Source organism: Uloborus diversus, chromosome 3 (assembly GCF_026930045.1).
Source record: "Uloborus diversus isolate 005 chromosome 3, Udiv.v.3.1, whole genome shotgun sequence".
Taxonomy (NCBI): domain Eukaryota; kingdom Metazoa; phylum Arthropoda; class Arachnida; order Araneae; family Uloboridae; genus Uloborus; species Uloborus diversus.
The window spans coordinates 50959329-51103507 of record NC_072733.1 but is presented as its reverse complement, the minus strand read 5'-3'; positions in this window follow the sequence as shown (position 1 = coordinate 51103507).

Sequence of the window (144179 nt, the reverse complement as noted above, 5' to 3'; positions counted from 1 at the left end):
AGAACCGTTTAAATGTCAATGGTTTTCCTAACTATTTTATGTTTCACAATATTACGTGTCACGTAAATCGTGAAAAAAAGTCAAATTTCTCTTTACGTGGCTCCGTTATAGATCAACACCACACTAGAAACAGAGTATCTACTGTGATGTTGTGTTAATGAAGATCAAAATACTACTAGAGCAATGCTACTAAATGAATTTCCTGTTTGCTTCAGAGGAGTCTTTACTAAAAATTAGCGATATGACTACTAATGATTAATGCAGGGGGAATATTTAGGCGGGGGTACTCCCGTAAAGCAGGAGTCCCCTAAAAAAGAAAAATACCCCTCAAATCTCCCCGCCTTTAAGGGGGCACCCCTGATTAATATTAATGTTTTATGTTACTTTCTTTACACTGAGTAAAGAAAGTACCTTTGTTTTATGGCAGTTTCTTTAAGAATGAATTTTATATTTAATCGTTTAATATTAAAATTAAATGAAGTTTTTTTTTTTTTTTTGCCCATACTTTTTTTTCTAAAGAACAAATATGGCGAAGCAAAGGTTTGAGACCTAAGTTATATCACTCCTATACATTAAACAAAAAAAAACATAAAAATCATTTCACTAAGTGAGACGCTATGAATTTACAAACAATAAAGCGCGAGTATGAAATTTGAAGAGTTCCCTTAATTTCCCCAAGATCTCCCATACCTGAACATGACCATTAGACGACCAGGAGAAGTATACCGTTTAAAACAGAAAAATAATTTTCTTAATCGATCCAGGCGTCTTCTAGTAATCGGGAAGCATAGTACATAAAAAAAATCCAACGAAGTCTGTTAATTAGTATTGCCAGAACTGTAATTTAAACTGACGGCGTCATGAATTATAAATCTAGAATACTTGTCAAACTTCAGAAATCGGACGTAAGTTACGATATATTTTTTAAGGAATATACATTTAATCGTCGGAGGGAGGTCGGGATTTTTGCCTTTAATTCCTCTTGAATTGAACACCAAATATATTTCAAAACTGAAATATCAAAAAAAAAAAAAAAAAAAACCTTAATGACTAAATGAAGTTATTTATTAGCAAAAAGAGTTTTATATTAAATTAATTAATTCAACTTTTTTCGTAGCAAAATACATTTAATTTACTGATTTTCTATATGAAATATAAAAATATTAGTAAGACTGTAATTAAAATTTACAGGCGGCCGTCGCGAAAATCAAACATTCCGATGCGTGAGAAATGAACATTTTTCAAGACAAGATTCTTCCGTTGAAAAAAATGCACCGTTCACGCAAAACTCACGTGACATGTGACGCATCACGCAACTGACGAAAGCTGGTCTACGTAGCCACAATGTATAAAATTTAAAGTTTCTTAGATATCTTCGGGATCCCTCATCAGGTCCAGATAAAATTAACATGGGACATTCTATCTGGAAAGCATACCCTTCCAAACATAAAAATAATTTTTCAAATCGGTCCAATATTCTTGAAATAATACGAAAACATACCTAAAAAGCCGCAAGATGAAATCATGACCTCCTTTTTTGAAGCCGGTTAAAAACAGGACAACAAATAGGCATTTGTAGCTTTTGCCAACGTCTTTTCATCCAAAAGTTCACTTTATTTCCTTTTTTTCCCCCGAAATGATCCCAGAATTATCTGGCATGCTTCAATATCCGAATTTTCTGGCATGCTGGTCAATCGTGAATTGAAAGTGGAAAGTTCAATATGTGTGTTGTTTATTATTTTTATGCATGGAAAACTGAAGCAGCGCACCCCAAATTTCCAGCTAGATACCATAATGTATATAATTGATGCTTGGATTGATGATAAACGTGAAAACTAGACTGTAGGTGATATTTTGTATTTACAAATTATAAAATTTTAATTTTTGAAAGTATAATTATTTTAAAATGAAAATTAAACACACCACACTCACACATACACACGGGCGTACAAACACACCAAATTTATTTTGTAGATTTAAGTTTTCACTTATGTCAGCAGTCCCATAACTGCCTATTTTCTGTTTTATACTTCTAATACTCTGAACACTGAAGCAGTGTCAATTTTAAAATTTAGTATTTTTCTGTTTTATATTGGTCTGCTCATCTATCATATCCTCGATTCAGAGCAACAGTAAGATATCTAGGTCTAAAATGAATGGTAAGATTTCTAACTGCTGCTTTTAGGCGACGATATATACGATGCTGAACACATATTATGGGTCAATACTGTTCTTCACACCCTGCCTTTAGCAACGTGCTTAGCAAGGTTGCCTTGTAGTTTGCTATTAATAGTAAAAAAGGCGAAACTAAACTAAAAGTGCCTATTGTCAATAGTCATATAACTAAATACTCCAATTTTCATTTGGAGTTAGCAACTTGATATAACTTTGTTAACAATAACGAAAAAAAAGTTTTGCATATTTTGAATATAATATTTTGAAACGTATTGTTTTTTTCGAACAATTATGCAAACAAAGAAAAGAACAAATAAACGCTCAAAGAAATACAAACTATCAATTCATTCAAAAAAGTCGAAATTGTAGTAAAAAAAGGTGATGCAATATTGTAGCATTAAAAGTCATCATCATTATAATTAATCGGCTGCCCATTAATCGGCATCGCTTTCTAGTAAATTTGTGTGCTGTCAATTTGCTCATCGGCGCATGCCTAGTAGAAGGATTTATAATAAAATAACCATGCCTAATTTTATTTAATATTTTTTTAATGCACAAAATATTTTAGAGTGTATGAACCAGAAAGATATTTTTGAGAAATTGAAAAACTATATTCGGTTGTTTTTAACTTTCGCAAATTCAAAAATATTTTTAAAACATCATTTTCCCACTTATTGAAGTTTTATATATTCCTTTTCCTAGATTCCTTTTCAGATTTTGTGTTTTTTTCCTCTTTTTTTCTTTTTTCTTTTAACACAGGCATAGAGGTGAGTAAAGGAGTAGGGGGACATTCGTTATCCACTTTATCTTGCAAATGTTAACCAAAACCTACAGAAAGTAAAATAACAAATATCAAAGCAAACATTTGGATCAGAATAAAATATTTCAAGGATTTAATGTTTTCAAAAAAAATTTCTTTCAGTACCCTTTTCAGTAGCTGTAATGAAAGTAATGGTACTATAAGAAATGGTTATCTAAAGTAAAATTTTTAACACGTTCTTTTAATTACACAATTCCGAGTATTCCCTACTTTAGCTTAAGAAATAATATTGATTGCAAACACTCACACCCTATTTAGTTGTTCAGACAAGAAAAAAAACGTACTTTAGAGCTGTCTCTGTAGTTGCATAGCAAAATTGCATAGTATGGAAAAACGGGAAGTTAACCTCAACGTTGTACCATAGCGTGCCTTTAAAAACAATTTAACAATTTTTACAGAAAACGCCAAATACTGCCGAGCCTACACTTACCTGTAGGGAAATATAGTAATAGTATATCGCCTAACGTGTACGCTTTAATTTTGACTTTATTTGTATATTGACATTATTTGCATTAACTTTTAGCTCACGAGTAAACGTAACAAATCGTTTTACGAAATGATACACGACTCATTTTCAGCAATTAAAATCTTAGATGTTAAAGAGGCAGATACAAGGATCGAGCTAACCATCTTTTAAGATTTCTATTAATTGTTTTCATCTTATTATGATAGAACTGCTATGATTCAATATTGAATAAAGTCTGGGGGCAGAATTGAAGCCTGGTAAATTTAATGACGTTTGAGAAGCAAATCTTGCAATTTGCAACTCATACATCACAATACTTAAGTTTAGAAATTGTTATATGTGATCATAATATTGTAATAAAACCAAGTATTTGTAAACAACTATTTAATTTAGCACATGCAAAATTACAGAACCATTACTTAAAATGTGATATCGATGAGGGATTTTACAATTACCTAATTTCACTTTCTCTTGAAATCGATACGGAAATAGCTATTATTGTAACTTGGTGATCATGTTCTAATTACGTCCTTTTAGAGATTTGTTAGCGATAATTAACATCATAATGAAATCTAGAGAGCAATTTGAAGATAATAAAATTAATTTAGAGTAACAAAACCATATTAAGTAGGGCCTGTTAAGAACTTTGTACCTGATGAAGCAGATTTGTTAAAGTAAGTTGCACTGATATTGATAAATCTGAAGCAATTAGCACAATTTGCTATTTCTTAGTTCGCTATCATTTGTGCATAACTAGAACTTTTCGGCGTTTCTGCTGATTGACATTTTTTGCTTGATCGAAACTATTAAGTAAATGCAATGTTGAAGCAAAGGTTGGAAATAATTTGAAACGTAATGAACAATAAAGTACGAACCGATCGCTAAGTTTAAGGAAAATTTATACCTTTTTTAAAGAGTTCAATCGTTTCTTTATGTTTTCATTGGCATCACGAAAAGGAAATTAATTAAATTTTATCGAACTTCAGCAGTGGATACATTGATAAATAAAAGCAGTAAAACCTAAAAAGGTTTTAAACATATTTTCCTATTTCTTTTGTAATGTTGCGATAAAGTCAATCGACGGAAAGCAAATTTTCATAATATGAATCTCTCAAGCGAACTAAACTACAGAATTGTATACCAGACCTTTTTAATAGAAGGCAAAAAATTATATAAAATCAAGAAATAATGATATACTGTCGCACACGTGTATATATTAAACCAGGATAAAAGGCTAAATTATTTCAGAAAGAAAAAAAAATGTCTAGGGACAAGAAATAAATCAATTTATAAATAAATATATTTAAATGAATTAAAAATGAATATCGCAGTTCTTGTGTCTTAGTATGATGTTCAGTAGAATCTTTTGCGAACCGTAAAATTTTGCCCATTAGTAGCAAAAAAAAAGGTTAGCAACCCCCCCCCCCCCCCCCCCCCCGCGTCTGGGAATTATTATTTTGTCATCTTGGAGAAGGAATTTAGTGTGTATTATTCGGTGCATAGCTTCTGTTAGTTGAAAAAAAATGTACATGCATATTCCAGAAAATATAAAACAATTCGTGATTAAAATAGTGATGGTTTCAAACTTCTGACGTAATTTACAGAGTTTTCAGATTTTTATCTCAAAGTAGACTCTTATCCTAAAAACTTGTAACATTACGAAGAAAAATCCACTACTCTAGACTCTAATTTTATGTTGTACAATGTTTTAGATACAAATTTTAAATTGTCTCTTTTGTTCAAAAGAAATTTTCGTTCAAAATTTTTCTTTTTTTCATCCTTTATCAGTTATGTTTTTCGCCGTCTCGAAAGATTTATTCGCTGTATGAATGAAAAATCAATTGTTTTACGTCGCTGTATGATTTTCTTGCGCTCAATACATGTCTTCGAACGAGCTTCGAGGACGCAATTTTCACTCAATATTCCTTGAATTTGTTTACAACTTGCAAAAAAGTTCCAAAATTTTACGAAATTTTTATTTCTTGTTATAATTTATTCTGGAATTACAAACAAACACGCGAATTATCCAAAAGGAAAAGCTTATAAAATGAACAGATACTCTGCTATTCGGATATTTCAAGATTTATGGAACCATGCCTTGTGAATATAAGTTGCTTGCAATATGGAGGGGGACTTGTTAATAGCCACTTTTATCATTGACTTAAACGATTTTTAGCTATAAGTGTGTGGAAACTAACACTGAGGTGCACTAAGAATTTTCTAAAACGACACCCGTTATTTCAGGACAACGTTCCGAGATTGATAGCGATCTTCATTAGTTTCCTGTAAAAAAAAATGGATATTTGAGAAAAAGATACCTCAGTCGCTATAAGTTTCATGAATGCAGAAATATCAGTGTTGTGAAATATTTTTTAGTGACCAGTCTAAAAATATATTAATTTTCTTAATAATTTTTCTCGTCTTCACCTCAGTTATGGTCGATCCAAATTGACTGCTCTCAAGGAAGGGCAAAATGCAGTCTCCGGCTATAATAGCTTCCCAAGAATTGCTGGCAGTATAAGTTGTGAGATGGTTGCTTGCAAAATTCTGCCTTATCTTCTTCCATATTTACATTAGGAGCTTTCCTAGTAAATCAGGAGGGTGCCAAGTTAGTACTTTTAACGTGTCAAAGTTTTCTCTGTCTGAAAGTTCTTGATTTACTCCGGAAAAATGACTGGATTTTAGTGGAAAAGTTTCTGAGTTCTTTTGAAAGATTCAAGGTTGATATCAAGAAGTTTACTGACTTTTAACAGGAATCTTGTTTTTTGCCAGGTACGCTACTGGTAGAAATTAGGCGCACCGGATTTTAGAACATTTGCGGAAGTCATTTAAATGGAGAACTATGGCAGGAAACAGTATAATGAAAGAAAGGTTAAAAACGATATTTCCCACAATATGTTACCTAGTAAGCAGATGAATATATTTGGCAAGTAGCCAGAATTATTGACTTTTTGTCTTTAAAATGCACACACATATGAGGCAGTGAAAAGCAAAGGGATGCAAGTGGACATTTTGAAGTTTTGAGGTAAACGACTTTAAAGATAGGTAGGCTTTCATTGATAGTAGGGTGGAACGAAAATGACCTTAATTTTTTTTTTTCATTTTTTTTTTTTTTTGGTTTGCCGTAGGGGGGAAAAGTTGTTATTTAAGTTTAAAAAGAAGCAGAAGAAATTTCATTGCTTTACTACAACATCTTTAGGTGCCGCAACGAGCTTAAAGTTTGATAATAACCGAAATTTCCATTTAACAATGAAATTCCTTTCTATGCTTTCCTACTGTATATAACGGCACAAAATATGACAGTAAATACATTTTTAAGCATTACATTAGGAAAACAAATACTAATTACAAAATACATTTAAAAAAAAAAATCATAATCTTTACTAATAATAAAGCTGAAAGTCTGTCTGGAGATCTAGATCTCTGTCTGGATCTCTATGACGCGCATAGCGCCTAGACTTTTCGACCGATTTTCATGAAATTTGGCACAAAGTTAGTTTGTAGCATGGGGGATGTACACCTCGAAGCGATTTTTCGAAAATTCGATTTTATTCTTTTTCTATTCCAATTTCAATCACATTTACCCGAGCAAAATTATAAGATGGGCGAGTAAATTACCAAGTTGTCAAAACGTGTAACCGTAACATGGGCAAGCCGACTGGCGAGAAATTCTTCTTACATTATTTGTAAATATACAAGCAAACCAAATGACCTTTTAATTTTTCTACAACGGGCAAAGCCGTGCGGGTATCACTAGTATACTATAAAAGACATTAACAATTCCATTTTTACCATTTAAAGTATTCTTAATGATTGTAAATAAATGGTTAAATCTGCATGATGTTTGTGTCTACTTCTTTGACACATTAAAGTGTTTTTTTTTTTTTTTTTTTGTACCAAATAACTCTTTCGTCCAAATAACTCTTGAGTCAATTTTTCGTCTCCTGCGACTGAACCATACATTTTAAGAGCCGCTTAGGGGTTACAAGTTTCACTTTGAGGGATTCACTAGACAAATGTTTTACCATGGGGGGTTCGGTTAATTCATTTTCACCCCACGAGATCAAATCTTTGTAATCTTTGGCAGCAAAAATTATTTGTTGAACTTTAACCTTCTTAACCCCGCCTCTACTTTGTGTTCTTTCATTCAACACACGTCGTAATCCAAGTTCTCCTACATTTCTACGCTCTTTGCATAACATAGCCAAATGGAGATTTTCTGTTGCATCAAAATACCCATTTCTTTATATAACCCGGTCTATAATGTTCTTAAAATTATGAGAGAGATATCGTGAATGTAAGATAAGTTCAAATAAATGTTTAGAACCGTAAGTACGAGAAGGTTTTAACTTGATCTTAAACCACACAGGAGCATACGTTTTGCCCACTTGATCCGTACAAGAAATGGATCCTGAGTCAGAGTCTTGAGATTTTCAGTTGGATTTTTAGTTGCCACGTACAATGGAAATATACGGTTTGCAAATGTAAGTCATCTGGAGTGGGGAAGTTTTCCCAGGTTCCTTGAAGATAAATCTAGTGAGCAAGTCCCACTTGATATAGTGACACACATATCCAATACATATTTGTGATTGGTACTTATGTCCTGTATGTTCTCAAAAAGAACGTTATTTGCAATAGGTAAGGAAGTAACCACACGAAGATTATAGAACAGGTTTCCAGCTGTTGACCTATTTTGTCTTTAAATTCGTTTAATTCTTTTGTTTTACCATCTAAGAATCCATTAGGTTTCTATTCTGTTGTCTCAAAGATGTTCTTGACCAAATGTAATCTATTCTGGAAACTAAAAAGTCAGATATTTCACTTACAGAAAGATCTTTTCCAGCCGCACTTTTTTAGGCCGTGTCTAATAAAACAGCAACATTTCATTACATCTTCGTAAGTAGGTAGTAAAACTTCATTGAAATCGCTAAAGATTCCAAAAATAGGACATTCTGACGTTTGTCTCGTCTGCACTTGTTTAGACTGAGCCATTGCAACTCAGGACAATGAAGTATCTTACCAACTAACGAAATTTTATGTTACTCACTAACTCAACTCACACAAATCACTGCTGACCAACTCCGCCCCATTTACACATCCGCTGCTGCAATGACTCAAGCTCCCAGATGACAGTGCATTCGGCAAAAAGTGCGTTTTTGCGAAACTTACTTCGCTCTTGCGACACCTCAAGACATAATCCGAACAACAAAAAAAAGTTATTTTGCGACCTGTTGAGCATAAAAATTGCTTTTCGACAGCATTTGAAGCATAAAGATAAATTTTAAATTTAAAAAAATTAAAATGTAGCAAAAATTGCAATTTTGCAAAACTTTATGCTCTTTGCGGCACCTCAAGACGTGCTTCAATATTTTTCATATTTTTTTGCATCTTGTTTGCATGAAAAGGCAACTTTTCCGCACTACGGCAAATTGAAAATCAAAAACTTTTTTTTTCGTTCCACCCTACTGTACAGCAGCACCTACCAGGGCTACTAGTACTATATCTTTCCCTAAGACAGAGGAGAGTTTCATCTACCATTTGTACTGGTTATTTCGAAATTTTTAATTTTCCCACTTACATCCCTTTGCTTCTCACTGCCTATATAGCTTAAATGTTTAGAACGACTGAAGAGTTTTGTATGTAATTTACTTTCTAGAGGTTTTTCTAAACTTAGTTACCCTATTTCTTCATTAATGTAAACAAAATCATAGATTGATCAATCTTTGGGAATCCAAAACGTTTAAACTTTTCTTTTGAGGATAGTCAGAAGAATCTGAATGAATAACTTCAACAAGCATCAGATTTTGTTTAGCAGTGACAATAAACCCTTAACAAATAACGAATAAAAACCTTTGTGCTTGAAAATTAAATGAACCAATTTACCAACGTTTTGACTCACAAAAAACGCAAAATACTGCAGATATGTGTTTCGGTGTTACAAGGAACACCTTTCTCAATGAAAAGAAGTGTGAGCTTTTCGATAAAAAACTCACAGTTCCCAGGAAGCTTCCATGTTCTTTGCTTCCCTCGGATGATTTTTCACCCGAAAGCTCACACTTCTTTGCGATGAAAAAGGTGTTCCTTATAACACCGAAACACGTGTCTGCAGCAATTTTCAATTTGTGTGCTTCAAAACGTTAGTTAATTCATTCATTTAACAGTAAACCCTTGTTAAATAAAGCTTCACTAGTTTGCTATTTTAATTCTCATTTATTAATTGTGAAATTTCGCTATTTACAAGACAAAGAAAACTATCTAAGCAGCATCATAAAGTTTTACTTTGAAGAGAATGTCCGCAGATATTTGTTAAATCAGCTGCAGTACACGTGCCTACAAATATTCATCTGAATAGCAAAAAGTTTCGTGCGATGTCCAAAGGATGAATACATGTCAATGCTTTGTTGATTTAAATTTTCACATAACATTTGGTATTCTGCAGTTTGTAAACTTTGTAGGAATTGAATGTTCGAAAATTGGAATCGTTAGTTTACTTAGGAAACTCCTCCAAATGAAATATAAAAGACTGAATAAATAAGATACAGTCAAGCACAACTGTATTATACGGATATATGTTTCTTCGCATATGCATAAAATTTTCTGTAAAAAGGAAATGTACTTTTATTTCAAAGTAGAAAATTTGCAAATAAAAATGGCTCATTCAGAAAAAACTAAACTTTCTGAGAACCAGTTGTGTTAGTGGTGAAAATATTTTTATTTGTCTGCTCTTTTTAAATGTTAATACATATTAACATTTGCTATTTTTCAATTTTTTTAAAAAAGTAAATAATGAAAACTATTGCGAATGTATTGGCATTTATCATTTTAGGCAAGTGATTTCTTTTAATTAAAATTAAACTTATTGTATTTTAAAAGTTATGTAACCAAATGTATGATATGTAAAATACCATTGTAGATTTTAAAGTGCATAAAAATGAGCTTAAAAGAAGTATACATAGTTCTGACAAAACGAAGAAACAACTAATCATACATTGCATACATATGAAAGAAACAAGTAAGTAATATAAAATGCTTAACATTTGCATTTACAGGATTATATTTTAGATAAACTATGATTGACCAGTTTCGTTGCTATTAGAACCACTCGCAGAAAGCATTCAGGTGGAAGTATTTTTGACGTGTTTCAATCTTTCATCAAATTGTTACAAAAATTAAAATATTCATCAAGGAGAGGAGACAAACTTTTAATAAAAAGCTTTGTGTTTATTAAGTAAATATCAAAAGAAGTACTTTCATAAATGAAATGGGACGTAAGAATTTTATTAAAATGCTTCAGTAATCATAATTGGCATCGATGTGTTCTTGATCGCTTTCATCTTACGCGTTATTAAACGGAAAATCAATTATTTATATTTTGCACAGTTTATGGAAATTTATAAATTTAAAAAAGCAAAATTGCAATTTAAAGTAAAGCGTCATCATTTGATGCTCGCTATGTTTTATATCTTAGCTGGGTTAAATATAAATAAATAAAGATGTATTTTAAAGTCTTTGTAAAAAAAAGTATTATTCTCTTATTTACCTTATTCTTCCTTATTATTTCCTAAATATATTAACTGCGGAAAAGCCCTAACTTTATTAATACGTCATCAAACTTCATAAATAAGGAAGCATTTTAATGATTTTCTGTCTCACTTTTGGTGAAAATTAAATAAACACTTAACTGTTTGACTATTCTTAAAAACATTACTCTTTAAAAAATAGATATGCTAATTAATTATAAACTTTCAATTGTTTTAAAGAAAGGTAGTGCTGGATAGCTCTGTCGATAGATCATTCGGCTTTCGATTAAATAGTCCCTGTTCCAGCGGTCTGCCTTTATAGCATTTTTAAAGCAACAATTTGCGTTTAGAACCTAAAGCGTTTAAATTAATACAGTGGGAATGTTCTTTGCTTTTTAAACTAAGCATTGTGTGCGCACTTGAAACTTCATACGCTCATTAAGAAAACATAATTATGAAATATTAAGAGAAGATGAGGACAGTTGATATCCCTTTTTTTTTCGAGCTTATAGCTTTTGTTTGAATCAATAGAACTAAACGAAATTATTCACATATTGAGAAGTCCTTTTCACATCAAAATGCTATGATGTTTAAAATAAATCAAAATTAGGTAAAATAATAACACATCTTCTATACAAGAAGAATTGATCGCAATCTGCAGTAGACTTAATCTCATTAGTGTCCTTGTAAGTGTTTAAAATACAGGCTATTCATTTATTATTGCGATCTGTTTAATATTTTTTCAATAAAGAAACATAATTGTTTACGCCAAATTAAGAAATAAAACAAAACAAAAACAATAGCAACAAAAACTATTATTAAACAATCAAAATCAAATCTATAATTGAAAATAACTAATATTGCTAAGAAATGTATGCTATTTCATCGGTCTTGATGAAATATTGAGTGAAAACTAAGAAAAATAAATAGACATTTAAAAATAAAAGATGTGACGGGACCACTAAGTGTCTTAACGTAAAAATATTTCAAAATTGACTACAATAATTCTTTAAAATTAGTGGTTAGCAAGAAAAGAAAGGGAGAGAAAAAAAACGTTATTTCTAAATTTCAACAACGATTTTAGTAAATTTAAGAACCCGATAAGTAGATGTAATAGTTAGCGTGGGTACATTTTTATAACGCGATAACACTATTCCCAAGTCAGTTTCTTTTAAGCTTTCGCTATTAATAGGGGTTTTACATCAGCGGTGCGATATATTTAGTAACGAATGCCATTTCTGTTAAGTGAAGACAAGAAGTGGAATAAATAGCGCATATACTTATGGTTGAAAATCATATTAAATTGCACTTGATCAAGTCTGCTTGTTTCAAAAAGATAAAGTATCCTTGTTTCGAAGGGATCAGGATGGCACTTTAAGCCAATTTACTAATCCAGAATCATCTAAATCATTGTATGTCTGTCACAAACAAATACGCGGTAGATGTCACTACGCGTTCTCAAGATGACATAAAATTTACCTCATCTACAGCAATAGCTCATACCAAAACCAAACGGCAACAATCTTTCATATTTTTCCGTATAAATTCGGATTATTTCAAAGATTTCTAGCTTTCAAGAAAAATATGTTCCTCTATTCTCACTAACAGGGGGGAACAGTGAGACAAAATCGCAATTCGCTTTTATTTACTTTTGTGCGAGATCGTAGTGTTTTCTACATCCACTTTAATGATACCTATTACAGAGACAGTTATTGTACAAGTAAAAAACATTGATTTTTGTGCTTTTTAAAAACAAAATGAAATTCAACTTTTGTGTCTCCCTTTACCCACTCTTCCCGTGTCCAGACCCTGGCACTTGTTTTTACTTTAACTTCTTGAATTCAAATTATGTTTTTCGCAATTATGATTGCGAAAGAAACCATTTGTAGTAACAAGTAACCCAACGAGTAGGGTCTTATCGTGATTTGCGATTGCGAAAAACATAATTTGAACTCAAGATGTTAAAATTCAAAGTTAGGGTTGGGATGCTTAGGGATGGATGCTAGATTTTTTTTTTTTTTTTTTGCTGGATGTTTCTTTTTTTTTTTTTGGTACCAATCATATGTTGCTGAACGTGAGAAATACTGTCATGAAAAGTGATTTTCTGCAGCCTGTACACAATACCTAAATCTTGCAAGCTCGATACTCAATAAACAAGCATTTCTGATTGGATCTAGCGAACACTCACAAACATATCTATAGTAGTCGGGGGAATAAGGGGGAAGAAACTGCATTTTGTGATACAATTATGAAACTTGACATGCTTGTAGACATTGTATAAAGAAAATTTTAGGAAGGGGAGACATTCCGAAATCCCCCCACCCCCCTGGCGCCATTTTTGCTCCAGAACCAAAAACCCATTATTTTTAAATTTTCGTTATTATAATTTTTTAAATCATTGGTTGTGTCATTCCATGGTTGTTCATTACATTTTTTACCGTTTAATGCTCCAAAAAATGTATAATTTCAAAAATAACTTTACAAAAAGTTGTTTTAAAAAAATTGTTATTTTTAAATTGTGAGTTCTCTGAAGTGAATCCCCCCCCATAACAGAATGACTGGTTTCTGAATTTAAATACGTATTAAATTAGTGTTATATAAAGTAGGGTTCCAGTTCTCCGAACTCTAATTGCCCGAACTGTCCAATTACCCGGTCATGATGCCCCTCGTTTTTTTATGACTGAGCACGCATAATCGAAACTATTTGCGAAGGGTATAAGAGAATAAGGACTTGAAGGAAAAAGGGAGGAATAATTTCAAGACAACATAATTCTAATAGAAAGAAATTTAAAGTTTGTATTATTATTATTACTACGTTTAGAAAGTCGCCCGTCACGGTATGATTGGTGAAAATTGTTTCCACATTTGAACGAAGCCATTGTCTGTTTAGTGATATTTCGATAGTTGAAATTGTAACCCTAATTCCGGTGGATTAACCGTAAACTCCAGTAGGTAAAAGCATGACCTCTTTTAGGCCGTGGAAATCCCTGAAACCCGTGGCAACAAAGAGGGGCTACAGGGCACCCCTGTTTCCATTACTTTGCCATTGATTGGAGGATGCATGGATTCCCTGTGGCGCCTCTTGCGGTTAAAATGGGCGACTTCCAATCAAAAATAAACAAACTTTGAAACATTGAAATTGATTGGTGGATGCATGAGCTGTATCGGTTTAACACACGAAAGTCAAAAATTGTCAAGGCCTGTAAGCGTAAGCGGAAATTTAGTGGGGCCATGGTAATAACGTTCATTGTTGACCATTTTTTCGTTTCCTCATTCCCCTGAAATGAGTCTTACCCGTAAAACAGTTAAGTGTCCTTATCGAGTTCAGCCTTGTCACAATAAAGCGTTTCCCTGCATGTTAAACATTACCAAAACATATTATCAAATTATCATGCTGTGGCACAAGTTTCATTGTTGAAGCACGCGGATTACTTAATCATCGGCTATTATTTATGTGCACATTATTGCTGTTGTTAATTCTCCGTCACCCAATTGATCATCAGTAAGCTTTTTCACATTTTATAAATAAATAAATATATATATATATATATATATATATATATATATATATATATATATACATATATTGGGTTGTTCGGAAAGTAATTTCGTTTTTTCCCGTCAGAGGACTTAATTACGTTTTTTCGAAACCAACTTCACACTTAAGCCGCATAACCATTATATGTCTTGAGAGCTGATATTGCAAGGCTTGTGTGTGAAAAAGTTCTATTAATTCTACGCAGTAGTTTTTGGTTGGTGCCCTTTTAAATATGGAGAGCAATAAGCAGCATTTTCGTCATATTTTACTTTTTTACTTCAGAAAAGGTAAAAATGCTGTCCAAGCGAGAAAAAAATTGACGGATGTGTATGGAGAAGGCGTGTTAACAGTACGCCAGTGCCAGAACTGGTTTGCAAAATTTCGATCCGGCAATTTTGATGTCGAAGATGCACCACGGTCTGGAAGGCCGGTCGAAGCTGACCAAGATGCGATAAAGGCATTAGTTGATGCAAATCGGCGAATAACCACACGAGAGATCGGTGAGAGATTAAATTTGTCGAATTCGACTGTTTATGGCCATTTGAAAGGCATGGGCTTAACCTCGAAGCTCGATGTGTGGGTGCCCCATGTCCTTACGGAGCGAAATTTGTGTCGTCGCGTTGACGCGTGTGATTCGCTCCTCAAACGTCAAGAAAATGATCCATTTTTGAAGCGGATTGTTACTGGGGACGAAAAATGGGTTGTATACAACAATGTTAAATGCAAGAGGTCATGGAGCAGAAAAGATGAACCGGCTCAAAGCGTGTCAAAAGCCAACATTCACCAAAAAAAGGTGATGCTCTCCGTTTGGTGGGATGTCAAAGAAATCGTTTTTTTGAGCTCTTGCCGGACAATACAACGATCAATTCAGAAGTCTATTGTCATCAGCTGGACAAATTGAATGATTCACTTAAAGAGAAGAGGCCCAAATTAATCAACAGGAAGGGTGTAGTGTTCCACCAGGATAATGCGAGACCTCACACAAGTTTGGTCACTCGCCAAAAACTTTTACAGCTTGAATGGGACGTACTGCAACATCCACCATATTCTCCAGATCTGGCGCCTTCCGACTACTATTTGTTCCGGTCCCTGCAAAAATTTTTGGATGGCAAAACCTTTACCTCAAATGAAGTTGTCAAAAACCACCTGAACCAGTTTTTTGCCAGCAAGGACCAAAACTTTTATGAGAGGGGAATTATGTTACTGCCAGAAAGATGGCAAAAAGTGTTGGACCAGAATGGCCAATATATAATTTAATAAAATATTTATTCATTATACGAAAACTGTCTTTCATGTTCCCCAAAAAAAACGAAATGACTTTCCGAACAACCCAATATATACATATATATATATATACATATATATATACATATATATATATATACATATATATATATATATATATATATATAAACAAATTCAAGTTTTGGAGCACCGTATTAAAGCTGGCGCTTTTAAAGTTAAAGTTTATTAGATTATAGCTTTCAACCGACTTTAGTATCTTTACTGAAATTCTGAAGGAGTTGATTTTATGTGCGTGTGTGTTTTCATTTTATTGCTATACTATGTACATATACTTTGTTAACTATGCTGGATGATTACCGGTTTTTATACAATATCTTTTTCTTTAACCCACAAACCTTCCAGACGTACACAAAGCCTTTGAAAAAGGAACGTTTGTTGTAAAAAAGACAATGAACGTGCTTTCTGTAATTGGATCGGACCATGCTTAGCAAAGCAATGCAGTAGTTAAAATAGATGGTGGCGTTATTGGTCTCTCACAGATCCAACTGCGTTAAGAAGATGGATGTTGGCTGGTAGAAAACAACGGGTAGAAAAACAATCACTTTTAAGCATTTCATTTTTCGAGAAAAAAAAAGTAAGTCTTCTCTTTTATTGAAAAGATTAAAATCTGATACAGATTCGTTTTCAAAGCCTTTCATTATTTGCAATAGAGTAAATTTCAATCTAGTTGAATTTTTCCTCTATGAAAATCATCCTCACTCTCCATCGATTTCAATAAATGGAGCTCTTTGAACGGGAAATAAGTCTGGTCATTAACATTCCTGCTCAATGAGTTAAATCATAGTATTCCTACTAATGAAAACAACTCGAGAGAAGACGAAAACGAGTTAAGATGGGATGATGAAGATGCAAATGATGAATGCTAATTTTAAAATAAGTGCAATGGAGATACATTGTGACGCCATTATCTATGATGGTTCTTTGATCGTACACATAAAACGACCTATGACCTAGAATATTTTTCGGTCGAATATCTGAATTCTTTTCAGGATACAGAAGACATATAAAATGAATAAGAGAAAGATATCTTTTTAGAGAAAATGATTTGCTTTCTAATAACTGGTTCAGTTTCATCCGAAACGCAGTTAAGAAGACAGAATTGTTTTCGATGATTACACTAGCTATATCATCTTGTGATTGCTCTCAATGATGTGACGGTGATTTTCATCTAATAAGACCTCTCTAGTGCGATAAAATCATGAGGAAGCTTAATGTACTTCGTACATGTTTTGCATGCTGTAAAAAGGGGACACATAAGCATATTCGTTGGAACTGTTGACAATGACGCTGTAATTTTAAGCATATCATGCTTCCATCAGTTGTACAAAAAGGGGATAAAGAAGATGGGACTTGAATTTGAAGCTGGAAAACACTTTCGACATGTACTAGTCCAAGACTTAGCGTACAAATTCGGTCAGCAAAAATCAGATTTTCTAAGAGAATACCATTCATTCTCAGCGGAACTCTGATGGTTACCTCTTTTTCTCCAGGTCGAAAAAAAGACAATGTTTAAGTGATGAAAAGACTATTCTGATGTTATTGATGTATTTTCATATATATCCTAACCTAAAAAAATGCACACCTGATTAAAAATTTCAAATATCTTACCGATTCATCAATCTTTGCTACTATTCGTCTGCATGCAGCTTGCCATCCGTAAATGAAGCAAGAAAATGTTTTTCCACCATCGAACAATGATCAATGATTAACTTACCACCCACAGCTGAAGGCCTAAGGAAACTTATTTAGTGCTTATCGAGGTATACATCAGTGGGGCAGTATGTCTAAAAATTGAGCCTTAACTTCAATTCATGATTGCAGTTTTACAAGCTCTTGCTGAAAGCGAATTTACGTTATGCAAGTGTTAAAAAAAAACTGATCTCAAATAACTTGTGAGTGGTTCAAAAATATACTTATCTGAACAACGATTTGTAAATCTGCAATTGAAAATGTTATGTATCGGTGTAAATTACTTGTAAATTCAAACGTTTTTAATTGCCTGCTATATAATCGTATGTATCACTTACTCAGATTTGTATTGCAATTTAATTGTAGGTTTTGTAACAGTGAGTTACATTTCAATAAATAACAATTTTATTAATAGTAACAATATTGCTAGCTTTATTAACATAGCACTAAACTTCTTATTTTAGTAATTAAATATTTCTTCCTCTTACATCGCTTAAAATGTAGAACAAACGCCTCAAATCGTCTAATGAGAAAAAACTTGAAATTTGTTTTAAAGCGTTTAATAATAAAAATTGGACTTCTATAAAAAACAACGTCCATGCTCCCCTACCCCTTATTTTTTCAAGTGCACGTATGACTTATTAAACTGCAAAATGTGAGTGAAACTTGAAAAAAAATTGCGTACTTCATTTCTAAGTGTTTGAAGTTTTTTTTTTTTTTTCCACCGATAGTGAAAATTGATTTCGTTTTAACTAATTAAAGTGCTGTATTCATTCTTAAACAACAATTCATTCGTTTGTTTCAAGTTTCGTTTACTAGCTTTGTTTATGATTTTTAATTTTTAGTTTTATTCTCAGTTTTGTAATCAATTTTTAATGGTACACTTTAAAACATATGTTCGGATTGTCTGATGTTTCGGATTTCTGGGGTTCGGGTTACTGGGTTATACTGTAAATGAATTGATTTTCCTTAACACGGTGCTTTAAAATGCTTAAAAAAACATTTCTCAAACGACCCCTAAAGAAATGTTAAAGACTTTGATTAGTTAAAGTTTTGTTTTAAAAAAATCAAGTTTTTCAAAAATTAATTTTAAAATTAGGAGTAAACTATTAAAGTAATTAGGAGTAAGTTTTAGTATTAGGAGTAAAAATTAGGAGTAATTAGGAGTACTATAGTAAAAATAATTTAAAGTACCACGGAATTGCAAAGTTCATCTCTTGTGAAATCATGTTAATGTAGTCTCATACATATTTGAAAAGATGTTACTTAAATTACATTTTTAATGACTTGGGCAGCAGTTGTTTTCATACTGCAAAAGTAAAAATATTTAAGGCTTAAATTATCTGATGGTTCGTTAAACATCATAAATTTATTCCAGACATCCATAAATGTTTCATCCACATTATCCGCAAAGTTGAAATGACTGTTGAATTTCTACTCAGAAACAAGTTTTAAGAATTTCAACTGGGGAACAAGATTAAAGAATTTTATAATATTTTCTTCTTTGTTTTGATACTTTTAAAATACTCTGTTTTTTTTTAATTAAATTATTAAACCTTGAATAACTAGAATTCAAGAGCACATAAATTTAAATGTGAAATCAATCTTGAATATATATATTAAATCATGCCTATGCTTTTAAATAGTTTTATGCTACAAAAGAAACTCTTAACTAATCATTCTCAATAAGCTACTTAATAAAGTATTTTATTCCCGAAGTACACGAAAACCATACTATAGTTTGCTTCCGACAGTCCTGGAAGCTGGTTCTTAACGTATTTAAAACACTGTAGTTCCTTTGATAGTGCATTGATAAATTGTATCACCAAGCCAAATTTGATATTAGGTGAAAGCAACGGGATTTCATTTGAATCACCCTAACTTTCATTTGCTACATTTTCGTTTGCAAGTTTTAGAGCTTTCTTACACAAACATTCTATTTTAATTAAGTTAATATTTTTTTCCGACTGTTTAAGTTCATAAAAGAACCAAGCGCACTTTGTGTGTCTTGCTGGTTGAGCAAGAAGCAGGAAAAATGTTCCAGATCACCGTATCATATTGTTCATGTTTGCTCTTTATATTTCAAATTTGTTGGAACCAACACTAAATTTCTGTAATATTCTTTCAGGTACACACAATATGGTTGCCAGTATAAGTATACTTTCTGCCACTATGCAAATCTACTGCTTTGATATTGCTTTTAGAAAAGTCAACTAAGAATCTCTACTCAATCGTATCATATTGTGTTTAAAAATTCTCCATCAACCCAGGAACATTGTTATAGTGAACCACTACTTTGGGCAAGTTTGCCTTTCTCTTTCTGAACCATGAGAAAGAAGAACCTGGGGGGGGGGGGGAATTATTTTGCTTCAATCCAGAGCTTACGAGTCTGAAAATTCCTCATTTTATCCTAAATGTGGGTAAAATGTAGGACCTCGCTGCTGTATGAAATTTTTCAGAATAACTTAAAATAAAAAAAATCGATTGTTTTCTGTATCTGACTCAAAATTGCTTCAAGCTTTTTCCCGTATTGATGACTTATGCACGATATGCTCATCTCTCTCCTTAATTATAGCGCAATCGATCCGTTGCCATAAAAATAAAAAAATGACAGAATAGTTTCAGTATTTTTCTGAATTTCAAAAGTCAATCAGAATCAGGTAATTTTTTCTACATACTATTTTTGTCAAAGCCAGTGTAGACAGTTATAATCGCACTCTGTAAAATTAAAACGTTCAAAAATTCTTATCATATTTATGCAGAATTAAACGTGAATTATTTTTTTTCCACTTGCTGGTAACCATAAGTTCGTAAACAGTCTTGAAGGTAAGAATTGACTTCTCCATTTAAGATAGCTATCTGCGTATCCCGGCGGTCTACTTTGAAAGTAAAAACGATGTCAAGTGACACATGTTCAACCATTAGGCGTGCATGAAAGAGAACAAAAATAGGGTAAAATTTTCCTTCACAATAATGACAGCATTTCCCAAAAAACCTCATTGCAGCAAAGACACTCGTTCCTAAAACAATGAGGACAAGAGTTTTAAAATAAAATCAGTGCTGCCTTTGAAAATCCCAATCCGTATTAAAATGTGCTCCATACTGCGTGGACTACCTCAATTGAGGACTAATTTATCAAAAGGGTCCCCCCCAAAAAATCTCAACTAATTTATCCATTTTCTAAAAATGTCCAGGAGGTAAAAAAACGAATTAGGGTAAGGAAGCAAAATAGTTTTATCAACTTCTCTGGGTACGAAATTGAACACGAAAGCACAGCAAATCATGACCCAGGGTAAGAAATGTTTTAAAAAACAAAAGAAAGAGATATCGCAATCTTAATTTTGGATATGTGCCCTTTTGAACGAAAACCCGAATGTTGAGAATTCCAACTTCACCAAAACCCTAATATTTCACCTTCTCATATTCTCTTATCGAAGTGCATGAACATAAAAGTGGTGGATTAAAATTTGAGGATTTTGGACATGTGTTCTTTTTGATCTATAAGTCTTCGTACAACAGATTCTTTCAGGATATGTCACCTTTTGTTCAATATAAAACAAGCAGAAGACGGGTTTGTTACCTTTCGATCAAAAAGCTTCACTTTATCCTTAAATAAAATAGGATTTTCCACGTTTGGACATTTTACGAGTAAGTGATTTGATAAATGCCATCTGAAAGATTTTAAAAATGTCATAAAATGATTTTTTCTAAAAAGTGGATATGTTCCCTTTCGATAAAGTACTCCTCAATTGTTACATCGTTCTTTGACGGAGCGTGGAACTGAGATCTCGTGAAGCATGCCAAAAAATTTGCCCCTGAATAAGTATGTAAAAATATAACCTAAATTGTGACATTAAAGTGAAGATAATAGTCCTGAAAAATTGTCATCATAACCTATGACTTAATTTTAAAGAAGGACAGCAGTTACCAAAGAGGGTCACTTACAAAATATCTACTAACTAAACCATTAGCCTAAAAAAAACATATTAACTTGAGTACAACAATCCCTGCAAACCCCTATTTGATCGAGGACTAGAATTCAAAGGTAAATCCAAAAACAAAGTTTCTTCCTAAAACAGAGTGCCTTAGAATCCTTGTTTTGTGTATGAAAATTTAAGAAAGAGGTGGAACAAATCTGTTTTTAGTAAAGTACCAGGCTGTAAGACTCCCATCTCAATAGCCTAGCACACTTTCACCTTTCAAATAAAAACATTTTACTTGACAACTTACTTAAAACATAAAGCAACATCATCAAAGAAAAATGAGTCTTTAAAGTAAAAACATTCAATGGCAAGCTACAAACCTCATTAAAAATATTATCTCTTTTGGAAGTGACTGTGTCGTTTTCCCCACTTGTAACTTAAAAAGTGGGTCGTTTTTCATTGAAATGACTGTCTCCAAAACCTGCATTCCGGAAAAAAGAAACTAAAAATAGCTGAAGCATCATTTCGGAGAAAAATATTATTAAAGTGCTTTTTGAAAAGCTAGGTGACAAAATTGCCACCTATTTATTGTTTCATTTCCTTGCGATTTATTTATTTTTTCATATACTTTATGTTTCTTTTTTCATGCGTATAGAATTTCTTTAAAAGCAAAGCAGTAATTTAATTTTAGTTAGCAAATTGTTTTTACTTGTATATTGTATTTCCGTTGCCATTTCATCTGTCTTTTTTTTTAATCAAAATAAAAATTGCATAGAAGCGCTATTAGAAAAAATGCTCGATTTTTGTTTTATTTTTAGTATAATTGATAATTCAATTAAATATTAATTTAAATAAATAATACGCATTTAGTAAAACTTGTAAGTAAAGGATCTTGATTTTTAAAAAAATAGTGATACTTAAAAGTAATATAATTGTTAAAGTTCTATCTTTTCCGGTTTAAAATATTTTTGCAATTTCTTTTCTTTTACGCATATTAATTTGTATTTCAGCTGGAAAAAAAATCTGAGTTTAAATTTTAACTTTTGCGAGACGTTTCATTATTTTTTTACTGGCAATAATCCTTAATACTGCAAAACAACGTTGGAATTGAGAGTTTAATTTATATTAATTTTTGAAAACAAAGAAGATTTTTTTGCGAAAGCGTTAAGGAAACAAAATGTTTTTGTTTTTAAAGTGAATTTTTTTTAGGTGTGTTGAGCATTTTTAGGTGGGGAAAAACCATTCATTTCGTGACATCGTCACCTCGCAGACGTTTGGAAAACAGCGCATGCGCGGTGTCTTTCGGTTCCTTTAATTATGTTGCTTCGTTGGGTACTGTAAACCTCAGTAGCGCTGTCAGCAGCAGATGAGGTTTATAAGCCTATTCCTGAGTAAATAATCTCAAGGAGCGTGAGTTCAATCCTCACTCGGGGCAGTGTATTTCTTCTTCAGAAGGAAACATTTTTAAGCTTACGTGATATTTTTGAAGTAAAAGCTTCTTTAGACGCTTTGGCATTTTATGAGATGGGAAAAATAATAATGTTTCTGATATCGGTGATACATGCGTTTGTTGTTGCCACTCTGCAAATGGACAGCCAATTGTAATGGTTGCTGTTTATATTTCACTGGTTAAGTCTATAAACGCAATATAGGATTTTTTTGTAGAAAAATGTATTTATTTGTTCTAAAGACGCTTCTGCATTATTTCAAGATAAAATTGGGACGAACTTTGATGATCTGCCATTGATTTTGAGTGGGGATTAACACTTCAACTTTGCAAATGATAAAAATCTACCATTAATTGATTTTTTAAATACATAATTTAATTTAACGATGTCATATGATCACAATTTTAGCACAACGAGATATAAAGCTACGGTTGATGCAGTCTTTATAAGATATTTAAATAGATTCGAATCAAAATTGTTAATTTCCATATACATATGGTATCATGTTTTAGTTACCATATACATATGGTATCAGTTTTGAAATATAATAATAATAATGGTAATAATCAGAGGTAAAAAAATCATAATTGTTTTGAAAAAATAAAAATAATTGAAATTTTTTGATAAATATCAAATTTTTTTATAATTAAAATCTTTGTTTTTAATTTTTTAAAAGGCTTTAGAAACTTTCGTAATTGATTATTTTTTACTTTTAACGCAATTAAAATTTTAAAAACAAATTTGTTTTAAATAACGCGTCACCAAACAGTTTTCATATCTTCATGCAAAACCAGTTTAATATAGCTGCATATGATTCAAATCAAACTTTATATGGATTGCATAGTCGAACATATAAATGTATAAAAACAGGGCAAACGCATCGGCATTTAGCATTTGCCTAATGTCTTTTCATCCATTGACTCAAATTTTTTCCATAATGAAACCAAATTGTCTTGTATGCCTCAAAATTCTAATTTCCCGGCATGTTGGTCCATCTCATGGCATCTCGGCTAAAGCGGGGTACTACAGTTAATATATTACGTGGGATGTTCAGTATGTGTAGGGTTTGGTGAGGTAAAGTGGTCATACGTCAAACAAATGGCTATAGATTGGAAATAAATGTTCTTATGAAAGTGAAAATTTTATTTTAGAGTAGGGCAGTTAGAAACTACATTTTGAATACAAAATTTTACAACTGGGCAAATTTTATTTTGTAAAAAAATTTTTTTTCGTGTTTATATGAAATTTTTTAAAATCTAAATACCTCTTTTAACTTCCTTGGGAAATTTCGTTTGTCAGAATTATGAACAGATTGACTGCACAGAAAGCTTCCTACATGTCTCAAGAATTTTTACTCATTAGCAGCTTGCTGAATAGATAATTTTTTAGAACAATTTCATTAAGATGAGGTAAAGTGGTCATAATGTTAGACTTAACGAAAATTGTTATTCTAATGTCACTTAATCTTTAAGTATAAAGCAGATATAAATGAAATGTTAATTTCACTTAATATGTATTATTTTTACAGTGAAAGGGGTTAAATATACGAGTATATGCGAATGAATATGCATATACTCGTGTAGGCACGTATATATACGTATTCACATATATGCACCGATAAATATTGGTATCTGCAAAGTATTTTTTATCTATACAGATATACATTCGACTATACGCGTATATACTCGCGTATACTCGTATATATACGAACACTTACAGACTCAGATAGACACGTACATAAACGTACGTACTCGAATAGAAACATACAAGCATATGATATACAAGTACATTGGATGAGTATAGACTTTTGGGGAAATTATTAAAAGGTGTTAGAGGGGAGGATAAGAAGCAAGAATCATAAGGAACATATGGTCACAAACCCAATGCTGACGCGCTACATGCACGCAAAGCCAGAAACTGATGTATGCAAAAAAAGGTGACTCATTTATTACACAAAGACAATTTTACACAACATTTTAGGTTTAAAGAAAGTTTTAAAGCGATTGATGAAATTTGCGGTCTGCAGCTGTAATACATGTGCGTCGCAATCAGAAAGCCCTCTCTTTCGCAATAACGAGACTTTTGAAAAACTTTCATTAGTCACTGCGCCTTTGTTGCGATGCGTATATTAGAGCTACTACAGGCCGTAGCATTTAACAACTGCTATAAACATTTCTTACAAACTATAATGTTGGGTAAAACACTCTTTGTGCAACAAATTTGTGACCTGTTTTGCATCCATCAGTTTCTGGCTTTGTGTGCATGTAGTGCGTCAGCGACCATAAGTTTCTTATTATTCTTTGCTTCTTATCCTCCCCTCTCACACCCCTTAGATTTTTGCCCAAGAGCAAGGATTCACTCTGTAGGCATAGATGTATATAAGAGTATATACTCGTGTGTACATACATGTACTGGTTTATACACGTAAACATACCTATATATTCGTGTATCCATACATACATACATATTATATACATATATATATATATATATATATATATATATATATATATATATATATATATATATATATATATATATATATATATATATACGGGAGTAGACACGTACAAACATGCACTGGATGTATCTACGAATCAACTCGTGTACACCCGTATATAGGTACATATGTACACTTTAATAAGCGTATATACGTCTACTGTACACGTATATACTCAGGTAAGTACGTATATACAAGAGATACAAGTGTATACACGCATATTCGTTTATACGCGTATATACTTGTATGCATCTATACTCGTATATAGGCATGACGCGTATACACTCCTGCAGGTAATCACGTATACATGCTTATATACTCGTGTATACACGTATAAAATGGTGTAGGCACGTGCATGCATGTATCTGATGTGTACATATATCTACTCACATATGAACGTGTTTACTCATGTTTACACGAGAAGTATGTACTCGTGTATACACACATATACTTGTGCATATACTTGTAACTATAAAAATAACCGAAATATACAAATATTAGGGATATTTATAATGGTTTTGCATCTATTTTTGACTATGACCACTTTGCCTCATGCTATGATCACTTTCCCCCACCCCATGGGGTAAAGGGGTCATGAATACATAGGGAAAAGAAAGTGTAATAAAACTATTAAATCAACATTTTTTCCCTAAAATTCAATGTACCGTTTTCTTTGGTAATGCAATGTAAAATAACAAGAAAAAGTTAGGTGCTTATACGTTTTTACTTTGTTTTTATGAAACTTGGTTTCGATATAACACGGTACACATCCCTTTATTTACATTATTTATAAGTCTCGTATAACACGGTTTCGATATATACGATACATCTTAACCTGGTTTTTCTCATGCACATACATAATTAGTATTTAAAATAAGTAAAAATGTTATTTAAAATATCTTGTGTAACACGGTTTTGATACTACACGGAACGAAGTAACCGTGTTATACTAGGGACACCTGTACAGGGTGCGGAGAAAGTTTCCACAATTTTATTAGATATTTCAATAGGCCGTAACTAACACATAATTCAACAAATCAATAAGTTAAAGCAATAAAAACACTTTATTGAAACAATAATAATTACATTAAACAAAAAAAGCATAACAATTGTTCAAAATTGGCTCCTGGGGCTTCAATACATTTACGGAGCCACAGTCTGAAATTGGCGACGATGCTCGCGCACGCATCCACCGTTATCTCATTCCAGGCACGCCTCAGAGCAGTTTTAAGCATGTTGACCGTGGCGTATCGTTTTCCCGAGATTTTTTCCTCCAGGATTGACCACACCGAGTGATCCATCGGATTGAGGTCCGGTAGTAGGGGGTAAAACATCCTTGCTCCAAAAACCTGGGAACAGATCTTCGCAGATGGCAATTTTCGATCGGGCCGAATGCTCAGGAGCCCAGTCTTGTTGGAGTGTGAATCCATCTTGGCCAAAGTGTTCTGTTGCCCATGTCCTTAGTACACCGCATAGAACCCGCTGCTGATAGCTCGCAGCATTAATTTTGACGTGTCTGTCAATGAAAACAAGCGGCGTCTTCCCAGTGGCACAAATGCCAGCCCAGACCATTACAGAGCCTGGAAAGTGACTGTGTCCGATGATTTTTGCAGTAGCGGTCTTCTTCTGATCCTTCTTAAGCAGTTGGCGATGATTTTGAGGGTTATGTGTGGGCTCGATGGTGAAGATCTTCTCATCGGTAAAGAGAATCTACGAAAGGGGAGCACCAGCGGTCAAGCGAAGCATCCGTCGAGCTTTTATCAATCTTTTCTGCTTCATTGTGTTATTGAGGAAGTGGAGGCGATTGATCTTGTAAGAACAAGGTCCCAACTTGTTTTTCACGATATTTCGGACGCTTTTTTCACTGATCTCCAGTTCTTTTGTAATCTTTCGCATTGAGCGCTCTGGATTGCAACGGATGCGACAGCGGATCTTCTGCACATTTGCTGGAGTCGTTGCAGTGGTTGGACGACCACTCTGTGGACGGTCGGCAGTCCCTCCAGTCTCCTTGTAGCGTTTCACAGCGTCATAGGCTGTTTTACTCTTGAATCCAGTCGTTCGAATAATATCAGCTGTTTTCATTCTCTTCTTGTGTAATTCAACGACAGTAACATGCACATTTTCACGATTCATAGTTCACTAACTCAATGAACTAACAAAGAACAAATGATTAAATCTCAAATACTTTTAATGCCAATAAACAATATCTGCCAAATAAATCGCCAACATACGATTTTAACGCCAAAACAACGTTTTAAACAGAATTGTGGGAACTTTCTCCGCCCCCTGTAGTTGATACTTGAATTGCTGATAAAAGTAAAAATTAGACTGTAGCTGATAATTTTAATTTACAAATTATGAAATTTATATTTTTTAAATGACAATTAACTTAAAATACATATTAAACACACCACACACCCACACACACACAGACACATGCCTACATACATATAGTCACACACACCTGCACACAGATACACACACACACACGCCTGCACACAGACATACACACATACCTGCATACAGACATAGATACAAAAACTAACACGCTTGCACACAGACATACACACACACACATCTACAGACACATACAAACACGCCTACATACACACACAGAGAAGCCTACATACACTCCCATCCGCGCCTGCTTACACACTTGTTGTTGTGAAAAACATTATTCGAATTCATGATGTCAAAAAGTCAAAATTTCTTTTCTTTGTTTTTCGAATTCTTTTTAGTAATTTTTTTAACTTTTGATTAATTTATTTTAGTTTACTCCATATGATACTTCCCTATTGAGCTTTAGACACATCAATAAAAGCACAACATTCCCCACTAAAAAGGATCTCAAAATTTTCTCTAGAAAGTGCCGCTTTCTTGAGAAATTCTGCAGAAATCTGAAGATATTTTTAAGATTTTGTTTTGCCTCAAAAATATCTCAAGAATTTTTTGAACCATTTTAGAGTCATTCACAGCTTGCTAAATTTGTCTCAAGAATTTCTCCACAATTTTAAAAACAATTTGGCGCTAAAGTAAAATCTGAAAAAAATCTGCAGATACCATTAACATCAAACAAACAACGATTTTTGCGATTTTCTTTTTCGAAATTTTAAAGTTTTTTTTTTTTTTTTTTGAAAATTCATTTTATAAATGTTGTGCGAAGGTCCTTTGATGCTCAAGAATTCAGAGGGGGATTCCTCTCATTCCTATAGTTGGGGGGGGGGGAGTGTCGATTATCCCCCCCCCCCGTTGAAAAAGGTTTTTCTTATTCAAATTCAGTTTTCATCGGATCTAAAGGGATTTTGGCACCAAGGTCCTTTGATCAGGAGGAGCTCATATTGGTGTTTTTGCTCCCTGTAGGGGGTCGAACCCCATGGGGGGGGGGTCGAATAAAAATTCAGTTTACATCGGATCTTTGCTAAATTTGAACAGAGGTCGTTCAATGCTCATAAATTTACGCAAGGGTAATCTCGACTTGTGTGGGAGGGGGGACCCTTAATGAGGGGGGGCGACCCCCCTCATTGAGATGTCTTCTTTGTACAATATCTGTTTTCGTCGGATCTTTCACAAATTTGACACAGAAATCCTTTGAACAGTAAGAACTCGCATAGGTGGATTTTCGCCCATATGTGGGGGGTGGGGGGGTCCCCCATGGAGTTTTTTTAATACTAATCCACAGTTTGCATCAGATCATTGCTAAATATGAAACAGGCTCTTAATGCTCAGGAGTTTACATGAGGGGTTTTCACCCCTTTGCGCTGGGGGGGGATAGACCCCCCCAGGGCGTTTCGCCAGAAAATCTGTGAAACAGAATGTTTACTTTTTTTTTTTTACAATGACTGAAATTTTGAGATTCTAAAAAAAAAGTAAGAAATCCAAAGTTATATAAATTTAAATTTTGAGTCATAAAATAGCTCTTTGGGAAATTTTACACTTTTTTTTCTTTTATTAAATGTTGATGTCGAATGGAGTTTTTCGATGTTAAAGAAATTATTGTGAACATAGGTGTCCTTTAGGTTTTAAGTATATAATCTGTGATAGTACAATGCAATTTTGATGTTTTTGAAGATTGAAACTAGAATTTTGCAAATACTTATTTACTTCTATTTCTATTTCTATTCAAGAGTCACAACTGACTTCAACTGTATTTTATGTCGAGGTCTGCATACTAGTGCCTTGCCTCCGGTTTTCTACATTTTTATCCATAAAAACAAGATACGATTGACATAAAAGAACCAACCTATAAATGAAATTAACTTTTATTGCGCAATAACTTTCCTGTCCTACTGCAAAATCTAGAGTCCAGCAAAATCTAAGCAATTCACGACAATGAAAATTAATACAACAATAGTTCGTATTCTGATAGTTTGTCCGAAAATGCTGCATTTTTTTTCTTTTCTAATTCGTTGTAGATTTTTTAAATTTAATGATTTATGAACCACATTTTTTCATATTTTTTTTGCTCCATACTAATCAGTTTTGGGCTTGAAGTGAAGAGAACTTGCTTGCAGCTTTACCGGCGACCGGCGATTTGTTTACGTGTTTGCCTTTTCCATGCTTTCGCTCATTCAATTTTTTTCCGCTATTATTATAATTTTAAGCTTTATTTTGTCTTTAAACTGCTTTTGCTCGTATTAATTGAGCTACGGGTTTTTTTTTCTACAGGGTTTCTGTTGTCATGTGATTTCTTTACCATCGTATATCGCCAAATCGCTGGGCTTGTTAACGTGAAACACGTGCTTTAATTGCTAGTTAATTCTTTAAATATATACTTAATTTTCAGCTTCGTTATTTCGTTGTTTTTGTTTAATGCCAATTGAGTCTTTGATGTCCCTACTGTGCTTTAATTTTCATATTAATGTGAGGGGAAAAAAATCACACTTTTGTTCATGTGCAGCTTTTATTGCGTATTATGGCAGTTGAAACAGTGTTCGTTTTATTTGATATGTTCGGGTTTTTTCTTTTTACTTTTATTATGATTATTTTTATTTATTGCGTTATTTGCACGAAATTGAAACTACAGTTGACTGTGAGTAACTTAATGCATAGAAGTAACCTAAAGAAAAACGAATTTCACATAATAACACTCAAATATCAAATGTATAGTTAAAAATAAATTGAGCAATGTGCAAGTAGACAAGCATGGAAAGATAGACGCATGTTACTTGACTATATAGTGAAAAGTGTAAATGAAAACTTGAATGTAAGTAAAAAATTTCTAATTAATAAGTAACCCGAAATTAAGAACAAAGCGGAGAATGAGTGAAAGCGTAGCAAGGCAGACGTATACACCATTGCTGAAGCATTTATTATCAGGTCGGTCCCCCTTGCCAGAAACCTATTGCATACGTCTTTCATTTTTTGTCAATAAGTATAAAAAAATAGCTTAAATTAGAGACATACTGAGAACTTGGTACTTCGGCTTACTTGGACAATTTGCCGAATACTCGGTACTCGGCCAAATTTTGATGAGGTACTCGGCCAATACCGAGTAGTTGTAAAAAATTGAATATTGTTCAAACCGGATTTTACAGTTAATAAAAAAGTGCAAGTATATAAAATACCGCAATCATTTACAATTCAAACTTTCAAGTAAAATTCAAATTTTGAGAATAATGAAGTCTGTTATGCTTCAATGGAGTAAATCTTATATTTTAAAGCCCCAAAGTTGATAAAACTTAATTATTAAAAATGGGGACAAAAAAGGTAAGTACAGAAAATATGAAATGTTTATATTATTAAATGGATTTTTGCTATTTCCAAAATTATTTATAAGAAGTATAAAAATACCTTTTCTTAAAAAATAAAACAACGTCAAAAGCACGAATGTGCAGGAACACTGCAAACACGTGTTTTGGCATTAAAAGGAATGCTTTTTTCAATGCACAAAATGTGAGCTTACGAATTTAAAGACATCCGACAAATATCCGATTTTTTTTACATTCATATTCTCGCATTTTATGCACTGAAAAAGATGTTCCTTGTAATACAGAAATACTTGTCTTGATGGCTCGTGGCTTAATTTGGCGGGTGGGCCCGCTGTTATCAGGGGCACCCCGATGGAAGTCATTGTGGCCTCCCAAAATATTCTTTATTTGGCAAATTTGGAGTCCATATAGCTGTTTAGGCCTAGAGTATCTTCTAATTATATTTAAGTATGTGCATGCTCATTTTTTATCATTTGGTAAAGTTTGGAGTTTCATTTTGTGAATTGACAACTTAACCATTCTCCTCCTAAAAGTTTTAGTTCGGGTTGCCTCTGACAATTGTATAAAGTTTTCACAATAAAAAGGAAAACGGATAAAATGAAGAGAACTAAGGTGAGTATGCCAAATAATAGGGCAATGAGACCCCCCCCCCCCTCTTTTTCCCATGCAGGATAGCAAAAATTAAATTGTGACTGGGATCATGCAGCAGCACTAACTTTCACTTTAACATGCTTTGTTTATATCAAATTACGAAACTGGTAACTAATTTTTCTAGAAACACGCAGTTTACTTAATTACCAATACGTTATTTTTATAAGAAAATTAAATTACTTTTAATTTGAATTGAGTAATAATTTAGGTTTGCTCAGTGCTAGAATACTCTAGCGTAGTAGAGGCATGAAAATAAGCCCAACACGATTAAGACTTATTACTTTAACCAAATATCTAGCTTGAAAGAAAATTGAAAAAATCACACTCAATGAAGACTATTTTAGGAACAGCTTTTAATTCAAAAAAAAATAGTCTTAACTCTTATTATACTATCCCGACACTGAAAACCAACTGAACCTAAATTCAAACTGAAACTTAAAAAATGACAAACGCCTTTTCGAAAATAAAATCTCCATTCAGAAATTTCGAGAATGCGCTTTTAGTTCCATAAAGATAAATCAATTAAAATAGGTATCCCATGCAATGAAATGAGTGGGAACCCAAAATATTGTAAACCCCAATACCTGATAGTAACAGCCGTTTAAGATTTAAGAATAGGAAAAAATGGATTAAATCAAAAGAGAGTGAGAGAGAGAAAGCAATGCGAGAACTTTTCCTTTCCCCGTGGGGTGGGCTCCGAAAATTCTGTCCTTTGCCTCACTGAAACATTGTATAAGCAACGCAAGACGAGGCACATTCCCCCCACTGCTTCTACTATTGCTATTGGATGAAGATATTTTTCGAAGGAGAGGGAGGGAGCCGGCCCATACACATCGTTCGGGGTGACGTCGCTTGCCGTTTTCGTAATGCTCGCGGTTGGTTAAGTTGTGGGCCGTTGTTGAAATGGCCTGAAGGATCATTCTTAAAGCGCTGTCGCTAGTCAACAGAAAAGGAACACTTTTTTCTTATATTAGTGATTAGCAGAGTGCTAGAAATTTAAAATCAGTTTCATACCTGATTTTATTTAAAACTGAAACACAAAAAGACATTTTTATATAATTTAACTATGCACAATTTATCTGGGTGGGCTCGGCCCATAGTGACGAGCCATCACTGACGTGTCTGCAGTGCTCTTGCACGTTTGTGTTTTAACGTTGTTTCATTTGCTTTAAAAAATTATTTGTTTGCCGGACTAGAAGTATAGATTGATATGCTTGGTTTTAATTCCAACTTTATTAATCCTACCTTTAATGTATTTTTTTATTTTTACTTTAAAAAATGCATAATTAAATTTCAGCTGGAATTTTGTTTTAAAAACTTATTTGAACATGGAGGTCTATACTACTATTCCAATCAGTTCATAATTCGTCATGTGTGTTTCAGTGGTATTTCTTAAAACACAATTGGAACTGGGTACTCGGCCGAGTAGTGAAAGGCCGAGTACTCGGCTACTCGGCCAAAGTGCTACTCGGTACGTCTCTACTTAAAATCAATTTTTTTTTCTGTCTTGGATCCCATTGCCGAGGTAGCATCTATTTTCTTCCTCTGTGACAGTTGTGAAACTTTCCGAGACTGCCCCAAATTTTTTAATTTGTATTCTCCGCAGGTGCGAATTAAGAAGGAGGAATAGATTGATTTCAGATATTTGCCCTTTTATAAATTCGCAAACTTCCGCCTTGTAACATCATGGAAGATCGTCTCAGATAAATTTTTAACTTCCATTCCTCAAAACTTACCGTAATAGTGTACTCCCCCCCCCCCCCCCCCGTTCCTTACCGTAATGTCTTCAAAGGCAGGCCCGAATTAACGTACCTGTCATGTGAGGAAGGGGGGGGGGGGGAACGCCTCTAAAACGGCAGTGGCCATTAGTGCCATAGCATATTCTGGTGGACAGTTAGGGGCCCAAAAGTTACAGATCCAGGCATGATCAAAGGTGTCCTATTCAGTCGACTCTCGATAACATGAAGCCTTACAACTTGAATATTTCTTTATCTCGAGGATTTCACTTAGTCCTAAAATAATTTAGTTTTTTCAATACAAAGTCCTCTATATCTCGAATAAACTCCTTTTAAGTTGGAAAGTTCTACGAAAGCTTTGTTTTGTCTAATGCGTTAAAATGCATTTAAAATATGAAAAAAAACAAGATTTTCTAATCAGCTTGTGTGAGGGGATAATTATTTTATATTAGTGCTCCTAAAATGCACACAGTGCTTATGAAATCACTACATTCCTAGATTTTACACAATTGCAGCAAGTACCGTGTGCAGCAGAGTCAAAAAACTTACCCTAATGTTGAGTAAACGGTGGCCGAATTTGGAAATGCCAGGAATTCGGGAATGGGGTTTAACAACAGTATTTTCACCCTACTCGATGTGTTTCTGAGAGTCTGCCAAGTTATCTAGTTCTGAGACTCTACTGTATCTCTTTTACATACAAATGCTTCTACTTTATGCTTTAAAAGGTAAAAATATATTGCTAAAAAATGTTAAAATTTTAATTCTGATTCTACTTTCATAATATCTTATTTATGCACTCTTTTTCAAAGCACGAAAAGAGTTGATTTTCAAAAATTTCACATTAGCCAAGAACTTATTCTTACAGTAAGAAAAGAACTTATTCACATCAAGCATCACGCTGAAAATTCAAAAATATCTGCAGGAATGAAAAACAATATGCAATTGAAAGATGAAAATAAATGACAATCCCATTGGCTTTTTTTCCAATCATATATCCATGACAGCAAAAGGGGAATTTTTTGCATTAATTTACCTATTTTGAAGATAATACTTAGTATGGATATTAATTAACAATTATCAGGCAATGCACATATCTACAGCAAATGTATGTGCGCACAACATGTGCCTCTGTAATATCTATGCATATTCATTATAGGGTCAAAATACACCATTACCACTTGCCCGTTTGGAACATGTAAAAATGTTGATAGAAAATGGGAAGCTCGGGTAATTCTTATCTAAAATTATTCATAAGTGTGGAAATGTAGTTTACACAACATGAAGAATGTTTCAAATATTTGTAGGTTTTCCTAAAATTTTGTTGATCAAGTTGGTAAGTTAATTTAATTGTTTATTTTATTCTGATTATTTATTTATTTCATTTGGTTGATTCTGAACTTGATTTTAGTAATTAGTAAACTATTGATAGTCACGCATTTAAAAAAGAAAACTGCTAGCTTTCAAATGAATTAAATCTTAGCGTCTTTCTCTGTTCTTAAAATAACATATTTTTAAAAATAAATTTCAAAAAAAAAAAAAAAATGCAGTAAATAAAACCAGTTTAGCAGGTTCCTTTGTTTTGTAAAATCAGTATTTTTAGTAATTGAGAGATTATTGTGTATTATATCAGATATTTCAAGGAAAAAATAATAAATTTGCTTTCATGAAAATTCCTACCTAATTTTTGTATGATTTGTTGAAAACCAGAAAATGTTCATGAAATTTATTATTTCTGTTTTTTAGTTACAATAGTAGTTCAGCTCATTACATTTCGCTTTAATTTAATGTGCTAACTGTAGTTCATGTGGTTGAAATTTTATTTTTCACAAAATACTAAATTTCGGTATTCTTGTGAAAAATGCATGTTTTTTCTACGAAATTGTAACTCATGAGTCATGGAAAGTTGCAACTAAAGTCATGGATTTCAAAACTCTAAATGTAGCAACCTGCACTTGCATGATTTTCAGTGCCTCTGCATACATAAACACATGTGATTGCCCTACATTATTATTGTTTATCTTGTCTGATCTAAAAATTTGATAAAATTTAGGTTTATGATTAAAGGAAGTATATACACATGCAAAATAACCTCTCCCTCCCTGCAATATAGTGCTCTATTTTCGCTAAAATTTGAATGATTAAACATCGCTCTTTGTAGTGACGCTACTGAAATATATACAGTGGTGTTCCCATAGAGTATACTTCATATATGCCGTATACTCACAAACATTTTTTAGACATATAGTATACCCTCAAATTGCATAAATTTTCATATTATAATATACTATGTATATGATCATGTACACCAATTGTGGGTAATGGATTACTGGAAGTATAACCTCAGAAAATTTGATGGGAACATCACTGAATATATATACAGTGGAGCTTCATAACTCGTCACCCCCAAGGGAAATTAAAAACATGTTGATTCAAGCGGATGTCAACTTACTGAGGTTCCATAATTTTAATTCCTGAAGAGTTTATGTATCACTTTTACTTACCAAGGCTGCAGAGTCAGAGACTGACAGATTTTAGGACAAAAGAGTCGGATTCAGGAGTCGAAGGTTTAAAATTTCAAGCGTTAGTTATTTTCTCCCGAAGCCCGCAACTCTGCCACTGCTCGCGGAGTCGTAGTCTAAGGGTATGAAATTTCCAGAGTCGCAGCCGGTCATTTTCCCTCCCTACACCACAGCCCTGTCACTTTCTAATGCTTAACATTTTCATCATGGAAACTAATTCCAGTATATGAATTTTCTTATTTTGAAAAGTACATAATAAATCCATAATTTTTGAAAAGAGATAAAGATTCTTGTCAGTCAGGTCTGAATTCACACCCCCAGGGAACATGAAAACATGTCGACTGAAGCGGAAGTCAACCTACTGAGGTTCCATAATTTTAATTCCTAAACAGTTTCTGTATCATTTACCAGGGCTGTGGAGTCGATGACTGACATATTTTGGGGCAAAGGAGTCAAAGTTTTAAAACTTCAAGAGTCTGAGTCAGTCATTTTCTCCCAAAACCTGCAACTCTGCCACTGCTAGTGGCGTCGGAGTCTAAGGATCTAAAATTCCCAGAGTCGGGGCCGGTCATTTTTTTCCTCTACTCTGAAGCCTTGTCACTTACAAATGCTTAACATTCACATTGTGAAAGTTTATTCCAGTAAATGAATTTTTTAATTTTAAAAAGTACATAATAAATTCGCCATTATTTTTTTTAAAGAGATAAAACAGATTCTTGTCAGCCACGTCTTAAGATAATAAAGTCCTGCTCACCCTTGTTTGAAAAACATGTCATGGTGCCACCTTTCTCTAGAGGACATTTATCTTACCTTAGCCTTTTAGAACTGCACTAACAGCACAGAGTGGTGGCTGACTCCCCTGGATAAAAATGGAATTCTCTAAAAAAGCTTCCCAAAAAAGGATTGACTGACCAAAAAATCACAGCGTAAGGTTCTGAGAAAAGGTCAGTATGAAAGAAAGTTGAAAGAAAAAATTGTGGACTAGAATAGCAATTGGATGTTGACTTATAGGGGTTCCTGCAAATGTGCTTCAAGTTAGAGAGATTTTAGCCCATTGAAATTAACATTGAGCCAACCATAAGGAAAATAAATGTTGAGCTACCAGGTTAGTCGAGTTATCCGTAAGTCGAGTTTCCAAAGTTTCACTCTACATGAAACTAAAAGTTTGAAATCTCTGGCAACTGTCCACATGAGACGGTGAAAGTCAACATTCTCTTATTTAAAGCTTTCACAGTAATATATATTTAAATGTGTTTGGGAATAAAGAAATTGTAGCACAATTAAGTCTCAGAAGTGTAGAGTTGATGCTAAATATCTCATATCAGAACAAAAAATTTATATTGTGTGTGTATTCTTATATAAACTGCCAGCCGCGCTTAAACGGGTATCGGATAAACAAATACCCCAAATATGAATAAAACCTTTTGGAACCGAATACTTCCCCACTGAGGAAATGTCAAAGATCCTCGCTTAATCGAACAATATTGATCAGTTTTCACAATATTTTGCTAAGAAATTTTTTAAATAATTTAAAAATTAATTACGCATGAACAATTATTCATGTAAAAATATTAAATTATATTTTTTGCATACAACAGATGAGGTTGTAAGTTGCATTTTTTTCCTTGCGCCCTTCTAATATATATTTAAAATTATTATACCTATTATTTTGTTGTTCACTTAGCTTGTTTCAATATATTTTTACCAAAAACATTACTTCCATTATATAGTTATTGATTCATTATTATTACGTTTTAAGACAAATGTTGTCAATTTGGTATGATAAAGAGTATTTCCCCACTTAATCAAATAATATTTCTTGGAACTGACAGTATTCAATTAAGCAGGGCCGACAGTATATATATTTTCAAAATCAGAATAGAGCAAATATATATTATAATGTAAAAAAATAAAAATATTTCAAGATTATTACTATCTTCCCATTAAATTATATTCTTCCTACTCTAATTGGAAAAATATTCAGGTGCATACCACTTCTCAAATAGCCAATGAAATACTTTTCACAACAAAATTTTCAACAATATAACTAACTGTTCTTGAAGTAAAAGGGATTTCTGTTGTCAATTTATATTTGAAATACTTGACTTATGACCATTATCCTAAAAAAATTAGTACCATCTACATGAAATAAAAGTGTATCCTATTCATAACACCAATGAATTAAAAACACATTGTATATGTTGTCCTACATCAGTACGGTGAACATCATTTTACTCTAAATTAAAAAATCTTATTTCAAGGTGTCTGTTTTTGTCAAGCACAATGAAAAAAAAAAAAAAAAAAAACTCTAGGTTTATTCTTCTGAACTAATTTCAAGTACTACATTCAAAGTTATTTCTGGTAGGAAATTTTTGTTATGACAGCATCTCATGTATGTAGATTAAAATTTCAAATGCTTCTTAAGCTTTTATTTGGATGATCTACGCACATAATCAAATCTAGATTAAATACATTATCATTATGCAATTTTTAGGGAGTTTCAAATCATTTGGAACTATGTTTTAGCCGAAAGAGTTGTAAGATTTTCTTAATTACTGTATTTTTCAAAATAAATAAATAAAATTTTCTGAAAAATTAATTTTTAAAGAAAATCTTCAGAAACGCTCACCTTCTGAAAATCTCAAGTTATTTGGCCCACTTTAAGCCTATATATTCTAAGAAAACCTTGAGAATAAAAATTTGAAGATTTTCTTCAGACCTTTTTACAGAAAATCTACAGATCTTAAGTCTCTAGATTTTCTTAAGATTTAGGCTTAAAAGTGGGCCAAATACCTTCAGATTTTCTCAACTTCAGAACATTCTGCAGAAAATCTAGAGATCTTCAGTCTGCAGATTTTCTTAAGATGTAGGCTTATGAAGTGGGCCAAATACCTACAGATTTTCTCAACTTTTTTTTTAAAGTTTTTTTTGAGATCCTTTCTAGTGGGGTTGGTTAATAGTCGCTATATTAAATCGTAAAACGATGAGATAGATCAGTTGTATCAAAGATGACTAGTTCTCCAAAGTATTTCAATTGCTGTTTATATCAAACTGAATTTGCGAAACACATTTTAAACACTTATAGCTCTTACAGAACTTTATTTAATAACGCAAGTACGTTTTTTTTTTTTTTTTTTTACTTTTTAGCAGTTTTATAAACAACTGCAATGTCATTTCTTTCTTAATTATTCATGTATAGAGAAAATTTATGTTTAATAAGTAACTGAAAATAACTTATTCAAGAACAAAAAAAAAGAAAAAAAACATCAAAAGTGTTCCAAATGAAGTAAGACATGAAATAAAAAATATTAGTACTATGTCACAAATTTTTAAGTAAACCTTTTTGATAAAAAATCTAAAGCAATAAAATGGGACCATTTAGCATTTATTGCAGTCTAAATATTACAATACAAGTATTAAAGCCTGCACATATTTTTGTTCAGAATTTATGCATTGAAAAGCGTCGAAATTGCCAAGGATAGAAGTTAAATCCCCTTTCTAATCTTCTTTCACGATAACTTTAAATAATATGATAAAATTTAAAAACGTAATTTAATGAAGATTAGTTTTTTGTTTCTTTTCCAGTTCTAATCCTAGTAGATTTTTAGAAGATATTCCCAAACGTTTTTCTTCCAAAGTTTTTTACTGAAAACAATAACTTTAATGAAACAAAAACGAGCTTAAATAACCCTCAGAACTTATCAATATCGATTTGTTGCGTCTTAATAGAAGTTGGTTGAAATTTTTACTTTCAAGAAATCCCTAGTGAAATTAATATTGAAAAAGTTATGAGATTCTTGCTAATGAATGACGGGAAAAGTTAAATCCTTGAAGAACATTTTTTAAGAATGATTATTTTTCAAGTAATAAAAGCAGTTTCAGCTTATTCATCAAAATTTCGTTCTGGAAGCTTATGATAATGGACTTTTTAATAAAAGCTGAAAAATATGAATGTATTATTTAAATTGTGTTATAAATGGTTGAAGTTATGTAACTTTGTTATGCGTTCATAAGGAGAGAACTCAATTTTATTTACTCTTTTGTTTTATGTTTTGTTTGAATATGATTTCAACTAGTCATCAAATGAGAATGTCGATTCGTTATTGCTGAAATGATTTACAAATTTTGGAAATTATTAAGTTATCTCATAAAATTTGTTTTATTAAAAAAAGTACTATGGTTTGCATTATATAAGAAAATTGCCATTGGCGTTATGTATGTACGCTGAAAAATGTCAAATGTTCCTAATCTAATCAACCAATGTTCCGTTCTGTTTCAATGTTTAAACTGTTCCGTTGGAATAGATGTACAATCTAAAGTTTGAATTAAATTTAATTACTTCAGAAAATTTTCTTCATGAAAAATCTAAATTAATCTGGATTAACTAAATAAATTACTACAAATTAACTGAATATTGCAATTCATCAGTTAACATCCTGTTCTGCGAAGTAAATAGGTTGATTCACGGGACGTATAGAAATTGTGAAGAACGATTTTTTTTCACTTGTTAGTGCCAGCTATTGGAGACCTTTTGCGCTGATTTCTTTATTCAATAAATCTCTAGCGCATGATCTGAAACGACTGTCATCAAATTTCATGTCATTATGCCTCATAGAATGCCCTGTACGACCCTCCGATTAAAGGAAGTTTAACATCGTCAAACCTTGTAGTTGAATGACTAAATGGGATCACTGATTGCCTTCTACTGTGAATTAATGTCTACATGATATTTAATTAAAAAATTCGCAATTCATTTATCCAAAAAACTCAAGCGAACAAATTCAGATTTCAATAAAAGTATGTATAAAAATTTCTCAAATAAGCACAAAAATATAAAGCAGTAAACACTGGTTCATGTGTCACCATTGAACGTGTGAACGTGTTAACTTATAAGCACCCTGAAAATATAAAAACAACTTTTGTTTGTGTGTCATATTTCAGCCTCAAGGTAGGGGTTTGCACACGTTGAAAAACCCTTTTCTTAAAGGCCTTTAAACGAGTTTATTAGTACAGGCTTTTAGAAATTAAACTTTCCCAACTCAGAGGGTCATGCTAGGCATTTTCCGTCCTATGGTTTAATCAACAAAACCAACTTCGTGATAAAACTTTATTGATTACCACGCCTCACTTTCCTATATTTTAACTTCAAAACAGGGGTTACTTCAAACTTTGATCAGTTGTATATTTTTCTACAGGTTGACCTCCACGTTCCATTCACTTGTTCTTAGCCCTTGCGATTTTTGACTAATAGAATTCATAAAAGACCAAGCTTATAGAGAAAACCAACACCACAATTGCATCTGAAGAACATTATTATTTGGTATTTATATGGAATTAGTTAAAATTTATAGCATTTCATTAGTTAACATTTTGTTTTGAAAATGTTAACGGGTTTATTTACAGGGTTCGTTTAGAAATAGAGGGAACTAGGGAGATTTGACGCATTGGGAGACTTGACCCATGATGATTTTTTTCTTGAAAAGGATATTTAGGGAAAATTTTGGTCATACTATTGGTTGACCAATCACACAATAGTATTTATTACAAGCCATTTCAGAATTGTCAGTAGTTTTCAAGAAATTCAGTGTTAATTGATACTGCACCTTAAAAGTAAAGTTTAAAGATTTTGGAATTTTTTAGATATTAACCTGCAGTTTTTGAGGAAAATGAATTTTTAAAGTATGCATGCTTCAGTCTGTTTTCTAGCTATCTACTGATATTCAGTATAGTCAAGCCCGCTTATTAGAATATCGATTAAAAGAATATTCCGCTTAATACAATACAATTTCAATGTACCAAACCAATGTAATGTGTCATTTTCATCCCAGTTAATAGAATATCCAGCTTATTAGAATATTTTTTGTGGCAAAATTACTATTCCATTAAGCGGGTTCGACTGTAGTTTTATAACTTTAATCTAAGTTGCTAAAACTTTAAGGTAAACAAAAGAAAGCTAACTAGGGTGCTTTGACCAAAGATAAGTAGGAAGATTGGATAAAAATGAAACAACGTTTAAAAGCACAGAAAAGATAGAAACTTTTTTATCTTTTCTGTGTTTTTAAACGTTGTTTCATTTTTATCCAATTTACCTGCACAGAGCTATCGCTTTTCAATATAAGTAGGAAGACTTGATCCAAAGACTAATTTGATATTTTTGTTTGATGTTTTTTCAATGCATTTTTATGTTTGAATAGATAAAATATTGTCATTTTGGCTTAATGATTTTATTTTATTCATGCAATGACTCTAATATTGTGTATATGAAAACATATTTTTTTTAAATGAAATATAATATATAATATTTTTTTTATTTAAAAACATGTTTTTATTTGACAAATAACTAAAATGCTAATATTCTTTGAGCCCAATAAGTTGTTACTTAGTAAAATAACTGAAATATTGCTTAGGTCTGATCTGATAAAGTTTTGAATTTGATTTCTGCTCTCCTGCTGATATGTAGTAAGATAAATAATTTTTGAAAAATGTAACACTTCACCTAAAAAGTGAACATTTTGTATATTCCCTTCCAGTATCGCTTATTAAAACAAAAAAAAAGCAACAAACCTGCGTTGTTGATTTCAATATCTATGATTCTTCTTACATTCATAAGGGTGTCATGTCACCCTAAGTGTTTGGTCAAGTGACCCTAGATCTAGGGATACTTGACCCATTTGCAGACATGATGAATATATATATATATATATATATATATATATATATATATATATATATATATATATATATATATATATATGTATATATATATATATATATTGCACCGTTTCTACTTCGAATTATGCTATTGTTTTTAGCCATAATAATGTGCAGAATGGCAAACTATTTATGCATATTTTGTATTTCGTTCTAACTATTCTACGAAAAAATGAAATGAAAAACCAAAAATTGGGTCAAGTCTCCCTACTAATTAAGAAGAACGATTTTTTCCCACTTAATCCTGACGCTAAGCGTGACTTTTTGTGCTCTGACTTTAAGCTGGCTTTTTATTCGATAAGTCTCGAAAACATGGCCTGAAATGAATGCATTTCAAATTTCAAGTATTTGTTTCACATAGAATGCATTGCACGACTCTCTGGTGAAGGAATCTTTATTTACGACTGTACTTTAGCGCCGTACTGTAAAATCAAATGAAATTGGTAATGCTAAAGTTAAGGCGTGATAATTATTAACGAAGTCTTTTAAAATTCAATTTTTAGCAAAGCGTATGCAGTTGGAATTGTTTTCTTAAGTCTGAAATTGAAGTAGTTGAAAACTATTTAAATAACATCAAAGCTGAAGTTTAATGTGAGAATACTTTCTCTATTTAACTGCTACATTTCAGTTTTACGTAACATTCTTTATTTGCTTTAGTTGGAATTCTGGAAAAATCTTTGAAGTGCAGCGCATTAAAACTGCATAAATCTTCTTTCATCTTCTCATGTAAATAAGCAGAAGCGTTTGATTCCTCTAATTTTCTTTTCATCGATATAATGCAAACATTTTCTACAAAACTTGTTAAACAATTGCTAGATGAGTTGGGTTTGCAGAAACTTTTATTTCATTGAAAGTATATTTTGGTTGGTTTTCAATTAATTTTTATGGATAACTTGTCAATAAATCCACTGGCGTTGGAAGATAAAAATGAGATTTCGTAATTATTTTCTACCAAAGTAAATTGATTCGATATTAAATCATGAACAAAATGCGTCGCCAAAACAGAAAACTCAAGCAAACAAGAAAATTTATCCCAGGAGCTTCTATCTGGACCCGTTTTGACTCAAATCATTAGATATGCATTGGAGCGAGATAATTTTATGAGACAAAACCATTGGAATGCTCACCATAAATCAGAAACTAATCAAGAATTGTCAATAATTCTGAACAATTTGAGAACATACAATGTGAAATGAAAATGCTATTGAAATGGCTTAAGTCATTTTGAGTTTTAGATTAATGAATTACTGTCACTCGTGAGTTTTGTGTATTACTTGGCACACAAGTGGAATGAATTATATATATATATATATATATATATATATATATATATATATATATATATATATATATATATATATATATATATATATATATATATATATATATATATATATATATATATATATATATATATATATATATATATATATATATATAATCCATATATATAATATCCTTATTTTTTTCTCGACAAGATCCTTTGCATCACTATTTTTTATGTCATTTTGTTGGTTTGACGCAATCAAAATGCAATGCGTGTATTCTTTTTTAAGCATTCTATTATGGTTGATGACTCTCGTAAGATACAATGAAAAAACTTTCATATAAAGTAACTTCAACCGAATATAAACGTCTGTCACTTACACTGCAAAAAAAAAAAAACTGTTTTTACAGTTTAACCCGGGAACCGGGATTCCAAAGAAAAACTAAAATTTACAGTTCTAAACTTCAAAATTCGCATTAATATATTGTCTTATCCTTATATATTATTTCTGTAGCCTGTTTTTGGTTTCTACGCCAGATTTTCCTCAATTCTTGATTGATTTCTTTGATTTACACCTTATTTTAAAGCTTATGGTGCTGGCTACTGACGAAAAATAGACCCACGGTCTAAAAATAGTTTTTTTCAACCGAAAAACGTGTTTTAAAGAACCAGAATGAGGTTTTCGGTTAAACTTATAACTTTAACTTGCACTATGCCCGACAGAGCTGAATAGCCTGATCGGCAGAGCGTTCTCCTCGTAACCAGGAGAATGCGTGTTCGGGCCCACGTCCGGACAATCTGCATCAAAAAATTAGAGAACTATCGTGCATAACATTAACAGTTAATTAAGTGAATAACAAATATGAGGAAATAGAATAAATGAGAAGGTAACGCGCCTTGCTCTTATGAAAGCTTGATGTGACTTTGTGCTAAATTACTTCTGAAATGTACGTTTTCTTTTTTTTTTTTTTTTTTTTTCAGCTTTGGCTCTGGTTAGAAAATTAAAGCATAATGTAAGCGAAAATATAAGTAACAGGTTTAAGATTTTAGACTACAATAGAATCGTTTTTTGTTTGGAAAAAAATAATAAATCGTATATTGAAATATATATTCTACTAATGAGTTTTTCACTCTTTGTACAAATAAAAAAATTACTACCTCAATTTGAAGAGTAAAATATATATTTTTTCTTCTTTTAGCAAAAAAAAAAAAAAAAAAGCCTGTGTGTGTGTTTATATTTTAATAAAGCTTAAAAGCACTGGACTTAGTTGTTCGGTTAAATTGATAAGTTTTTTTTCGGTAGAGCGTTCGGCTATAAACTATATGAACTTCGGGCAAGTTTGGGCTGTCCGACATAATATCAAATTTATATTAGTATTACGCATTACATGTACTCATAACATACAAACGTAATAAAATAAATGCAGTGGGAATGTTACTTGGTGTTTCGACTACTTTATGCAGGCTACAGTTATCATTCGGATAAGTTGACTTTTAATCGAAGTGTGTTCTTCCTTTTTTTAAATCTTTGACTCACCCAGTAAACCTTTAATTTTTTATTTGTGCGACTGTGATGTAAAACATTAAAATTATTATCAACGTCATTCGTAAGAAATCATTTTCACTCCTCTGCTTTCTGCTGGAAAAAAAAAATACATTTTGTCTACGTTCGAAAAATTACTCTTAAAAAACGGATTCAGGTTAACTGGTTTTGGTTTTGAATTTTAAGTGTTCGATTAAAAGAGAAACATGTGCGGGAATTTAAGCGGTAACGGTTAAAGCAGCCTGCTATGGGAAATAGTTCAATATTCAAAAATAAAAACACTTATTTTCAATCTAATTTATTACTTCTCTAGAATGTTTGTTTTAATTGCTACGTCAGATATTCGTCATTCTTTAATCAAATCCCATCTTCATACAAATAATTTTAAATCGTATAATGCTGGCTAATGACAAAAAATAGACGCATAATCTGATTACTTTTTTCGGCAAAAAGCTTTTTTGCTGTTTTTACTACACATTCCTTCAATGAATAGCATTCGAAAAGGAATACGCAATTGCTAGGTTTGTTGGAGTGTCGTGCTGTTAATCAGAATGGCGCCAATTCGAATCCGTGCCAATAAATATCTCTTTACTGTTTCTTTTTTTCCCGTCAGATGCTCACATGGGCAGGACTGTATTTGCCACAACCTGTTTTTTCACATGCACAATTACTGCTTTTTCACAAGTCACTACTCAGCCACACTTTTAATGATATTTATGTTTGGCTTGAAATTACGTACAACCAAAAGGTGAGCGATGATCAAATTATCTCAACGTTGTATTTAACGAGGTTTTGTTACTGATATCTTCAAATTACATACCTTTTCTTGTGCGCTTACTTTTTCCGTGTACTTTTTTTCGGTTCTTCTTCATAATGTTCTTCTTTTGAAATTTTGAAAGAACGAAATGCCTTATGAAACGATTTGAAGCACAGTGCGGAGTTCCGCACGGGTCAACTAGTAACAGAATATTACTGTACAATTTACAGCGATAAACTGAAAAATTAGCAGTAATATACTGTTTTTTAATGGAACTGCCCTGTAAAATTTATAGTATCAAACTATAAAATTAGCAGTAATATTCTGTTTTTCATGGAACTGCCCTGTAAAATGTACAGTATCAAACTGTAAAAATTACTAGTAATATACAGTTTTTTAATGGAACTGTCCTGTAAAATTAACAGTATCTTACTATAATTTTAGCAGTTATATGCTGTGAAATCAGCTGTACTGCGCCATAAAAGTATCAGTATTATACAATTTTATAAATGATTTGTACAGTAAAATTAACAGCAGTAAACTATAAATTAAGCAGTTATCAATTTTTATGCAAAAGGTTTTTCCCCCTATCGTCGTCTCTTTTCACAGCCGAAATCACTGCTTTTACAGGTGAAGAATAACATAGAAAAATAAAGCAATTGATTCTGTATGTAGATATCAGCCTACATATAAAATCTCTCTCTCTCTGTGTTCCTTTTCTAAAGTTTTTCAACAACAAAAATAATGTTTTAGACTATGAAAAGGACAGGGAAAGAACTATAAAAGCCTTTTACGTAAAAATAATTAACTGCTGCTAAATGTATGTTTTATTGATATTAATTTCATTGTACACAAAATAAATCAATGCCACCTCTATATTTCATACACACCTGTTAAAAGAGAAAAAGTGGCGCTTTTTCATTTCGATAAAAAAACATTTAGCTCTATTGCAAACTTAAAAATTTACAAAAGGAAGTAAATTGCAAAAAATGGTCTAAAGCTTTATTTTAAGAATAATTACAGCCTTTTTATAAATCATAACTTTTTGATCCATGAATGTAGTAAAAACGAGAAGGTTTTTCATCTATAACTGAAAAAATACTACATCGTATCTTCACTAAAAGTATTTTTTTTCTCTTCCAGCATTGTGTTGCTAAAATGTGCAGCATAACGCGGGAAATGTTTTCCAGTATGCAATCCATTATAACTTTATACATGCAATTATGTGCATTTTTTTCTATTTTTGGTATAACAGTTTATTTTCTGGGTTTTCTTCTTTAGTTGATGTTATACGTTGAACTTGGACCTACCTTATTTGAGAAATACTATTGACAAACTAACTTTGCATGTCACATCAGATATGCATGATTCAGCATTTAGACTGCACAGAATGGTTTTCATTGTAAACTGAATATCATTATAGATTATATAATACTTTATACTATTAACCTTTTAAAGTTTAAATAGATGAAAACATATTGTTAACAGTTAATTTGCTGGAGCTTTTTTCTTAAGTACTAATCAATCACATAAATGAGTCATTTGCGTTGAAATAAAATAATACCTTAAAAACAATTCTATATTATTGTCTTAATATTGAAGCATAGTTTAAGATATTTCTTTTATATTATATGTCGTTCAAAATGGAGACCCCCCCCCCCCCCCCCGCCGTTTTGCACTTCCGTCGATGTCTCCATTTAAGCCGCCAGCTACTTCTTTTTTTTTTAAGTGGCACTTCTTTTGAGAGGATTTAGACAATTTGTCTTTAAGTTTTTCAGAATTTACCTAAAATCTAGAAGAAACAATTCTATATTTCCAAAATCAAGATGGCTTAGTTAAAGTAAATTGAGTAAAAAAAATAAAATTGGAGAGAAAAGTTGAAAGTTTTTAACAAAAGAATAAATCGTCAAACATGTCACCAAACAGAATATATCTGGTAGTTCCAGTTCCAATCATTTAGAAACTGTTAGTCCATATCTGATTCGCAGTCCTTGTTGTCAACAATTCTACCCTTCTCGAAAATGCCTGCCAGAAGACCGCACCACTTTTAACTATAGATTTTAACATGCTCACATTTGCAAAATAACTGCTTTTTATTTACATTACAATAAAAATAATCTATAAGTTTTTTTGATAAGTGTCACACAAGTCTGAATGTGCGAAGAAAGTTTCATACGGTGTATTACATTGTACATTAAACTTTAATCTTTACTGTTGCTCTCATTATGAAGTAGGCTTTAAATTTTGTTCTCTTAATTTTTATAAAAATATGTACAATAAATAATAAAGTACTTAGCATTCTGTTTTGAATCTTTCAATCTTAATAACATGTAAAAACAAATCAGTGTTCCAACATTTACTGGAAAATTATTTAAAAAAAATTAAATGAAAGAAATGTGCGTCTAATTAGCTCTAGCAACAGAAATTTCTATATACCGGCTATTCTTGAAGTTATAACATTCAACTACCCGTTAAAACTAATATTAAATTACATATTTAAAAAACTTTGACTTAAATAAATCGTATGACCGATCACATTTCAAATAAAACAAAATAAAATTTAGTTTATCCTGTTCCATTACATAGTTCTTGATTGTAACATAGAACCTGACAACGGGCCACAAAAAGCAGTTTCAGGTGCCTTATATGGCAGGCAGACCATATAGGACAGGATTCAGTGGCTAAGAACGCTTTAAAACTCGTAAACATTTATGGTTACAAATTACATCTGAAAACACAAAAATATAAATGAAAAGAGATACTTATAAACTTCCGTTGCCGGCATTCATATCACTAAGTGAATCATCGCAACATCGTTCAGACTAGAAGCTTCTTTGAAATTCCACGTTGAACACCACCGCGAACTGCCATCTTGAACGAGCCACCCATTATTAAATTTAATCCAGGTCGCAAGTTACGTAGTTCTTAACATTTGCATAACACTAACTTCAAAGAAATAATATTGCATTGTGAGTTAATTCAAAAAGGTAAACACAAGCATATAACCGGGGACAAATTCAAAATAAAATCAAATACAATGTCTTTTCTCCGTGCGCTAGGGGGACAGGAACAAAATATTCGCTAACAATATCCCGCCTTCTTAGCACGCTAGCACACGGAAAAAAGGAAATATCTTAAGACATGAATAAAAAAATATATCTTACAGGTCAAAGCCTTTGCGTGCTCAAATTATAACTTAAACATAATAAAATAATTAAAACATTTCAAAAAAAAAAAAAAAAAAACACTCTAGAAAAATATGTCATTGCAATTCTAAAGAATCACAAGCTTTACGTAAATTTCCTCTAAAGATAGGTTTTGTAAAACAATCAGCTAAATTATTTTTACTTTCAACAAATTTATTTCCAAGTTCATTTTTATCAATTAAATCCCTTAGAAAATGGTACCCCACATCAATTTGATTAGTTTTGCCATTTTTTATTGTAGAAATAGAAAAATCGATCGCAACTAGAATGTCGCAGTACAGATTTTTTTTACTATAAATCAATCTAAAATTCTAAATTCTTTTCGTGTCCAATTCATTTAAAATTCTTTATGTATGTGTAAATGATTCATATTAATTGAATTATACTCTGCTTCCATCGTTGACAGTGCTACGCATTTTTGTTTGAATGTACACCATATTATTCGTACCCTATCCAAAAACACTACAAGGCTCCCCCACCCCCGCCATTGAAATCTGGTCGACGTGATTCAAGGCGTAATCTGAATCAGAATAGGCATATATTGTGACATTTTCTATAACCCCTAAGTTTAGTCCATAGTCTTTGGTATTTTTTCAGTACCCAATTAACTGAAGCAATCTGTACACATAAATACAATTGCTCCAATTAAGCTTCTTAAATTGTAATTTCTCACAAACTCCGTCAATTTCACAGAACCAATTACGGCCGTATTGGAGCAATCCGTACATTGATTAATTCAATTTACAGACAATATTTAGATTTCAGGGATCGACAAACACTTCAGGTTGTTTCATAAATGTCCTCTTTTAAATTCGCATATAGAAGTGCATAGCAAACATCTACTTTGAAATGGACCCAATCTATTGTGCGGCTCAGAGAAGTTGAGCTCCGAGTCTGACAATGTTTACCTCTGTTTCGGAAAATAGGGAGGGATAATTGACGCTAAGTTGAGTTGAGAAACTTTCTTAGTAGTTTTTCAAAAATATTCCAACTGAAATCCGAACCAATTACGCTTCTATTTTTCACTAAGCTCCACCAAAACAGGTAAACATAGTCAAGGTCGCAGCTCAACTAACCAGAGCTGCACTATAGCTTATACAAAAAAATTGAAAATAAAACCTCAATCAAAGCGAAGTATCCCCCATGCCTGGTGGTTACCTAAAATTGCCAGTTTGGCCAGAGCATTGTTTAATTCTGCTCATTTGTTTTTAAATCAAAAATCCCATTTATACCCTTTTTTTTCTTGCTAAAATTTTCAGGCAGTGGAGCCAATTCGTACACGTTTCATTCTCAGATCACCTAAATTTCTTGAGCCATTGCGTTTCGCCAATTTTCACTTTCTGGCTTTCTCAAACTTAGTTTCAAATTCGAAGGAATTCACAGCTGCGGAAATGTTAGCTTCTAGCTTACCTGAATTATCCCCTTTCTTCATCAGAATCTGATATTTCTCTCGAATTATCATCACAAGTGAAATCAAAACATTTTGGGTCATATTAAATGTTATTTTCAGAACAATAAACCTCGGCTTCGCGATTGAACGTATTCGGACTTAAAAAGCGTCACGTCGATAGAATAATTCATATTCCTGCATTCTCTAGTTTGCCTTGGTATTTCTTTAATCCATTTAATTTCTCTACGTGGTATTTTATTATTTTCAGGATATTCTTCGATTTCTTCCTCTACATCAGATCTACTCAGTAGTGAAATAAAACTATATCCCTCTGTTTCCCGTTCCTGGGCTTTTTTTTCTTTCCCCCAGCATTTATTTCATCGAATTTTACATTCAGCGTTTCTGTCACTTCGCGATTTTCAGAATCCCAAATTCTATAACCTTATGTATGAAACGCATATCCTACCATGACTCAATGTTTGGCTCTCATATCCACTTTTTTTTTCTGTTTTGGAAGTCTAATATACGAAATAAAGCCAAAAACACGAAAGTGTTTAATAGATGGTTTTCTTCGACCAAATAGCTCAAAAAATGTTTTGGTTTTTCCTTTTAAAGCCAATCTATTCCGTAAGTGGTGGAAGCACATAGTAGCTGCTTCAGCTCAAAACTGCTGAGGCAAACCCGATTCATTTAAAAGTGTCGTAATTGCGCTCTTTATTGTTGAGTTATAGTGTTCTATGACGCAAGTTTGTTAACTGGAGGATTTGGTTTTTTCGCTTCTTATGCCTTGGTCATTCAGGTTAATTTCAAACCGGGAATTCAGAAATTCTTTTCCGTTATCGGATCGGATTGCTTTTCTTTTTTTCTCGCAAATCTCTCTGTTCTAGAAGAAGAAATAAACCGAAGACTTTCTTGAAAAATCGTCTATTATTGTGAAAATAATCTCACCTCCCCCCCCCCTCTAAGGACTCAACTGCTAAGGAACCCATCGCATTAAAATGCAAAAGAGCTTACCCGGCTTTGGCTTCAATCTCCGTTACAGGTTTAAACGAAATTCTCCGATTTTTCGCTACTTTACGCGGATAACAATCTGACATATGTTTACTTTTTATGTGCAGTGAAAGACAGTGAAGTACAAAAACACACTTTTCAGTATTTATAACATAGTTTTTGTCTTCATCATACACACGTTGATGCCAAACTTCAAGGCTCAAAGAACTCGATGGGCTGTGGGTTGGGAGAAGCTATGGTTGGGAAATACACACCGACGCACATTAAACTAAGGAATCCTCTTTTTGTGCCAATAGTTTAAAAGTCAAAATGTAATTAAATTGACGAGTTCATGGTTACAAGAGTTTCAAATAATTAAAGTTCTACTGTAGTTCTCGAGAATCAACTTTTCTAAATGAGCATGTCCTTCAAGGTGAATAAAATATGACAAACAATGCATAATTATATAAAGATTATACTTTAAATTAAAATGCTGTAACTTTGACGAGAACGCAACACTGCCAAATCAGAAATGAAAAGCTGAAAAATTTAAAATACAGCCAGGCACGGCCCGAACTTAAATATTTTGGGAAGGCATATAATCTCAATTTGTCGAATGGAACTTACACATTTACCGATTAATAAAATACTGGTGCATGCACTCATTAAGTACGCACAATTAAGTACAATATCTAATGATATTTGAACATTCGAGCATTCAAAAATTGCAACATTACAATTATGTCTCTAAATTTGCCGAATCGCCACACAAAAATTTTAGAATACAGAACATTTGAAAATACGAAATATGCATGATTTGCAGTGAACAATTAAAAAAAAAATGTCATTGCTAAAACTAGACAAACTTATAAGGGCAACGAGCTTTTCTCCCTGAAAACCCCTAGGAATCAATAATGTCACCCCCTTTTTTGCAATCAATTTTTAAAGCCTTGATGCCATGGAAGTTGAAGAACGTGCTTGAAAATTTTTATCTTGGCTTTCTCGTTGGAGAAAATGTGTTCCTACTTGTTTCCATTTTGAATACCATTTTTTCAGACTTCAGGTGGCAGAATGCCTCACAAAGTTTTAATTAAATTTAGATTAAGCCTTTTGTCTGGCTAGTGCAATAATTGCACGAAATAAGCATCAGACAATGACTTTGAAGTTTGAGAAACATGTAATTAAGCACCTTACTGCTGGAACAAAATTGCTTAACCTCGCAATTAACGGTGTTTTCCGTTCAATAAAATTTTTCTTAGTACATCAATATTACTCTCAGAATTCATTCTGCCCTGCGAAAAAGATTGGTATAATTTCCGCCCGTTGCGAAACGTAATCATATCATTACTGAATCGCCTCCAAATGTACGCTTTGAGATTTTATTTCCTTTACAGAGATCGTACCAGAAGTAGCAAATAATATGTAGTCCATCCCAATTTTACTTTTTATCATCAGAAAAGATTACGTTATCCCACATTTTACCATTTTTGACTGACTCGACCCTTATCCTCCTATGCACTTTTTTAAGAGTCGGTCGTCACATTAGTTTCAGATCATGAAACTTTTTCTCTTGTTGTAAAACCAATAAATGCCAACTACAATAGATCGTGAATAACCTATCAGTCGTTTTTGAGACACTCAATTCGAGTGCTCGAGCCGTTGAAACCTGCCCTCCATCAAATTTGCTTAGTCCAGGTGAATTTCCCTTTATTCACGAAAGTAAGTTCATGAATAAGCTCTTATTTCTTCTAGCATTAGTAAAATATCATTTCTATTTAACCACGTGCAGCGCGCGTCATCCAGACGAGTTCACTAAAAAATAAAAAAAAAAAATGTAAGGGTGAACATAACGCTTTGACTCTTTAGTGTAGAGTTTAACTATTTAAAATTTTGCTATAACATCATCCCTGTAACAAAGAAAGCGATACATTTCGCAAGTGTGCCCGATTGTGTTCTCAACTTATTCTCAAATGTGGTTTAAAACTTGTCTCAAATGTGGCCTAAAACTATTCTCAAATGTGGCCTAAAACTATTCTCAAATGTATTTCCAAATTTAATTTTAACTACCATCCTGATCAGAACATATTCGGTAAACTTTTGGAAGATATTTGAAAAAACATTTTAGCACACTTACTTTATAACGGACCATTATTTTTCCCCGTGCTTCCTCCTAAACTTTTATACACTTACTACCAAGCTTTAACTTATGAGCAACGTTATGCAGATATTGATAGTTACACTGCAAATAGTCAAACACTTTTTTAACGCTTTTTACACACGTACACTTGTCTCCTTTTTGAGGACTCTATTTTTTGTAATAGTTATTAGAACCGTTTTGAGAACACATGTCATAATAATTTTTGAACACGTACACTTGTCACATTTTTTAGAACACTTTTTTCGGTCAGTTTTCAAAACACTTTTAGAAACACTGTTGGGAACATGCATTTCCTTTTTAGTGCACTTTTTAGACACTTCATGGATAGTGTAAAAGATGGTTTTTGGAACACTTGGCACTAAACATTTTGTGGCACACGGTTTTGGTACAGTTTTTAGGATATGTTTCGGAACAATTACGGATTACTAATATCCTCCCGGAATGCGTGCTATGCAAGTATAAAAGAAGTTTATAAAAAGAAAAAATACGCACTAAATTCACTTTTGTAGAGACTGCAGGCTTGATGATGAGTTTAGGTTTTGACTGAATATGATTATTAATCTGCATTATTACTATGAACATTTAAAATCTAATGGAATCTCAAAATCAATTGAATAATTTACAGCAAAATGACAAACGAGCCAAAAAAAAGTAGCAGGAAATTGTAGTACAAAATCATAATTACTACAGAAATGACATTTAATTTAGAAATATAAATTTCCATAATTGCGATTTCAAAGCCAATCAATAATGTAAAAAGTAAACAAAAATGTGTCAAAAACAAATGGTTACATAAATTAATTAAAAAAAAAACTCCTCAAGAATAAAAAAAAAAATATTACTGCCTATAAATCTTATTAGTTTACGTTCCTACTACTTAGCTACTCAGTACAGTCTACTTCTCCGTTTATGATCAATGACCATTAAAGTATGTAGTGTTCTTTTAAGTCATTAAAATGTAATGAAATTCTTTAATAACTAATCATTTCTGTGAAACTTTACTGCAAAGATGGAACTACCATTAATGAGTATTTTTCCTTCTTTATGAGAAGTACAGGAAGAAATGGATTAATTAAAAAAGTTAGTTTTAATTAGGCCTAAAAATTCCATTTTACTAACTGCCAGATTTATTTTTAGTGTTTTCGACCCGTCTGCAAGTGCATGGGAACGTGCGGGCAATGAAAATGCCCATTTTTTATAATTACTGAATTCATTATCACGAGTTTTCTCGTGACGTCAATACGTACGTATGTATCAGAGGTGAATTCGTAAATGTTCCAGTACCAGAAACGCCAATGAGGAATAATTGAATAATGATTCCTAACCAGTTTTGTGTGAATGCGGAATTTAATTTTCCTGAAAAGTAACGGCGTTTCGGTAAATGCAAGCACTAATTCACCCCTGGTTTTAATGTATCTCGCATAGCTGAAAAACTGCACGCCGTAATAAGTTAAAATTTTGTATGTAGACTGAATGGAGTCTGCTTGTGCACCTCCCTTTTTGGTTGTGCAGAGGTTTCGAAAGAAGCGTTTACACTTTTTCCTTTTTTTTTTGAGCCAAATCGGTGTAATTTTCAATGACGACTAAGAAGCATATTTTTCTCGATTATATTCGATTCGATCGAATTCTGTTTACCAGTCACGTAGCGAGAAATTTTTTTATGGGTGGAGTAAAGGAAATTTCTGGCTGCACTTTTGGTTAATAGAATTCGTAAAAACCAAATCATCAATTATGTTAGAGTTGAATAACCACTTAGTGACAAATTGAGCGACAAATATTTCATTAGGTACTGTTTCTAATTTGATATTTCAGTGTGATTTTTTGGAAAAATTACTTATGGAATAAAATTTTGTCAAAATACGATTATTAGGTTGATTAAAAGTTATTCAACGTAACTTGCTTTCTTTTAACGGCATGTTCAACTGGATTGTGTTCAGTTCGATGGAATGCAAAAAAAATGAAAAAGAAAAAATGCGATCCTTCTAAAATCTTTAAAAGAATCCACCATAAAAATTTCATTTAAATCAAAAATGGCGTATGTCCGAACACCCCATTTCTGTTTACTTCTTATAAAAACTGGCACTTAAGCATAATGTAATGAATAGTAATGGAAATAAGTAACTTGCATTAAAAATATTGCAAACCGGACCAAAACAGTTAGAGAGGAATATTCTGAAATCGACATCAATGTTTACTAATACTTTCTGCGTAGCTTCGCAGAATTTAGCACACGTGATGAAATACGTTACAATTTCGTAGCACAAAGGTCTTTCAGATTCGTTTAGGAGTGAGGGGATTGAAAAAATGTAACAAAATTTGCAGTAAAAATAACAGCATTTTTTTAAATAGTGTATACATACAGTATATAGTAAAACCAACCAATCTTTATCTAGCCATCCTCGTTACAGCAAAGAAAGTAATGATTCCACAAAGGTGCTCAAATGTGACCTAATATGATTTCAAATGTGTTGACGAACCATCTGTTGCCTGGACTTGTGTGTTGGCACACGAGGTTCAGTATCCAGAATACATTCGGAACCTTTTTAAAACACTTTCTTTCTGCCGGAGCGTATTCAGAACACGTCATAGTGCACATTCACATATTCGGATCACTTTTTCTGAAACAATTTGTTCCAAATTGTGCAGGTTTATTTGCGGTGTATGCATGATTATATGGAGAGGTTCCTAAACATATTCACAATGAAAAAAGAAAAAAAACTAAGGGAGGAAAAAAACTTCTCAGAAACATTATACCCACAGCTTTTTCCTTCAGTAAGAAACATTTATTTAAAGCGTTCCGGCTTCGCTAAAATAAGTAATTAAAGTAATGTTTTCTAGTTCGACGTATGCAAAGTTTCAAAGTAATGTTAGAATAGAAGTCTTGTTTTTAACCTAATGCAGATGAAAGCTCCACAAAAGAATCTTTTTTCTATTGATAAATGAAGAAGCAATTACTTCAATAAAGTGTCTCATGTCTTTTATTAATGCACAGTATAAAAGAGAATACTTTTGGTGGTGAAGAAAATTAAGTAACTACATCAGGTGCGTGCCTTTTATCACTTAATGCGTTGTAAAAATTATATCAGCTATTTTCTCATTAACTGAATTAAAAATTTTGCTTTATATTTTGCATAAACATAGTATTTTTTCTCACCCATAATGTAGTTAAAACGGAAATCAAAATAGATTTACGACGTTGATTTTAAATGACAAAAGCTGTTTAAAATCAGGCACATTTTAGATTTCTGCTGATTTGTAATACACTGAAATTCGATGCGAAAAAGTAGGCGACAGAAGAAATGTTTCTTTTTAACAGTTTTTGTTATGTTACAAGAATTTTGGGATGCTGCGTTAAAGCAGTATCTGTAAATCAAGTTTTACACTGTAATTTTTTTTATAAAACCGTCACAGAGATATTACTGACTTGCTTATATTTTTATTAAATTAATTGTTTAGTTTAAATTTAAGTTTTTGCCGTGTGTCACATTCAGGACATCAAAAGCCAACCTCTTGCAATTTGCTGAAATAATGATCATAACAATTTTAAAACAAACTAGCCATAACTGTTAGTCAAAGCATCTTCGCCGTTTGAGGATTGTTGGGAGTCTCAATTGTCCTCTTTGTAACTTAAATCAAGAAATGGACATTAGCCACCTGCACACTTGCACCCAGCTTTCCAGACGGAGCCTGTGCAATCATAATTGGGAAGCAAGAGGGTCGTATTGTCAGCTAATTATTTAACTGTATTGTTCCTTGTTCTGTGAACTATTGTGTTTGTTTTTGCCATTTTGTTCTTAGTCACTTTTTCTTGCTGCCAGCCATTGGAGAAAAAAAACACTTTCAAAACAGTAAAAACTAGACTGGCAACGCTATTTTAGTCATACATCATAATTTTTTTATGAAGTACACATTTATACATTAAATACAGTGGTGGTTAAAAAAAAATGCATCACCCGCGCCGCAAAGGAGAGGAATATCATCCTGACTGCATTCCACATACAGCCAAGCCTTCCGTATCCCAGATGATTTGGGGATGTATTTCTCTTGAAGGAGTTGGTGGGTTTCACTTCGTGCAAGGTACGCTCAGGTGTATATTTTGGAGGAGAAATTGCTTTGTACTATCCGGGATCACTTTACTCCAGTTCCAAACGTCATTTTCCAGGATGATTCTGCTTCGTGCCATAGGGCAAAACTAGTAAGTAAAAGCTTAAAATCCTTTATCCTGCTCTGCCACTAGACTTAAATTGACATGGGGTCAAGCATTTTTTTTTCTCTAAACTTACACGCAGGTTCAGAAATGGAAAAATGAGCATGGGGTCAGCAGTTTACCTTGGCCCGGAAACAGCCCCGATCTACGTAAACAATTATCGGATTCCTGCTGTTAAATGTTTATTTCATAAGGTTTGTAGAATTTCACATACATTCATCATTAATCGGTCGACCAAAACTTCTCACATGATTCCATTGTTGTGAAAATTCGAGGGTGATGCAATTTTTTTTACCAGCACTGTGTATTTGATCGAACTGTATCAATTTTCAACCCCAAAAGTTCGTACGTGCAATTTTTTGCTAGATACATATCCTTCTTCCATTAAATAACTGAAATAGAAGCAAATTTAAAATATCTAACAATTAGTTTGTAGCATTTAAATTTGGTTGAACTTTTCCTTTCTAGACGATAACAACTTAAAGTCCCACGAAGGCTAAACATAGATGGCAGATTACGGTTTAATAAAGTGTCGAGACCGTTTTCATAAACGTTTCCTTAATAAATGTTTTTTCTTCATATTGAATTTAGCGTAAATCATAGTTAGAAAGCCATCGATTGGTCCGAGTAAAATAGTATGCAATCTTTTAAACACTTTGGGACCATTCCGACGAGAACGGAATATTCTGAGTTACATTTTAGACTTACCGCCTTCCTCTAACATGTAAAAGCAATTTACGACCCCAAAGTGCCTCTTTGTTAAAATGAACTGAATAGTAGAAAAGGGCTTTGTGTAAACAGAGTTTCTCAGTCTTTTGTATATGTATAAGTAGATTAGAGTTTGTAAATAATTTCTGAAACTTTAAATTAGTTGAGATTATTTGCTAGTAAATTTTCGCTATGCTCTAAAGGGATAGTAAGTGTTACGTTGTGAATGAGCGTTACGTGGGTAGTTACAAATGCATTAACAATGGTTGGGACATAATTACTGCGAGCAAAACAATGGAAATAATTTTTCGCATAGCATTAGTTTAATACTGCGTCAATTATAAAAAAAAAAAAAAGACGTACTTTGAATTTCTAATAGTTTTTTTATATACAATTTATTTCCTTATCTATATTCAATGACAAATCGGAAGTTTCTTTACCCAAATTTACACAAAAAAAAATTCCTTTTTGTGATTCGAAGGGAATATAAACCTTTTATTTAATACTAGAGAATGAATAAATTGACAGGTGCAGGCAAATTGATTAAAAGGATCCGGCTTCACCAATTTTCGCTATCGCGGGTTAAGTCGAGAATAACTCGTGGGGTGTTGTCCTCCAGTGAGTTCTAATTCAGAAGCGAAAAACTCTTCTCTACGATGAGGTGTTTTGGTTTTAACTCGAGTTTGAAAATATACTTTCGCTCTAAATAAAGACTAATTTTCTGATAGGAGGTGATAGGGAGGTTACATAACAGCACCTATTTTAATTTCAAGCATTTCAATTTTAAAAAAAAGACTGATATTTCTTGTGGTTAAACATACGTATTCATCTCGAAAGACAATTAAACGTTTCATTCTTATTTAATTATCTAAATTGATATGTAGTAAGGGTTTCACGCACAAAAGAGGCAAGTGCATTAAAAATAAGCAACATTTGAAGAAGACGGTAAGTGTCATTTTTTAGGAAAGAGGAAAGAACTTCCTTTTTTTTACTGTATATTGTTTCGTTACATCGCTCAGTCTCAAAAGCTAGTTATTTTCAATAACTAGATCAAGTTCCCCAGAATTTCAGAGTTTTAACTCGAACGGGAAAATGACACCGAACAATTAAGAGCTGAAAAATTCCATCTAATAATCTTACATCATCTATAACATATTAATTAGAGCGCTGAAAAATCCTATTGTATCAAACAAACAAAATCAACAATCAAAAATATTTTCACCGTTTTTCTTCCAGATAATGCGTATCATGAGGTTTACTAAGATCTTCAGTACAAAATATTCAAAAACACTAACAAAATCCGTATGTTTTTAAAGATTTAAAATATTCTGACATATGGAAATATGAAGTTCAAACATTTTTCACAATATGAAGAAGATTCGCGAGAAAATGTTGACAAACATCCCATACGAAATGCAAATGATTTAAGTATATTTTTCTGAACTAACTATACATGTCAGTAGTGATAAAACTACTACATGTAATTCCCCTCCAAACAATTTAAAAGTAAAATGATTTGTTTTAGGATTCCGTGTTTGGTATTAAAGCGAAGAAAAAGGGTTTTTCTTTACTTTGTGCGTATTTCTTTCCCAACATTATTATATACGTAATTTGGTTAAACAGTTGAGACGAAGTTGTGCCACTTTGTAGAATAACGTCGTGTCAATCACATTTTTCTCACATTAGTTCATAAAATTTCAGTTTGGATTGCTTGATTTTTAAATAAATAGCATATCATTCAGTTATTTTGGTTTTGTCAGAGAAGCAAATAATTTTACTGCCTATTTCCTCTGGATTATACATAAAGCCTCAGCTGAAAAAAACTTACAAATAAAACGTGGTTCATGTTTTTATACTTTTTTACGGTACTTTATTTAAAGAAAGTGAGAAACAAATGAATGTACATTGACATTTTCAAATTTTGAGTAAAACGTGCTTAAAGAAATGGCCCCTTGGGTGGGCTTTCATAAAAGTTTTCCTAAAACATACTATATAGCAGCACCTGCCAGCGCTACTATCTCTGGCCCCAAGACAGAGAAGAGGTTCAACTATCATTTGTACTGCTAATCTCTAAATTTTTAATTTTCAACTATCAACTATTAAACGGATCTCTGGCTCTCAAGCTATGAAGGATTGCGTGCCAGGTGCCTTGCCTTCAGAAAACACAATAGATGGCGGTGCCATCCCTGGGTACTTCGAGAATTTAGAACCAGGCCAGGAGCCGAATAACTTTCTGGTCTGGCACTCCCAGAGGTATCGTTTCACTTGGAGGACATTGTGACCACGAGCATATTTAACATCGCCCAGTCACCATTAATGACGACGGTGGATCTTCGATTAGCGAGGATCGAACCCGATATCCTCCGGGCCCAAGTCCAATGCCTTACCGATCAGGCCACCATGGCTCATTTTTAATTTTGTCACTTACATCCCTTTGCTTCTCACTGTCACACTTGTGATTTTAATAATATTTTTAAAAACATGCTTATTATAATTTGCAATGTATATGTTTATAAGTTTGGGAATTTATCTCATTTATATTTTTTTTTTTTTAAATTACTTCCATTTTATGAGATGTTAATGGAAGTTTGCTCCGTTTCTACAACGTAGGTGTGGTATGGTGTATAAGTAACACATTGAACACGGGCAAAAAGGGGGGGGGGGATCTGACTACCTGTTAGAAACTTTACTTTCTGTAAAATTCGTTGGGGTATCTATTAGATATATATATGTTTTTATTTTTGCTAGAGTGTGTGTGTAAGATTTTACCGTCTGCATACACTGTAACAAATTTCGGAAACGTTTCTGGATATATCGGAAACGTTTCCGAAATAGTAGGAATCCTTCATCCAATAGCGAACTCCTCAATATTCAGAAAGCTTTTTGCTATTTCAAGATATCTAGAAGCGGAAGTGATGACGCAACGCTTCGAAACCTATTTCATCCTTCCAACACAGGCGCCAATGAGTCGGAAATAACGAGAACTTCTTTTTTTTCTTATCTATGGTTGCTGCAGTCAGCAACTGTGTAGCATTGGATTGCTTGTTATTTCATGTCTAGAGAGTAGTAAAATGTTTCGAAACTAATTTTACGCCTTTGCATTTTGGACTGCCCTTGATTTTTTAGACGATGTACGCAGCTATTAAGTTAGTTAATAATCATTTGCTTCTTTACAATTTCCAATGCGACCATAATTAGATATATATTGTGTGTTCAAGCGTGAATAGTTTTAACACCCATGTTTATACTTAATGAAACGAAACCCTTTGGATTACTTATTCAGTTGTAATGGAGGTACTTAGATTTTCTTCCGCTCATGTTCACTTGTAAGTATTAATGAATATTTTAAAACATGTTGTTATATACATTTATATTTTTGTTGATTTGCATTTGATGAGGCTCCAATTGTAACTGTTTTTGGGTTTATCGAATTAATTTAAAGTTATCCTACATACCTATGTGCGCGCTGTACTATTTGTTGTAACCAACTGAAACTGATTAATTACGCAAAAGAAGTAAGATTTATATTTGAGAAGCAATCACAGAAAAGTTATTTCGAAATACTTGGATGTACATACATTTTGGTTCAAAAAGAAAAAAAAATCAATTGTTTAATTCATTAGAAATATGGTAATGCAAATACTTTCTGGTATTGCAATATGCTTCACAAAAAATGTGCCGGTATAATTTATCTTTTTTTATTATAATTTATTCATTCATTTAAAAATATTTATACCATTAGAAAATGATCATGTTATCTATTAGTAAGAACATAGTTATGAAATTAATTCATCTGCTTATTCATTTTGTTAAATGTGGTTAACAATTAAAAAATTCCTTGACATTAGTTCCGAAAATAACATTTCCTTCGTGGATATACTAGTTTAATGTAGGACAGTCCGGAGGAATGAGTCAGTGGCAAAAATGGAACAGCTGCATTTACATGCTGAAATAAAAAGTAATATTATTTCATGTCATCGTTTTAAAAGTGATCAGTTTTTAAATACTATGTTATTAATATGCAATGCACATATGGTGAGAAGACGAGGGGCGTTCACCACGCAGACTGTGCCATTGACATTTTCAAGAGGTTGCCTTTTTTAAGGTGGGGGGCGCTTTATATTATTTTATGGGTGCACTATCACTCTTATGGTGTGGGGGGGGAGGGAACTCTCGTATATATGAAATGGAATAATCATGTAATAGAGTTCAATGTTTTAATAAATAAAATATATAATGCATTTTGCGCACACTCTAAATCAGTAACCTATTTTGATTAAATATCTACATTTGTGATAAACTGGAAAAGGGCAAGAACAGAGGAATAAATCCGAATGGTTCCAGCAGGGGGACTTTGGTGTCATATTTAAATTCATCAATTTCTCTGTTGGTACTTTTCGGTACACTTTGTTCGTCAAAGAAATTGACTTGACGTGAACGAATTTCGGAACGCAAAGTGTAGGTAAGTTCTGTCAAATTTTATCCGAAAATAAAAGCTATCAAGTTTGATACAAGATATGTTTTTAAGTTCTGCATTAAAAATACAATACGTTGATAATTTTGTCTTGAAAATATTGAGAGCAAAACTGAGAGCAAAAAAGAAGAACTTAATATTGTTTAACAAACAATCCCACTTCTGAGAAAGTACTCCCCTTCCCTCCCCCGACGATTTTGTGATTATGAATGAAACTACTATATTATTTCATAAATTTTCAAAAATTTATAACTGTGCATATGTTATGCTGTTAACCATGCTATTTGTCATTAAAAATTCAGAAAAAAAAATCCACGAATGATTCTAAAATTGCTTGTTTCATTGCTCCTAGATATGAAAGAATTGAAACTGATATGGCATGCAATATTATTAAAAAAGAATTATTTTTTAGAAAAAAATCACGGAAAAAGGATTCCGAAATTCTCAGAAACGTTTTTGAAAATTGTTTGGAGAATTCCGAAATACTCGGAAACGTTTTCGAAACTTTCATGAACCACAGCTGCACAGAATACTCAGAAACATTTCTGGAAATTACGGAAAGAGGATTCCGAAATACTCAGAAACGTTTCTGAAAATTACGGAAAGAGAATTCCAAAATACTCAGAAACGTTTCTGAAAATTACAGAAAGAGGATTCCAAAATACTCAGAAACATTTCTGGAAATTATAGAAAGAGGATTCCAAAATACTCAGACACGTTTCCGGACATTACAGAAAGAGAATTCCGAAATACTCAGAAACGTTTTTGAAAATTTCATGAACCGCAGCTGCACGATATACTCAGAAACGTTTCCGAATTTTTTTTACAGTGTACAAAATGAGAACTGTTAATTAAGGTTAACTGCTTTAAAATAGTTCGAAAAGTATTATCTAAAATGTTGAAACAATTACACTCTGCTTCATAAATGTAATTCGCACGAAAAAAAGTGAGAATTACTACCGACGCTAATGAATTTTGTTTGTCAAATGTAAGTAATATCTACCAGCTGATCACATTATCATTAGTTAATTTTCCACTGATTTGTGATAGCAAAATATCAATCGCTTATTCTTAAGTTGCGAACAGGGTTTTAGTATTTTCACCATATCGAGTTACAGAATTGACACTTAAGCCTTTAAAAAATTCTAATTATAAAGAAAAATTACGATTATCAAACAGGCATAAACGGAAATAATGTTTCGAAAACTTTTTCTGTTTGCGATTTCATGCGATACTTTTTAAATCATTAGTACAATTGTACCGTAATGAACGTTCTATAACAGAAGTTAATAATAAAAAAAGACACCTTGTTCACTTTCGAATTCAAAACTAATCAAAATACACATTTAATCCTACTTACTTCCATATATAATGCAACTATTAATTTTATTCTTGAAATATCTGCAACAAAGCAGATGATGCGAAACATAGAAAATGTTGAGGCATTAAAAAAAAAAAAAATTGTGTCAATGGATTTTTTTTTAGTTATATTGCAACTTTATTTTATGTAAAAGATGCAACATAATTTCTACTGCTGTTGCATTTCAGCACCGTCTAAAATACCATTTTGACTCCTAATGATTTGAAGCTTTAACATTTCATATTCTCCTTCTTGTTCCAAAGAACATTTTTCGAACCTTTCTTAAATTATTTGTGAACAGATAATTGCTGTTTTATTACACGGACTTAAAGGAGAATCAGTAAAAAGCATTCATAATTCATTGCAGGCAATTAGGTAACTTGATTAAAAAATACAAAGATTTGTACCTTCTTCATGAACTTTTATGTGAAAAATTACGAATAGGAATTTTGATTAGCTATTTTCAACTTTAACTTGCAGTTCTTGTATTTTCCAATTATATTGCTTTGAAGTAAGAACATTTTCAATCCAATAAAAAAAGATAACGTAATTCTGTCCTTTGAGGACATCTGTTTTATTTACTTGTTTAATGCTTTTTTTCACGTATTCCTCGCTCTTACAATTTTTTTTTCTTACTTTTGAAAACAAATAAAACTGCAAAACTACTTCAGGCAAAAAATACATTTGAGGTAATTTTTCTCTATGAAACAAAAAATTTTAACAACACATAACAAGCTTATTACGAAGGAATGAAATCGTAATGGCACATATTTCTCTAAAGCTAGCAGGAGAAAGTTAATTTTCTTCACAGCCATAAAATGTTAAAATCCTTTACGACACAATCTTTCAAATTTGGAAGGCACTTTAGAATTCTTTATGTAAAAAAAGTAGTTCTAGAAAACCTAGAGAAAATTGTATTTATTTTGCACTGCTCTGTTTAAAACTTGATATAAGTTTTTATCATTTGTTATAACCTAATCGAAAAGTTATGCAGTTTTATATGATATCTATGTTTCCTTATTTTTCACCCCTTCCCCCCCTCTTAAATTTGTTTTTTATTTCTCTTTAGGTATTATTTTTAATTTTGATAAGACACGTGTTACTTTTAAATTACTAATTCTTATGCCCTTTTTAAATTTGAATTTCAATAAATCTTTTATGACACAACTTTTCAAACTTGGAATCCGTTTTCGGGTTCTTCATTTGATAAAAAAGTTCTCCAGAACGTAACTTTATCGTCATCAGAAAGCCTCACTGATAATATAGCGGTATCAACAAGCAATGTTTAATTACCCGGCAACAGTGCAGCAAATGTTATTACAGAAGAGGGATGTCACAACTACCTGATCTTATTTTACTATAAGATTTGTTTCTCTTAGGTTAACGATAGCTGACTACCACAAAAACGTTGTCAATCAAAACGTCAAATATCACTGTGAGCTTTTTTTTTTCAATGTAATTTGTTATATTAGAAAAGTAGATTGTAGCCCAGAGGTCAGTATCTTTATTAGGACAACGGTGGATCGAATGGAGGATATGACCCTGTGCTGCATATGATAAGCACATGTGCATGAAATGTGCGCATAAATTCTTCAAAAATAGAAAGTAGCTACTTATCGCTGTCCCAAATATGACACTTGATCTTTCTCCTTTTTATTGATGTAAAAATGGAAATTTTGAAAATGTTTTTGAGTTTATCAAACGCGATTTATTACGTTTTTTTACTGGCAATATATAAAGTTGCAATTTTTAAATTTTGATAGTACTTTTTGATGTTTTTTTTAGTGTTGATCGTAGTTAACACACGTTCGCAATAAGAATTAATCACTTTTTTTAAATTAATTAATTTTTTTTAAAAATTCATTTATTTATTTTTTACAAAATTTATGACTGACCCGAGTATGTATTTTGCTTTTTTTAAATTATTTTTTTTGATAATTATTCATGCAATTACTATTTTAATTGACTCCATGTCTTAACATGTGTGTACACTGTTAATAATTTCATCGTGTATGTGATTTTTTATTGCCCTTGTTTATTATTTTTTATTTGAACTAAACTTCCAAGTTGAATTTTCAGTTTTCTTCCGCTGCCTTTTTCTACAGATGCAATGGAACTATGTTTTGTAAAAGCGTTGGCAGATTTTAGACACTGCTAGTTTCTAAAAGTGTTTTACTTACTGCTCACGTAAAAGGAAGACAGAATTATTCTCTTCCTAAAAACAATGCATTAGGAAGAATTAAATTAAACGAATTTTATTTTTACTCCAAGGACATTAAGGAGCAAATAAAAGGAAGCTAATATTTTATCACTGATTTGTTTATTTTGTCCCAAGTCTTAAAGCTATAGCTCTTAAGGAACACTGATCTGTGTTTCCGAATTAGAAAGTTAATGGTGAAACATTTCCATGGAACTGATTTATAAGTTTTAAATGTTTTGACCTATTAGCTTCTGCTTCAAAAGCACTAATATTCTTTGCATGAATTTTGGGTTATTCAGTTATACTAATAGTTCGCGCTTTTGCATGCTTTGTGATAATCAAACGATAATAACAATAATAATAATATTATTAATATAAAATAATAACAACAATAACAATAAAAATGCAGTAATAGTAATAGTAATAGCAATATCAGTAATAGTAATAATAGTAATAGCAGTAATAGTAATAGTAATAATAGTAATAGCTATAGTGATAATAGTATTAATATTAACTGCAACAATAATAATAATAATAAGAGGCTGAATTTACCAACATATAAGGTAGCACACGTAACGCCTAAACGTTTCATAAACGTTTTTAAATGGCTGTCGCAGCGTAAACAACGATTTTCAAACATCTATCAAGCGAAGTTATCTAATTTATCTTCAGTTAAGCTAGTATTTATCGTCAGTCAAAATACCTCTCACTAAGGTGTATGCGCGCAAAAAAAAAAAAAAAAAAGCCTGGTCAATAAGGCCATCACCCTAATTGTTGAAGTATATAGTACAACAAAAAATTCCTAGGTCGTGATTTCATCGTCTTCGGAAAGACTAACTATTCTCTTCCGCACCACGTTCTTTCAGCGTGCAGTCTTCAGTTGATGGAAAGTCTAACTGATGATCAAGTGTTATCAACGAAGAGTTTTTTATTGTTAGATATTTTTTACAGATGAGTCTAGGTTATCTTTCGATAGAGTTTCTTGCACTGTTGTTCTCTGCTGGAGAAAATAACCAATCGCTATAAATTCAACATGATTGAAAGCCATGTTTGCAGTGGAGATGGATTAATGATGTGAACCCGAATCAAATTGGGAGATTACCTGAATTTGCAGACGTTCGATGCACACTCTATGATTTTAAGTTATAGTGATGAAATCGTCAGCTAGTACGCGGATCACTATGCTGCTGTTTTTGTAACAACTCTATTATGATGAAATGTAACGCCCAGCTTCATCAAAATATCTTACACATATTTTTAGGTATCTCACAGAAGTATACTTATAGTAGTTGCTTCTCAGAACAATGTACTTATATTTGTTAATACTTTTTAATAAATTTCTTGATTAAGTTATTACACTCCTCTTTGTGAAAATTGCAACATCACGAAGGACTTACGCGAGTAAGCTGAAAATTGCAGGAAAAGTAAATGCGTGTATGATTATCGGTGGTTATATGCTAGAGTAAACGGTAAATGAATCTTTACTATGCCTCTTCGAATCGAAAGCGAAATTTGAGCAAATTTCGGAGTTTGAACGGGGCAGAATCCTCGGCCTTCGTAAAGCTGGATTGTCTTATAGTGTAGTAGCCGCTCGTGTGCAGTGTAACAGCAGCACAATCATGCGTGTTTGGAAGCAGTGAACGGACGAGGGTCGGACAACTCGGAAATCTGGAAGTGGATCAAGAAATGTGACATCAGCTCGCGACGACAGACATCTGATGCGTATGGCGCTGACGGACCGCACAGCTTGTTCAATACAATTCGCAGCACAGTGGTCAACCGCTACAGGTGTTTCATTGTGTGCTTCATCAATTTGGAGACGTCTGCTGCAGCGTGGGCTACGCGCAAGGATTTCTTTATACAGGATTCCTCTCACGCAAAACCATCGCCGCCTGCGGCTACAATGGGCCAATGTCCATAGGAGCTGGCGTGCTGATTGGCAGCAGGTCGCCTTTTCTGACGAATCCCGCTTCAATTTGTGGCACCATGATGGCCGAATTCGTTTCAGACGCTATGCCGGTAAACGACACATTTCGGAGTGCATTATCGAACGCCACAGTGGACTAACACCCAGAATTATGGTCAGGGGTGCCATAGCATATCATGAACGATCACAATTGCTACGAATTGTGGGCAATTTGAACCCGATACATAAACGAAGTTTACAGCCCTAAGCTATTCTTTCCTGCAACGATTGCCAGGACTGTCAAATCCTACCTTGATTCGCAGCAGGTACAGCTTCTTCCTTGGCCTGCATATTCCCCTGATATGTCACCGATTGAACATGTGTGGGATTTCGTTGGGTGGCGTTTCGCTCGTGATCTTCGTCCTGTTGCTTCGACACACGAACTTTGGTTACGCATACAAAAAATATGGAATAATCTTCCGCAGGCAGATATTCAAACTTTGTTTCACTCCATGCCGAGTCTTGTAGCAGCTCCTATTGCGACGCGTGGTGGCCACACAAAATACTAATTTTGATCTTTTTTTATTGTTTGTTTGGTTTAAAAATGTAATCATTTATTTGTACCATTACCACTCAACTGTGTATTAAATTTCATTCATTTATGATGCTTCCTTCATGGTGTTGCAATTTTCACAAACAGGAGTGTAGAACAAACGAGTGGGAACCAATAATAGTATTCCTCAGTTTGTGAAAGTGTGATCAACTTTAATGTTAAAGTGTCTTCTTTTTGGTAATATTTTTCAACTGCTGAATTCCAATCATTTTTTCTAAGTTTGATAATTTTAGCAAATCTATCTGAAATAAATTATATTTATCTGAAATATTAGGATTTTTAGTCGTAACTTCACTGGGTATTCAGATAGAATGAGAAAGTTATAATTTGATGGAATATATAATTTGAAACTCATGAAGTTTTAATTTTATGTACACGCTTATTTGGTTCAATAAGAAGTTCAGTGATCGACAATTTCAAATGATCAATCCTTATATATTATTTCTGTAGCCCGTTTTTTGTTCCTACTCGAGATCTTCTTCAATTCTTGATCGATTCATTTGATTTACATCTCATTTTAAAGCTTATCGTGCAGGCAAATGACGAAAAATAGACCCACGGTCTGAAAATTGTTTTTTTCTTTCAAAAAAACATATTTTAAATCACCGGAATGATGTTTTCGATTAAATTTATAAGTTTAACTTGCGCTGTGTCCGACAGAGCTGAATAGCTCGATATGCTGAGCGTTTGAATGGTAACCAGAAGAACGAGTGTTTCGGCCCGGACGATCTGCATCAAAAATTAGACAAATATTACGCATTACATGAACACATAAAAACAATAAATAATACAAGTGAAGTAATAACATAAATGAGATTGATACGCGCCGTGCTGTTACGAAAACTTGATGCACCATGTAGCTATATCGATTTATAATTGTATTTTTTTTTTCTTAAAGCTTTGGCTCCGGTCAGAAAGTTTAAGCGTAATGTAAGCGAAAATATAATTATTAGGTTTAAAATTTCAGACTACAATGGAATAGTAAAGTAAGACAAAACAACGTAGAAGAAGCACAAATTTGTAAATTACAGCAGACACGTGTTTCGGCGTTACAGGGAACGCCTTTTGTCGGATGTCTTTTCATCCATAAGCTCATTATTTTTTGCATTGAAAAAAGCGTTCCCTGTAACGCCGAAACACGTGTCTGCTGTAATTTACAAATTTGTGCTTCTTCTACGTTGTTTTGTCTTACTTTACTGTTCAGCACAAAGGTATTTATTTATTTATTTTACAATGGAATAGTTTTTTGTTCAGAAAAAAAAAATCTTTATTGTAATGTAGATTGTTCTATTGACAGTTTTTGACCCTTTGTACAAATAAAACAAAATCTACCACAAATTGAAATTACGCTTTTCATTTAGTTAAACTATGAATATTTATTAGAATACGAAGTAAAAAACACTAAAATACGAACAACTTGGTGGGTAAATATAATTTTTTTTTCTTATTTCGGCGAAAAACAACTTTAGTCACATTTTTATACATTTCAAAAGCTACGCTAAAAAACGAACTTAGTTCTACTGATTATGTATTTTAACCGTTCGGTTAAATGAGGGATACTTGCTGCCATCTAAGCCCTAACGGTTTAAGCAGACTGCGATAACAAATTTCTGTGGATAATTTTTCTGACGGTATGTGAGATCTTTCGTATTTCTTCAAGAAATTCCTCCCTCATTTTAAAGCTTATCGGGCCGGCCAATGATGACAAATGGACTTACGGTCTTAAAACCAATTTTTCGGAAACGCCCCTTGCTGTTGCATAACCTTGATGCAGTCTGTAATTCTTATGCAGATTTTTTTAAAGCAAAATTTTAACACAATTTTTCAATTTTTTTCGTCGCTTTAGACGGAAAAAAAAAGTCTACAATTAACCTGTTTTTTTTTTTTTTAAATAAAACTTAAAAGCACTGGACTTAGTTGTTTGGTTAAATTGATTAGTTTTTTTCGGTAGAGCGTTCTGCTATAAACTAGCTGAATTTTGTGCTCGCCCGGGCTGTCCGACATTACAGCTAGTTTAGATTAATATTACGCATTACACGTGCTCGAAACATACAACAGATAACACACTTAAGGCAATAAAATAAATACAACGGGTAAGCTAATTGGCGTTTCGACTCCTTTATGCAGGCTACAGTTATTATACAGATAAGTTGACTATTAATGGAAAGGTGTTCTTTCTTTTTTTTAAAGCTTTGTCTAAGTTCAGACCACTAAGCAGAATGTAAGCACAAAAAAATATTAGATTTAAAAATTCAGTTCTCAAGGGAATCCTTTTTGTGGCGAAAACTTTTTCATTGTATGCTGAAATCTATATTTTTCTCATAGGTTTCAATTGCTACGCGAGATCTTCCTCATTCCTTAATCAAATTCCATGTTTTGCGAATAATTTTAAAGCGCATCATGCTGGTTAATGATAAAACATAGACGCATGGTCCTTTTTTTTTTTTTTTGGCAAAAAGCTTTTTAGCTGTTTTTTATTACACATTGCTACAATGAATAGCATTTGAAAACGAAGGCACAACTGCTCGGTTAGAGTCGTGCTGTTAATCAGAATGGCAACAGTTCAAATCAGTGCCAATAAATATATCTTTTAATGTTTCTTTTTTTTCCGTCAGATGCTCACATAGGCAGGACTTTATTTGCCAAGGGCCGTTTTTTCACATGCACAATTACTGCTTTTTCACGTGTCACTCAGTCACATTTTTAATGATATTTATGTTTGCATTGAAAATACGTACAACCAATAGGTGAGCGATGATCACATTATCAATACGTTGGATTTCACGAGGTTTTGTTTCTGATGTCTTTAAATCACATGCCTTTTTTTTTCTGCCTTTACTTTATTTTTTGTCTTTACTTTTTTCCGTTTACTTTTAATTCGTTAACTTCTTTTCAATTCTTCTTCATATTATTCTTTCTTTTAATTTTTTTAAAGAACGAAATGCCGCATTAAACGATTCGAAGCACAGTGCGGAGTTCCGCACGGATCGACTAGTTAATTATTAATATTTCTGAGATTCTAAAGTTTTTTTTGAGTGTCGAGCTAAATTAGATATTCTTTGCATGAGACAATATAGAATAGGTTTTTTTTCCTTCCTCTCCAATTTGTTTTTTATACGAGAACAAATCCTGCAAGACTACTTTGTTTTTAATTGAAAACTAACAAAATCAGAATAAGGTCAGAACTGCAACAAAAACCGAACGAACATGTTTTGAACTTTCAAAATACCCTTTTCTCACTCCGGAAAAACTAATGATGTGACTAATTTGGTTTAACAGCCCCATCCTACTCAAAAACTAGTTTTTTTTGAATAGCGCATAGTTTTTAACCACTTACGCTTTACTCTAGAAGCACATGTGTCCAAAAATTTCAAAAAAGGTTTGTGTTTACTATTCTGTATCATTAAGTAAATGGAAAAAAGAAGGCCAATAAATAAATTAAATACTATGGGTATTCATGTCTTTCTATGGAAAAAAAATGATTTTATTGATCTAAAATTTTATTTAATCTTGTAGAGTGAAATCTGATTTATTTAAAGGAATTGTTGCCACAGTGAGGCGAAAAGTTTTCCCCATATGAGTGTTTTTACTAAGTGAAAAGTGTTTTCTGTGGAATCATGTTTATTTTCACTCACAGAGGAAAGTTATGACGCTGTTATTTAGTACCTTAACGTAAGAAAATCAAACTATGCGAAGTAAATTAAAAAATGAAACAATCAAAATGGTGATGAAACAAATAATTATTTTACAGCCAACGTGATTTGCATAACATTTACTTCCCGACTAAAGCATTAATCAGTTGCAGCGCACTTTGTTCATTAATGTTTAAAGATTCTATAGAGGTGTGTTGTTTAGGGGAAGACCGTCTATATTGGACCCCCTAAGAACAAGAGGCCCGTGTCGCTAAATGTGAAGCAAAACAAAACAAAAAATGGGGCATCTGAAGCCAAATTTAATTAGAAACCGCCATAAGTACTTACATTTTCTGTAAATATGACTAAAATTTAAAAAAAAAAATCATTTTTGACAAAGTTTCATAAGTCCAATGCCTGTATTCAACCACGCACTTCCTAAATTGAACCGTAAAAGAAAATGATATAATAACTTGCATTTGAACTGTACAGTCTATTTACAGGATTTGCAATAGAATTTCCTTTGCTTAGGGCTAATTTGGCTTCTCAAAGTGAAGTGGTTCCTTGGTGAGCAAAAAGCTTTCCGCCAAACAAGATAAACAATTTCAAGAATCCATCCATATTTCTGAGGAGTTGAAGGTGAGAGGAGGTTCTAATGGAAGTAAGTGTGATGAAAGAGAAGAGAGAGGATGATAGTTTGGTAGATACTTGGCGGGTAAACTAGATATTATAACTTTTTAAGGCTGAGGGTTCTTGGGTTTAGGATGTGTGTGTGTGTGTGTGCGTGTGAAGGCCTTCTTTTTTGTGTGGAAAAGCGAAAGGTTTTCTTCGAGGAGAAATTTTTACAACAGGGTTGTTTTTGATGAGATATCACATCTTTTTGCATTGATATTATTACTTTGTCTGTATTTTTAGTATTGAGAACTTCAAGTCAAATTTTCAAATGAAACAACGTTGTGCGGTGTTTTTAAGGAACAATAATAGCAAGACTAATTTTGCGTCAAGTTATTTTCTGACCATTAAGATTCTATGTTTGTTTTGCGAGAATTGGATCGTTTAAATTTTATTGCAATTCTTGCATCCTCTGTGTTGCAAAGAAAACTTCTTGGATAATTAAATACTATGTATATTAAATTATACTGTTTTCGAGTATTTTACAACTTCGAGATAAATTCTATTACAATTTCTTTATTTGATGGTTCATTCAATATTTTTCATAAAGGTTTTTCTAAATGTTTTACAGCTTGCGGGCTATTTTAATCTAGCTTTTCACTTTCTATTTAATGACTAATTTCTTAAATCGCAGATTATTTTACGTTTTATGGGATAATTTTAATTGTTTGGTATTTATCTTTCTTTTGATGGAAGTCTTCGTCTTGTTTAATATATAGTTTTGTTTAAAAGTTCATTAAAAAGATGAAATAACGCATTATCACCAAGCCAAGAAAAAAAAACTAAGCCATTAAATATTTTAAATTTGAATGTGTCAGAAGATCTATACAACTGTACTCGATGACAAATCGCGGATATCCCAAATTTGTCACAGCGACTGTGCATGATGCGCGCGGACTTAGCTCATTAAAAGTCTTGCTTAAATCAATAGCAAAAGTTTTGTCTGTTAAACACGCAAAACACGGATATCGACACACGTATTTCATATACTGTTTTCAATTCATAATGTGTTATGTTTGTGAAAAATACATTAATTTAGAAAATAAGCAAACCAATAAAAAAGTTCTATTTTTCGTTTTCAGTTATAAAGTTAGATGTATCATATTCATATGCCTATAGTTTCATATAATATGTCGCGCAAAATATTCTAATGGTTTAATCCCAGTTTCACGCCGACATTTAAAACTTCTTCCCCTTTTAAATATATCAAAACTGAAAAACAGAGGGAAGGAAATTTCTTATCGACAAAACTGGGGGAGCGGGACAGCATTCTAATCTCATTCATTAATTTGTTTCTCTGCTTGAATATACACGGACTCCTAAAACAGCATTCTAATCTCATTCATTAATTTGTTTATCTGCTTAAATATACACAAAGAACATGGACTCCTAAAACAGAAGCCCAATGAGCCAAGTCCACGCGCATGCGCAGTCGCTGTGGCAAATTTGTAATATCCGCGATTTAACGTCTAGTTGCAACTGTTGGACCTGTTTTAGTCTTGATTGAATTTCATTTCCTGAGACAACTTTTGAATATCTGTTAGATCTGTTTCAACCTTGCAATTGCAGTCAGAGATTAACATGCCCTATGAGCTGAATATAAGTACAAAAGAATTTAGGGAAAATTAGTGATTTTCAAACTTTAATTACACCGGTCTATGATATCCCTGGGAGATGAATTTTTGTAAATGTACTCCATGGCCCCCCAAGAATATGTATACAAAAAATTATTACCATTGCCCACCGGGGAACTGTAACAGAACCCCGGGAAGGTACAATTTGGGGGGTAAAAGCGAGGGGGAGGGGGTCAAATAGCACAAAAGGCACATCAGTAGGGCAAAAGGAATGTGTGTGCGTAATTTCAGCTTGATTCCTGTTTTCGTCTGGGCTGTAGCCCTGTCAAAGAAATCGAAATCTTTTTTGAACCGCGATTTTATAACTTAAATCCCTCCTCTCCCTGATGATCTAGGGTATTATATTTTGTTTTACGTCGTCAGGAGCCATTCGAGATTGAGTATACCAAAAAGTGTACCCTTGGCAGTAGGCATTTGGTTTTCTTGGCTGCCGGGACGCTGCAGCGTCCCGTGTAGTAATTGTTCCTTTATACAAAAGGTCGAACACTGCTATGAGAAAAATATACATTTCAGCATACAATGAAAAAGTTTTTCTGCGCAAAAAGGATTCCCTTGAGACTACTGAATTTTTAATTATAATACTTTTTTTGTGCTTACATTATGCTTAGTGGTCTAAACGGAGTCAAAGCATTAAAAAAAAAAGAAATTACACCTTTCCGTAAATAGTCAACTTATCTGTATAAAAATTGTAGCCTGCATAAAGGAGTCGAAACGCCAAGTAGCCGTTGCAATTTTTTTTATTGCCTTACGTGTGTTATCTGTTGTATGTTATGAGCACATGTAATGCGTATTATTAATCTAAATTAGCTCTAATGTCGGACAGCCCGGGCGAGCCCAAAGTTCAGGTAGTTTATAGTGGAACGCTCTACCGAAAAATACTAATCAATTTAACCAAACAACTAAGTCCCGTGCTTTTAAGCTTTATTTTTAAAAAAAGGTTAATTGTAGTTTTTTTTTTCGCCGAAAGCGACGCAAAAAATTGGAAAATTGTATTTAAATTTTGCTTTAAAAAATATGCACAAGAACTACAGGCTGCATCAAGGTTTTGCAACAGCAAGGGACGTTTCCGAAAAAATGATTTTAAGACCGAAAATCTATTTTTCATCATTGGCCGGCCCGATAATCTTTAAAATGAGGGGAGAATTTCTTCTAGAAATACGAAAGTTCTCGCATACCGGCAGAAAAATAAACCACAGAAATAATATATAAGATAAAATGTTGAAGAGAAGTATTTTTATTTTTGAAACTTTGTACAATTTACTATCGCAGGCTGTTTGAACCGTTATGGCTTAGATGGCAGCACGTGTTCATCATTTAACGGAGCGGTTAAAATACAAAATCAGTTGAATTAAGTTCGTTTTTTAGCGTAGCATTTGGAATGTAGTAAAAATGTGATTATATTTGTTTTTTTTTGCCGAAATAAGAAAAAAAAATGATATTTACCCACCAAGTTGTTCGTATATTTATTGTTTTTTTCTTCGTATTCTAATAAATTTTCATAGCTTAACTAAATGATAAGCGTAATTTCAGTTTGTGGTAGATTTTTTCTTCATTTATACAAAGGGTCAAAAACTGTCAATAGAAGAATCTACATTTCAGTATACAATTTATTTATTTATTATTTTTTTTTTTTTTGATCAAAAATTTGTTCCATTGTGGTGTGAAATCTTAAACCTAATACTTATATTTTCGTTTACATTCTGTTTAAACTTTCTGACCGGAGCCAAAGCTTAAAAAAAAAAAGAAAAATTATAATTATGAATCGATATAGCTTCATGTTGCATCAAATTTTCGTAGCAGCAAGGCGCGTATCAATCTCATTTATGTTATTATCTCACTGGTTTTATTTATTGTTTTTATGTATTCATGTGCTGCGTGATATATATGTACGTTTTTGATGCAGATCGTCCGGGCCGGGCCCGAATTTTCGTTCTTCTGGTTACCATTCAAACGCTCTGACGATCGAGCTTTTTATCTGTGTCGTACACATCCTAAGTTAAACTTATAAATTTATCCGAAAACCTCAGTCCGGTGATTTAAAGCATGTATTTTTCACAGAAAAAATTCTTCAGACCGGGGGTCTATTTTTCGTCATTTGCCTGCACTATTTGCTTTGAAATTAGATGTAAATAAAAAAAATCGATCAAGAATTTAAGAAGATCTCGCGTAGGAACAAAAAAATAGGCTATAGAAATAATATATAACGATTAAAAAGTTTGTTTGAATTGCATGTTCTTAAACTGGACTCCCGGTCCTTGTAATTAATAAAATAACCAGTCAACAAGTAACGTGAACAAGCACAAATTTCAGTCAAATTGAAAAACTTTATTTAACAAAACTGAAACTGAATTTTTTTGGCTAAACACCTAGTTTTATGGGTGGCAACTTCTAGAAAGTGTGATTGAAAAAAAAAAATGTCAAATTGAATTTCCTTAATTAGTGGTTAAATATGCTCAAAATAATCCTAACTACGTTATTAATTTACACTATTTACTTATTTTGTAACGTGATAAGTAAAAAGACTTGCTTCATTAAGTATTCTTAAATTAGACCACCGGTCCGATACTGGAATTTTTTTCGGCCCAATAAAGGAAAACACACCAATTCTTGTTCTTTTATTTATTCCTTGTAAACAAATTTCCCAATCGTGCATGTAAAAACATTGCTGTAATCCCCATTAAATATTGTTTACAATAATATTAAAGCATTTTTCTCCGCTCACAAATTTTAGTATTATTCTGGTAGATACATGTTCTCAAAATAAGATCGAACAGGTTCTCAACACAAATCACAGCTATACACATCGAAACGTGACGAAACTTCATCCTCAAAAGTTTCAAAGCCAAATCTTTGTATTTCCATTGGCAGAGTGTAGTACAGAACTCTACGCTAGATTTTAAACCCCCGGTCCATTTTGAGCAGTGATCCAATATAAGCGGTGTTCCCCTACAGTGTTTTTAGGAAATACGATGAAAATGAATATCTCACAGACGTTTAGTATGTTTGTTAATTACGTTTTGTGAGGATTTGAGCACAGCACCACTTACATTGTTTTAATAAACTTTGGTGTCGTTTTTACAGCAGAAATATGACTCTTGAACATTTTCGGTAGCACCGCGATACAACAACATCTAACTGGGGTAGATGGTTCTTATCGATTATAAAATTCTAATTAAATACGATTTAATTCTACTCATGAAAAATCCGAAGAGCATATTCAGTTGGTCGTTTGGTCTATGACTGCTTGTAGAAGTCGTTCGTTAATCAGCTGCTTTCGGGGGAAGAAAACAGGACTGTGCCTTGAAAAAAGCAAAGCCTATTAAATTATTTAAATTATTTAAAACAGATTTTGTTTAAATTTAAATGGCATTATCTGTACCTTTCAGTAAATTGGCCCTATTAAAGGCATTTTTCAATGCACAAAACCATGGTCTATCTGAGAATCTACTGAGGATATATACAAACTAGCGCACGTAATTAATCTAATATATAGAGACTCCTTTACACAGGCTACGAATAAAATAAATATAAGAAATTCCTCTCAAAAGAATATCTTAAATTAGCAACTAAAAACAAGTTGTACATATTGTCTCTGAACCGTTGCAAAATTTGTCAAATGGTCAAATCAATAGTTCATCACACCTTCTATCATATGAAACACGCTAGAACATTATAGGCATCTTCAAAACTATTCGTGTGAAACTTTTTATATTTTGCTTTTTTACCTCTTTAAATTAGTATTATTTTATATTTCACATTTTCTTTACATAATATATTTTCTGACATAAATTTAATTTTTATGATCATACTTTTGGTACACAGTATGAGCTAGGAATTATTCCATTGCAATTGTTAAGGAAAATATTTACTATGGGCACGAACTGTCAGGAATTTCGTCTCCCTAGTTATTGTTTATAAGTCCCTCTATTCTGCTATTGCTTACTGCTTTAGACTTTGAATTATTTATAAAATAACTTTATCGCAGGTTTTGAGCACTTTTTTTTAATAATATTTTAAATGCGATAGTTCTTTATATTTGAGACTTGTGTCTGAAATTCATTTTGTTTTATATTTTTCTCTTAAAGATCCTATTCTACGCTCTGAAGGAAGGAATCTTTGTAAGGTAAAACACATTAATACCATTAGTATAGCAAGTTTCTACCTAACGACGTTGATTGTCTTCGGTCTGTAGTTGGAGCGAAGGTTAATCACTTACATGTTTACGTCTTATGAGTGAAATGACTAATCTCCGTAGGTAAAACACGAATCGTCAAACAATTACATCAAATCACTATTTCAAGGCTTGAAATCGATATTTCTTTACTTTTGTTTGGAAGATTAGTGCTTTACAAACCTGCATTTTGAACTCAAATTTTGCTGTTTAAATTATGTTATCATTTTATATATATATATGTTACGATTTAGTATATAAAACTATTGATGACTTTCGTTTCAGTAAATTTACAACTTTTTGTTTTATTGGCTGCAATAGTTGAGCTTAACTTTGCACGAGGAAAGAAAATTTTAATAATTATTAGACTTTTGTTTACTGGTTTTAAACAGCTATTGAAACTTTTTTTGAAAACATATTTATTCTGATATTTTCATGCACTCTAACTAATGTATAATGATTCACGACTAGTATAGTTATGTGATGTCACACTTTTTAATCATTACCGAACTGTTTAATATGCTTAAAAAGTGTACTTGAAAGAACTTCCAATTTTTATTGCTCTTTGTCTGTCTAGTTTGAAAGTTCTCAGACTATAAACGTTGATAAGTTTTCTTTTAAAGAAATGATTTACTTTGGAAATAAATAATAAATGAGTTTTCTTAGTCCTTACTTGCATCTTCTTAAATGCAAGATACTTTAATGCGTACTTACAAATTGCATATTCTTAAAAAAAACTCAAAGCTTAATTAATGTTATTAAAGTTGAAGCATATATTTTAGGCACAAAACATTTTCAAATTTACAAGAAATTTATATTATTATGCATTTTCTAAATTATTGCAAGCTCTTTTGAAAAACTTAAATCCTTATGATTAAAATTAAAAACATAAATAAATAAAATAAACAAATAGAAAATAAAGAAGTAAAATAAAGAAAATAAACAATCAATCCTTTGAAAATTTATTATGGAACAATTTAGCATATATATAAAACGCCTTGTATTTGTTATTTGCAAGTCACAATGAGCTTTTTGCTTCGTTCCTATAAGGATTTTGTTCGCTGTAATTTCTCCTAAAATGCTTGAGGTACCAGTAAGGTCATGATCGTTGAAAGATTAACATGACTGATTTATGGCACAATAACATTGATTTATGCAACATGAGTTTGAATAGACACATCCTTTATGTGTAGTTTTTACGTAACATTACATTGTAATTCATCTTAGCTTCTATTAATACAAAATATACAAAACTATGTTAGGTTTCTTTAACGTTGTGAAGTGGTAAAATTGTAAAATTAAATGACATGTTTTGAAATTTGCATCGTATGTTTTTAATGATGCTCTATTACAGATAGTGCTAACTTTTCTACTGCATACATGTATTTTAAAGTTTCAATTTTAAAACTTGCTCTTAAAGATATATATATATATATATATATATATATATATATATATATATATATATATATATATATATATATATATATATATATATATATATATATATATATATATATATATATATATATATATATATCCAATTGAGTTCACCGCGTTTTGAAGCCAACTTCTAATGGCTCACCGCGTTTCGAAGCCAATTTTTGGCTTCACAACGTTGGCTTCAATACGTCGGTATTTTAGAGACGTTCACCGCTTAATGAAGCCAGTAGAGAAGTTCGCCGCGTTTCAAAGCCACTGGCTTCAAAAAGCGGTCTCTAACCACACACCGCGTTTTGGAGCCATTTATCGTGGCTTCAAAAGGTAGGTTTTTTAGAGATATACACCGCGCCTTGAAGCCATAGTGAAAGTTGCAGCGTTTAAAGCCCAATATCCTTAAAAAAAGAATTTTCAATGAAAGATATTTTGTTTTATGCTCTATTAATCTTTTATAGCTTATTTTGGGCCGTTTTAAATTGATGTATATTTTTGAAACTAAGTTTAGCATTTCAGTACAGTAAATTTTTGAGAAATAAAAAATTAAATGGTTTTCAAATAGATTTTCGGTGCATATTTTCCTGTTTATTTCAGAGTAAATAAAGTAAGAAATATTTTAAAAGAAGATTCTTTGAAAAAACACTTTTATTAATTAAATTTGTACGACAGTACTAATATTTTTTTCTAATCACATTCTCGTTCCATCTGAACTATTAAATTTCGGTTTGATCATATATCCACTATGTTGCGGAATCGCCAAATTTAGGTTTCTCGAAATTTCGCTAGGTCGTAGATAGCTTAAAAAGAGCAGTTTGTCAAAAAACAAAAACTTAATGGAAAAACAAAATTACGCTGCTTACAGTTATAATTTTACTGGTATTAGTTTAGAATCAAAGCAGCACTTAGAAAAAAAAAAGTGTGAAAACTATCTAACTATTGCTGATTTAAAAGCGCGACTATGGAATTACATGTTATCAATTGTTAAAATAATTATTGCATTCATTATTTTTCCGTTTTAGGATGGTTATTTCTAAATTCGTTGCAAAACTTTTCAATTTTTCCTAGCATTAAAAACTTGATTTGATTGCTATTTTTTTCCGACGCTCAGGGCCGATCCTAGGATGTTGGTTACCCGTGTGCAATGCCGCCCCTCTAGAGCGTTTTGACTAATACTCAACGTCTGACCATCTTCCTTCTTATTCTTGTATCAAGTTCTAATTAGAAAAAAAAAAAAAAAGAAGAAGAATGAATTTATAAAAAGTAAAAGCGTTTTATAGAAAATATTAATCTTGGGGTACACTTTATATCTTTGAAAAAATGTTATAGATACCAAGAATTACTAGTCGTAAGAACGTATTTTAGTCTGTCATCGGGGGAGTTGGGGGGGGGGGGGCTGCGTAACCCCAGAAAATTTTCGAAATTATCGTAGGGAAAAAAGTAATTAATGTTTGGTTGTGTTAGGTTCCGAGGAGAAGAGAGTCGAGGTTACTCAAGGTCCAAGGAGAAATGTTCAAACTTAACTTGACTTAAAAAATTGCGGTTGTAGGAACTTTTTTGAAACTTTTAAGGGAAAGTAATGTTGGGGTTCTCCATTATGAAATTCTATTAAAGTTGAAGTCAATTTGAGGCTATTTTTTGGGACCTTAGCTTAGGAAGTATCGCAGTTCTCCTCAAAATTTTTCCGAAACTGAAGTTTTAAACACGCAATTTTGGGATATCTTTGTTGACGTTACGAGAGAGAAGGAGATAAGCTCATCTTTTATCAAAAGTTGTCCAAATTAAAGTCTAAGATGCAAAGTTAGTATGTCTTTGGCAAAGGTAGGAGAACTAACGGCTTTCCTCCGGAAATTCCTCGGCGCTGTAGTAAAGCAGTAGTTTTAGAAACATATTATTTGGCGACGTTAGGGGGATGCCCTAATGTCGATTAAAGTTACATATGCCAGTCGGTTTTTCTCCTAAAATTTTTAGAAGCTGAAGTCCCAAAAGCGATTTTTAGGTATTATTTGATAACGCGGGAGGTTCTGTCCGTCTGAAAACGAAAATTTAAGCTTTCCGTGATTACGTTGATAGAAAGGGGGCATTCGGGCACACTTTCCCGAAAGTTCTTTGAAACTGATGTTTGAGAAACGCAATTTTATTCTGTTTTGGAAGACGTTAGGTGAGAGGAAATGATATAGGACCTCTCTAACGACTCTAGTTCAGATTATCTTTGGTAGTTATGGTAATATAAAATGGGTTTTAGGGCCCTCCTCCACAAAATTTTTGAAATTCAAGTCCTAAAAATTCCTTTAAACCATCTTTAATGTCACAAGGAGAAGGGTCAGGGTTTGAGGACAGAATACACTTAGAAGCCATTTTTAGGGACTTGAGACATGGGGGACTGTAAACTGCTAGAAATCGCAAAAAAAAAAAAATCTATTTTAGGCCATATTTGGTCAAGTTAAGGCAGAAAGGGTTTGTAAGAGACTTAAGATTAGTGGTTCAACGAGAGATATTTTCCGAGATTAAGTTTTAAAAACGCAATTTTAAGCTTTCTTTAGTCTCGTCAAGGAGATCATGGCCTTCTTTTGGATCTGTCAAACTTGAATTTGCTACCTGAGACACGGGAATTGCCCTCTTACCTGATCTGTAATCGGGCAGCTCATTAGTTATTTCAATTTTCTCCAGAAAAAATTGCTGTTAAGGGGGGAAACTACAAAAAGTTAGTTCGTTATTCATATATAAAACTTGACTCTCAGGGAAGTCACAATCATCTATTGTCCCCCCTGTATCCGCTTTGTGAATGTATTTTATCAGTATAGTTCTTTTTTTTACTACAGTATGTGTTCATAGTTTAGGGTCTGTAGGAGCTTAGGGGGAAGCATTAGTGGCCGCCCAAGGCGCTCCTTTTACAAGGCACACTTTAATGCTTCAGGAGAGATCCATTGCCCTCACTGTTTCTCCTCGGTATCCATGCCTCATTGCCCAAAATGAAGCATGTATGTAAGGAATAGATATTAATGGACAATAGACCAACATTCTGTGCACTATCGTTCTATTATTCTTAAAGTGTATTATGCTATGGAGAAATCGGGACTTACTCTGATTTTTGAATAAACGTTTAAAATTTAGCATGTTTATTCGACTTAAAGTAAGTTATATAGTAAAAATTCTCCAGGAATTTTGCTTCATTAATGGAACTAAATGCGATCTGTGGCCGCCCCTTACTTTCGGTCGCTCGATACCGGAGCACGAGCTGCACACCTGCTAACGTTGCTGGAAGGAAAACATTTTTCTCTAAAAGAGAACATTTCATGTTTTGCAGAGGGGGGTTATAGAGAACTTTTTATCGTTCTAGGAGGAAATGGAAACGAGGCAGGTACGTTTCAGGAGGGAGCTCTACAAAAAATTTTAATTAAACAAACAATCCACTTTGTTTTATTATAAACTACAACTGAGCATAACTGCAAAAACAATGTTTCCTTATTACTGTAGAAAATATTGTCTCTGAAGTTATGTTTAACTGTAGTTTATAATATGCTAAAAACTCAAGCTTTACCTTCAGTTTGCGCGCCAAGTCTACGGACTCTCGCTAATGAAATTAATTTACTTCATCTACCATCTTACTTTATTGGTAATCTCAGCTTCAATTAGAGGACATCTGCCTCTAGCTCAGTTATTGCCTATTCCTGAATGATGAGTCCAAAGAAGGACGAAAGTGCAATCTCAGGATGTGACAAACGGGCTGTCGGTATATTCCATTTAGTTTCCCCTTTGCCCCGTTTTAGGGACTAACGTGTACTGCTGAACAAGCTTTTCCTTCAGTTCCTTCTACTGGCAGTAGCGTAACTAGGGGGTCTGGCGCCCCTGGTGAACTTCAGAAAATTCGCCCCTCCCCCAGCGTTGTCTCAATGGAAAGTCACCGGAAGTCACTATTCCATTTTTTTTTGGGGGGGGGAGGACATTTAACTAATTGATTTGACAAATTAGGAGCCAATATTGAATTCTAATATTCTTATTTTCTATTTTTAAATTATTTTCAATGATGCCCAATTTTTCTTCGCAGTAGATGTTATGTATGTATATGTGTGCATAATCGAGTTTTATCATTCGGTAAAATTGGGATTTCTTTCGGCAAATTCAGAATTCTCCTCTTCCCAAAAATTTTAGTTCTCCCCAACTTTTTCACATAAATTTAATTAAACCAGCAATATTTTTAACTCGTTAATAAATAAAAATAATGTGCAAAAAAAATTCAGTTCCGTTTATACCAATGTATTTATTATTATTATTTTTAAACAACTTAAGAGCAAGTTCTTATAAGAGTCAGGTAGGTCAGATACATGCCATTTTTTATTTCTCTAAAATATTTTACAATGGTTTCTTTGAATCATTTTAGAAGATACATATTTTTTCTTTTCTTCCAAAAAATTTTTTGTGACCCACAAAAATTCCGAAAGTTGGTCCCAACTTAGGGTTTTCTCAAATCGACATTTTTTAATATTCAATTATCTCTGCGCGTTGAGCATCAGCAAATGTAATCTTTGTGATTACAACACGATATTTAATGCCTCTAATGAAATGTATTGTAAATTTTATGGCTGACCTTCAGTGGACCCTGGCAGGGGTGGCTAAACTGTGCCAAAGAAAGTGAAAATATGTCATGTTTGAGGCATCCTGGTTTCATGCACTAAGGTTCAACCATAGTTTTTGCGAGCAATTTGTGTAGTGATGCATATAAAACATTAAATAGGCTCATTAAATGCGTGGTTAATGCTCATTGCTGCCAAAAATGGCAGTTTTTGTATCGAAAAATGTGAAAAAGTGCAGTTTTCATGGGCCTTTATCTCAGTGCACCGAGGGTCAATGTAGAACTGGATATCTGCATTTCAAACTAGAGTATGTGTATTTTCACAATCAAGTGACAGAACTATGGGCAAATTCTTTTCAAGAACACAATACGTATTTCAAAAAAGTAAAATGAACTATTCAGTTTTCAATTTAGTCAACATATCCGGGTTTAAACTTTCCCCCAGGGACTTCCAAGTACTGTTTAAAAAACCAGTATGATCAAAAACTTACCATAAAAGAGTTATAAACTTGCAAATAGATTGATAATGCTTATTTGCATACTTTATAATATTTTAACTAGAAGCAAAGTGAAAGAAAAAGATCAAAATGTGAGAAAAAAATTACTTTTTAGGGGCCTGTATCTTATAGCACTGAGGGTTAGTATCGAACTTAATGCCTACATTTCAAACTAGAGTGTATGTCCTTTCACAAACAAGTGACATAGCTATGGGCAATGGTTCTGCAGGCTCGTAAAATGCACTTCAAGATGAGGAAATTGCATAAGAGTTAACTTTATAATATAACTGGAAGCAAAGTAAAAAAAAGGTTATTATTGCGGTAAAAAGGGGCTCTGTGGTAGAAGCTTCGTCTTCTAAGCCGGAGGTTTTTGGTTCGATTCCCGCCGATGCCCTGGGTGTTATTGTATTGTACATCTTTCCCCTGTATGTCGGGAGGCAAGGCACTTGGCACACAGTCCTCTATGTATGTGAAGCTGTTTAGCTTCGAAATAAATAAATTAAATTGCGGTAAAAACGGAAGTTATTTGTAACACTTTTTTTAATGTGTTTTAGGTATATTTTTAATTACTTTAATTAAGGTAACTTTATACCGTTTATACTGTACATTATAGTTCGATGACATTCGTTGAGGCTGTACATCATAGTGAAAAAAAATATTTTATCTGCACTAAACTACAATGATAGCAAACAATTACTAAGTCATATTTTATTACTTATGATAAAAGCAGTACTATAGCATTATAAAACAAGGGTATATTTGCCTAACTGACTAGTGGGACAATAAAAAATTACAAGACAAAGCATTGTAGCTTGAGTACAACTAACTAGATGCATCATTACTCTTATGCAATTTCCTCATATTGAAGGGCATTTTACGAGCTTGCAGAACCATTGCCCATAGTTATGCCGCTTCTTTGTTAAAAGCTGTACACTCTAGTTTGAAATGCAGGCACCAAGTTCTATATTAACCCTCAGTGCACTGAGATACAGGTCCCTAAAAAGTACATTTTTTTATCATATTTTGATGTTTTTCTTTCACTTTGCTTCTAGTTATCATATTATGAAGTATGCGAATAAGCATAATCAGTCTATTTGCAAGTTTATAACTCTTGTATGGTTAGTTTTTGATCATACTAGTTTTTTAAACAGTATCTGGAAGTCCCTGGAGGAAAGTTAAACCCGGATATGTTGATTAAATCAAAAACTGAATAGTTCATTTTACTCATTTGAAATACGTGTTCATGAAAAGAATTTGCCCATAGTTCTGACACTTGTTTGTGAAAATACACATACTCTAGTTTGAAATGCATTTATCCAGTTCTACACTGACCCTCGGTGCACTGAGATAAAGGCCCATGAAAACTGCACTTTTTCGCATTTTTCGATACAAAAACTGCCATTTTTTTGGTAGCGCAGAGAGAGAACTATGCAACTAATGAAGATATAAAATAATGTATATACATTTTTACACAAATTACGTACAAAAATCATGGTTGAGAATGAATGCAGGTAACCATTGGGCCTCAAACAAGGCACTTTTTCATATATTTCGACAAAGTTTGGCGACCCCTGAATGGCTGCACTGAAAGTCAGCTGCAAAATTTACGATATATTTCAATTTAGGTACTAAATATCATGTTGTCAACACAAAATTTTTTTTGACTGATGCTTGATACACAGAAATAACCGCGTTTTAAAAAACGATAATTTGGAAAAACCTCAACGTCGGGGTTCACTTTACGAATTTTTACAGGTCCCCAAAAATTTTTTTGGAGGAAAAGAAAAAATACGTGTCTTCTAAAAACTTAAAAAGAATCCACCATAAAAATTTGAGCAAAATCAAAAATGGTGTATATTCGAACACTCCATTTCTGCCCGGTTCTTATAAAAACTCGCTTTTAAACTTTTAATAGAATTTGTTTTAAACCGTTAAGAAAATGTACAATAAATATAATTTACACACTTACTAAAAGAAAGAAAGGCCCCTTGATTTTTTAAAAAATAGAAATCAAAGCATTTAAAAAATCATATTATAATTAGGAACGCAAAGAAAATAGAAAAAACATTGCTAATCTGAAATTGACTCAAAAACACGACCGTTTATATACAGGCAAAATAAAAGTACTATATATCCGCTAATTACGGCCTCCCAATATTTTGTTGAACTAAGACTTTTATTATTTATTATAATGAGATTAAATACTTGGCCAAAGAAAAACTATGCATTTCAAACGTTACCCGACACAATATCGCTCTCTCCCAGAAAAAAATGCATAAAACGCTCTCCACCACCGCTCCCTGGTGTGCAAATTGTGTGTATTAGTGTTTGACTAACTTAATGAATCGGAATAAAATTTCACACCACGGGTAATCCGGGAGGAGGGTCACCCCCCTTTTTTTCTTTTCTTTTTTTTTCGGAATTAAGGATTGTTTCATTTTTTCCCTCTTTTTCATGGGAGGCTTTTTTCTACTTTTATTTTTATTTATAAAAGCATTTCTCTGCTCATATCATCAATTTTTTAAATTATTTTTTTTAATCAGTCAAAATGCCGCCCCCCTAGCTGCTGCGCCCCTGGCGAGAGCCACTGCTGCCAGCCTCTAGTTATGCTACTGTCTACTGCAAAGCTTTTCCTTCAGTTTAATCACCATGTCGCTAGCGAGATTTACTTTATCTACCAATTTGTTTGGTACTCTCAGCTTTAATGAGATAATATCTGTCTCTAGTTTGGTTATTGCCTATTCCAGACCAATGAGTCCAAACAACAATGATAGCACAGTCTTTGGATGGGAAAACTGGGCTATTATTGTTCACAGCACGTCGACCTGACTTTTCAAAAGTTTTACCTGACTAAAAATCTCCAAACATAAAATATATTGCTGTTGTCTCACTGTATCCATTTCTCCCCTACATAGACTGTATACCGAGGGCAAAAAGTCCAACATTTAAAGCTGTTGTAATGGGTAGAATCTACCATATGTTTCCAGAGATACACCCAAGCATGCAGGGGCGTGCACAGCAGGGGGGGGATAAGGGACACATGTTGGTCCGGGCCCGAGCTTGAGGTGGGCCCAGTATTATTAAAATTAGAAATGAAATATAGGGCTAAACAATATGCAGAGGGTTCGGAAAAGTCATTTGTGACGGCTCCCAAAATTTATGTGCACGCCCCTGCTTGCATGTTTGTCGTTGAATTAATAGCTCTAATATAACACTAATAAATCAATAGACCTCACCCTTTGTGCGATATCAATTTAAATTTTCTGTCACTGGTACTATTTATGCTCGATGTTTATTGTTAATGATTCGCGCTATAATGGGACAAATTGCTCCTTTTTTCTGGGGAAATTTGTTCCTCGGAACAACTGGCCCTAGAGAAAAGGGAAACAACTAGTCTCAAAAGCACATGTCTTTTAAAAAGCAAATTGTAGAGGTTAGGTAACGAAGCGTAAATGTTTTCAGCGTAGTATATTGGATGCGTAATCTATCTATTTACGAGTATAAAAATGGAGATTTATTTGTGTGTGTTTGCATGCTTCTTATACTTATACAAATCAACAGTTTACGTCGGATTTTTCCAAATTTCGCACAGAGGTCCTTTGGAGCTCAGAAATTCACATAGGGTAGTTTTCGCCCCGCTATGGGGGCAAAACGCCCCTTAGAGGGGGTTAAGACACAATTTTCACATAAATTCCCTAATACGGGGATGAAGAAATACTTGCACATATTAACATTATATCTCCATCGAAAATGCTGATTTTTCTGCTGAAGATGGAATTGGTTCAAAGTTTCCAACTTGAACAAAACACAAGTAATAAATTTTTAATTTCCTGTTCAAAGGCTTTCCTCAACCCAACTAGGTATTTAGTACATCATTTCAACTTGTCTATAGCTACAATTGCGTATCATTTCTTCTTTTTGTGCATAGAGTAATGGAATTTACACAGAGAGGCCGTCTATGGTAAAAAGCTGATTAAACTGAAGTCGGAATTTCGGGATACAGCGGTGCAATGATGAGCGAGGTTATGATAACATGGTCGCTTTGCGAGAATGGTTTTCCCCAACCTCGCGTATGGACCAAATAAAGTAACTGCCGGATTGGTTTTGCATTTTAATCCATATTTTAATTCAATTTCAAAAAAAAAAAAAGATGAGATTCAGTAATGGAATGTTTTGAATAAATATGCATCTTAAGATATTTAGCAAGAAGCTAAGGATCTTGGGATACAGCGGTGCAACAACTGGTGACTTTCATTCCTTAGTGAATCGAGGCCTCTCTATGCAATTTCTTTACTCTATGTGATTGTTCAAGGCTTTTCTCAAGTCAAATCTTGAAGTAACGTTTTTTCGGCGAGATTGGCAAATAATAAATGTCTCTGGCTAATTATTTTCTGATTTAAAATTTGAAGTGTTATAGCGTATTAGGTACAAACTACTTTGTAATGTGTAACTCGCATTTTAGATTTTTTTTTTTAATCTAAAAATGCAGGCCTTTTGCCAGAGCAGAAATAATTAACTCACAAGCTTGAAATTTTACGTAGTAGTTTGTGTTAGGAAGTTACTAAATTCCCGCACAAAAGTTTAAAGTTCTGCGGAGTTAAAAATATTTTGTAAATTTTCTCTTTATTTGATTTTTTTTCTAAAAATCTCAAAAATTTAAGCCTCTGACCAAGGCAGAATGCATTAACTCAAAGTCACAAATTTTTGCACAGTAATTAACGTTAGGGAGTCACAAATTTTCCGCACTAGGGCAAAGTGCTCTGCAGAATTTCGATTTTTTCCGCCCACCCTATTGCGTATTGAGCCCTGGAACCGGAAGAATTATCATCCTCATATAAATAATAGCCAATGATCGAGTAACCCGCTTGTTTCAACAATGAAACTCGCACCACGGCATGATAATTTGATAATATGTTTTGTAATGTTTAATAGGCAGGGAAAGGCTTTATTGTGACAAGGTTGAACTCGATCCGTTAACTTAACTGTTTTACTGGTCTCATTTCAGTTGAATGAAGAAACGAAAAAAGGGTCAACAATGAACGCTACCTACTGGAGCTGAGGGTTAATCCACTGGAGTTAGGGTTAAAATTTCAACTATCAAAATATCAGCAGACAGGCAATGCATTCGTTCAAATGTAGAAGCAATTTTCATCCATCATACCTTGACGGGCGACTTTCTAGTAAATATATAATAACCAAATTCTGAGGCCACTATATAGACTAAGGCCAATATATATATATATATATATATATATATATATATATATATATATATATATATATATATATATATATATATATATATATATATATATATATATATATATATATATATATATATATATATACTAGTGGTACCCGCACGGCTTTGCCCGTTTTTGAAAATTAAAAGTTCTTTTGGTTCGCCTGCATATTTACAAATAATGTATGGTGAATTTTTTTCTGCAATTGGCTTGTGCCCATGTCACGGTTCCACGTTATGATAATTTCGTAATTTACTCGTCCATCTTATGATAATTTTGTTCTTGAAATTGGAATAGAAAAAGAACCACATCGAATTTTCGAAAAATCGCTTTGAGGTACACACCCCCATGCTACAAACTAACTTTGTGCCAAATGTCATGAAAATCGGCCGAATCGGCGCTATGCGCATCACAGAGATCCTGACAGACAGAGATCCGGACAGAGAGAGATCCTGACAGACAGAGATCCGGACAGAGGGACTTTCAGCTTTATTATTAGTAAAGATAAAGATAGGGGCTTTATCAAAATCAATAATCGGGTTATACTCTGACGTAACAAAGAATGAGACTCGCCCCATGGCATGCGAGACGGCATTATTCATTGTTTGAGCACTTAAAATTCTGAAACTTTATTTATTAATTTGATAACAATTTTTGGCAACGTTTGAGAAGCAGAGAAGTGCTTTGTTTTGACAAGGCTGAACTAGATCCAATAAGTAGGGGAAGGGGCCTCGGTAGCGTAGTTGGTTGGCGCGTCATTGTTGTAATCCCGAGGTGGTGGGTTCGATTCCCGCCCGTTGTCCTGGTTGTAACTTCCTTCTCTGTGCTGTTAAGTCTGTCCTACACTATGTCCCTGTATTGTGTTTTCTGTCATATTGGACGTGAGTTCATAAACGGGTCCTGTGTGACCGAGTACACGAACTCGAAATGTATGTTGTCAATAAACCAAACCAAGTAGGGGAAAGCGGGGCTAAACGCTCTGCGGGTAAATTGTCCCCTTTGAAAAAGCTCAATGAAGAAAAAAGATAAGTATATTTAGTCAATAGCTGGTGAAATGCGATGCTGCAGCGCACCGATGGCGGCCATATTAGTCCGGCTAGTGGCGTCCAGAGAACATGTTTGAGAACATGTGCGTGTGGGTCTAGTTGTTTTTATTGTGTGGTCAAGTTGTTCCGAAGAACAATTAGCCCCACAAAAAGGAGCAGCTAGCACCAAGAAACTTCTTGCCTTTATTCATCTGAACCAGCAATGCAGTAAAAAAAGAAAGATATAAATGAGTATTACGTGTAGATATTTGTTACCGTAAAAAAACAAAATTGGAGAGTGTCGAGTTTCACCGATGATTTACTTAAATATTCGGTCTTTCTCATACAAACAAATGGAAAAAGATCAAAATTTTGAAGATGAAAATATGAGTCAAAATATCTTTCATACTTTGATATAATATTTCCGAAGGATCATACTATTTGTTCTACAGCTTGATAGCATCACCTTGCGGTGAGTTAAGAAAGTAGCCAAAGAGGTGAGGTAAAAGAATTAAATTTTGCTGAGTCAAGACAGATGTTTCATTGGGCAGATCATATCCTACGCTAGTGGATTTGTCAGGCAGTGGGACCCAACCTACGGTCCGCGTCAATGTGGAAGCTGATTCATGTGCCCCGTCGTTGTGTTTAGTGTTACAAAACGAAAAATATTTTCTGGGACGTTCCAAAAAAAAAAAAAACTAATCGTTTTCTTTCGGTATTACGAAACCTATGTTTTAAGTCAAGTAGTCATACATCGTTTTCTAAAATACATATGCAAAGTTCGTATCAATAAACTAAGCATATAGCAACGATGACAGAAACTTTTGTTGGTTATTGTCCTTAATTTCCCTTGTTTTACGATGCTATCTAGAAATTTTATACTGTTCTGGCCCACAACATTCCCACTAATGTGAGGTATCGCACGCGGATTTGAAAAAAAAAGGTTGGGCACCACTGGTCTAGACTTTACCTTTTCAGCTGCCTTCAGCCAGAGACTGCAGCTCCTACTTTGCGAGTTCAGTCTATCGTATCTGTGTAGGGCTTTCATTATTGGAGGCGTAAATTAGAAACACAATTAATATATTTTGTAATCTGTTGAAAGAAAGTTGCAAAAGTCGCTGAAAATAGCAATTGGGATATCATGCATGCAGTGTCGGATCTAGAATTCCAGCAAGGGGGAGGGGTAACCTTGGTATAAAAGGGGTGCTACTGTTTTAGAGCATCTTTTTCTTCGTTTTTGCGGGCACTCTCGATTTTTGAAGAAAGGGGGGGGGAGGTATCACTCTGAAAGGGGTAGACATCCATTTTTAAACAATATGAAAGTTTATCTGCAAGGGGTCCCACATCCTTTCCTAAATAATTTAAGATTTTAAATGCGTATTAGGTTTTTTACTTATGAAGAAAACTAATGTAGTATGCTGAAGAATATAAATACTTTTTCGCAAATAAAATTTAAAGGTCTGAAAACACTACAAGAGCCATTCCACGGAAAAACGGCAATTTTTTCTTGCACGTCACGCTTCATGCATTTCATTAAAAATAATAATTTAAAAGGAAAATGAACAAAATTTTGTTGCTCAAGGAATCACAAACGTGTGACTTCTTCAGCAAAAAATTTTGTCATTACACTGTAAAATTATTTTTTAAAAAGAAATATAGGAATTATCCCAAGCGGGACAGATTGAATTTTCAGTGGAATGGCCAAAGCATATAGATTTTTTTTTTCTACGGTTAAAATTATTATTTCTCAACAAATGAGGTATGTTTCCTTTACATTAGAACCTTAGCTTTCGAAACCTACAATTTTTTTGCCATTGTTATCCTCATATAAATAATAGCCAATGATCGAGTAACTCGCAAGTTTCAACAATGAAACTAGTACCACGGCATGATAATTTGATAATATGTTTTCGTAATGTTTAACATGTAGGGAAAGGCTTTATTGCGACAAGGCTGAATTCGATCCGGTAACTTTACTGTTTTACTGGTAAGGTAGTCATTTTAAGGGAATGAAGAATTAAAAAAGTGGTTGAAAATTACCGCTATCCACTGGAGTTTAGGGTTAATCCACTGGAGTTAGGGTTAAAATTTCAACTGTCAAAATATTACCAAACAGGCAATCGCTTTGTTCAAATGTAGAAGAATAGACGCAATTTTCACCAGCCGTACCTTGACGGTCGACTTTCTAGTATTAATAGCACAAAAAGTTAAGAAATACACATACCATACTAGAAGAGGTTGACTTTGGATGTCCCGCACGTGACGCATGCAAATAAACTAAAATTTAAGCAACAAAGTCATTTAATAAAAATAATACCGTGTAAGGAGTATCTTTATATCACATGTAAAGATTAAAAAAATGTGCTTACTCCTGCTTAATTAAAATATTAAGATATATAACAAAATGTTAGTGGACTTATTGAGTTGGAGTGTACCGCACGTGGTGGAATGGCCATAAGCACCCCGAATGGATATAAAGCTACAAATTACCACCCCATAGCTGGAGCTAATGCGGAACTGCAAGCAAACACCGAAAAGCTCAGTTACAGTATCCAGAGATTGCAGACTGCGCTAAAACTTTGTGCTCATCAGTCTGGAGTAGCCAAAACCATACTAAGGCAAAGAACCTAATATAAAGCTGAGTAGGTTAGGACATTGGTAGGTAAAAATACATTCGGATAATGGTGAGGGGGTCAGAACCCTCCCGTAAAAACTTGCAAAATTGTTGTCAAAAACGCAATTTCCGAAACGTTTTGGGGGTAACGTTTGGTGATGTGGGGTTGAGGTTCCTTTCTGAGTCGTTTAAAATGTAATCAATTTCAAGCAATATTTAAGAATAAAATTCTCCGCCAGAAATTTGCACAAATAAAACTTGAAAAAAAAAAAAGGAAATTTCATGCTATCTGTGATTACATTAAGGGGATGGTGAAAGTCCAGGGGCTCTCTCTGGAAAAGTTTCGTTGTAGAACTCGAGAAAACACATGTGGATTTATAAGAAAAACATTACACTCGTGATCATCAATGCTAAATCTGACTTAAGTCCAACTTCAAACCTGTATTCAAAAGTAGAAGCGTGTTTAAAGTCATACAGTTATTGTAAATATGTAAATAACTTGGCTGGGTGGATGGGAAGAGCAGGATATAGAACACGAAATGCAGCCACCTCCTTGTTGGGATTTTGGGGCTGTTAATGCACTTGTAATATAAATATTTTCAACAACGAGCTGCATAACAGACATTTATTGCGAAAAAATCATAACTGGACCATAAAAAAATATTGCAATGTGCAGAAAAAGCTAAAAAAAGCCATTTTTGGATAATTTTACGAAACTTTACGAGTTACGAGCGAACTAAAAACTGTAATGGAATGTTTATAATCATGACATGCGAATATAATTTTATAAGGAAGCATTTGAGTGGTATTAGAATAAAAAATTTAAGCATTTGTATTTTATGTATTTGTGTATAAAATAGCACCCAGAATTATATGTAAATTACGTTTTCACAGTAGCTGAAATTGCATTCCCAAAACTTTTTTTTTTGCACCTATCAACACAAAATGGGTAAATACATAGGAAAATGGACGTTCCGAGTCGAAAACATACATGCATCTGTATGACAAACCCTATGACAGTCAAAATATAAAGGAGTTAATTTAGAGAAAGGCATTAGAGGCAAAAGGCACAAAAGATAGATTTTTAAGAACTAGTACTTTATTATTCAGTAAGTTACCGCCCAATAACCAGAGATATGGCAGAAATACATGAAATACACCGCCAGCTCAGTCATTCCATTCGAGGACTGCAGTTTCGTGTTTATTAGCACTCATCTGCCCGGCATAGGAAGTGCTAATAAGCAAGAAACTGCAGTCCTCGGATGGAATGACTGAGCTGGCGGTGTATTTCATGTAGTACTTTATTCTTACGAATATAATAACCAATTTGAATCATAAGTCTAACTTCAAACCCTTGTCCAAAAATTGAAATTAGTTTCAAATCGCATAGTAAGGGTAAATTTAAGTCCTGTATAATGACTATCCTTCTTCGTTGGGTGGATGCATGGACGGATCCAGGGAGGGGGGCATAGGGGCCATGGCCCCCACCGAGAAAATTCCCAAAGTAGTTAAAATACCCTTTTTTTTGAGCAAAAATGCAAAAAATTTCCCTTATAATACATACAAAGTCTAACAATAAGGAAAACAATGAGAGGGGCCATGGTCACACTGTAAAAGTTTCGAAGATAGTTAAAAACCTTTTTTAGAGCTAATTATAAAAAAAAATCCTGATTATTCCTCGAAGTTTAACAAGAATATAAAAACAACGCCGGGGAGCCATAAAACCACACTGATGAAGTTTTAAGTATAGATTTTAAACTTCTTTACTAGCTCAAATTGAAAAAAAATTATATTAATTTGAATTTTTGGCATCTGGAATTCAAATTATGTTTTTCGCAATCACGAGCGTGTGTGTATATGAATGCGTGTGTGTGTTTGTGTAGGCGCATGTATGTGGGTGCATGTATATGTGTGTATGTATGCATGTGTGTGCGTGTTGAGTATGCAGTGCTGTGTATGTACGCGCGCGTGTGTGTAGGCGTTCGTGTGTGTGTATGTAGGCATATGTGTTTGTGTCTGTGTGCAGGCATGAGTGTGTGTATGTGTGTGTGTGTGTGTGTGTGTGTTTGTGTCTGTGCGCAGGCATGAATGTGTAGGCGTGTGTGTGTATGCGTGTGTAGGATATGGACGCAACCTGGAGACGGTTTTCGTAAGAGGAGCAGCATCGTGAGTCCGGTCGAAGCGACGGTGGTGCTGGCAGACTGTGCTGGTGGGAAAATAAAATCAGCGTAACATCAAAAACAGTCAAGTGAGAACAATAAGCAATCGTGATTGCTCAAAAAAAAACTTATAATTCTTGTGAAGTCTGACAAGAATGGAAACAATGCAAGAGAAGGGCATGGTCACCCCCCACGGAAATTTCAAAAATATCAAGTATATACCAAATATTTGGGTTCATTTAGCATAATGAGATCGTCTCGTTAGATGCGTTTACTCTCCTCATGGGGGAAAGAAAAGGGATATGTATTAGTAAGTGTCCCATATAAAGTTATACACTTAATAATTGCGCATTAAGTTAAAGTTCGATAAAAGTTTTAACCTGACTTTATGCAGTGGCGGATACAGCCGGCGGGCAAACGGGCATTTGCCCGGTGGGTCGGTCATGTTTCGGGCCAATCAACTAACAGCAAAGTCTTTCGGGCCTGTCTACTAACAGCAAAACGTAAATTTTTGGGTTTGGAATATCGCCTAATTCGCAAAACCCAGCCTCAGCTCACGCATGGGCTAAAGCTTGCGGGGCGAGGGAGGCACGGCCGTCACCAAGAGGGGGGAGGGGGAATTTCTGAAATGGGACTGCTCAGGCCTGATTACTACACAGGCTGACTAGACCTAGGCCTGAAGCCCCATGTTCCTAAGGGGCACCACATTTTTACATAGCATTGCAACGATATGAAAAATACATGTATTTTTTAAAAATAAAAAATTATGACTTATTAATTGGAACAAAACTTCTTTAAAGGGAAATTTTTAATCATTCTGACAGCAACGAATTTACTTGGTCACGATTATGAGGGCCCAAAATGGATTCATAAATGCACATAAGTGCATTCGTGCTTTAAAAATGTAAATCAAACACTGCATAGGCTTCAGGGGGCATCAAATTAATGTGGGCCTAGGGTCTCACTTTTAGATAGTCGCGCCCTGGGACTGCCAATATATCTTTAGTGGTGTAATAAAAAATAAATGAATAAATTTAAAAAAAAAACATGGAAACCTTAGCGGTCGTAAAAAGTTAAAATACTTTTGGTTCCTTTGACGCTTTTATTTATAAATGACAGTTCACAATTGCTATAAAATGCAACTTACAACAAGGGCCAACGTGAGGTCATATCTACTTAGTTGGAGAATAGGGGCCCGGCTCGGAATTGAACTTGCGCAGAGGGTAAAATATCCTAATGGTGAAAGGTATAGAAGGGGGCCTGTGAAAAATTTGACCTATGTCATTTTTTACCGGATCCATTTTTGCTCTCGGCAACCCTGTTTATAACAATAGGAATTAAAGTGACAAAATATTTTTTCCGTAAAATTGTCTTAAGAAATGCAATCTTAAAATACCACTGAGGAACACGAAAGACTCTACATTATTAAGATTACCCAATCCAAGTCCAAAGACCGCCGTTTTTTGACGAAACAAAGTATTCTGTGCGCTGTACAAACTCACGGTTTCTGTCCCCTCAGTTTAAAAAGAAAATAAGTTGATAAAAACTAATGTCAAAAGAATTCCGGTGGTCCCCAGAACCTCCCTCCCCCTCCTAATATCATCGAAGTTCGTGTAAAATTTAAATTTTTGGTTTCAATTTTAAATAACTTCATAAGAGAACAATGTCAGTCTGTCAGAAACAGCACTCTGACTATAACATGGTGAGAGCCCTCCCGCCATAACATGGAATTCCAGTTTCGAAAATTTGCTGGAGGAAAGTACTCGAACCGCTCTTATTTTTTTAAACATTCCCAAATATAGTCTAAATTTGTTTTTAAATTAACAGTATCAAAAATTTTCTGGGAAAGTGCCCCGCCTCCTCCTCTCTTTCGGCATCATCAATGAAGAACGTTTTAAATCTCGTTTATAGTGCTTCAATTCGAAAATTTTCCGGGGTGAGCCTCCTAAAAACTTTTTTTCCTAACTTCACTGAATGTCGGCAAAAATTTTGTTTTTGGAACTTAACTTTTGAGTAACTGCAGGTGCCCTATCTTGACCAAAAAAGGCTTTTAAGACTTCAATTTGAAAATTTTCTGGTGGATGGCCTCGAAATCTATCTCAACTTAAAATCACCAAACATCTTCTAAAACTGCGTTTTCAGAGATAATATTTAAAAAAAAAATTGCAGAGGAGAGTCCCCGGAACCGCTCTTCATACCATATACTCGAAGATAATTTAAAATTCTGTTTTTGGATTTCCACTTCCGAAAAATTGCAGCGGGAGAAACCCTGAACCTACGCAGTGGCGGATACAGCCGGCGGGCAGCCGGGCATTTGCCCGGTGGGCCGGTCATGCATCGGGCCGATCAACTAACAGCAAAGTCTTTCAGGCCTGTCTACTAACAGCAAAATAAATTTTGCTCGCATGTGTTTAGAATAACGCAAATTCGCAAAACACAGCCTCAGCTCATTTTTACGCATGGGCTAAAGCTTGCAAGCTTGCGGGTGGAGGGAGGCAGGGCCGTCACCAAGAGGGGGGAGGGGATTTCTGAAATGGGGCTGCCCAGCGCCTGATTACCACACAGGCTGACTAGGTCTAGGTCTGGGCCCCATGTTCCTAAGGGGCCCCAAATGTTTTAAAGAATTATGCACAGCATTGCAACAATATGATAAATACATGCATTTTTTTAAAAAATAAAAAAATATGATTTATTAATTGGGAAAAAACTTCTTCAAAGGAGGATTTTTAATCATTCTGCCAGTAACGAATTCACTTGGTCACGATTATGAGGGGGCCCAAAGAGGATTCACAAATGTACATAAGTGATTTATACATAGTTGTTTGATTAGACAAAGAGGCCCTCAAAAATGCCGTGTTTTAAAAATGTAAATCAAACACTGCATAGTCTTCAGGGGGCCCCCAAATTAATGTGGGCCTAGGGCCTCACTTTTAGTTAGTCAGACCTTGGGGCTGCCAATATGTTATTAGTGTTGTAATAAAAAATAAATCAATAAATTTAAAAAAAAAACAGGGAAACCTTAGCGATCGTAAAAAGTTAAAATACTTTTGGTCTCTTTGACGCTTCTATTTATAAATGAAAATTCACAATTACTATAAAATGCAACTTACAACAAGCCCTGACATGAGGTCATGTCAGCTTAGTTGGAGAATAGGGGCCCGGCTCAGAATTGAACTCGTGCAGAGGGTAAAATATTTTAATGGTGAAAGGTGTAGAAGGGGGCCTGTGAAAAAAATTTACCTATGTCATTTTTTCCTGGATCCGCTTTTGCTCTCAGCGACCCTGTTTATAACAATTGGAATAAAAGTGAAAAAAAAAAAATTTCCGTAAAATTATTTAAAAAATGCAATCTTAAAATACCATTGAGGAGCATGTAAGACTCTAGATTATTAAAATTATCAAATGAAAGGCCAGAGGCCAACGAAATGTGAGTTTCAAACATTTTTTGACGAAGCATAAAGTATTCTGTATGCTGTACAGACTCACGGCTTCGGGCCCCTCAGTTTAAAAAGAAAATAAGTTGATAAAAACCAATGTCGAAAGAATTCCGTGGTCCCCAGAACCTCCCCCCCCCTTCTAATATTATCGAAGATCGTGTAAAATTAAAATTTTTGGGCTTCAATTTTAAATAACTTCATAAGAAACCAGCCAAATCCACTCCCGCCTTAACATGGAATTCCAGTTTTGAAAATTTGCTGGAGGAAAGTACTCGAACCTCTCCCATTTTTTTTACATTCCCAAAGATGGTCTAAAAATGTCTTTTTAAATTAACGGTATCAAAAATTTTCTGAGAAAGTGCACCATCCCCTCCTCTCTCTCTCTCGGCATTATCAATAAAGAACGTTTTAAATCTGATTTTTAGTGCTTCAATTTCGAAAATTTTCCGGGGTGAACCTCCTGAAAACTCCTTCTCCTAACATCACTGAAGGTCAGCAAAAATTTCGTTTTTGGAACTTAACTTTCGAGTAACTGCCGGCGCCCTAGTCTTTACCAAAACAGGCTTTTAAGACTTCAATTTGAAAATTTTCTCGTGGGTGGCCTCGGAATCTATCTCGACCTAAAATCACCAAAGATCTTCTAAAACTGCGTTTTCAGAGCTAATACTTTTTTAAAATTTCAGAGGAGAGCCCCCGGAATCACTCTTCATACCATATACTCGAATATAATTTAAAATTCTGTTTTTGGATTTACACTTCCGAAAGATTGCAGCAGGAGAAACCCTGAACTACGCTCCCCTAACATCACCAAATATTGTCTAAAACTGAGCTTTTAAGACTACAATTTCAAAAGTTTTCGCTATAAAGGCCCCCCGGATCCCCCTATTTCAGACTCAATGTTAATCTTTCCATTAAGTTTATGTTGCTAATACTTCAATGACTCCCAGAAGCCAGAAAGCTAAGTCCTCATATTTAAGTGATATCCCAATCGTTAAGTAAAATTTAATATCTATAAGAGCTATGGGGCCGCTACATCTCGTAATGCCAGGGCCGATTTTTTCAACTAATCCCGCCACTGAACCTACGCTCCCCTAACATCACCAAATACTGTTTAAAATTGAGTTTTCAAGACTACAATTTCGAAAATTTTCCTCCCCCCTCTCCCCCGGACCCTTATTTGAGACTTAATTTTTATCTTCCCATTATTAAGTTTATATTGCTAATACTTTAATGACTCCCAGAAGCCATAAAGCTAAGTCCACTCTCTCTCTCTCTCTCTTTGTATTGACACATGCGTTTGAAAAAAAATAAGGGGCTGCCAAACTCGTACCCGACCAGGTTTTTGACCTCGCATCGAATCTGGGGGTCGTCAGGTTATGGCAGTATAAAAAAAGGAATGTTTATGACAGGGCCCAGTTATGTATGTTTGTGTAGAGGGACTCATCATATTCTAATATGGCCTTAGTCTTTCACCCATGAACATCGCTAGATCAGTTTCATATAACAGGACAATTAAGTTACTTGTTGTGACTGCAGAAAAGAACATACTAGCCAAGCAGTGTTATCATTACGGAAATATTCAATCAAGTTCCGGGCATTATAAAAATACTTAAATGGACAATTACAATCACAATTTTCCCCCAAAATAAGGTTTAGCTAATACTGTATCAATTAATTCACCATTAAAGCGCAGAAGTGTTCCTATCTGTTACATTTTGTTTAAATAAGACATATTTAGTAGTTATCATTTCCTCATATTTAAGTGATATCCCAATCGTTAGGTAAATTTTAATATCTATAAGAGCTATGGGGCCGCTATATCTCCTAATGCCAGGGCTGATTTTTTCAATCAATCCGCCACTGGCTTTATGCAGTGCTATGTAATTATTCTTCATTCCCTTTTTAATATGGGACCCTCCAAAAAACGCCTCTTTCTCTTGTTAATATTTCTAAAGATCGTCTACTAACCACGTTTTAAAAAATAATTTGTAAACGTTTCCATGGAAGGGTCCCCCACCTCTTTTTTTCGCCAACGTCGTTCAAGATCGGCCTAAATTTTGTTTTAAACGCTTAAGTTCTAAAATTTTTCCGAGGGGGGGGGGGAGAAATTCTCTAGCACTAACTTCATCGAAAGTCTTCAAGAATTACGTTTCTGGAGCTTCAATTTCGAAAAATTGCTGGTCCTCTAAAAGTTACTCAAGCCTACATTTGCAATTTAAAGAGTTAAATTTTGAAAAAATTTTGGAAGTGGACCTCAAAATCTCTTTAACTCTTAACCTTACCAAAGATTATCTAGAATGCGTTTTTAAGTCTATAAATTAGTAAAATTTCCTGCGGACCTGGTTTTCCTGGTTGGAGCGCTCCAAACCTCTTCTCCCTACCATTACCAAAGATTATTAGAATACATCTTTAAGACTGCAAATAAGAAAAATTTCTTTCTGTGGGCCCGCGAATTTCTCCTCCATGCATCATCACGAAAAGATCGTATTAAACTGCGTTTTTGACTCTACAATGGCAAAAAGAAAAAAAAAAATCCGCCGGAGAAACCCCGGACCTCCCTCTTCTTAACATTATTGGAGATAATGTTTGCATTTTTAAGGTTACAATTTCGAAAAATGCGCGGGGGGCGGGGGTCGCACCCGAACCCTTAATATTACGAAAGACAGTCAAAAGGCATTTCTAAGAGTACAAATAAGAAAAATGTATTTAGATGGGCTCTCAAATCCTCTAACTCCCTTTAACATCATCAAAGATCGTCTAAAACTGCATTCTTAGAGCTACTACGTATTTCGAAAAAAAAAACAGGGGAGCGCCACCGAACCTCATCTCTTCTAACATTACCAAAGATCGTCTAAAATGCGTTTTTAAAACTACAAATTTGAAAATTTTTTGGAGGAGACACCCCCGGGCCCCCTTGACTTCGGAGTTATTATTGTACTTACGGTTGGTTCATATCTGTTTCCTCGTAAATCAGAAAGTCCCAGAACGCAGTACTAATAACAGGAATACCACTTAGAGGAGACGATAAATGCACACATTTGTTAAGAAAAGAGGAAAAGTATTGGGAACGGATTGCAACCTCTATGTTAAACTCGCGACACTTAGTGAAAATTCCAGAAAAAATGCTCTAGTTGGTAAAGGTGGGCTACATTGATACTTGTAAAATTCAAAAAATTTCCAAAGCATCGTATTTTCCCAAATGGCCCCCTCCTAGAATTTTGTCTGGATCAGCCCCTAATGGGAAGGAGTATGAAGTGCAACCACTTGGAGTGGGTTCTCAGTTGTTAATGCAATAAAATATATTTGCATTTCCAACAAAGAGATGCATAGTGCAGATTTATTGTGAAAATATATCACTGGACTATAAAAGGTAAAAGATTGCAATGTATAAAAAATATGGTTAAAAAACTTTTTTTTTTTTTAATTTCACGAAAAGATATGGTTTATTCGCGCACTTTAAACTGTAAAGGAGTAGTTAATCATAAAAAACATCTGAAAAGAGTTAAAATGAAGCATTTGAATGGTTTTAAAACAAGAGTTTCAAACATTTGTACTATGAAAAACTTTTGGAAATAGGCATTTTTTTCCTTCTTTTTAAACTTTTAAGCTCGTTCCTGTTACCTAAACCTTAACATTTTTCAAAAATAATATTAGAAATGAATTTTTCGAGTGCAAATACATCACATCCTAAATGTGCATGTCAAAATCAAAAAAAACTTTTTTATGACATCCCTAATAAATAAGTACAACAGGTCAAACATCGAGGATCGAGGGAACAACAGGTCAAACATCGAGGATCGGGGGAAAAATTCATTCAGACGCAATTCCCTCAGAAAAGAGAGCTGCTCGAAACAAACGGATCTATCGTAGTATTCGTCAAAGTGGAGGAAGAATTCATGAGATTAAAATTGTACGAATTGCTGGAATATTCAATCGATAAAAGCTTGAAGTTATGGAGATTTAAGTTGCTAGTATAACCAAGTGTCCGGTTGCTGAGGGAAACTTACTCAACATTTCACTAAAACATTTTCAACATTAGTTTCAGAACGCACGGATTTCGGCACGGAAGACAGCGAAGAGATTTTTACAGAACAATGTTTTTTTGTTGATAGGTAACAAGTAAAGTGTTCCCCTCTCTTCACCTGACTCAATTCCTCAAAAAGTAACTCAAAAATACTTCGTCAAAATTTTACACGTGCACGCAATCTTACATACATCACCTATCTTTTTCCTGCATTCACTAATACGAAAAATAACTTTTGTATAATGAGTATAAATAAAAAATATACTGATTTATTTACTGATATAGTAAATCAAGAGTGATAAGGAATGTAAAGCGAGCGAAAACTCAAAAAAAAAAAAAAAAAAGATTCAAGCTTAAAACGCGCGAAAATATTTTTGGCCACGCTTTTTACTCAAATACTCTTCTGAGGTGTCGTATAAACGATTTGATTTTATAGTAAAGCGATTTCATTAAAGGATGGTTCGTATCAATTTATGACGGGATTTTATTTCACTGTAACCTCATCAAATATTTCACATCTCCTGGTTTTTCGGACTAATTATATTCCTCCTGAACTAAAAAATCAAAAGCCAACGTATGATCCATTCTGTTGGTCGTATAAACGATGTAACTTTTTATTAAAACGATTACATTAACCGATGCGCCTCTGTATAACTTTATAAGTATACAGAGGCGCATCGGTTAATGTAATCGTTTGTAGTGTTTTGATTCCGCAGTGAGTAAATTTAGCAAAATTAACAGCGTAAATGTAACGATATATTTCCTCCCGACTGTAAAACAATATAGTTCAGAATTATTTCACGCATTTACTTTGTAAACGCTTTATACAGCGCGATCGTTTAAAACTGGCTTCGAAACGCGGTATACGTCGTTGTATATAAAAAAAGAACCAGAGAAGTTCAGCGCGTTCTGAAGCCGTTTAAAACTGGCTTCAATACGCGGTGAACTTCTCTGTGGCTTCGAAACGCGGTGAACGTCTCTCTCTCTCTCTCTCTCTCTCTCTCTATATATATATATATATATATATATATATATATATATATATATATATATATATATATATATATATATACTTCACGAATTAGTTCGTGAAATCTAAATTTAAAATACTTTTATTTCCTGTGTGGACGATTTAATAACGCTTAAAGAGGGCTTTTGGAAACAAAGAGGTAAAGGGGAGAAGTACTTTAATGCGAGCACACAGATGATTAAATAAAATATACTTAAAAAATTTCTCGTTTCAAACGTTATTTTTATATTTAATAGCATTTTTTTAGAAAATAATTATTACATCGGAAAATACTATATAAACTTAATATTGTTGATTCGGTGTAATATGTCTATTTAAAAACTGTTGCTTTATTTATTTATTTAATCAAAAAGTAGGCGTTGCACAGAAAATAAAGAAAAGCAGTTATTGGTTATTATTACATTTCCTTTTTGTAATCCAACCATCTTAGGCAGCTATTGAAAACGATTCAATTTCTTTCAAATTTTATTCATTGAAATTCCACCTAAAGAAAAATCTTTCAGGCCAAGGATTACTTCAAGTACACTCATTCACCAAACGTGTAATAATGAATACGGCAGGTCAAAGAGAAAATGTGCATTCAGTGTTCATGGTAGAGAGTCAAATCCACCCTCTTATTGCCCTTCCTTTTAATGTTATTGCCATTCTTAACACGAAAGTTTGTTACTTGTAAAGATTCTTATGACAAATACTCCCACCCTAAAAAGAAAACTTTTAAAAGCGCTAGAAAGAACCCTTACATTATGTTAAGTATTTTTCAAAGGGGACGTAGAGCGCGAAAGGGGACAAAAGAGTGAGAAATGAAACGAAAATAATAAAATGATTGAAAATTCAAAATTCAAGAAAAAATTAATAAATTTTCTGTCAGGATAGAATTGACATTCCTGGGAGACCAGTCAACAAGATTTTTTTTTTTTTTTTTGTTTCTATTTTTATACTATTATAAGCAATTGTAATTTATATAAAACTAGGGTAGACCGGGGCACATTTACAAGGATTTTTTTCAATGAATTTTCTATTTTTAATGTTTGAACCTAGAAAATGTTAGACATTGTGGTTTTATAAAGCAGTTAATGAAGTTAAAATTTGTATATGCAGTTGTTGCTCAGCTTGTGTTTTTAACCGAAAAAAAAAATGTTTTTTGAGTCCAAGTTGGTAGCGTAAACTTGCCCCGAACGCGGGACAATTTGTTTTTTCCTTTGTAGGTTCTAACTGCTCTTGTCTGAGGGCTCCTTTAATCAGAGTATAAGTTAGAAAAAAAAAGAGGATGCTCATAATCCTCTCCTGGTTCTTAAACTTTGGTTTTACTTTTTTAAATGGTCTCAGTTGGAATAGTCAGCATGTGATGATGTGATGGAAGGACTATTGGGAGAAATACTTGGATTACCGATAAGTCTTTTCATTATTTTGACATCTAAAGTAGTTCTGTTAGTGTTTTGAACGTAATGTCTTACCATGTTTTAAATAGAAAATGTATTACAGGCGGATTAGTGTATAAAGTTAAAGTTGAACAGGCATGAAGACAACACTGTATGATTGTAAGCTATAAGATGCGAATCTGTTACTTAATTAAAAATGTGAATGGTGATTTTCAAAACTAAATAACATGAAAACTCTAAAGTTTTGAGACAGTACAGAGTGAAAAAAGCGTCCGGGGTCCGTTTAGAAGTAAGACATAGTAGTTAGATAGAGTAAGATCGTGCGTAAATGTGCCCCGATGAAAATGCGTAAATGTGCCCCGTCTGCAAGTTTGGATTTATTTTTAATGTGAAACACAATTTAATAACTTTTCAGTTCATATAAATACAATTCTCAAAAAAAAAAAAGGATGAAATTCTGCTATTTTTTTATTTATTTATTTGTTTTTAACAAAGTATTATTTACTCACAATAAGCTTCAAAACGTTTAACACAAAATTTACTCTGCTCGGTAGAAAACAGATTTTTCTATCCGCATGCTAAACCGAAGCTCGATTGATGCTCAAAAACTTGTGAGAACATTTGCTAGGGGGTAGCTTCAATCTGGTATGACTATTGGCTCTCCATTTATAACTCGTTTTGAAAAAAGGGCAATTGCGTAAACGTACCCAATGCGTACACGTGCCCCGGTTTACCCTACTCTAAATGATAACTGCCTTTGATTCTCTGCACAGTCCAAGAGAGAAACTTATTTATAAGAATCAATTTATGCCGGAGTTTCGATATGTAATTAAAATATTTTGAAATACTTAAATAAGAAAAAAGAAACCTTTTACTTCTCAAAAATTAAAAAACAATACCCATACTACACATAAACTGCTGATAAACTTCTTGAAATTTCCGCATTCGTTTTGCTTAACGAAGCTCTAAGGGAATAATGATGGAAAAGTTTAAAATTGAAAATTATAATTATTTGAGTTGAAATTCATCGTTAAAATAGAGAATAAAAGTGGAATTTAAGTTTAAAAAGTTTGAAATAATGAATAATATTTAGGTTTTAGTTACGTTTCAGATCTTAACAAGCTACTCTTCTTCACCAAGAACTTAAATCAACGGATATTTTGTAATTAAATCTAAAATAAAATGAAGAGCGTAAACATTAAAAAAAAATTATATGGGAACTGTCACACTTGTTTTAATCGAGTCGCTACCGAAAGTACTGAAAGAATTGCATTGCGTTTATTTTGTAATGAGAAAACTTTCAGTATGTAAAAGGAAAAAAATCAAGTATTATTATTGCACTTAAATTATATGATCGCTAGAAACTAAAATTACTTAAAAGCTATAATTATAAATGAAACAATTGCGGTTTTTAAAGCCATATCAACTGCTTTAAAAAAACATTTGAAAATTATAATTTGGGTTGAAATATATGTATAATACTTTTCTCAAGCCGTCGTTGCTTGAGGAGGAAAAACATCAAATACACTCAGTTTATCAAATTCACAAGAACAACAGTTTTATGGAATTAAAGCTCCAAATGCAAAAAGATAATCATTATTTTAAATTTAAACGAATATATTATTGAATAATATGTATTCAAATTAAATATATGATTCCATGAATTAAATGGCGAATACTGGAGTCATTTACTGACTAGAACAAAATTCCACTGATTTAACGGAAACTTTAAAAGGGCAATGTTGCATGGTGGTTAGGTGTTGTTTCTTAATCTTTTGGCTGTATGTCGAAACCCACAGTTCACTGTACAATTAGTTGATTTTTAAGAAAATAGCCAGCATCAATGTCACATGACTATGTGGTACGTTGAAGTATTTTTGAATGTCTATTATGTTCAGACATTTCTGGCTACATTAAAGTGCATGAGCAATTTCGTATTGTGAGAGGCTCAGTGCTTCCACCTGACGCCAAACTGGAAATCACAGTTCTCAAGTGAGCATTTTTTTTTTGTTTAATCCTAACCTTTATTTGTTTTTGCTATTTGAAATGCACCTTAGGGGTCATATAAGCAATCGTTTATCTGCATGGCAGAAACTGGGTGCTAACATGAGGAGAAAAAATGTGTCCAAAAACGATGGAGGCTTCTGTGTTTGACATCTTTGTAACTAAATTATGCTTGGAAGCTGGAGTTAAAGTACTTGCCTAAATAAGTTTTGCGCTTTGCTGAAAATATGACAGTAGGACTCCCCAAAAGGTAGTGGTCAGAATCGCTTTCATCCTTACAGCCAAAAAATAAGTCAAACGAAAACTCTAGTTCTATATTTACTCTACAGTCCCCTCAAATCAAGAACATAACTCAAATTATGGAGAGCTTCATGAGCAAGGATATAAGGATTCAAACATTTTTCAATCAGATATAGAATTAAGATTTTAAAAATTTGAAGTGAAAAAAAACTAATCAAAAAATACAAAGTTTAACTTTTTATGCGGACCATAGGTCCCCTAACTTATATTTTGGGAACTAATCTCAACTGAAAAATAATTATAACACACGAAGTTTGACATTAGCAGGTAATAAAGTTTACACTGGCATTTTATCTGGTAAACACCAACGTGGATCGTAAAATAAAACATGCTGCAAAAATAAGTATGGACGCAATAGTTTTCAAAATTAAAGATATTGCGAGATTATTTTCAAGAAGGACACTTCTTGAAACAAAACTGAGAAAAACTTAGTGTTTTTCTGTTACCAAATTTGAAGTGAGCCTTTTGTACGAGTGCTATGCATAGGATTCTTGTGCTCTCTGCTACAGGGCGTACCTTCATTAATGTCTCATTCCTCATGCATGCCTATTGTTTTGCACACACGTTACTTTATAAATTTTCATCCATTCACACAACTTTTTCAAGGCCCTTTTTGCATATTTCTGTCCATTGTGTATATATTTTGCTGCTTTGAAATAGTTTCAGCAAACTATTTCGTCACCTCAATGCATTAGTAGAATATCCTATGTTATTAATGGGGTTGGATGACTCACTGTTTCTCTGAGGCGACGATTCTTTAATGTACACTGCTCGACATTGAAAATGTCACACCAAGAAGGAGTGGTCAGAAAGTGATGAAATTTGGACAAGACAGAGACAGCAAAGAATAATAAATGATCTTAGTTTCAAAATGATAGGCAGAATACAGAGCGAGAGCGGCGTCGGCTCAGTAGGATCTAGGACAACAGCTATCAGCGATACACGAAGAAACATGTCTAGGCATAGAGTCAATAAGGGCGCGAATGGTGTCCACAGGGATGGCTCTCCACTCCCTTTCAACCATTTGCCACAGTTCGTCTTCTGAACGAGGCAGGGGCAGAGTCTACAAACGGTGTCCAATCCCATCCAACACATGTTCGATTGGCGACAGGTCAGGAGAGTATGGTGGCCAGGGAAGCATCTGTGTGAATTGGACAGAATGTTGGCAGGTGCGAGCACTGTGTGGTCGGGCGTTATCCTGCTGAAAAATTGCATTAGGTAACCCTTGAAGGTAAAGGATTGCCACCGGCCGCAGCACATTATCCAAGTATCGTTGGGTCGTCATAGTGCCCTGAATACGAACTAGAGGTGATATGGAATTGTACGCAATTGCGCCCCAAAAAATTATGCCACGTTGTCGTGCGGTGGGACGTTCCACAGTGAGTTCCGGATTAGATCTGTCGACGCCACACAGGTATGTGGCGACTATCACTGGATAAACAGAAGTAGGATTCATCTGAGAACGCGACATTATGCCATTCTGTCATCCACGTCGCTCTTGTCCGGCACCATACTAAACGTTGTTGTCTATGTTGTGGGGTCAATGGCAGTCTTCTTAGCGGACGCCGTGATTGCAGACCACGTGCGAGCAAACGACGGGAAATGGTTCTGGTTGACACGGGAAAATTCAGGGTATCTTGCACCTGCTGCAGAATCGAGGAACAAGTGACTTGTGGATCTGTTACAGCTTCTCGGTGGATGCGTCGATCCACGCATTCTGACGTCATTCTGGCTGCCCCTGCACCCCTCAATCTTGACACATTTCGTTGTTCCAACCATCTTCGGCACAGCCGATGCACCGTGATCGCATCTATGTGGGGTTTCAGCTGCGATTTGACGTACGGACCAACGTCCCCTTCAAGAAAAAAACAAAATTTCTTTAATAATTCTCCAGTCTGAAATAACGACACGAATATTGCCCATTCTACAAGTTCCTTCCCTTATATCTTACTTCACGTGCGTCGGAGAGCTGTGCATTTCACATCATTTACGTAACTCAGTGATGTACGTCTACTCTAAAATTTGCATAAATTTCTGAGCACTCCTTCTTGGTGTTGCATTTTCAATGTCGAGCAGTGTATATATATATATATATATATATATATATATATATATATATATATATATATATATATATATATATATATATATATATATATATTGTGTGTCCAAGTGTGTTCTTGTTTTGAGGAAGAAATAAAATGTACAGAGTAAAAGAAAAGTTTTACCTTGAATATAGTCATATAATTATCCAAAATAAGGTTAAACAAGTCCTTCTTGCATTAAATTTGCAAAAAAATATCTTATTCTGTTCCTAATAACAAAACGATCAAATATTTATTTTTAAAATACCACAATTTGTAGCAGCTACGCACATTATATTAAAATATTATCAACGTAAATATAGGTGCTGCATTTACGTATGTACAAAAAAAACCCCTCTAGGTGGAAAAAAACAAACAAAACATTTTGGGTCTTGAATATTTTTTTATCTGTTACGATCGTGTCTTAGTGTTGTTTAATAAATTTGAAACCCATTCATGCATTCTTGAAGACTATAAATCAGAATTACCTTTTAGATTGTCGTGAAGTGTTAAGAAAACATTAAAATGTTTTACTTCCTCGAAACACCACTTTTTCAAAATAAATGAGCCATAACCTTCTGTGAAGTATCTAATATTTCTCCATTTTTCATATTTCCTACTAGCCGGAAGAAATGTGTATTTACCTGCTCTCCCAATGTGCCTTAACAGTTATTCTGAAGTGCTTATATTCAGGAAAGTGATAAATAGTCTCGCTCTTTTTCCCTTAACTATATATTACAACTTTTCTAAAATCTGAACAAAGTTACAGATGCTTGTTCCAGAAGAATGGGTGATAGTACTTGTAGTTGATTCTGTTTATAACAATTTCAGTTACAAAATAGTTAATGTTATGTTTTGTTTCCCATTTATGCTACCAGCAATTTTCATCACGATGTTTTTTGTTGTAATATTACTATACATTAGAAAAAATACAGTAATTAGTAAAAAGCTTAATATAATAACATAAAACAGTTATTGAGCTTAATAAATTGCCAACTTTTAAAATAATGCTAGCAGAATAGGAAAACATAATTTATAAAGCAGCTTCCGTTGCTAAATTACTATTCGTTTAATATGAAAATTTAAAATGTAACCTTAATTAAAAATAACACTTATTTCCAACTTTTAAAATACAACAAAATAATCCTGCTATTTCGAGTAAATTTTAAAGTGCTGAAAGGAAGAAAGTAAACAAGTTTGCATAAATAAGCAAAATTCAAATATATGCTGTCTTAATGGGTGAATAAAATTGTACTCAAGTTAAAAATACACTAAAGTGACAAAATTCATGGGATAGCAATATGCAAATATACAGATGGCAGTAGCATCGCGTAGAGCAGGTATAAAAGCGCAGTGCTTTCGCAGAGCTTTCATTTGTGTTCAAGTTGTTCATGTGAAGAGATTTTGACGTGATTGTGACCGCACGACGGGAATTAACAGATTTTGAACGCGGAATGTTAGTTGGAGCTAGACGCATGGGTCATGCCATTTCGGATATCGTTAGGGAATTCAGCATTCCCAGGTCCACTGTGTCAAGAGTGTGCCGAGAGTATCGAATTTCAGGCATAACATCTCACCATGGACAGCGCAGTGGTCGACCGCGTGCACTTAACGACCGAGACCGGCGACGTCTGCGTAGAGTTGTGAATGCTAACAGACAAGCAACACTGCGTCAAATAACCACAGAAATCAATGTGGGACGTACGAGGGACCTGTCCAGTAGGACTGTGCGGCGAAATTTGTCTTCCTTGGGCTATGCCAGCAGAAGACCAACTCGAATGCCTTTACTGACAGCACGACATCGCTTTCAGCTACTCTCGTGGTCACGTGAGCATATCGGTTGGTCCCTAAATGAATGGAAAACCGTGGCCTGGTCCGATGAGTCACGATTTCAGTTGCTAAGAGCTGATGGTAGGGTTCGAGTGTGGCGCAGACCCCACGAAGCCATGGATGCAAATTGTCAACAAGGCACTGTTCAAGCTGGTGGTGGCAGCATTATGGTGTGGGCTGTTTTTACATAGCATGGACTTGGTCCTCTGGTGCGACTGAATCAAACAGTGACTGGAAATGCTTATGTTCAGCTACTTGGAGATCACTTGCAGCTATTCATGGACTTCATGTATCCCAACAACGATGGGATTTTTATGGATGACAATGCACCATGTCACCGGTCTACAACTGTTCGTGATTGGTTTGAAGAACATTCCGGACAATTCCAGCGAATGATCTGGCCACCTAGATCGCCCAACATGAATCCCATCGAGCATTTATGGGACATCATCGAGAGGTCTGTTCGTGCCCAAAATCCTGCACCATCAACACTTTCTCAATTATGGACGTCTATAGAGACAGCATGGCTTAATATTCCTGCAGAAGACTTCCAACAACTTGTTGAGTCCATGCCACGTCGAGTTGCTGCACTTCGCCGGGCGAAAGGAGGACCTACACGATGTTAAGACGTATCCCATGACTTTTGTCACTTCAGTGTAAGATTTCTTAAATTGATATTGTAAAAAAAAGAACTATCATTAATATCAATTTCATACTAAGAAAAAGTTTGGTTTTCATCGACGACACGAAATCTGTCTATATAAATTACTGTTAAGAATGCTTCAATTAATTTTACAAGGGTAGACAGTCAATTTCAAGTACGGCTTCAATACCGTACAAAATGGAATAAATTCCGCACTCTGTTCTAGCACACAAGACGCATTTTCTCTGAACGGAATATTGCTGTACCTAAAATTGAACTTAATCTAATCGTGTTTTGTTTTATTGTGTTACTAGCGTTTATATTACTGAAGTATATTTTCTGGATTTGAAAGTTTTAAACTTTTTCTTTTCTATTTCCTAACAACAGCGCTTTCATAGGCAATTTGTTTTCGACATTTGTGGAGAGTTTAGTGTGAAAACAAAGCACAAGAGGAGGCAAATTCATGAAGTAAGTACTAATTAATGAACCTCAACTCAATCTAGAGCCATCGAAGCAATGAACTAGAAGTGTAAAATCACAATCAACTAAAAATTATAGCCCTCTTATTCCGAGACTTAGCCAGATGACAGAAAAAAATTATCATAGGACTACGTTGAAATCAAATCGATAGTAAAGACTCCAAATGCATTAAAATATAAGAGACGAAACTACCAAGAGAAAATTTATTTTTCAAACAGCAGATGATCGCATGGCGAATCATCTGGCATTAATCAATGTTCAACCAGTAGCAAGTAACCAAAACTGTATTTTGTTTATTTATTTATACTATTTATTTGTACTTCGTTTCAGTTCGGCGTAATATATATATATATATATATATATATATATATATATATATATATATATATATATATATATATATATATATATACATATATATATATATATATATATATATATATATATATATATATTATTTTATGCGTTTTTGTGATAAGCGTGGCATTCCTAGCGCACAAGTGCGCCGTCTTATCCTAAACATGCGGCTGATGTTCCGCAATGTAATAATTTAAAAAAAAAACATTTTTAGAAATAATTATTATTTTTTTACTTTTTTGATTCAGTACATACGTGCTGGTTATATTTAAAATTAAATGGAATTGCATGATTTATTTTGTTTTACTTGCCCCACAAATTTGTCACACTGCTGTGAAAAAAGTGAGCATTAACTAACGGATTTACCCCATGTTTTTAAACTAGGGGAAGGTTGCTGTCAATGAACCACATAACAGTTTCCGATTTTTTTAGAATTGAGATCAACTAAAATTTCACGTTGATTATAGGAATAATTTATCAGTCTATATATCTCTTTTAATAATAATATTCACTTTCATGATAAATATACACAATAAAGAATGAACATTAAAATAAATATTTTGGCATTTCATGGCTATCGGTTGCTATGGATGGACCAAAGAGCTTCCATCGAAGGACCACATTCTCAAATTAAAAAATCAATGCGTAACTTACAAATAGTTATAATATGTAATCAATAAACACTATAAATAACAATAAGTTATAGAAAAATGGATTATTTTCTAAAATAGATAATTTTCGGATAAGATAACACAAAAAAAAAACGGTCACTCACAAATCACAGTTTTTGTCATCACACCTCGTTCACCAGTTAATATTTTCCCAACCTGTGCAACACTGTTCTTTGCTAATATCTTTTCAATCTCGCTTGAACTGTTGAGAATTTTGTTAGATCGATTTTGAAAATTTTCGTTCGACGCAAGATTACTTGCTCTTTAAAATGTCAGAGAACATTTTTGACCATTTTACTGAAGCTTAAGTCTCAAACTACCAGATAATATAGTACTAACAGACTTTTTGTCTTAAATAAATCTGTGGGATATGCTATTTTTGTTAGACTCTTGAAATGCCAATTCCTCGAATTTTTCAGAAGTAATTCCAAAAACTTTTTCTCCAGTTTCAAAATATAATTCACTAATCATATTCCTATTTCGAAGGCGAATCAATTTTTAATAAGTGACTAAGGTAACAACAAACTGGTTTTTATCTTCCATGCGACTGTTTAAAGTTGCTTTCAGGAGTCTATATTGTCGGCAGACTTTGTTAAGGTCCATGCCACCATTTCTGTGAGCTATTGTAGCACGTTGCATGCTCTTCACTTGTCATAGTTTACTAATTTTTGTATTTTTTTGGAACAGCAAAAGTATTTGAAACTGTATTATTATGTTTTAAATTTTTAATCAATTTTATTTAAAAAAATTCATTGAAATTATAATGAAGTATAAGAGTTTTCATGAATTACTGAGATTGTTTTTTTCAGTGTCATATTTATTTTAAAACAATTGAACAATTTTAAAAGTGACTGAGCTGAAGTTACAGCAATATTTGAGACTTTCCATGAATGAGACACTTTGTCAGGTGGTCCATTCATGGAAATACCTAGTGGTCCAATGATAGCAACTGCATCACTTTGAATATTCTAATAGGTTTTTCTGCTATGACAAACCATGATGAAACATAAAGTATGGGGAATATTACTTGAAAAAGCACATTTAAGTAAGTGTTCACTTTTAGATAATTAGTGATATTCAAAGCATGTTATAGATGAATGAAAATCTCAGTAATTAGTAAGATAGGGGAAGGTCATTTAGTATCGGACAGCGGGTAGTATCGGGCAAGGGCCGCTTCTTAATTCCGCCGCCAGGGGCAGCACGTACTGGGTCAACATAGTGTGCCGTATTGGGGAAGAAAGCCACAGACGCCATATTGTTTCAAATCAACCGTTCGTTCTGATGTGCAAAGCTAGTTGTTTGTTTGATGAGAGAATTGCAGTGCACGAACTTAACTTCTGAGGCATATATTTACACATAGAGTAAGTTATATTGTTTCATTGTTATACCTTTAGACTGATAGTATATTAATCTAAGTATTATGAGCTATAAAAGTGTCTAGCTGAAGTAATAACCTAGTGGTGGTTAAACAACTGTAGCTTTACAGTCGGGTTGTATCGGACAAAGGTACTGGCACCAAAATAAAATACAGACGGTGTTTTTCTTTGTCTAACAGGTTGAAATGGAAAAATCACGACATAAATGGGATGAGAAACAAATATGAAAGAAGCCATTGAAAAAGTTGGACTTGTTGGAAAAAGTTTTAAAATTTAGCAGAAGAGAAAAAAAGATTGAGAAAAGAGAAGCGTCAAAAAAAAAAAAAAAAAAAGTGGAAGGGAAAAAACCCAAACCAAAGAAACAAAAAATAGTTCAACCTAAAATGAAAAACAAAGAAAACGCTAAAAGAAAGTTAAAGTATGATGATGAGCCGCAGGAAAACGAAGAGTTGATTCACTGCATAATTTGAAATGAGACATGTGAAGAAGATTGGATCCAATGCCAAACGTGTAAGGGTTGGGCACATGAAAAATGTACTGAGCGACAAGCGGACAGTCTTCACTACACATGTAATTTGCGTTCCAAAGTTTAAAATGAATTTGTTTCAGTTAGGCCTAAACCAATCACAGGCTATATTTTTCAGCTTTTATAAAAAAGTATTACTTATTTTCATTTTTAGACTTGTATACTATTCTAAGTAACCAACTACTTGGTTCGTTTCATTTTTTTTTGCACATTAAAATGTTATTTCCGAACTATTTGTTTTTATTTCAACAATTTAATGTTTTGTCCGATACAACCCTCCAAAATTTAAAATTAGGCAAAAAAAGAGTTTGACAAAAATGTGTTTAAAAAATACGACTCTGTGGTGTATCGAACTAATTGAACTCCGCTATCGTAATCGCAGTGACGTCAGAAGCCACTGACGTCACTGAGGAAAAATATCCTCTCAGGAACAGAGGAGATCGGAACGAACTCCGGAGATGTGCGCATTGGCGACACACTCTGTCTTGTATATAGTATTATGTATATAGTAAATGTAGCAATTAGAATAGTAAAGTCTAGTATTATAATTCCTGAATGATTAATAATCCATTACATGTTCCAGCGAGCATAGGTTCCCTAAAAAGGAACCATAACAGTGGCGACGAGTGTGTGTTACGAAACCACTAATGTAGTGCTATAAAAGTTCTCGTTTCAAAAAGGATAGGGTAATTACTCGAAGACTGCTCAAGGTAGGAAATTTATATATTTTTGTATTTTGGATTGAAAAATAATGGAGGCCCTGGTTCAGGAACTCATAAAACAAAATGAAGCCCTTGTACAAGCTCTCAAGCTTAAAGTGGATACCCCAAATGAGTCAAAAGTGACAGGGGTCAATTTTGAAAAATATGATGAAATGTCCGAAAATTTTGATTCTTTTATAGAACGTTTCGAAGCATTCTTAGATATTCAAAATTTCCCGAAAGAAAAAAGGGCGAAAACGCTTATATCAAGTTTGTCAGCAAAATTATACAATTTACTGAAGAATCTTTTGTCACCCGACTACCCTGGGGAAAAAGATTTCGAAACGCTCAAGGACATATTAAGAGATCATGTCAATCCGAAGCCATTAATTATTCCTAGCCGTCACATATTTTTAAACCGCAAGTAGAACGAGAATGAGCCGATTAACGCCTACATCGCAGAACTTCGCTCATTAGCAATTCCCTGTATGTATAAACCAGATGTCTTAAATATGATGCTTCGAGATGTTTTTGTTAGCGGATTAAGAGATCGAGCAATACTAGATAGATTATTTGAGGAAAATGACCTTGAATTAAATCAAACCTTACAGATTGCTTTAGCGATGGAAAAATCTCATAAATCCACGGCAGAATTAATTGGAAGGCAATCTGGAATTCATAAATATAATGCTGAAATGAAACAGAGCCAATATCGGAAGAAAAAGTGCTCTGAAGATAAAAATAATAGAAAATGCTCTCGATGTAATGGAAAAAATCATTCTACAGATTAATATAGGTTCAAGACTTACAAATGCAAATTATGCGGCAAAATTGGTCATTTAGGAAAAGCATGTTTTTCTGCCAAAGCAAATAAAGTTAATAAACCTGTTAAGCAAAAACAGGTGGATGTAGAAGCTTTTCCTGAAGATGAAGGTGCTGATTCCGTGCCTATTTACACAATTCAGTCTGAAGAGTGTACACTGCCTGAACAAGAACCAAGGAAACCTATAATGGTAAAAGTTCAAATCGAAGGCCATTGGGTAAACTTTGAAGCCGATACAGGTGGAGCCGTTTCAATAATGTCGCTGAAGAATTTCCGAAAAATTTCAAATAAGAAAATTCAGCCTACAAAATTAATTTTTAAAACCTACGAAGGGGATAGAATTGTTCCAATGGGTTATGTAACGGCAAATGTTACCTATAATGAGGTTACGTACGCATTAAACTTGTATATCGTTAAGGAAAATTTAGATACAATTTTTGGTCGTGAATGGTTGTATAAAATTAAACTAGATTGGAATTCAACAAAAAATTGCAAAGTTGAAACAAATGTTAGTCTTTCTAAATTGTTAGGCGAATACAAAGAGTTATTTAGTGATGACTTGGGAGAAATTAAAAATTACGAGTGCAAATTAGAGCTAAAACCTGACGCTAGTCCGGTATTCTGCAGACCTAGACCCATGCCCTTTGCACTGAAAAATAGGGTTGGCGAGGAAATAGATCGCTTAGAACGCGAAAATATTATCGAAAAGGTACATATTTCGGATTGGGCAACACCGATCGTACCGGTGATTAAATCAAATGGTAAAGTTAGGTTGTCTGCAGATTACTCTGTAACATTAAATAAGAATTTAAAAGTGCAACAACACCCACTTCCTAGAATGGAAGATATTTTTGCATCACTAAGTGATGGCAAGGTGTTTTCCAAGGTTGATTTCTCTCAGGCATATTTGCAAATGAAAATGCACCCTGAAAGTCAAAAATTGTTGACAATAAATACACAAAAGGGACTCGATCTGTGTAAAAGATTAATGTATGGGGTAAATGCCGCTCCGGCGATCTGGCAGAAATATATTGAAAGTGTTTTTCAGGATTTAAAGGGAGTTGAAGTATTTTTTGACGATGCTAGAATTGCAGCTCCAGACGCTGAAACTCATTTAGTAAGATTAAAAGAATTTTTTGAAAGATGCCGCGCTCATGGATTAAAAATTAACAAAGAAAAAAGTAAATTCTTTCAAAAAGAAATAGAATTTTTAGGGTACAAGATAAACTCTCAAGGACTATCCCAAACATCTGAAAAAGTTAAAGCAATTAAAAATGCCGTGGAACCCAAAAATGTTCATGAAGCTAAATCATTTATGGGATTGGTAAATTTTTATTCGCGCTTTTCAAAAAAAGTTAGCTACACTGGCTTATCCTTTGCATGAGTTAACGAAGAAAGATGTTCCTTGGAAATGGGATAAGAAATGTAAGGAAGCTTTTCAAAGGGTCAAAGACGAAATTTGTTCGGAAAGAATTTTGGCACGTTATGACCCGGAACTTCCACTTTTGTTGGCAACTGATGCGTCACCAGTTGGACAGGGAGCAGTATTGTCACATAAATTTCCAGATTGTTCAGAACGACCGCTTGCTTTTGCATCTAAAACTCTTTCTCCGACCGAACAACGGTATTCTCAAATTGACAAAGAAGCCTTAGCTATAGTATGGGCTGTGAAGAAATTTTTTCTTTATGTGAAAAATACCAGGTCTAAAAACTAATTCTTGACAAATAAAACAAAAAAAGGTGTCATGATTGAAATGGCTTAGGTGTCCGATACAACCCGACCTTCCCCTAATGGTAGAAATCTTTTCTAACCGATTAATAAAATGATTAAATAATTTTAGCTACTTGACGACTCTGCAGTAGACTGTTTTCAGACAAAGGAGGGTACTAAAACTGATTACGCGTCTGCACAAACCCTGGTACGGGAAATACTATCGCGGTAGTAGTCATGTAACTGGTTCATTGACATCAACCTTTCCCTATGTATTTTACCTTAGTAATAACACTCAATTTTCACTTGATTTATTTTCAATATTTTGTACGCAAGACTTTTTACAGACTGATTACCGGTTATTGAAACCTATATATTTTTATCGATGAACAAACGAGACATTTTATTTGTTACAATCCATAAACATTTACTATTTCAACTAAGAAATGTGTTTTTTATTAGAAGTAAACTATCAACGAATCTGACATCAGTTCATGTGTGGCATTTAACTGTGATTTTGTCTTTAAAAAATAAACTTATTAAAATAATTTACTTCTCAAATAGTATATGTTCACTTATAAAATGATTTCATAAGTTAGTATCACAAGCAAACTAGAAAAATCAATATCCCGCGTATTCTTGAGACGTTTTTATAGCAAAACTTTTTCCTCTCTCTTTTTGTGTTCGCAAACCTCTCTGCTAAGCATAATGCTATTCATATGGCATTCTACCTAGAGGCACTAAGTATGTTTTTCTCAGAGCAACTGCACTCAAGCAACCTCTAAGGAACACCTGTTTCCAGAGGAAATAAAAAATTATCTTATCTGCTTGCAAAAGATATTGCTAAATATAAACTAATATTCTTAAATGGTTGAGTATTGTTTTACAACTGATATACGTCTTTTGGAACAAAGTGCAATTATAATAAAAAACAATTAATATTATGACGCTACATATATTTATGATTTCAAAATGTAAAATATGAACAATTATTTTGTATTTTGATTTATGCTAATACTTCATCAAGGTAAGTAACATACATGTTCATATTTAAAAAGAAATTCACTATATCAGAATTATCAATTTAATGTGAAAATGTAAATATTCATATTTATCTTTACTGAAGAAGATATTTCGACTGTAAGTGAAAATTGTTTCCAGAAGAAATCAGAAAAAAAGAGAATATTTTTGTCAATTTTTTCAGCTATCTTGTAGATTCCGAAACAGATCAATGTAAATTTAAACTAGAAGTAGTTTTGTTTTCTTGAAGTGCAGGCTGTACATAAAAAAATGCTATAATCATAAATTGGAATAAGCAGCTGTAAGAGTTGCTGAGTTTTGATCCATAGTAACTAAAGACTTACTCTAACAGTTCGCATATTTGCAAAGCAGTACTCGCAAGTGCGCAACAGTAACATATTATTATATTATTGCCGCGCATTATTATCACACGAATATTAATTGAGATTTACTAATATTCAGTGCAGTTAATCCTTATATATTATTTCTGTAGCCTGTTTTTGGTTTCTACGCCAGATTTTCCTCAATTCTTGATCGATTTCTTTGATTTACACTTTATTTTAAAGCTAATGGTGCTGGCTACTGACGAAAAATAGACCCACGGTCTAAAAATAGTTTTTTTCAGCCGAAAAACCAGTTTTAAAGAACCAGAATGAAGTTTTCGGTTAAACTTATAACTTTAACTTGCACTATGACCGACAGAGCTGAATAGCTTGATTGGCAGAGCGTTCTCCTCGTAACCAGGAGAATGAGCATTCGGGCCCACGTCCGGACAATCTGCATCAAAAAAATTAGAGAAATATCGCGCATTGCATGAATACTTAATGAAGTGAATAACAAATATGAGGGAATAGAATAAATGAGAAGGAAATGCTACTTGCTGCTATGAAAACTTGATGCGACTCTGTGCTAAATTGCTTCTGAATTGTACGTTTTTTTTTTTTTTTTTTTAAAGCTTTGGCTCTGGTAAGAAAATTAAAGCATAATGTAAGAGCGAAAATATAAGTAACAGGTTTAAGATTTCAGACTATAATAGAATTGTTTTTCGTTCAGAAAAAAATAATAAATCGTATATTGAAATATATATTCTTCTAATGAGTTTTTGACTCTTTGTACAAATAAAAAAAATACTACCTCAATTTGAAGGGTAAAATATATATTTTTTCTACTTTTTGCAAAAAACAAAAAAAAAAAAAAAATATCTTATCACATTTTTACTACATTCGAAAAGCTACGCTTAAAATAGAGCATAGTTCAATTTATTTTGTATTTTAACCGTGCTGTTAAATGATGAACATGTGCTGCCATGTAAGTCATAACGGTTCAAGCTGCCTGCGGTAACGAATTGTAAAAATTTTCAAAAATAAAAACATTTCTCTTCAATATCTTATCTTATATACTGTTCCCTTCACATTTTAAAACTTATCAGGCTGGCTAATGATGAAAAATAGACTTACGGTCGAAAAATCAAGTTTTCGAAAACGCCCCTTGCTGTTTGAAAACCTTGATGCAGCCTGTAGTTCTTATGCATTTTTTTTTTTTTTTTTTGCAAAGTTCTAATGCGGTTTTCCAACTTTTTACGTCGCTTTCGGCAAAAAAAAAAAAAAAACCTGTGTGTGTGTGTTCATATTTTAATAAAGCTTAAAAGCACTGGAATTAGTTGTTTGGTTAAATTGATAAGTTTTTTTCAGTAGAGCGTTCGGCTATAAACTATATGAACTTCGGGCAAGCTTGGGCTCTTTGACATAATATCAAATTTATATTAGTATTACGCATTACATGTACTCATAACATACACACGTAAAAAAAATAAATGAAGTGGAAATGCTACTTGGTGTTTCGACTCCGTTATGCAAGCTACAGTTATCATTAAGATAAGTTGACTGTTAATCGAAGGGTGTTCTTCCTTTTTTTTAAAGCTCTGACTACATTCAGATCACTCAGCATAATATAAGCATAAAAAAAGTATTAGATTTACCTAAAGGAAGTCATTTTTGTACAGAAAAACATTTTCATTGTATGGTGAAATGTAGATGTTTCTAATAGCAGTGTTCAACCTTTTGTACAAATGAAAAAATACTACGCCAAATTAAAGCTACGAGTTTCACCCAGTAAACCTTTAATTTTTTATTCGCGCAAATACGATATAAAGCATTAAAATTATTATCAACTTCATTAGCAAGAAATCATTTTCTACTCCTCTGCTTTCTGCTGAAAGAAAAATACATTTTGTCTACGTTCGAAAAATTACACTTAAAAAACGGACTCAGTTCAACTGGTTTTGGTTTTGAATTTTAAGTGTTCGATTTAAAAAGAAACATGTGCGGGCATTTAAGCCGTAACTGTTAAAGCAATCTTCTGTGTGAAATAGTTCAATATTCAAAGATAAAAACACTTATTTTCAATCTAATTTATTACTTCTCTAGAATGTTTGTTTCAATCGCTACGTGAGATCTTCGTCATTCTTTAATCAAATTCCATGCTTTACGAAAAATTTTAAATCGTATCATGCTGGGTAATGACAAAACATAGAAGCATGATCTTATTATTATTATTTTTTTTTTTTTTTTTTTTTGGCAAAAAGCTTTTTTGCTGTTTTTTACTACGCATTCCTTCAATGAATAACTTTCGAAAAGGAAGGCGCCATTGCTAGGTTGCTAAGTTTGTTGTGGTGTCGGGCTGTTAATCAGAATGGCGCCAATTCGAATCCGTGCCAATAAATATCTCTTTAATGTTTTTTTTCCCCGTCAGATGCTCACATGGGCTACACAGCTGTATTTGCTACAACCTGTTTTTTCACATGCACAATTATTGCTTTTTCACGAGTCACTACTCAGCCACACTTTTCATGATATTTAAGTTTGCATTGAAAATATGTACGACCAACAGCTGAGCGATGATCAAATTATCACAACGTTGTATTTAACGAGGTTTTGTTACTGATGTCTTTAAATTACATGGCTTCTCTTCTGCGCTTACTTTTTTTTCGGTTCTTCTTCATAATGTTCTTCCTTTGAAAATTTTAAAGAAATAAATGAATTATAAAGCGATTCGAAGCACAGTGCGGAGTTCCGCACGGGTCGACTAGTTTGTATTTTAATAAAAACCTTATTTTTATTAAAATTGTTTTTTGCGATTAGTCAAGTGCATGCTTGGCAAAGTGGATGAGATAAAATGAAACAGTTCGTCTCACTTACTTATTCAACCATTTATTAAATTACTCACGTATTCATTTATCAAATAATTCTGAATTTATTCATTTAATAATTTATTTCTTTATTCATTTATTCACTTGTTTTCTAATTTATTCATTTATTCCCTCATTTGTTTTTCTCATGTATTTAGTAATTAATTAATTAGTTCATTCTTTCATTGTTTCATTATCTATTCATTTACGTATTTGTTTGTTTAGATACTCATTTATTTGATAATCAAGTTAAAGTTATTTTAGAAAAATACTTTTACATTACATTAGAAAAATATTTTATTTTTCAATTTGCCCAGTAAAAAAAGAAAAGTGAAAATTTTCATTTTTTTTCCAGTGTACAGATTTACTACCAAAAATAACTAATAACGTTTTAACGCAAATGTTGTCATAAAATACATTGTTCTTTTGTTATCTACAGTAATTTTCAAAACAAATACCTAGTTTTTTAATTTTGTTAAAGAAAAGTTATCTTAGCTATTTTACTTTGCCTCACATTCCAATACTTTGGTATTTAATTAGAATAGACATGGATCAGAGTTTAGCATTGCATTGATGAATATTGCCCAATGAAGCTCAAACATGGAATCCAGGAATTCCCCAATAGAGCATTAAGAAATATTCAAATTACATAATGGCGTATGGTGTATTGTTTATTCGTATAAGTAACATTCAGTGAACCTCTTTTATCCGTCTTTCATTTGTCCGGATGTCTGGATAATCTAGATCAAATTTGTAGTCCTCTTTTTTTCTATTCATTTTATGTTAGGCACATAGATCGGAATTTTAAATTGGGGTAGCAAGAATCATTCAACCGTGAAAAGGTAAAAGCAATTAAACGTCTTCAAATGTTTCTTTCCTTTTCTTCCTTTTTTTTTTTTTTTGCATTTTTGTCATCTTTTGTGCATGAGCTTTACTGTGAAAGCTTGCTCACTTTGTTTCAACGGGGAAAAAATAACGTTAAAATTCCAACAATTCACTAATAGAATTTAAAACGCGTTTCTTCAAACATTTCAAAAACTCAGTTCTGCAGATACTGCCCTTTACTTTCCACGGCAGCATTGACGATCTGATGTTTTTCTTACCAGAAAACATAAATTGAGGAAGGATGCAAATTATTCCCACTATGTTGCCCTAGTTTTTACAGAAAGCGTTGCTAATAGAGAGCACTTCTGATTTGGAAATTTACTTATTATTGTCGTCAGTTCCTTGAGTTCTACTTTGTCTGGAAAGTATTATTTTGTGGAAAATACATTGGTTAAAATATTAAGGTGAGTATAAAAATTTAATTTCCATTATGTTACTTTATTCATTTAAAAATAATATGTAATGAATAAAAAAGTTAGTAAGCAATTTTCAGCTATAGGAAAAGTTACAGGAAAACCAAATGGTAAATCTAAATAAAATAAACGCAAAGAAAAAATGTAAAGTAAAGACTAATCAGTCAACTATGTTTCCATATTTTAGTAACAAAAGATACTTCTAATAAATTATGTAAGTTTTTTGATAAATTCAATTAATGAAAAAAGATTTTTAGTAAAAAACACCACTTAAAGCTTTTGAAAAATGGCCAGATATAATTTTCAAAGTATCGAGCGTTAGATTTAAAGCATTTTTTGAGAATGACCCATGTACAACATCTATATAGTCGTGAGTTATACGCTTTTTTTTTTTTACTTTGTATTTTATGTTTCGTCCCTTTAAATCATTTTAAACAATCAAGTTTAGCTCCAAAATGGCACACAAACGAAATAATGTGAAATGTTAAGAATTTACTGAAGCAACAAAAGAAACGAAACTAAAATAAATCGGACGAAAACTTTATACTTCTCTAAATGCAGGAGCGTGTGTTAGAGTACAATTCTCTGTTAAGCCATTGATCACTTATGCTAATGATTATCGCTTGAGTGAACATAAGAAATGGAAACTAATAGCCTCCAAAGATACATCAGGGAAGTTGCATCTTGTTTCGATTAAAAGCATAAGGTTATTCTTAGTTCTTAGAATCAATAATTAATCTTTCTTTCAAGTTAAGAAGGGAATTTCTCAGTTACAATCGGAATGAATGTAAAAGCAATACATACATTTAGATAGGCATTTTATAATTTGCTTTACAATGTTTATGCAAATTTTAGCGCTTCAATTTTATTGGTTTGAAGTTTCCAATAATGTGCGAATGATAGGATGGAGTTTCAAAAAAGCTATACGACTAATTTGTAGATTCTCTCAAAGCACAAAAATATAGCAAAGCCTTTAAAAGTACGTTAGAGAGTAAGAACTTGACTTGAAGCTCGACGTGCTAACATATCTGTACTAAATGTGGTGTTACCTTATATTACAAAATGTATGCATTATAAAAAATAGAAGTGACATAGTATTACGATAAATAAACATAATAATATAAGACGTTGTCAAACTTTGTCCGTTGCAGTAAGCCATTAATATCAAAATTATATGTGGTATAGCTTAAAAAAGTTGTAAATATCGAACGAACTTGGAGTAGTTTTGGGATTTGCAAAAGAGATTAAATTCTACAGCGATTTTTTTCTAGATTTAATATTCACATCTTGCTATAGTGCGATATGAAATAAGTTCAAAATCAAAATGTTACATACAGATTTGGTTCCTCACCCCCCCCCCTCTACCCAATTGTTGGTGTCCTGGACACGTTTCCCACGTGCCCATGCTTTAATCTGACCCTGATCATAACTAATGTTAATGTGTGTGTTCAAATTTGGGTAAGAATTTTTGTAACTATTACGATACAAAATTAGCTGTAGTGCACTCTTTTTATGATGAGAGACACGACAATTTTCTAGGAAGCAATCAACACATTTCATTTTCATTTTCAAGAACGAACCGGAATTTAAAACTCAATTGATGAGAACAGCTATAAGAAAAAACATATCTTACTTAAAGGAAGTTAACTTTATCTTTTACGTAATTTTATATTTTGGGTATCCCGTTAGCACATTGCATACAGTTCAGCTGGTGCAAGTAAACTGCAAATTTTATTCAGAGTTTAAATGGAAGAACGCCTTTTTCTTGTTACTCAACTAATAAAGCTCTTACTATTGGATGATTCAGTGCAGATTGAAGTCCGTTACTCGACACTGAACGTAATAATTGTTTTTTTTTTACTCTACAGTCTGAGAGCTGTCTAATCTTTTAATGATTTTATGATACATTAACCCTAATTTTGTGATGTTGTTCACTTACAGTTAAATTTTCGTATAACATTTGAATAAGGAGTGGCAAAACTATTTCTTGCCCTTAGCATATCTTTCAGCATTTGTATTATGCGTCCATTTTCAGAAATCAACGAGAAAATGGCAAGATAAGATAGAATTGGAACAGGTACAAACCGACACTTTTGTGCGAGTGAATCTTTGCTAATACTTAACAGACCAAAGCACTACCGATGTAGCAATCTCAATGTAGCTGTGTTAGTTATAATCGCATACTTGGGCGACTAGTGTAGTTTAAAACTAAGTGAGTGTATTCATGTAAAACACATTGGAAAATTATCTAAAACCAATATTTCTATTCTTATTTAAGTAAAATTTTAAAGTGTCTTATTCTACAAAAGCGATTTTAAACTGTCTTTAAGATAGGATTTCTACTTTTCAACAAAGCTCTGGATATTTACTTTCACTATGAGCTTTACGACCTTCTTACCTTTTAGGAAAGACAACTGCTCATAAAATTTCGCCCTAAATTTCCACACAAATACTGTATTTCAAAATCATGAGCTGCCCTGATAGTAACTCGTGGGTTCTTATCCGCAGATAGCTCTTGTGTAGAGTTCGTACACTCATCAATACGACGGTATATATATTTTTGCATCTGAGAAAAACTCTTTCTCTCTGAACCAGAAGTTACTTCCTTCACTAGGGATATCGAAAAATAAATCATGATTGTGAATAGTTGTTTCCATATTATTTTTTTAATTTTCATTTTCAAGTTTCGATTGGATAAAAGGATACTACCCGTCCATGCGAAATCAGAAAAATCAAAATGGCACCGTGCACAAAAACAAAAAAAAATGGTTTCTACACATTTTTCAGACTTTATTTTCTTTTCTGAAAGAAATAAAAAAAAAAGATGTTTTTCTTAAATTCATAGTAATAGAATAACTGAAAATATTTTACGTGCAGATGCTCTGAATTGATTTTTTTTCCGTACACAGAGCAAGATTTTCGAACGTTAACAAAGCATACATGTATTTATAAAGCATTATTACTTAAAGTATTCCATCAAAATTTACTGTCCCATCAAGAATGAAATTTAAACGTCTCATTGAAGAACACTCTTTTAAAGTACATAATCATATTGTGAGATTCAAAATTTTACCTTTTTTTCACTGAATAATCGATTTCCATTATGATGTCAGATTGAAATTACTCTAAAACTCTTGAAAATCATTACACGACAAAGCTTTTAACGACTAAGTGTAAGATATGTGTTACATAATAAGTAGAAATCGCTTGTGAATTTCATTTTTGTTTTACATTTCTTCATATATGTTTGAAGTATTCTCAACGATTGAAAAAATATAAGACAAATATTTATTGTATTCTTTTTTTTTTCGACGCTTCTGAGAAGAGTAGGATGACATTCATAGCCGTCATTATTATTTATTTGAAAGAACTAGCTCACCCACGAGAATTTTATTTGCCTTTTCAAAAGTGCTTTATTTATGTTTTAAAGATAGAAGAAATTTATTTTTACAAGGCTTTTATTTAACTTTGAGATTTGGATCTTATTTTCAGTAAAAAACTTCAAGTTGTTATTTTTTAACCGAAAATAATGCATTTTTGCTACATTATTTTGGTGAATCCTATATTGTCTTTTGCATGTATCATTTGAGGCTGTGAGAAACAAAGAGATGTAAGTCGGCATTTTCAAGTTTTGAGTAAAACGCGTATAAAGATAACGTCCTAGGTAGGCTTTCATTGATTTTTCTTTCTAAATCATGCTTCACAGCAGCACCTACCAGGGCTACTAGTACTACCACTTGCCCCAAGACAGAGGAGAAGGTTCCCCTACCATTTGTATTGGTTATCTCCATTTTTTTTATTTTGCCACTTACATCGCTTTCTTCTCAGTGCCTCACTTGTAAATGCTTAGTGATTGAAACATATATATCTATAAATGAGTTTTTTTTAACTGAGGCAGCCAAGTAGCTCTTTTTGTAGCTATTATTTATTTAAATTATTGTATTCGAGAGAGAGTATTTATTTCAAAAGTAGAAACTATTTCAAAGGAGTGAAGTTATGAGAGTAAAATAACATACACTAAAACGTAATTGATGATAAAATATCATACATTAAAACAAAATTGATGATAAATATGTCACTGCATCTCAAAAAAGAAATGATTCAAACAAAAGCAATAAATATCAGAGGAATATATCTTTTTAGTTTTTAACTCTGCGAAACGAAATTAATTTTGTATGATTTAAAATTTTGCGTTTCCGTTACGAGCAAATATAAGTTCATGAACGTTAAATAAAAAAGTACATTATTTTTTTTAATGCAGTAACTCGCAAGCATTTCGAAATTCAACACTGAATAGCTTAACGTTCATGTATTATTGAATTGATTATTGCAGAAAGGGCATAAGTCACATTTTTTCAAAAATTGAGTAAGCTGTGGTTTTCCCGTATTTGTATGTAGAGACATCGACTGGTGTAGCTGGGAAGTCAATCCTTATACAACAGAACATTTTGCTTTGGGGGTCACATTTTTCGTTTAGTACAGAAAGAGCATAAGTCCCGAACTTATACCCTTTCTGCACTAAACGCGAAGGAAGAAATAGTAAGACACAATGGCAAGATCATAAAAGAACTAGATGTTTTGGCGTTATGAAGTAAAAACAAATAACTCCTTTGATCTAGCATAATTTCGGTAATGGTAGGTTCGTCAGTTCGGGGTTTAGGGTGGATTCGAAATCACGGAATCGGAATGAAATTCGCTAATTTCTCAGGGGCTTTATTAACATCACTCTAGGAACTACGTAAAAACTGTGTGCTTTCAGTGTGATATACGTTGGTCAAAATAAAAACAACACTGCAGGAGACTTCTTCTAGAAATAACACTGAAGAAATTTAACAAGATTGCTGATGACTTGCCTCTGAGAGGACATTCGTTTGTCCTTTGCGACGGGGATTTTGGGACAATAAAGCAAATATCAAACAGACAGATTATAACCATGTTAAATTCAATCTCTTATAAGTGAAGTCCTGAAATAACATCAAGATTCACTGTAAAATCTGTTGAAAACAATGAAATCTGCAACTACTAAAACAGGTGCCCTTCATTTTTTGAGAAGACTTGTCTCCAAAATTGAGATTTTGGAAAAGGATTCTACTGGGCGACAAATGTTTTCAGTTATCAACATTTATGATGTTTAAATATTCGATAGAACATCAAGGGAACGGTTTCAGTCTAGCATTTTATAAATGGTTTTCAAGAGAATATTGCAAAGTAATGCTTGTCGGCTGAACTACCTTTGCCAATATTGAGTAGAAAGGGAAAATTTTCATATTGTTGGAAGAAAAGCAAATATCAAGTTGATTATTCAGTGCAATTTGAACATAATCATAATAATATGCACATCGAACTTGGAACACAAAATTAGACAACACTGCAAATAATCAAACACTTTTTGAACACTTTTTTCACACGGACACTTGTCTCCATTTTCAGAACACTTATTTCGGAACATTTATTAGAACCGTTGTAGGAACACTTTTTAAAACATTTTTCGAACACGTACACTTGTCCCCTTTTTTAGAACACTTTTTGGATCAGTTCCCAAAACACTTTTAGAAACAAAGTTCAAAACATATATTTAGTTTAGCATTCTTTTTAGCGCACTTTTTAAGCATTTATAGGATAGCATTAAAGATACATTTTTGAACACTTCACTGAACATTTTGTGGCACACATATAAGTATAGTTTCTAGAATGCGTTTTAGAACAATTACTTTGCACTAATATCTTCTGACGATACCTACCGCACAAGTATAAAAGAAGCTTTGAGAAATAATAAATCTGCATTAAATTCGCGTACATTTTGAGACTGCAGGGTGATGATGGTTTAGGCTTTGTATGAATCTAATCATTAATCAGCATAGCTTCTATGAAAATTTAAAATACAAAGATATTTCCAAAATAAGTGAATAGCTTACAGCAGAATTGCACATAAACAATGTGTACTAATAAAAAGGTTGCAGGAAAATGTAGTACACAATATTACTTAGTAAAAAAAACTGCATATACATTAAAAATATTAATTTCCATATTTACGCTTTCAAAGCTAATCCATACTGTAAAAAGTAAACAAAAATGTACAAATAAAGGCCCACATAAGTTCAGTTTGTTTCTTCATAAATTTCATTTTCAAGAATCTCAATTTCTCAGGAACAAAATCAATATGCCTTAATTGTTTGAATTCGTGCTACTTTGCTATTCAGTCATGCTTGGTATCTGATCAATGACCTTAAACATTAGTTGTGTGCCTTTAAAAAATGTCAGTGCAGTAGAAATCTTTAATGACTAATCATTCCCTTGAATATTAACTAAAGAGATGAGTGCGGGATCTGGGGGCGAAGGAGGGACTCGGGACCCTTGCCCCCGTGAGGCAACTATTGGGGGACAACAAATTTGTTCTATTTCCGAGGGGGAGAGGGGGTTTCGTTGAAACTCAATATAAAACTTGAAGGAAGATGAGTAGGAGCATCAGTTTCAAGATTTGATTTGATTCGGAAAAATCGTATATCCGGCACTGACAATTATCAATTAATTGTTTTTAGTTTTAGTTCCTTGCATAAAGGAAGAAAAGTGTCCACTAAAAAATATAAATAAATTAAAAATTACTTAGTCGTCAGGGTCTGGCATACACTTTCAGTTTAGTTGTCCTTTTTTGCCATTAGTAGCCACTTTATTCAAAATATTTTATTTATTTTTTGAATGAGAACAAAAAGTGCTGCATTAAAACACGAGCTGCGGAAAAAGGTATTACCGTATGAGATCTAACTGCAGTTCCATTCATTTGCCTTTTTTCTATCCCCCCCCCCCCGCAAAAGGTGAGTGCAAACTTTTTGTATAAGCTTCCAATTTTGTGCTTGCTAGTTTTTTAGGAGTGCGGTTTGGGTCGCGAAATTAATAAAGGCTTTTATTGTTGATTGAAAGACAACATGTAATACTAAGGTTGGGCTTGTTCTTATATCGCAAACTAATTACTTCAAAATAGAAAGGATTTGTGTATGAAAAATCATTGGTGCAAACATTGTGTTTCCGGTTTGGTTTTTAAGACGTGACTGGTTGAGTACTCTTTTTATCTTATAAGGTATGGCATTTAGTCTCCAGATGGCGACTAAATGCCATACATTCAGGTCTAATTCAATCAGACAGTTGATATCAAATTCATTTACTAATGCAGCTAAATTTAAAATACGCATCGAATTTGTGTCTCAAACTTACGTACATAATAACACTGAACTGTGTTTATCAAACATATCTAGCCATTAAACACAATATGTTTAAAATAATTTTATTTAACTTTATACATACACACTCAAAAACGTACCTAACAATGCTTGAAATTATCTTGCTTTCTATCACCAGGGAAAAAATTGCCTAAAAAAGTAAGAAAAAGCTTTTTTTTTTTACAAACATACACTTAATTACGAGAACACAAGCAATACGTTATACATTTATTTGTCGGCTGTAGAGGAATGTGGGGCAAAGTGAAATAGCGGTGCAAAGTGAAATGATGAAATAATTACTTTTAGTGCCAACAATCTCGTAATATTTTAATTATATAGTAGCACTCTATTCCATTCAGGAAAAAAAATACATCTGGAGTTTAAAATTAATGATAATAATGGCAATTTTCAAAAAAGAACATTCATATTGTAATATTTATATATAATATTACAATATATAAGTCGAAAATTATTTTTGTTATTATAAAATGATAAATTATTGTTACTAACATTTTAAATGTTAATTGAGACCTTCTAGTACTAGATGCAATATTTTTTTTTTCAGTTAATTTTAAGCTTACTTGTATTTCTAATATTTTGCACAATTAATTATGTGCATACGGGGCAAGGGGGCAAAGTGAGATAGTTTATTTCGTTTACTCACTTATTTTACAAAAACACTTACGGATTCATTTTTTGGTTTATTTACATTCCTTCAGTCATTAATTCACTTATTTATTCGTTCATTCACCCATTTTCTTATTTTTTTCACTATTTTATACGGTCATTTATTTTTCTTCATTTATTAAGTATTTTATTTATTTAAGTATTCTTTCATTAAGTATTCTTTCTTTTACTCATTTATTTGATCAAATACATTTTTTATCAGTGAATAGAACATTTTTCATTTAGAAAAATAATTTTATTTTTCACTCTCTCTATAAAAAAAAAGAAGAGAAAAATGTTCACTGTTTTTTTTTTCTTTTTTTTTTTTTCAAGGCGTAAACTTACTACCAAGAATTAAAAAAAAAAGTTTCATTGCAAGTCTTGTTATAAAATACAATGTTCTTTCTTTGTGAAGAGTAATTTTCAAAAGAAATTTCCAATTTGTTCATTAAAAAAAAAAAAAAAAACTCAGCCATCTTAGCAATTTCACTTTACCCCGCATTCCCCTACTCTCTATCTTTTCTATAATAATATTTTTTCCAAAAAGAGCCCCTACACCTATCCTCCTCCTTTTCTCTTTACATCATCAAAGATAGCTAAAATGTTTTAGACGCATCAGTTTTTACAATTTTCTGGAGACCCCCCCCCCTCCAACCAGAGTTTCCTTCCTCTAACGTCACCAAAGATAGCTTTGAACTATACTTAAAAAAAATAATTTTCAAAATATTGTAGTAAATAATACTCTAATTCATTCATTCAAGTTAACTTAGAAAACTTTTTAACACTTTAGCTTCCAAATATTTTCAACTGAAATGATTCCCGGAACATAAAACCCAAAGTTTCTTAAAAATGCCACAAATGTACAGTTTTAAAGCTGAATATTCACATTTTTTCCTAGAGGTATCCTTCTCCCCTCTCCATAGTTTCCCCATCTTTACATTATCAAAGACAGCTTAAACATATTTTAAGACTAGATAAATCACCGAGGGAGATCTTCCTACGCCCTTTCCAGAACTGTAAAAATGGCTTAAACTTGCGTTACTAATATTGAATTCGGCATTTTTCTCAGAAAAAGGTCTGATATTTTCTGTTTCCTCAGTCTGTGGTCACCCTTAATCTATCTCTCAATGTGATAGAACATATAACTACTAAATTACAATTGAAATGGTTTTTACACTGCAACAGACATCACGTTTAGTTATCCAACAGTTTTTACAAAGTCTTTCATCGTATTAAAAACAAAAAAAAAATATTTTTGTTCTTGTGTTTACGTTATCAGGTTGTACTTGTTTTACAAAGACATAAAGGTTTTTTTTTCAAATCTGAAATTTTTTTTCACATGTTTTGTATCACACGGCAAATTAAAAAGTGGGTTAAAAAAAAAAAAACTATCAAGAAATATTTTCTGAACTAGCGGTTTTAACTATTTTTGTGTCATGACCCCATTTTTAAGAACATGAGACCCGATACATGCATTGTACGTACGCAAAACACACATCTAAGGCACCCTTTTTGCTCTAATTGCTTTAATGATTTCAGAAATTAGACTAAGATACTTAAAAATATTTTTAGCTAATATTTTGAACTCAGATTATTCATTCGATTAATACTTTGCTGTGCATTTCTGAAAAACATCAATCATGAAATTCAAATTTCATGATTTTTTTTAAATACAACAGATAATAAAATTAACTATCCATAAATAAGATACTAAATGGTACGCAATATTTTATCCTCAAAATTCAAGATAAAATAAATTGATATGAAACTTTAGACAATATATGTTGTCAAACAACATTACTTAGAAGAATCTTGATCCCTGGACCTAGGTCCGAATTTCATTCATACTATTGTGTTAGATATAAATCATATTCAAGTTTAACCTAATCTAAGCCGTAGAACCTCCAGCGATTCATTCTTTTTAGGTTTGTTAAACCAAAAAGTTGTGCACAAGATGATCGATCTTATGGGTTGTTTACAAACAAAAATACTAACGCATCAAAAAATTGCTAGCCAGAAAAATAAAATCACCTGAAATATTTTTATAAAAAACATTTAGATGAAAGAAAGTTTTTTTTTTTTTAAGATGGAAATTGAATAGCGTAAGAAACCCTTCGACCTTCATTAGAAATGTTTTTGGTCATAGCTTGTAGTTTAGGAACCCTTGTTCAAACCTCTAATTCCGATGTTCTGAAAAAAATCTAAATCTAAAGATAAGGACAGAAGCTCTAAATCAATCGTCAAATTTCAGGATTCGAATCGTAACATGTTAATCTTAACGTAACCACAGAGTTTTAACACAGGATTTCATTTTATTTCAAAACTTAAGCGGTATGGGAAATTATTAGTTTATTTTAAAACAAATGTATGAAGCTCAGTAAATGTACAAATACAAAAATTATCTGTAAAGAACATTAATATAAGTAAGTGGCGTACCTTTTGAGCATTCGAAAAACATGACGAAAATATTTGCGGCCGATCCAGATTGTTTGCAAACATGGCGTAGCAAAGAAAGCAGTGATTTCACAAGCACGCTCAAATCTGCACGCGATGTGTTCTCAAGTGTATTCCCAAACTTCGGTTGAATAGAGATTCCCAGCAAAACACATTCGGTGCACTTTTGGAGCGTTTTCTCCATAACGGATTGGATGAGTAAAACATTTCAGCTTACTTTCTTTGTACAGAACACATTCGAAATACATTTTAGCACATATTGAGGCAACTGGAACACTTAAAGTGTTCCAAATGTGTACCGATTATTTGCAGTGTAGCTTAGATGTTAAGAAAAAGTAATATAGTAGATAGGATGCAGAAAAATTAGTTTTTCATATTAACCTACTTATTCATATATTCCCTTTTGGTTTCTATTTGTTTTCTCTGTATGATTCTAACAATATATCGTTCGCATCGTTGATTAAAAATCTTTCCTTTTAATTATGTGTCTTTTTTGGGGTCGTCCACAAATATTGTCACGCTTTGAAATGATAAGGGACTTCCTGAAATGCAGAAAGTTTGTGACAAAAGGGATGGAGGGGATAAAAGAAGCGACGTTTACATCCTGAGACAGCAGCTTTGTTCTTTTTAGAACTCCTCAGTCAGGAATAGTGAATAACCGTGCTGGAGGCAGGTGTCATCTCATTGAAGCTGAGAGTGCCAAAAAAGTGGATTTATCTACCAGTCAGGTATACTGCATGCAGTTCTGCCTTAGCCCTGATTTAGAGGTGGTAACTTAATGCTAAATATCCAAGCTTTGCCTTCAATCCTCGAGTTGAACCGCACCATGCTGCAGACACTCGCTGGTGAGATGAATTCGTTTTATTTACCAGTTTGTTGGAACTCGCAGCTTCAATGAGATGGCATCTGCCTTCTGCTCGGTTATTGACTATTCCTGACCGAGGAGTTCGAATACGAATGAAACTGCAGTCTCAGGATGTGATAACCAGGCTCTCTGACATATTGCATGTAGTTCTGTTTCAGCCTTGGCTAAGGGGCGATAATTTACTACTAAGTATATGTCTAAGAAAAAATAGTAAGTATAATAAAATGAAGGAATGAAACCGCTTTTATGTTGCTATGATTATTGGTATTCTCAATATGTACTATATACTAGTTATATGCATAGTAGCTGTCTTTCTTCATCAGCATGCGAACTTTTATACGTAATTACTTTAGATTACAACGAACAAAATTAAATGATGATCATCTTAGTAAACTAAACAGTTACTTACTTTGTGTAAGGAGAAAGAGTACTTACTACCGGTGTTTCTATTCTTCTTAATAATAAGAAATTAATAAATTAGTACTTTTAGTAAGTATGTTATAAGTATTACTAGGGGATTGTGTGAACAATTGAAAGAGTTAAAATAAGTTAATTATTTATTAAAATGAACAAAATTGAAATTTGTTTTGAAAATTATGGTACTTAAAAAATAATTGTGCATTTTATAATTTTCTATTCTTGGCAGTTCATTTGTACCTTCAAAAAAAATGGAAATGTTTCACTTTTATTTTGCAAGGAGCAAAAATGTTTTATCTAATGTATAAAAATCTCCTGTCACGACGTTAAGTATTGACCTCCTCCGAAACGGCTTGATCGATTTTCATGAAAATTTTTATGTGTATTTGTTAGGTATGAGAATTGGACAAAAAACATATTTCATGTGTCCCTATCCAGATTTTTTTAAAAATCATTGTAAAAACCATTGTTTAACCATTGTTAAAGATCACTGCAAAAACCATGGTTGAAAATCATTGTAAAAACTATTGTTGAAAATCATTGTAAAAGCCTTGCTTAAAATAATTACAAACCTTTCATTTGCAGACTAACCAAAGATGGCAACATTTTTTTTAAATCTAATATATAAAAATCTCATGTCACAGTGTTTGTAATAACTAGTGACAAACGACTCGACCGATTTTTATGAAATTTTTGGTAGGTATGAGAATATGTAGTGAAATATATTTCATACTGCTAGGTAGTTAGGGTGTTCTTATCCAACATGTTTTTGACTACCAAATGTCAAAATGACTTCGGGAAAATAATCAAAACCCTCAGTGATTTAAAACTTGTATTTGTTGTCATCTTCTATTTGTTAACAAAACAAATTTTTGTAATTAATTTAAGCAAGGCTTTTACAATGATTTTCAATTTCAATATTTGAGAAGTTCACGATTAAAACATTGGAGAGTGCGAGTAGAGGGTAAAAAAAAAGGTCAATATAAGAAAAATAAGGAAAAAAAACAGTACAGAGACTTCGTAATTGAACCCCTGGCATTTTCGGCGAGACAAAGCGGATTTTTTTTTTTTTTTTTGCATCCCAGGTGGAACAAACAAATCTTTTCTCATTTCGCTAAATTTCGAACATCCTTTGGCATTGCAATTACTTTATTGTATGGCGGTTTAACTATTCATGCAGCACATGGCATGGCCTTTAATGTTCAAAACCAGACGCAGTGTGCAACAGAAGCAAACAATCGTCCATGGCTACAGTACTGAAAAAATGCAAAACTATCACCTGAGATGAATACACTATAGCACGAAAACATTCTCTTGAAGAACATTGAACGATGTAAAAAAAAAAAAAACAGCGACAAACTATTCAGCGGCATTTTGTTACTTCTTTCAGGTGATTTCAGGAAAATACTTCCCTTCATTCCACGTTCAACGTACCCTGACCAGATCAACGCTTGCTTTAAATCACTTCCACTATATCATAACGTGGAATAGTCCTGATAAGAATAAACATGTGTGTCCATCAAGTGCTACATGATCTAAAAGTTGCTGTCTATGAAAATACTGAATGCATAAAATTGCCCACTAATTTCTGCAATATCGTTGACTCTCAAAATGATCTCATTGACCGCATGTTTCCCAATGTACGCACACAATAAAAAAAATAAGAATGGCAGGCAGAAGAACCATTTTAACAGCGAAAGCTATGGACGTCGAAGATTTAAACTTCAAGATACAGTAGTCATTGCCTGGCGAATCGGTACCATACAAATCGATCGATACAGTTTGCGATGCTAACGAAGCTGTAAATTACACAACAGAGTTTTTAAACTCACCGAATTTATCAAGTATGTTCCGCCACTTTATACTCCTATAAGTTGGATCTCCGGTTATTTTACTTTGAAATTTGAGCCTAGCACGGTTGTGCAATGTCACGCGGTTGGTCACTTAAAAATGATTAAAAACGTTATCGAAGCCAAAATTTTGAATGGTGAATTCCGAGTCAAAAATGTTTTGCTGCCATGAATTCCAATGATTCTCACAAACGTGGCAATTGAATTCAAACGCCTTCATTAAGTTAGCATTTGCAATGACAATCAATAAGTCGCAAGTATAAACGATACGTCTGTTTGCGGCTTAGATTTGGACACATCGTGTTTTTCACACGGACAATTATACGAGGCGTGTTTTTAAAGTAAGTTCCGTTTTTATATAAATAAAGAACGAGTACAGATAGAGCTAAGTATTGTCCGTTTTTCACTAGTTGAGACTTGGCCACGCCCCCAACACGTGGTATCGGAAGATTCTATATGCGTCTTTTGGGGATGAGGCTTCAGACCAACACTGAGAAAGGTTGCAATTGGTCATCGTTATCGCGCTGTAAGAAGACGAGTGTTCTATAATTTTCTAAGAAATTACCTCCCACCTTCTTTCCCGAAAAAAAGGTGTGCTACTAAGACAATTGTTCGACTTAAAAGTATTTTAAGATTTGCAGTGTATTTCTATACGTTTTGGGTTAATTTATCATTGATTTTGCGAAGGAAATCCTAAACTTTCCGTCTTTCACGCTAAGTAAACATTTTCTGAAAACACGGTGAACAGTTGCAGGTGAAATTGGAAGGAAAATTTTTCCTTCTATTCTGCTGAAACTTTCACAGCTCTCAAACGTGAGTTTTTCTTAGGTATTCTAATTATAAAACTCTAATCGCATATTGTTAACTTTGCTGGTCAACCATTTCTCACCTTATTTTCGATCCGATTTTCTTCTTTAAAGCGTTTATTAAATATTACACAGTGCTTAGGGATAAATGAACTACTTTTGCAATATTTCGAACTGTTTTACTTCGAATATAATGAAGAATTAATGCGTTTTCGAATTGTGTTTGTTGTAACTTTGCGAATACGCGTCATTTTTAAAATAATACGTAGATTTGTAAAGTGAACAAGCAAAAATTAATGCCAAAAGATTTTTTAACTATCACCGCATTGAAAAAATAACAAAAAAAAAAAGAAAGAAAGAAAACGACAGACGATAACTTTAATTTCTAATTTCTCTGAAAATATTTCTCTGTCACCTCATTTTTGGCCCGTTTCAAACAGTCAATATTTTGTAAAAAAAAATGTTAATTTGATGTAATCATGTAGAGACAGTATGAAAAAGTATTGCACTACTATTTCGATTCCTAGGCACTTCATTTTTAACCATACACATTTAAAGCCTACGAACAATTTTGGAAGCCTCAGTAGGTAAGTTGCACTCTGTGTGAGACATTTCAATACTTTTGTACTATTTTTTTTTCAATATGGCTTTTATTCTTCAGAAATGAAAAAACTAACAAAACAAAAATTAAAGCTTTTCACATGCCAATATGGTTATCTACAGAATAATTGAATAAGTGCCTGAAACAACGTTTTATGTTACTGTTTTAACCTATTTATTTTTGTAAATACGAAAAAATATATGTTTTTTTTTTCCAAGTTTTTTCGATTACTCTAAAAGTAATTCAGTTCTTCCAGTACTTTTACGGAAGAGCGTTACGTGTGGGGATCATAAAATAAGCAAAAGTTTGTTGCCCGTATTCTAATACAGCTCCGAACAAGGACGGATACAAGGGGAGGGGGCGATCCCCACTTCCTTGAGTCGAGATGCAGAACTCTTCCACGGCATGTCTTTGATACTGAAGTTGAAAATTGTTTTAGCCTATCTTCAATAGTTTGACGAAGCTCTTGCTGTCTGGAAAATGAAAGTGTAGCACATATCTTATTCTTAACACATTACTGATAGAGATCTGAACTTTGTATAGGAAGTATTTCAAAGTTCCAAAAACTCAATTTTAGAAGATTTTAGATGATATTAAATAGGGTTATAGGGTTCAAGGGCTCTTCTCAGGAAAGTTTGGAAAATTGAAGTCCCCCCTCCCCCCCCCCAAAAAAAGAGGAACTTTAATGGGGCACCTTTGACGGCGTTAAGGTAAGGGATGGGGTTTGGTACACTCCTCCGCAATTTTGTAGAAAAGGAAATCCCTCCCCTTCCCAAAATAACTGAAATGAGACGATCTTTCATGGTGTTTGGAAAGGGGGGGGGGGGGGCGGAGGTTTGCGAATTTATAAAAGGGTAAGGGTGTGAAATCAATCGCCCCCTCCTTGAATAGTTTCTGGATCCGTCCTTGGCTCTGAATGTAAAATGCGTTATTTTTATCGAGAAACGTTGCTATAGTCAACCTATTCAGTTGTTCAACATATCCCACACTGGCAAGGAAACTGACTCAACCAGAAGAAAAAAAAACAGCAATGGAGAAAATTAAGGTTTGAAGCAATAGAAATTTTAAGTGATTTAGTCTCAAACATTACAATATGAGCAGTCAACTTATTATGTGATGTTTATTAATTAGTTTTTGAAGTATAGATACATAATGCATACTTTAAGCTCGAAAAATATTCTTCCAAATTATGAAATTTTAATGATGTGTCATTATTGATGAAATCGTTTCTACGCCCCCCCCCCCCCCCCGCACCATTTAAGTGAGCTAACTTTGCGGTTTTTGTGTCGAGAAAAAGCACTAAATTTAGATTTTAAATCAATAGCCGGTACGGTTTTCCCAGATTTTGAATTGTGTCACTTTCCTTGCCGGAGTGCGATATGATTCTTTATTAAAAACATACATGATCATAAACAAATTGCGACTAGAGCTATCCAGGAAGGAGGGGGGGGAGCCGGTCTTTTCCCTTAAAACAATTGTTACTCGCGATTTTGGTGACTTAGAGCAAACCTAAGGAGTCGTTCACAAATGATGTCACGCTTGAAAGGGGTAGGGAGAGAGGGTTCGGGGTTCATGAACTTCGGATAGTTAGTCTCAAGGGGGAAGGAGGGGATTATAAGAAATATGACTTCACATATTTTGGTCCAAATAAAAGCGTTCGTTATAGCAATATGTTCATCGAACATTGCCTGAGAGGTTAAGGTGACGAGGCGAGAGGCTAAGGTGAAGTGTAACGTCCTTTATGGACAATCCTTATGGTGTTTACGTTAGGCTACTGTGTACTGAAGTGTTATAACTAACTTCGTTTCTGCCTCCCCCCCCCCCCAGAAACGAAGTTGGTTACCTCCCCCCCCCCCCGCCTTGAAAATACTCGCCCTGGGGGTAGTCGTCATCTCTTAAGCCGGACCCAACCGATGAACCTATAATTTTAAAACAGTATTCAAACCAAAGACACTTTTTATAACGCATCGCAAATTATTACATATTTCTAAACATTAATATTCATGCAATACTAAGAGAAATTGCCTTGATTTTAATAGTCAATTGCTTTAAATATTTCAGATTGATTTTTTATTGTTTTCTCATTTACTTTTATTTCTCACATGTAAATCCTTTCTGGAACAATTGCGCAGTCCCCGCCTTTGGTTCAACCAAGTTTTTTTTGGGGGGGGGGGGGAGGGGGGGAAACTTTTGTTCGAATAATGTTTTCATCATTTTTCAAAAATAACTGCTACTGTAGATCTACTGACTGTATATCTGCTCTATATGATCTGAAATTTTGTACAATCCATACAGATGCATCAAAAAGACCCAACCCGTAAGAGCTACTGAGTCACCCCCCCCCCTTTAAGAAAAGGGAGAGGGAGATGGAGAGAGATATTAAGTCTTCAAAACGAACGCAACCCTTAAGCATTTCAATGCCACAGTCTGTGTGGCAATGAAGTTTTCCTGTCCCCCCCCCCCTTTTTTTTTTCATCAGCGCACTTGCAATTTCGAATATAGGACGTTAGTGTTTAAAAGGATATCGTTCAAAATTCAGAAACCTATCCTTAATAGAAATGTTTCATTCGGAAAACAAAATACCTTACTTTTTTTGTAAATACAATATTTTTGTTCTGAAATTTTCAGTTTAAAAAGTATAGATTTCCCCGTAGACGACAATTACGCGAAGCTAGAAACGAAAGGAAGGAACACAAAGACATTTTTACACATTTAAATGCCCGCCAAATTTAGGGTTGTCTCAATTGAAAGCGGTAGCGATCACCCCCGCGCTAAACTTTGCTTTGCTTTCGGGAAGGCGTTCTGAAGTCTCTTCTCCTCATGAACGCACAATAATTTAGTGCACAAAAATCTACCACCCTTACGCTATTTTTCGACATTGCTCCCGTGATTTTCCAAGCATTTGTCATAGCGTGGTACAGGTTTTTGTATACCTATTCGTACAAAGTTACCGCTCGTTTAGTCAACCATGAGGACTCTTACAGGGCTTTGACTGGGGCGTTTTTGAACATCCTCTGGTCTGCCCTCACCTCGCTCGCAGCATCTCTCATTTGTTTCGGCATCTAAAGTCTTTCCTAGGTGGTCTGTGGCACAACAGCAATAATGAGCTCAGAGAACATGTTATCCCATGGCTGACTACACAGGCGGCAATTTTCTACGAATAGGTATACAAAAACTTGTACCACGCTATGACAAATGCTTGGAAAATCACGGGAGCAATGTCAAACAATAGCGTAAGGATGGTAGAATTTTGTGCAATAAATTTCTTTGCTCTATCTGTACT